This window comes from Pseudopodoces humilis, chromosome 10, assembly GCF_049639895.1.
Source record: "Pseudopodoces humilis isolate 2021_Gansu_Grassland_sample_001 chromosome 10, ASM4963989v1, whole genome shotgun sequence".
In the NCBI taxonomy this organism is placed as follows: domain Eukaryota; kingdom Metazoa; phylum Chordata; class Aves; order Passeriformes; family Paridae; genus Pseudopodoces; species Pseudopodoces humilis.
Window position 1 is genome coordinate 9,786,453 of NC_142209.1, and position 143,999 is coordinate 9,930,451.

The following is a 143,999-nucleotide window of genomic DNA, read 5'->3' on the forward strand; positions in this document are numbered from 1 at the left end:
CTTCTTTTTACTGTTGTGCTGCTTTCCTCTCTACATTTTAAACATCAGAGTTTTCATTTCTGTGCCCTGGTTGAAACCGTTGATTGAAAACTCTCTTCTATTGGGAAAATTTCTGGGTTTTGTGTGGTAGGGCTATTGCTTCTCAGAACAATACTTCTGTTACTGCACATTTTAATTATTACTCATTGAGAACAGGATAAATGGAGCTTGAAGTCCATAGCATTGAAGCTATCCACAGACAACCTAGTTGTGCCTGTTAGTGTGCTTAGATGATGTCATCAGCATACCATTTACCTAACCTATAAATGTCACTGATGTGATTTGTGCCACTGAAGAAGATTTGGGGAGAAATTCTAACACACAGCAAAAGAAATAAACCTTTAAGGAACAGATGGGCAGGCAGGATTTTCACAGTCACTGTTCATATGTAAAAGCACAGAGAAGCCCATATTTAAGGCAGCAGATTTTTGCTGGAGGTGATGTGCACACCTTGCACATCCCTTGGTGCCTGTGCCAAGGAGCCTCCTTCCCGTGGCACACCGTGCCCACAGCAAAGCCCAGTGGGCCTGAAGAGGTGCCAGCTCCATGTCTGCCAGGAGAGTTATCCTACAGCAGGGGCTGAGCATGGCTGGGCCAGGGGAAGGGCAGACACCCAGACACACCCAACTGGTCCTTTGAGCAGAGCTTGCTTCCTGCCTTTGCTAGAGCTGTGGGCTCATGCTGTGCTCCTTCAGGGATATAGGGCACTGGTGAGGGACACAGGGAGGCTGCCTCTAGCAGCCTTTGAATTCCAAGTAGAAATTTTACTGTTTGAGTGGAAGAAAAAGGTCTTGCAAACTCTTGTGCACTTGCCTGCTCTCAGCCAGTGGTTCACTGGGTGGGTTCTGGACCCCTGTGACTCTGTAACCACGCTGCAGCCACTCGACCTCTGCATCTGCAACTCTGAGCTCCCTGCTGTGTTACTCCTGGGTCCCCCTTCCTGTCCAGGAGAGGCCTTATCCTCCAGAGGTGATGTTCAGAGCAAGGGGAAGTCAGAGGGAAAGTTGGGATATTATTTATTTGTTTGTTTGTTTGTTTAAATTGTTTCGGATTTGGGTTTTTTCTTTTTCTGCAGTCTCACAGCTGTGAGACAATGTAGGTCAGTGACAGGGCAAGTCTGGGGACATTATAGATGAAGCTGCTCTTTGTGCAAAAGGGTGTCACACAGCGTGTTCCACAGCCCGTGTTATTTTTGGAGGGGTGGTGTGAGAGAAAAGTTACACCCTCTGAATTTAATTCCTGATTTATATATGTCAGGTTGGGTGTATGTTGTTTTTTTTTTTCTTTTTTTCTTCTTCGCCTTTTCGGAGGAATAAATTTATACTTTTTTCTGGTCTCCACCCTGTTTGATGAATTCATGGTGCCATCTGCTGATTAGAGATGGAATTAGCACTGAGTCCTGATCAGGGATAGCATTCTGCATTACATTTCAAAATAAAATTTAATTGTGATTAAACAACATTTTTAAACGTTAAAAGCACAAAATACGTGGATTGGTTTTCCTCATCAGAAAAGCTCAGCACCTCTAAATTTCCTTAACTACTTTAACATATATTCCTGTCTCTGCAGGAGCTGGAATAAGATCAGTACCTCTGAAACATCATTTCAAAAATACAGTGGAGGCCGAAGGATTTCTCCTTGCCCCTATGCTCAGAGCATTTGTATACTTCTGCTCCTGCTCTCCCCCTCAGACTGAGAACTAGCTTTCAAAAAAAGTTTGAGCTTTTTGGAAAAAGGGAAGATTATGGTTTTTTTCCTTTTTTTTTAAAAAAACATAACGGTATCAAAACCCTGCAGATCAAAATATATTCTTTGTTCGTGAAGCAGACAAGTTTTTTCCCCTTTTATCTGAAATCAACAATATTACAGAATATGATCACGTGGGAAAATCTGCAACTTAAAAACCCTCCAAAAAATAAACCATCAGTGAGTGGGGAAAAATTTATCTTGGCTGTCTTTATATACATTATTTCTAAATTTCAGATTTCCAAAAGCCCCAGATCTCTTGATTGGGAAACAAATAAATAATTTGCCAGTTCTATTGATGGTACATGAACAAGGATGAGCTTTGCACCTGCAGATCTCTCCTCCAGCTGTCTCATGCTATTACAGTCTTTTCTGTGCTGACTGCTCCTTCTCTCTCAAATTATCTATTTCTCCTGAAGCAGCCTGCTCTTCAGGAGTTTGTTTCCCATCCCCAGGCAGATGCACAGTGTCACCAACTTAAGACTCTGGCAGTCAACCTGGAAAACAGGGTATAGAGCTAGAGATCCAGGACACCTCCATCCCTAGGTGTCTGTCTTTTGACAGGCTCTCTATTGCTCTAAGAAGAGTAAGGAATAGAAAATGTGTGGGAATCAAGCAAAAACATCTTTAAAAAATATAAGTATTTAACTCAATGTAGAAGAGCTGAGATGCTTAATTGAGATACTTTTAACTTTGCTTCTGAAATATTTGGTTATTTTACCTTTAAAAGAAAACACAAAATGTATTCAAAATGGCAAACATTCTCCACATATGCTTTTAAAGCACAGCCCCTTTTCTGTCCTTTTTCTGTAGGCACGGTGATCGCCCATAATAGCTTGCTGGTGTTCCTAAGGTTAATAGATAAAATAGATAAGAGATAATAGTGTTCCATGTAGTGGTGCTTTAGGGAATACTGTGAATATTGAGGTAATTGGGGAAGTCTGTAACGGGGATTGGGGGGTCACTGAAGAGAAGTCAAGGTAAGATTAGAAAAGCTGAGCTGCAGATCTCGGGAATACTTGATAAAGGTCAGAACTAGAGGCCACCAGATCACTTTATCTTGAAATACAGAGTCAAATAAAAAAAGGAGAGGGTAGAACTAGAGCAGCACCCATTATTTCTGACATCTAATTATTGTATATATACTTTTATTTTAATAGGATTAGCCAGCAGCAATGGTAAAGCAGTAGTCCCTTCCCTTTATATACCTGAGAGATTAGTCTGCCTACCAGCAGTGCAGTGGCATGCTTAGAGATGGGCATAAAAGATGATGGATGGCTTAAGAAATAACTTTGATGGTTTCCTCCTCTCTTTATACAATTAGGTTTAACTTTGAACAAGCTGTTAATGGCAGGTGGTGGTGAGCCAGCTACAAGTTAAGAACTGGCTTGAATTATGCTATAAATGGACAGCCAGTATTTACATGAAGAATGTTTGGAATTTGGAGAGTCGTTATTTTTAATCCTGGTCAGACCTGTTAAATTAAAGTCTTTCAGTAAAAACAATGCAAATGGGATTTTTTTTATAATGTGCCTTTTTAATCCCACCCCAGGGATAAACACAAGGAATATTTTTTGCTTTCTAGTGAGTGTAAGAGAGACAAGTTAAAATTACCTATGGCTTCTCAGTTTAAAATGTTCCTCAGTCATTCTGTTGTATCAAACCCTACACAAGCTCTGTTGTTTAATAGTAATAATTTGTGCTTGATAACTCAGCAATGTGGGTGGGACTAGAAACTGTTGGAAGGGCGGATGGCTCCTGTCTTCTGGAATTTGTAGCACAACGTGACAACAGATGAATAGGGAAGTCAGAAAACAAAGAAATCGAGATGCTCTTGGGTGGTAGCCTCATAACACAATTTGTTTAAGGGTTGCCATGTTCTGTTGGTAGGATTACTAGGAGTGTAGAGAAGGAAAATGAAGCAATGTGATGTGTATTTATGATGAATTCCTGTTTGAAAAGGAGAAAGCATGAAGATAATTATTTGAAAAAGTAATTAGAAGATAATGGAAGCTGGATGCATAAGTTAAGTGGAAATTAAGGAGGTTATGGTGGGATAAATTATGGTGCACATTAGGTGTAAAGAAAAGCAGGTTGCATTTTTTGTGAGAGAAAATGTTGGCCTGATTAAAGTGAGAAGCCAGGAACATTTTGTGGGACCTTACGAGTTTTTTCACTCTTCATAATGACATTAATGGCTGTGAGAGAGACTAACCAACAAACCATTACTACATCATACCTGCACTACCTTAGAGAGGTAGATGTTCTTAATTTGAGCAGAGATCCGGTGAAAGGCAGATGAAATCCGTATACAGAATTATAGAGAGATGACTTCAAGTTTTTCAGTCATGTCAGCAGTGTGATTTTTGTAAAGAAACCTTCTCTGCCTTATTTGCGTTAGAAAAAATAAACAAAAGTATTGGGTACCCCAGTGGTTGGTGACAGCCCCACTGTGCATGGGAGCTGGATATGGCACATGTAGCAATTTCCTTAGGGTGGTAGCCTGAGGCTTTAAGTCAAGAACTGGACCTCCTATAAACCCATGCCATTGGAGTGTGCTTCCTCTCGTTTATAGGTTCGTGTTAAGATTGCTCTTTCAATTCCCAGCTCTTCCACAGACACACTGAAGTCTGAACACCAGGAGAAGCCTATAAGGTCAGCAAATGCCTGTGTATGTGCCACTGCTGTTCTTTTCTCCACAAACACTTGTGCACTGCAGAGCCAGTTTCTGGGCTGACTCCTGCCCTTGGTGCTCTGCATGCTTCAGTCTCACACGAACAGCTGAGGGGAAGCAGGGCCTGAAACACAAACTCAGACAAGCTCGTTAGGTTACACACACCTTCACACTGATCCTCACCTCCCATGGACCTGAATTTACAAGGCAAAGGAAGGAATAGTTAAAAGAGTTGGCACCAGTTGCAGAGAGGTGAGAAAACAAAGAGGCTCATTAAACTTTATGTCTGTAAGTCAGCTGTAAACTGCATAGTGCCATTTTTGTTAATGCTTTGAATTTTAATTGCATGCTGTCTTAACGAGTACACATTTAGTCTTACCTTTTCCACGTGGTAATAGGGACTGAATCTCAAGTTTAATTTAAAAGCTGCACAAGATTTTGAGGAATGCTGGCATCCATGTTAGCATGTGGGATACAAGTTTGCTCTCCATTTCAAGGAGAGGAAAGATATTTTCACTCTGAAGTATATCAGGGACTTGATTTTACTATCCACAAAGCAATTAATAACATATTAGTATGTATGACGACATTCAGTGTTTGCTGACAAGTCCACATGCTTCTGTGTAGAACATATTTTCTTCTTAATATGACATCTTTCTTAACCACCAAAGAGTATAAATATTGGTTTTAGTGCTTGAACGAGTCAGATCTCAAACAAATGAATCATTTCTAAACACCATGCTTTACTGTGGAATTACTGAATGTCTGTGCAGATCAAAGCTGTGACAAATTTTCCTGTTTCACTGAACATGGCTGTATCCATTTGTTCTGTTCAAGCAGGCTTGGTCCAGAGGGTATTGCAGTATGTTTCAGAATGAATTCTCTTTATTAAAGCTATTCTCATTGAAAATAATAGAGCAGCACAATTTTAAGCTTGAGCTGATTGGAAAACTTCATGAAAGTTCTCAGAAAATACCGATTTTCCTGAGGGGCACTCCCACTTTGAAATTCTCTTTAGTTCTCCGGTGCACCCTGCAGCCTGTATCATTGACAGTGGCTATTTTGGGCAGCAGTGTCTGCACACGGACCTGGCACAAACTGTGACCATGTACTCATCTTTCTTGTGCCTTGTTAGGCTCACAACCCCCTCCATCACAAGGTGTTTTTCTTACTGAATCTAGCTTCAGATAGGAGCAATAGCATCAGCAGAGCAGCAGACGTGCTGGGACATTGTGGAACAGCACAGCACAGGAAGTGCCAGAGACAGATGCAGAGCTCACAGATTTTCACAAAACTGTGTTGATTGCTACCCTGTTGGTATCATCTGACTTACAGTGATTCCCAGCAGCTGACAGTCAAGTCTTCAGTGGTTTTCTCACAATAGCTCTACATAAACAAAAGTTTGGAAGGAATACTTCCTTTATGGTGAATATTTGCTCCTTTAGGCAGTGATTAAGTGGAAACTGATGAATCACTCAGGCTTGAATTTGACACAAGAAAGCAGAAAAGTAGTTTTTGTTTATTTTTCCAAGGTAAGTAAATAAATATGTTCAGAAAGAGAAACTGAATGAATAATGAAATTTAACTTCTTGAATACAAAGGACATATATATTCCTCTCATATATAAGTGTATCAGTCAGAATTGTAGAAGTTAGTAGGAATTGGAAAAGGGTGCACTTATGGAAATGGATGAGAATTCTCCAGACTTCACCTTGGAGTAAATTACTGTCTCAATGTCACTTTTGTGGGTGACTTCAAAGGTTGTGGAAGACAAATGGTTTAAAAAGAAGAGAAAAGTGTAAAATGCTAATTTGCTTACTCCAGAGCTGAATGGAATAGGCATTAGGGAAAATATTCTGAATGGATTTGGCAGCCTGTGTCATAGGAAGCATTAGCCATAGCAATGCAGACAGAGCAGTCAAGTGTTAATAGGAAACAATACTTTGGATTTTTTCCTTGAAACTCATCTTAGTAGATATGTTGTTAAGAAGTGTTAATCTGTTATAAGACACAATTATTTCATTTATTAAACATTCTTTGCTACTGCTTACAGCTGGGAAACCACGAATAAGAGGTAAATTATCCTCCTGATGCTTGGGGAGCCAGGTTTTTGGAAAGTCAAGGCTCTGTGTTCATGGGCTGGTAGAACAGCCGTGTTGGTGTGAGGTGCAGGGCAGCCACCCTTGGAAAAGAGATGTGGATCAGAATTCATGGCAGGAGCAATTGTGGTCACCCATGTGCCCTGGCAGTCTGTCCTTGCTGCTACATCTCATTTCTGCACTCAAGAGCTTCCTCCACACTTCACCTACACCTCACTACATTTAAAACACAGGTATGAGCCACCCCGCTGCCAGCAATGGGATTGCTCATTTCCCCAGAGTAAGTCTGCATGGAAATGAGACTGACACAAAATGCTAGATTTATTTGCCAAAAACACATACATGGTTAGGTAACATTTATGTTGTATATTTTTTATCTATCCGTCTCTTTTCTACAATAAATCAGTGCCACAGGATTGTTAAATAAATATTTACATGGAATATATAGGGAAGGTTATACAAATTAGGTTATGTCGACATTGATCTGTTTTATATTAATATTTATGCTCTTTGGTTTATTATAGGTGAATTATAAATACTGTGTTTCTTAAAGCAAGGCCTATTTAATAGCAAGTTTTGTAGTAATTTTTCTGGCATCTTTTGTGGAAAGCTTGTTTTTGGAGCACAGTTCTACTCAAAAATCATGTATTTCCAAAAGTGATATGAAAATATGGTAGCATATTAGAGTCTGATGTCCCTGGAAATAGATCTGGGGCCAAAGGAACTTCCAGGAACCACACGGGGTCAGGGAGTTCAGTTGGGTATCTTTCATAAAAGCAATAAGGAATCTCAGTAAGTTAATAAGCTTGCAAGTCATCAGATTTTCCACATGCAGTCATGTAATGCAAGTGCAATAGAGTGTATTAATAGTACTCCAATGTAACATTTTCCAAGTGTTTTGTAGTAATACTGGTTGGGTCATGTACTTCTAACAAGCATTAATGTTCCTCAGGGAAGACTCAGAGTATGAAGTGCCTTATAGGACCATAAAATGCGGAATAATCAAATCTGTGAAGAACAGAGCACAGTGAAGATGACAGGAATATATGATGCTCGTGTATTGTGGAACAGGCATTCCCTCTATTTCAGTGAAAAGCTGGAGGAAATTATTTGGAAGAATATTCATTGTATACATGAAGCAGAAAGTAACTTTACATAATGCTCAAGTTTCCTACTTAATCAACACGTGGCCATGGGGAGCTTCTGGAACAGAAAAGACCTGGAATTGCTGCTGTCACCTCAAAATCTTTGCCCAGTGTCCTTTCCTCCCTTTATGTTTATTTTCAATAGCACCTGGCTCTTCACTGAGTTGCTGGACAGTCAGGCCGTGTTCTTTGCCACAGAGTATGGAGAAGGTGATGATGAGATGCCACATGGGTACCATTCCCATGAGTTAATCTTTTGGTGAGGGCATCCTAGAGTGCAAGCCTGACTTGTGGCTGAGGCTGAAGAAAAATTGTGGCTCAACATTTGATTAGTCTGCATGCTGTTATTTTGAGAAAAAACCAAATCCATAATTGAGAGATGCATCCAGTTAAGGGAAGTTCCAGTTGAACATGATGTATTTCCATTGATGGACTACAGGGGCAAGGTTCATTCTTTCTTTTGTAAGAACTGTTACTGTTCACATGTCTTTAACTGATGGCAGTATTACCTGCCTGTCAGTATAGCTAAAAGCCAGTGCCACTGAAAATGATGGAAGGTATAGCTTAATAGCCTAACCATGTCTTTGTATTTCAGCCCCAGGCTCAGTCTGATGTCTGACCCTGCCCAAATTTGTACCCAAAGTTTGACACTGTCCCCTGCTGCAGGGATGTTCAATATATCCTTACACAAAGATGTCTTTCCTGCTTTGTCTGCAGTTAAGGATGCTTCTGGGCAAGGCTGCATGTGAAAGTATGGATCTGCAGGTTCATATCACCTGTGACTGCATGTCATGGCAGTCTGTTGTCACCTGCCCTGTGGTGGCTCCTGAGCTCTGCAACAGCAGAGCATCCTGTCCCAACTTACAGGGAAACATTCCTCACAGCCCTGGAGCTACAAAATCTTCTAAGTCAGGGACTGAAATATTTTGTTCTGCTAAAAGTTCATACACACACACACTTATACCCTACATATGAAGATTTACAAGAACAACTTATGTTTTACAGATTGTATGAACTTCCAAGTATATTTTAATATGGAAAAAATTCAGTTAATATCATAATCCATGTAATGGATTAACATCTGGTTCTGATTTCCCAAACCTCGGCTTCCAAACTCTTCAGAAATTAATGGGAAAGTCAGTAGACAGCTTCAATACAGAGCATAGTATTAATTCTTCATGTCTGTTTCATTTTACTTTATTTAGACTTGAAAGATATTCTGTCCTACTGGCGTGAGTTCAGAGATCTTCCCTCATCACCCATGAATGGGAACCACATCACTACATCCTCATATAACTCAAAGGAGAATTTTGAGGGAGAGCAGCCAGAGAAATTCAGCCCAATCCATGTCATGGGTTGTATAAAACAGTTCTTGTTTTATACAAGATTTAGAATTTATTGATTAATACAGGTCTTCATTTTCAGACAGAAAAAGCCTTGTTAACCCCTGTTAACCAATAAGTGAAGAATTGGGCCAATCTAGGAAACTCAGGTTTGGTGTTTCAGTCCTAACATGTCACACTGTGGGAGTTTTGCAATGGTAATTATGAAACAAGAGAGATTTATATGAGTGCTATTTATCTGTGGCTTTCTATTAAAATCTGTGTATGTTGTGATATGTGAGATATTGCCATTTTATTTGGCAATGACTTTGGTGCATATTAGGTAATGAAGTGTTGGGGCACTGTGAGGACTGGGGGCTCCCATGGGTCTGGGAATATCCCCAGGAGATGAAAGGGCATTTGTAATCACCCCTGGTAGGTGGCTGCTAATTCAGAGTAACCATTTTTACCCTTATTTTATGCATTAAAAAAAATTTGAAATTAACCATCCTTCTTTTTTTAATTTTCCATGGAACAATTATTTGCCATTATGATGAGTGCAACTGTCACATACAAGGTATTTTGTGCACTTAAAAATTCAGCAGGTGCTTTCCTGGCACCCCAATATTCCATTGCTGCACCTGGTGATTTACACTCTTCATTTAATATAATCTTGCCAAATTATATTAAGTCTAATTTGACCCTTACTTCTGTACATCTAGAATGATGGTATGACCAATTTTTTTATGTCCAGAAGTAGGACTGAATAGTAGAAGGTAAATGCTCAGAGTGCTAAAAGCTCTCAGATTTTTATCTCGACATCAAAGACCTAATCTTATCAAATTAATTCCATTTTCATGAGCAGTAGCCATGGACTAGCCAGAGTTCAAGAACATAATCATGTTCAAAAAGGTTTCTTACCCTAACACTCAGTGTGTACCTCAGGTATGCAGGTGATAACAAAGAAACAGGCAGGTCATGGCTGTGACTGCAGGACAGAGGATATTTAAATAAGAGATGTGTGTGTGGCCATAGGACCAGAAGGGTACAGCCAGCCTTGAAAGCCTTGCGAGAGAAGCAGTTGATGAGAGAAGACAGATTTTGGCAAGAATGAGGGAGAGAGGGATTGTCATAAAAAGAAGCAGGGTAACAAGGAAGACAAACCTTTATTTTGTATAACTTGGGCTGCTGCTTCTGGGAAGCTGCTGCTGATTTTGCTGCCCACCAGGCTGTGGCAATTCTGCTCTCACTATGGCAGGTTAGGTGGTGTTTTATCCCATGCAACTGGTAATGGAAGCCTCATTGCTGTAGTTCTGCAGCTGAACCTGCAGCATTTCTGTATGTTTAGAAGTGATATCTGGAGGCAAGGGTGCTGAGGTAGCCCAGAGGGAACGCAGAGCAGTCCTGAGTACTGCAGTGAGACCCTGTGAGGTGTTAGTGTCTACCTTGGTATCTGTTCAGGCTCACAGAAGATCTGTGTTTCACAGCTGAGCACTGCACTGGGGCTGCAGCCATGAGCCAAGCTGGAGGTGTGTGCCCCTGGGCTGTGAGGCAGCCCTGATTGCCCCAAGGTGTGCAGGAAGGTGCCTGCATTGGGTCCTGCACGTAGACTGGGAACTGGAGTGCCTTCGTCCCTCCAGTAAATCAAAATCTTGCACACATTGATTCAAAGCGCTCCTAAATAAATGAGCCTTTCAGCTGGTGTCAATAGGATTACTAGTTTCTTTCCCATTCCTCAGCATCCTTGGGTCCCCAGAGAATATAATCAAGCACAGCAGACTGTAGCAGTCAGGGCTTGGAGATTATGTAGTATCCAGGCACAGACTTGAGGAGTCATGTTTGCTGACATTAGGTTGACTACAGCTTTATGGTCATTTTACACATGACAGCACATCAACTGTGTAAACCTTGCTGGTACAGGAGATTGCCTATGACTAGCTGCTGTGAAATTGAAATGATTTGTCTGTGTCTATGTGGACTGAAAATCATGGCTCTTGTTTGCTAGTCATTGCAATTTCTCAAGCTTCTTTTCTAATTTGGTGTAATTTTGTAGTGGAGACAAGGCATTAAGGGAGCTCATAGTGCAGGTATATGTCAGATCCCCACTTCATCAGTGCCTCCCATCAGCCTCCCATCAGACTGACTGGGCTTCACCTTGAGACCACAGATCATATTGTATTTTCCGAACTTCAGTAGAATTTATTCCAGGAAAAATCTGTGCTATTGCAGAGGGAAATATTACCCAAGGTCACTTAGGATAACAGAAATGAGCTGTAGCTGATGTGATTTCTGGTGAATAACCTGTGGATTCAGGTACCATTTAGCACAACTGGTGTAGAGTTTGAGCCCTTGGGTTCCTGTGTTTTCAGGGTAACTGTATAGAAAATAATAGATGTGCTAGCCTGTGTGCCATAGCAATTCTATAAATAATGATTGTACTTGTTCTCATTTTTCGGACTTAACAAAGCTGTATAAAGTTTGTGCTGTATTTTAAGCATAATTTTGTACATGTTAACTGTATTTTGCTGTAAACTGGCATAGAAAAATTGAAAATGTTTTGACCTATTCTTTTTGATCAAAATCAAATGTTCCTGTATGGTCCATAACCTGACCATTCCATGTGTCACAAGGAAAACAGAAATGTCCCATATTAGTTTTTTTGTGATATTCTATTTCATGTGACTTAAGTACTGTAAAGATTGGGATAAACAGACTTTATGCAACATAACATCCAAGTACAGAACATTTTATATGACAAAAGGAACAAAGACTCCCACTGAAAACCTGCTGGTGTCAAACAATCATTTATTCTGCTGTTGTTGACTTGCCCCTATCTAAATGACAGGGGCTTAGCTGCAGGAAACAATATTCCAACAAGTGCTTGTTAAACCCTATATAATTCCTGTCACATCAAAAGCCTGTGTGGAATTGTGTGCTTTTGGCTTCAGTGCTCTTTTTTTCTCACACATACAGAAACAATACATGAGGAAGTACTAATGCTTATCAAGAAAGAAGGCAACTTTTCACAAACACAGCACATCAATGAATCTTAAACAGCAGGTCTGAAGTTTGGGTGAATTTCAGGGCTGATGTCACATATTGTGCTCAGGAGCTTTTTCATCATACTCTCCATGTTCCTGTGGTAGCTGCTTGTGAGGTTTCGGATGGCTTCTGTGGTTTGCTCTTCTATTTTGGCAGAGAGGTTACCTTGGGACCCCATTACCTGAAAAGCAGAAGACCTCTGAGCAAAATGAGAGGCTATATAGGACCATGTTTATTGTACTTTTCTTCATCATGTAGCACAAGCATAACACAAACACATGACAGAGCTTCTGAACAGTGAGGGTTTGATCTGAGTTCAACTGTATGCATAAAAACAGGATTAAAGGCAACTCTCATATGCTCATTAGCAATGGGAATCTCCCTATGTAACGAAAGTTTCCCAGCCCTCTATGGGAAAAACATCGTGTATGTTTTGTCTTTTATATGGCTAATTTTAATTTGTTTTCTATTTTAATGACTAGTCAGCTAAGCTCTATCACCGTGTGCCTTCGTTTGGCCTCACTGAGAATGCCTGTGACTGCAGCTAAGGACCAAACATGGAAAAACCTTCCTGAAAATGCATAATTACTGTTTCAGAGTGCTTGAAATGTCTTCAGCAGTTAGTGATGTATAACCCTCAACAGGCCTTAGACAAGGTCTTTTAATATTACATTTTCTTATCTGGCAAAATACCAGACAGCTTCTGGCACAGTTAATATCAGGACATTCGCTTAGAATTTAATTGACTCTAGACTCACTGAACATTTTAGCAAGGTTATGTTATAAACAGATGCACACGTTCCAAATCTGTAACTTTGCTCCCTCCTCCCCCACTGCCCCAACATCCCTTGAATTCTTCCCTTATGGAAAAGTCCTTCAGATACCAGCAGAAAGATTGGTTTCCAGCTAAAGAATTCCATGTGGAGAGAAGAAGACATTTCTGCATGCTGGCAGAATAAGAAAGGATTAAGTAACACATTGTTCTTGTTCCTGCCACGGTTCTCTGGGGTGGACTACTGGGTGGAGCTAACCTGTGATATATTAGTGGGGTACCTAGAGCATGACCAGAAACAAGGGAGGGGTCATTAACTCTATTTTCCATGTGGTTTCAGCCCAACTTAGTCCTTAAAAGAAGGAAAAACATCTTTTGCATAAGCCACCTGCATAAGCCACCTTCCCTGTTCCATTTATCATTACCTGGCAACACAGTAAGACATTTGTCCATAATCCACATGTAAACCATTTTTCAATTTGGAAGTAATGTAGGCTGTACACATAATAATAAATATTGGGAAAAGATTATAGTTTTCTCTAACTATGTTTAGCTGACATTTTATTTTAACTTTTAGTTGCAAGGGTTGCGTGTGGAAAAGGTTTGTACAACTTAGAGCAGATTTATGGAACTGAATTTTTCCACTGGGGAAAGTAACTTTCTAGAGATCCCAGATGGTTCCATGATATCCAGCTATTAATACTTTTGAAAAGCCTCAAGAAATGTATTATAATTTTAAGAAGAGCCTCTGCTGACCTGCTTTCTCAGCTTATGCTACTATTGTAATTTGAGATAGTAAATTCTTATTCTTCTATGTATTTTCCCTCTCTTTCTCTGCTTCTGAATTTGAGGACCTTTTTCTTGTAGAATGCAGGCAATGCTCTGTTTAATTTATGATTTCTGCTGACCCTGAAGGTCTGTCCCTTATTTTTCCCAAACAGGTTTTATGCTACTCTAATTTCAAAGCTGCTAAAATATTACATTGGCTCAGAAGTCACAAAATTCAGAACTAGGCTGCACATGTCCAGTTAGGCGGCCTCAGACGCTGAGTGAAAACCCTATGAATTCTAGCAAAATTGGTTTGAGATCCAGGCAAAAAATTTTGCATATTTTGAAAAGAGATTTTGCATATTGTCATTCTAACCTCAATCGTTATTTTTCTGTTGCTGTTGTTAATTCTGGATGGATATGAACCATCTCATAGTATGAGAAAATTTGCTCCTGTTTGGATACAAGTAACACAAAGTAAGAGGAAGAATGGCATTAAAGGAGGCTGTGACAGAAAATTAGAAATACTTGTGTCCAAATACCCAAGAAAGTAAACTGGACTGGGCATCAGAGCTCCCTCTGCACTGACTTTGCTGGAGCTCCTGACTGCCTCCCAGACACAGGTTAATAATGTTGGCATTTATCTGGGAAGATGAATGTTGGACATAATGGGGTCAGGGAATGTGGAGGAGGACTGCAGTGATTTTGTACAATATGCTGTCATTCCAGGGGCAATATGTGCTCTGTCCTGCTCGTGTGAAACATTCAGTCGACAAATAGTGGCCTTTCCCTGCAGCTTTAATTTGGCTGTGATGACACAACATCTTTACTTTTCTGCTATCAAGACCTAGAACAAAATGCCTGGCTTGACTGAAAATGTGAACAAATTTTAGAAGTGTTTTTACTTTATTTTGGTGTCAGTAAACAACTGAATTTGTACATTTGTAACATTTCTACGTGGCCTGCCTGTGTGATAGTGTGTCTGGAGGTTGGCAGGGTATGATAGAGACTTTGTGTGCATAGGAGTTACTATGGCTTAGTGATCCCTGCTGGAAAATGTTTTATGTGAAGTGTGACTGAAATGACAGGTTTGTAAAACTGACTTTGTTTGACCTTTTTGGGGTTGTTTTTGTTTTTGTTTTTTCCCCCCCAGTGTCCGTTTTTCCACAAGTACTTTCCTTGCCTTTCCACGATAGAAGCTGGGGGAAAAACAAGACCAAAAATGTAGGAGGAAGGTCACCTGGTAAAAAGAGAATGGTTTGTGAATTTCATGGAAATACTAGAGAAAAATGCAAGATGCCATAAATGTATAAAACGGCTTTATTCAGATATGAAAATATCAAGTCAGACCACTTTTACTATAGAAACAGTGAAAAACTCCAAAGTTTTGGTGATTTCAGTTGCTAAAGGATGCAGGCTTATATGTAATGAAAGCTAGAGTGGAACAGAAATGGAAAGAAACATTTTAAACTTTTGCTTTTACTGAGACATCCACCTTACTGAATCCTCTAGTTTCAGGAAAGGAACTAGGTCTGTCTGTGGTTATAGAAAAAAGACCCAAAAGTATTTTTTCTTAAGGGGAATCTTCAAAGCGTAAGCATGAACCAAATATGGAATCTGGACCATTTTAGTGGTGAATGCCCACAATTTCTTCTATAAATGCATTCAAAGCCTGTGAAAAAGTACAAATGAAGCATATAGACACTGTAGATGACATCCCTGTGATCAGTATGATCACACTGGTTTGCAGGAGTCTCCATGTAATACTCTTGGAAGCAATTTGTTTTACCATTGAGCAGTTTGATATAACAAAAGAACATATGCAGGTTTCTTACTTACGTTTGTTTCCTTGTTTCTAAATTCCTTCTCCCTTTGTAGTCTGTAGTGGTCTATCTCGGCTGTGGCTTCTTCCTTGGCCTGCTTCAGCCTTTTACCCTTTCCTAGAGGGAGAAGAAAGAGGCATTTATTTCATACCATCCCTGAATCCCCAAAGATGAATCTCTCCAAGTCAGAGATATTTTAGCTGGCATAGTGGAACACTGACTGCTGAAAGTCTTGTCCATCGGATTTATTTGCACAAGAACAGTCAGAAGAGATGAAGTGATTTACTTAGAATACTTTTTGACTGCTAGCCAGTCATGCAAGTACCCCTCTTCTGAGACCAACTTCCTGTGCAGAAGCACACATCAAATGAAGGGCTTCTTGGTTTGCTGACAACGGAAGTCTTTTTGCAAGTAGATGTCTTCCCACAACACAAATGCACTTTTTTTCTAATCACAGCTTGGTGTTTAAATAAATATCTATCTTTTCTTCATCAGCAATAGTAGCAGCCAGATAACAGATTTTAGTTGTCATGGATGGGAAAAGACGTTATTCTGTAAAATTTCCTGTATTGATTGGTTGCCAGAATCCCTTCATCCCACACCAACTGGATTCTGCTTAGAGCTGGCAGATATCCAAAATAATGCAAGATGTCTTAACCACTACCAAAGTGAATTGCAACTTTCAGGCTATGTCCTTCCCCTCCTTTTTCTACTAACCTTTGTTAAATGCAGAGGTGAGTGATTAAGAGAAGGAGGTCAATGGTATTTTTTGCCGGTTCACTGAAACCAAGGAAGGGATTAAAAATTATTGTTTTTTGCATTTCATTTTAAACAAGAAGGTGATCTGTAAGGAGATGTTTTAGGGTGTAGTGGAAACTAGAGTCTTCCTCCTCACCAGACTTGCTTACACACCTAATTTTGTTTGCTCTGAATAGTTTGTTTTAGGTAAAACAGTATGGGCTTGTCAAATCAAGAGCATGTAAGTCATTGCAGGACTGGGCATAAGGTACTTACTTTGTGGATCTAGTAAGGTTGTCAAGTAAAGAATAAGAGTAAATGGCTTGATGGAAATGTGATATTTAAGTTTTTACATGAATGAGCTGATGAGCGTGTCATAAAACCCCTATGGGCTTCTCTGTCATTTATAAAGTTGATAAAGTTGCATGGATCTCCTCAGGATTCTGCTACACTACCTTGTGAAGAAAAAGTAATTTTCTAACTGTAAACCTCTTGCATGGAATGTTGATATACTTGAGACACCTGGGCTGATGCTGATTTTTGGGGTCTCTTTCTGCTGAGCTGGGGGAATAAGCTTGCTCCCTTTTCTTATCATGAAAATATCTTTAGTAGCTGAAAAGCTGATTAGTTGCTTAAATTAGGATATCACAAGAATGAGAGAGTGGCAGCCTAGGCAACTGAAAGAGCCATCTTGATCTCATGTGGCACATTGATTTATTTACTTACTGTAACAACCTATTTAACACCTCTGAGCATTAAGAACATTTGTTTTTGGTTTTGTTTTTTTTTTTTTAGGCTTCTTAATTCAAGCACAGAAGACAAAAGATACCTTTTCTCCTTTCCTGAAATCCTAGGAAACATTCTCTGCCTAGGCTAGGAAGACGAGCGTAAATATTTCTGATATTTGTCCAAGCTGTTACACTGGTTTGGTTAAAACCTAAGCTGGGTGTCTGAAGCTGTATGAGGTGTGTCATGTACCAACTTGCTTCCACTGAGCATGGCCTAATGAGGAAGCTGAAGCTTGGGAGAAAGACTGTTCTGTTACATCTAGGATTCTTCTAAAGCCTGGATGAAATACCTGATTCAGCAGGAAATTACTTCTCCAGTTGATGGCTCCTTCCAAAATTATCTGCAGAAGGGTGAGTAGAAGCAGAGAGATGCATGAAATGGGAATTACCTTTAAAGTCTTGATTCCTGGACTCTTGGCTTTTATGTGTGTGCTTATTGTGGAACCTTGGAGGTAGCATGCATACAGGCTTTTTACAGGAAAGAGAAACCTACTGAGGCACTAGATAGCTTTACTGACTCCCAGTCCATCAGTGCAGGACGTGCACAATTTCCCATTGTGTGAGAAGTTACATTTCTCAGACTCCTTCTCCCATCAAGCCACTGTGCTTATATATAAAGGGGAGAAAGGCTGTTTAAAACTTAGTGGGTACTTTTCCAGAGTTTGTATTTGCTTGAAGAAGGCTGCTTTCCCCCAGCTTCTGCCACTCACTGTATGAAGCATCTGGACCAGGATGAGTGAACTGACAGATCTGTGTGAGAGCCTGACGTAAGTCTGGACAACAAAATTTTGAACCAGGTTTAGGTCTGTATTTTGAAGTTTCCCTTATTCTCCTCTCCAAATTTGGAGCTGATCAGCCTTTTGTAGAGCTTCCACTCTGTAGGAGTGGAGCCGGGGGGTGATTCTCTGGAGCTGGCAGTTGGAGGGAGTGACTACAAAGAAGCTTTGCCAATTTCACCAGCTGAGGAACTGGATCTCTCTAGCAAATTAAATTATTTCAAAATCAGTGGGATTTTAATTTCAAATTCCATCTGGGGGGCCATCTGTAGTAAATATGTTGCATATTTGGCCACTAGATAGATAAATATATCCATTTAAAATGCACAAAATAGAAAGAGATTAACTATTAAACAACAGTTCAGTTGACTCTGACAATGTAGACAATGTAGATAGGGAACCAAAGAGTGCATGTATATATATATATATATATTTGTGTCAGCTCTTGACAGTGCTCTGGAGTAATCACAATACATAGGGTGTCACTGTAGGGTGGCAGCCATTTAATTTTTCCAAGATGCCTTTAGGATTGGCACAGCAGGAACCTGCTGCTTCCTATTTAATTAAGTGGAAAATCTGTGAGTAAATTACTGCTAGTTCAACAACGTTGTGGACAGAATCGGCAACTGCCAACATATGTGATGGTGCATATGCTGCACCTGATTAAGTTAAGCAGAAACTAGAGCTTAACCTGCTGTTCCACTAGAGACAAACCAAAATTAATTAATCAGTCTGTTGTTAACCACTTGTCTGCTACCATAGTTGTGCAATACAGGGCTGCCTTTTCAAAGCCTTACTGATCTGCTGGGTTGAGTTCTCTGCAGAGCACAGCCAAGCTGAAATCAACCCTTACACACTGACGGGTGGCAGAGAACTGAAATTCAGCCAAGATCATGCAAAAAGAGGGCAAGAAGTGCAGAGGGATGGGAAAACCAGCCTGGCCCTATGACATTTCCTCAGGATCATAGAGGTGAGGTACAGCAAGCCCCAGGTTTGAAGAGATTTTTGCCACAAAAGTCATGCTGTGGGGGCCAGGACTGCTGCTGGTCTTCTGTCCCTCCTATGATCCTTGAAGAGAGGGAGCAGCAAAGCAGCTGTGCTATATGCCTGGTTTCCTTGTCCACAGCCTATAAATTTTTAGGCATAGGGTTAAATTGTCAAAATGTTAAAAAACATGCTGTGACCAGTCAGCACTGTATAGGATTTTCTTGCCCAACATGGGAAGGTGTTATTAGCATGGAGAAAGGCTGTACTCTTCTTTCTAGGTATTTCTGTGATGTTGATGAAACACCTTGCTCTGGTTAGATCCAAAAGAACTGGTGTCTTTTAGGTTGTTGGAGTTTTTATAGATCTTGCAAGAAAGACAGTAGGAGGCAAAAATGTTGCAGTCTAATTTATTCAAACACTAAGTTATCTCATGTTCCAAATACTGCAATGCTAAAATTGGAGTTTTGTTTTCAAACATATCATCTAGGCTTCTAGCTGAATTTCTGCATAAAAATCAAGTATTTTGAAGAAGTTGCCAAAAATTAATCATATTTCCTTAAAATAGAATTTCAGTTGTCTTTGCTAAATTGTCTGGAAAATGGGATTTGGAGATGTGCATTCTGAGAAAACTATGTTGTAATTTTAATAAAATAGAATAGAGGCAGCAGAGCATTATGCATAGCTTTCTCAGTAGTTAAAATATGTCTTGGATATTATCCAAGAGAGCACCATGGATATAATTCTGTTTACAATATCTTATTTTGATTAACATTTGGTTTTAATCTGATTTTCTATAATCTTTCATCTGAGTTTTCTTTTTATTAGGCATGAGGAATTCAAGGGTAGATATAAAAATCTATAGGAGAACAAGTTTTGCTAAGCTTAGTGTTTACGACACATTTGTTTGCCTTGTTTTACCCAAAAGGATTTTCAGGAGTTGATGTCTTGGTGCTGACAATGCTCAGTTATTGCTGGGATCTAAATTGTGCTTAAAGTAAAAATGATAGATAAAGCAGCACCATGTTCAAAAGGCCAAAGGATTGCAGACTGGTTTGGCTTGTGTTTAATCAATTTAATAATTTCAGCCTTGCTTATGTTAATTAAAATAATTATTTAAAATATTAATAATTTTTCAGGTATAAATGATATCTGCTAATGATATCACGCCAGGAAAAAGGGCAAGAATTAAGAAGCATGTATAGAGGAGCTTTAGCACTATATTTTTGCTTTGTTTTGCATGTATCAATATAATTTTATTTGCTAATTTTTTCAGTTATTTCAAGTGGCTTTTGCATTACCAACAACTGCAAATACGTCAGCAAAACCTAGGCCCATTAACTATTTATATACAATATTATGTGTGTTCACACAACATTTTGATTGGTTATGTGGGTATCAAGTGTAAACACTGAAGGCTTTGCATCAGGGTGCTTTTGCTATTCACATTTCCTTTCAAATGCTTTTCCCTGGTGCGTCCCACGCAGAAGCTGCCAGCCGATGTCCCAGTGTCAGCCCAGCAGCCAGACCCGTCGGTGCAGAGGTGTTGTGCAGTGTCTGCTTGGGGTGACAAAGGATGTCACAGGGCTGGGGCAGCCTGGCATGGCTGGAGGGGTTCAGTGCTTTCCCTGGCAGCACAGTCCTGCAGAGGACAGGCCCTGAGCAGCAGCTGCTGATCCCAGCTGGTGCTGGCTGGATCTGAGCTGGCCATTCTGGGGTGAAGCAGCGTGTCCTTCCGTGTCTCACCCAGCTGTGTGTGCACAGGTCAACTGCACTGCACAGATCTGCTGCATTTCATGTATTTCCTTTTAGTTTTGCTTTTATGCTCAGAGACAAAATCTCCAATCCTTTCTTTTGATCTAACTGCAGAATCAATGTGGGGAAGAGACTGCTGAAGTAATTCCAATTTAGGCTAGCCAGATTTGCCTCCAAAAGAATCCCTTTTGCCCTTGTCCCACAGTATTTAAGTTATGCTGGTATAGTTATCTAAGGTGCTGTAGTGACAGTGCTATGAAAAATACTTAAATTAGGGACAACACGGACATTCTTAATTTTGTTTTGTAGCTTCACTGCAAATTTCTTGCAATGCTGAATATAATGGTTGTCTAGGTATAATTGTTCTGGTAGATAACTTACAATGCTTGGCTTAGCACAAAATCCAGGGTGGATTTATTTAAATTGTTTGCCCTTGATCTGCTAATTTTGGAAATTCTTGAGGTTTTTCATGGAATCACACTGAACTGCTGAGGCTGGAAGGAGTCTATAGTATACACTCCTGGATGGAAGCAAGGGCAGCTTGATTGGGGCCATATCTAGTGGGTTTTGAATGTCTCTGAGAATGGAGATTCCCCAGCCTCTAGGCAGCCTGTTCCTCCCTCACAGTCACTGGGTTGTTTTCTTATGTTTATTTGTGTATTGAAATTCTCGTTTTCTTTAATGATTTTTATAAATGCAAGAAAATTATGGTCTTAAAAGTAATAGAAAAGAAAGCCATAGTGATGACATATTTTTACTCCAAATAATTTTACTGATAGCAAAATTCTTAATGGCTATTTTTCTGTAGCTGGTTAATAACTCCTACTAGTGTTTTAGTGTTGAGGTAAACACTGGTAGTGGTTTAATTCAAGTTTCTGACTCAGAGGGGTCTGAAGGTACTTCATCTGTAAGAAATCCTGTTCTTATCACAAGCACTCCAAGTGAGGCTGAGGTGATGGAAAAGGGAGTGTGTCTTTTGCAGAGTAGAGTAGCATCCATAACTGTATCTGGATTCTGCAAAACATTCATCTTTGGTCATCACTTTTATGTTCTAATGATGCTTTTCATTTTTGGAGTTCCTTAATTTAAGAAGCTTCCTTTTTAACTGACTTAGAGAAAAAGCTAAAACTACTCTTCTGGTTTTAAAAACAAACAAAAAGGAAATTGAAGCAACAAAAAAACCAAACCCTAAACCCAAAAGTAAAGGGTAATCCACTTCAAGCTATGATAGTTAAAGACCTCATTCTGCAGTCTGTTCAGGCCAAGCTCCTCCTCCCTCCACTGAGGCTGTGCTGTTCCAGGTCGTGTGCTCTCGCTTTGAGGGAGCAGTGAGAAGGGAGAAAACATCCTTCCCAGAGCTCCCAATTTGGGTGTGTAAGAGGTCAAAACACTACTTAACTATCCTTTGCTTTCAGGTTTCTGCCTGAGATAGTTCTGTTTTATGAAGGTGAGAGGACTTGTTTAATCTCTATTGTATCTGCAAGGCACAGGCAGTGGCTGGGTGCTTAGGGAGGGGACTTGCCTTTCTACTTATTTTTGTGTGCTGCTGTACAAATTGATACATCACACTAAAAATTAATGAACACACAACAATGCTGATTCATGTATAGAAGGGATATGGAAACTACACAAATTATTCTGTTTAGTTTCCATTCCTCCCTGGAAAATAAAATATATTCCTTTAATCACACTCTCGCTCCACATGACATCATTGTCATGCATTTTCTTTGCATTCTGCTGCCGGTTTCTAAAGCAAGATCACTCCAGAAAACAGTATTAATATTTTACTGCTGGTGCAGGTCAATGACTCATGTGGTTGTACCTGCACTCAGGAGAATAATAACTTGTACCATGTAATAAAACTTCTGTGAATGATCTATTACAGTACCTGAGAGTGCTCATGGTTTTACTGTGACTTTGATTACTATTAGGGTGCTGAAGTCTCCCCTTAGTTCTCATAGAATTTTTTGAAGCTCAGCTTCAATTAGGAGACAAGTTACTGGATTTTGCAAGTAAGGAGGAACACTGAAAAATTTTAGCAAGTCCTATAAAGAGAAATAAAGAGTTTGGAGTCTGGTCCTCCAGCGCTGGCAGCCAAAGGCATGTAGGACTTTAACTTAAATAGCAAGGCAGTAATGACGTTATCAGCATTAAGAAAAAGGAAGAAAAAATGCAGCTGACATGATGAATATAACAAAGAAAATATTTTTTAATGTATTTAGGCACGTGTACACGTACACACAAGCACACTGGATTTTAAGCAAACTCTGAATGTTCAGGTTTGAGTAAGCACCTGGCTGCAGTCAAGGCACAGCACCAGTGCATGTATACAGCTAAAATAATCTTTTTCTGTGAGCTACTGTAATTCTGAAGGGCTTGCACTTGAGAAGTACAGTAAAACCAGGCCAGCTACTTACTTTTTTTGGCTTCTTCCAGTTTGTCCTTGGCACGTTTTTCTGCCTGCAAAAGCTGCTGGATTCCCTGAGACTGGCTGGTCATGCTGATTGCTGGGGCCGGTGAACTTCTGTGGAGACTGGAGCTCAGAGGGAGTTTTATACTGCTGCCAGGCTCTTCCTTGTGTTTTTTGTTCTGTGTACTATTGCAACAACCTTCCAGATTGTACCAATGCAGCCGGCTGTGCCTGGATTGCTGCTGGGCGCACAGGCCTGGGAGTGCACTCAGAAAAACACAGCAGCACGGCTGAAAGGAATGTCCTGCTCTCCTCAGGGTCACAGAGAACTTGAAGTGTCTGATTAACACATTGGGGAGAAAAAAGAGCACTTTAAACGGCTTGTATTCTAATGGGGAATTTTTACATTTTTAGGATCTTGTTTCTGAAGCAGAATACAGTTAATCTTGTCAAGGAACTAAGGGGAAAAATATTTTCTTGGCATTTCCTTCTAAAAAAACTTCCCCTCAAAGTAAAGAATCAGGTTCAGCCAACAATTAATTTTGGTTGAATACCAAGAGCTGCTTGTAAGCTTCTGTTTAATGTTGCTTCTTAACATTACTTACTGGAGCTTTCACTTTTTAAAATTTCAATAGGAATTAATTCATTGGGGAATAAGTTTAAAAAAGCATATAGTGATTGAGGTATCCTCTGCCTTGTAATCTACCATGATGGAGGTAAGTGGAGATGAGATGGAGGGAGAAACTGTGGGATTAGCTCTAAGATCCAGACTCTTGGAAGGTATGAATGGGCTAGGTTGTACTTTCAAGTCATAATGCACCCAACAGGCAAATGAATGCCTGAGCACAACCGTAAATGCACATCCCATTCCTACAGAAGGAAAGAGTGGTTTGTCAGCTACTGCATGAATCAGCAGCATGTTCATATTTTGAATCCTCCTTAAAAAAACCAAAAAAATCCCACTTCTTACAGGTACTTCAGCCATTGCATAGGAGAGGGACATGTCATGTTGCATAATTAAAATAGATTAATTTTTGTAAAAAAATACCTCACAGCACAAGTAAAATATATTTATTACAGGTTCTTGATGGAGCTCTGCCAGGACTGGAGATCACCTCCTGATATAAATATTTTTTCATGCTTCAATTTTATATACACAGTTATATATTTATACATGTGATACAATTTCTGCATATATTACAAATAAAATGCATTTATATAAAAAATCTTTGATGCGCTCTGTTAATGGTTCTTACTATAGGGCCCTTTGTTTTCTTCCCTGGGCAGCTGTGTCATGCTCCTTCCTTTGTGCTAGGTTGTTACCTAGCCCTAATGAGGACATGTACTACTGCTATGAAGTCTTTTTTTTTTCTTCCCTGTCAAATAGCTTTAGGTTTGAGAGAAGATGGAAGGTGAAGCCTCTTGCCCTATTAATGTTTTTGGCAGTTCCCTAAACAACAGCAGGACTGACACCTGGAAAAGGAATTTGTTTGGTTTTCTGTTCTGTGATACTGCAAAGTCAAATTTCACTCAAGCTCTGCCTTTCTTACAGTGTATCAATCACTGAGTTTATTTCTTCGTGCAGAAGCCATGTGAGATGCTTGCTCATCTCCAGCACTGAAACCAGAGGTTCACTCTAACTGCAGGACAGCAGACATGGTACTGATTTTAGATTTTAATGCATAGCCTTGAAGTTTATTTTATTCAGACACAGAAGAAGTGATGATCAATTCTACAGAAAATGTGGAAACTGTAGGGTTAGGAAGCCATTTGCCACTGGGATTCAGCTACTACTGATATTACTGGCAAAGAAAAGCAGAAGTGGAAAATGAAAGTAAAAAATGAAGAGATCTGGTTTACTTGGGGCAGGGAACTTCGGCTCAGAACTTTAAAGCAGAAGTTACTTAAAAATTAAATAGGAAGTTGAAATGTCAGACTCGTCTCAGACATCAAAAATATATTCCAGGCAAAGGGTCTTATCAAGCAAATCTTACTGCTGTGAGAAATGTTACAAAACTAGTAGCAAATTAAACTGTTTCAGTTTCTGGACTTGGCTGAAAGCATTATGCCTGAGACCCTTTGAATTTTCAGAGCAGTTCTCAATGCTATAATGATATAATTCTGGCCTCACTAATGATTTGAATTTTGATATTTACAATCTGTTAATTAATATTTCACAGAAAATGGTTCTATATGATGAATTTTTATGGGAAAAAGATCCAATCTTCAAGAGATTATGAAGCTCTTTCACTGTGAAAAAAAATATATATATTCTTTACGCAGATCATTTCATCTGCACATGTCACAGTTAACACTTCTAATATTTTTCTTAATTAAAAAAAATTAAATTTGTAATTCTCCTTGTGTCCAGGTTTCCATACAGTGGGGTGGCATGCCATGCTGGCCCTCATGGCATCAGGCTGGTACTAGTGCACATCTGCAGGGGAAAAGATGATAATTTATTTTGGCTGGTGCTTATACACATTTTGTTAGACTCCACACAAAGTACTGCCTCTTAGAACTGATTTCAAAGCTTTTCTGATGATGTTGGTGATTACCTCAGACTATGCTGACATGGCACCTCTATGTATCTCACCTCATGGATAATTCATTAAAATGAAGTAGGTTAAGCCACTGACTGGCCAAACAGGCTCCTACTTCATCTCAGAAACCAGTAAGAAACTTCTCTGTGTTGTAGTTCCTGGCTTTCTTTCCAAGTCAGCTCCACACTCATTTAATTAGAAAAGAGAAGCTGATGTGCTGACTGATGATGGGGGCAGGAGAAGTGTTACCAAAATGAAAGAGGGCAGAGAAAAGGGGATTTTTTTTGTTTTGTTTTTTTAAAAAGTCTCCTTTTTCTTCTCAGCATTTTGTCTATCTGTCTTGGGCTCCAGAATTTCCTGAGCCTTTTCTGGTTATCCCCACTGACGGAAAGGGAAAAATGGGCTGAGTTCTGGCATTCTTAGCCCTTCAAAGCAAAGCTGTTGAACAAGAACTCTTGAAGAGTGTTACAAGGAATGAGAGACCCAGCTGAGCTCTCCGTGCTCACCCACAGCTTGAACAGCAGAAACACTCTAAATCAGGCATTTCAAGTTTAGATGCAGGCTGTGCAGCTGCTGTTTTATCTCTGCAGTGGGAAGGCCAGGGCCAGTGGCTGAATTCATTGTAGGTAATTCAGATTATTTTATTTGGAAAAAAATCTGCTTGCTGTAACTCAGATTGAGCCTAATCTAGCATGAGTTTACCACCTTCTCAATCCACCTACTACTGAGCAGCAAAGATAGTGAGTGCTGTGGCATCCCTTTATTGTGGCTTAAGTGTGCACAGACTCTCTATGTAGGAGGGCAACAGGCAGAGTTTCCACTGAAACGTGTTTAACTTGAAGGTCTCCCATGCATTGTCTCAGTGGCTGGATTTCCCAGGGCACACACTTTTTAAGTATCTTTTTTTATAATTATGAACTGAATTCTTTCCAAATGAGCTGCATTTGCTGTGGCAAGGTGCAGATGTGTGCTAAGTAGCACACTGTGTTCAGGCTACAGCTTCAAAGCAGCAGCAGTGATTCAGTGATAAAGCCTTAGGATCAACAGTGTGTCAGGCAGGACAGCTGCCTTGGGTGCTTTTAGGGGGTCTGTGTGCCATTTGTTTTGTTGCTTTAGAAAGGCCTAAGTGAGGAAAAGCAGGGTGCACACCTGCATGGCTTCCTGCAGCATGGTGGGGATTGTTCCTCATAAAAACGGAGCACCTTCAAATGCAATAGGATCTGTCAGGCTGAGAAAGAGTGATGGGCTCCTGTTAGCATCAATAGCAAAAGGTCTTTGTACACAAATTGGTAAGTATACAGTGAAAACCATCACTCATATCTGAAAATCCTGGTCTTTTCTCTCTGAATTAAAAAACCCTGTTTGCTTATATTAGAAGAAAAAGTTATGACCTTTTTTAGTGAAGTTGTAATTATGTCTGCAAGCTAAGATTCTTGCTGCAGCATTTTCTGACACTGACAGTTTCACTGTGGTGACATCACCACAGTTGACCTCAGCAGCCTGAATTTCACCCATTGGCCTGAAAAACATGGGAACAAAAATGTATGCAAAGACGAATAAATATTAAAATATTGCTAGAGGCAGCTTGCTGCCACAGTGTCTGGGTGAGCTTATTGACTGCTGGCCAAGTCTGCAACACAGCCCCAGCTTCAAATGCCATAGCACTCTGATGATCCTATATTGAACACCTACTTTAAAGCAGCTCATATTTTTTCCTAAATTTGGCCTGTGTCTTAATAGAAGTAATTTTGTTTCTTATAACCCAACCATAACGCAACCATAGGGGGTTTCACATTCAGAGACAGACAGTTTGAGCTGTATATTTAATTACTTTTCCTAAAGATCTCTTCAACATCCAGGAGAAAAGAAAAAAAGTGTCCTTGTTTGAAATATCACTGCTCGTATGATAATTCAGGTAAATATTAATTTTAAAGAAGTGCAGAAGAAAAAGCAGCAGAAAAAAAAGCCATAGTTTCTGTGTCTCTAACTTCCAGATTAATTTATAATTTGACTGTCATTATCATTGTGGTTATTTCCTTTTCTTACTGTATGGTGTGATCACCTCAGCCAGCAAATCCCCACCCAGCAGATCACATACTCCCCCACAGTGGCATGGGGGAGAGAATCAGAAGAGCAACAGTGAGAAAACTTGTGGGTCAAGGTATAAAAGCAGTTTTAAAAATGAGGAGAAAGAGTAGGGGGACACAAACTGATGCAGAAGAAGTCACTTCTCACCTCCCACAAGCAGACCAGTGCCTAGTCAGTCAGCCTCCAAAGAGGGGGTACTGTGGAAAGGCCAAACCCCCAGTTCTGTGGCTGAGCCTGGCACTGTGTGACATGCAGCACCCCTTTGGTCAGCCCGTGGTGCTGTCCTGGCTGTGCCCACTGCCAGCCTCCTGCCAGCCCTGTGGGCGACAGAGCTGAGAAGAGAAAGCCCTGACACCCTGCAAGCCCTGTTCAGCACCACCTCGAATACTGGTGTGCTATCAGCACAATTTTAGTTGCAAGCTGGCAAGGTGCAGATGTGATGAAACAATTAACTTCGTTGCAGCCAACCCAAAGACAGAGCTTCATTTAAAAGTTTTCTCTTTTTTTCCTCTTTCCCCAGTGCAGCTATTTGCTGTCTTCTTCCCCATTCTTTTGCACCATTACATCTTCTCTATGATTCTTCACACTGCTGCCTTTCCCAAAAGAAGTTTGTAACTTCATCAGTGTTTTTGTGCACCCAGGCAGGCAGGGAGGGGAAGTGGGGAGCCATATAAATATGTTTTGAACTTGGTGTAGGCTAACCAACAACTCACATCTGTGTCACAGCTCAACATTCACTTGAAGAAAACCAAGTGTACTATATCAGAAAATTTCAGCTCTGTCTCAAATTACACTTCACAAGATCAACAAAGACACCACAAAGAAAATAGTTCAGCTTTGCAGCCTAGAGGAGCTGTACCTGTGGTCCTTTGCATTGTACTTAAGTGCTGCTGTTTTGTATATAGCTTAAGGTTGTTTCATCAATTTTCTAACTTTTAACAAAATCTTAATTTTCTACTCAGTCATTTCACTGTATTTCATCCCAGCTCTGAGCAACACCAGCTTAAACTGAAAATGAGAAAAAGCAGTACGAATTTCATTTCTTGTAGTGAAAATATTAATACTTCTATAGGAAGAAGAAAAGCTTTATTTGGAAAAGTAAGAGAGAAAAGATGGGGTGGAAAAAAATGAGATATACTGGTAACATTTCTCTTAAGACTAGAGTAGAAGTTGCTTTAGGTAAGGTAGTCTGTAAATTTTTCTGATGTTATTCTGATACAATTCTGAAAGTGAATTCTGAGGTGTTTTTCTCCTTACTTTGCAAAATCAACTTTTAATTAGTGTTCCTAAACACTAACATGTACATGTATTTACGTTAGTACACGTGTGTATTAAGAATCCCTAGTCCATCACTTTCCAGTGACCTCGAGGGTTTTTGGTGTAATTAAAAAAAATAAAAATAGAACTTATCCTCCCTTCACAGAAGAAATCAGAACATTAACTAATTTTAGCCTATCCACCACTTTAGATCACATCTCTGGTGTTTCTGTTGTTTCTCTTGCTTGTCATGTGGCTGTGAGAGTAGTGAGTCTTCTGTCTCAGGCGGTTCCTCATTTTAGAAGGGGAAGGATTTTTATTGTCAAGCCTTTGTGCAGTGTAAACACTTCCCCCCCCCGCCCCATTCTCTTGGTAGGTGGTAGGGATTTGGGATCTGCCTCCGCAGAAGGCAATTCTGCTGGTGAGGATGTCTGTATGTTTTAAAGAAGAGCATTTATCCCTCTTACAGGCTTGAAAAGAAGGTCAGAATTCACGATAAGTTTTGTTTTTCTTTCAAACACTTGCCAGTAACATCAGAGCTCAGTTAAACCAAGCACCATTAGAGTGTGTTGACCGTGTCCCGAAATATCGCGCCAGCCCTCTTGGGGAGCCCGGCTGCCCACACGGCTGCGTTCGGGGCCGTGCCTGTGCCTCCCGCCGCTCCCCTCTCCCCGCTCCTCTCTCCCAGCTCCCCGCTCCTCTCTCCCAGCTCCCCGCTCCGCTCTCCCCGCTCTCCCCGCTCCTCTCTGCCCGCTCTCCCCGCTCCTCTCTGCCCGCTCCTCTCTGCCCGCTCCTCTCTGCCCGCTCCTCTCTGCCCGCTCCTCTCTGCCCGCTCCTCTCTGCCCGCTCCTCTCTGCCCGCTCCTCTCTGCCCGCTCCTCTCTGCCCGCTCCTCTCTGCCCGCTCCCCGCTCCCTGCCGCGCCGGGCCCGGCCTGCTCGGGAGGAGCAGCGAGGGAAGGCAGCCAGAGTGCGCTATGGGCCTGCGTGCCCGGTGGGGCTGGGGGGAGGTGGAGCTGGCGGGAGCCGCCGCAGAGGAGCGGGGCCCTCATAACAGCTCCTCATAACGTGAGGCGGCCGAAACTCTGCTCCCGACTGCGCCGTAGCCGCGTTCTCCTTGGCGTGGGATGGGAAATAGAAGGTGTGTTGATCCAAAGATAGGTCAAAAGTGGTTGGTGTCATTGTCTTGGAAGTGTAATAGACTGAAAAGGTGCATTTCCGACAACAATTATGCTTTTAATGGTGAACCGTGGAGCATGAGCCACTATGGGAGAGCTCCCTGTGGGCCTCCCTCACAGCTCCTTTGTGGGGTGTTGGCTCTGTATTTCTGTGGTTATGGCACAAAAGTTCTAGGGGTCAAACTTTGTCTGGTAGAACAAAGAGGAATAGAAGATTTTACAGAAGAGCGTTTTGGAAGATCCTTGTCTATCCCAGGGAATATTTTCTGGCCCTGCAGAGAGCCAGAGGATTTTTGCTACCACACAGCATTTAAAGGGGAACCTCAGTGCTATCTGTGCTATTCTGAAGTCATAACAAGAATGAGGTGAATGACTTCAAAAATATATATATTTTTAGTATTAAATGGAACTCCATTTACATGTGGTTAATGTTGACATGAAAAGTATGCTCTGGTAAATATGTGGTCTGATAAGAGCTGCTGGAATCAAAAATAAAGGCAAATTATTATCAATTTGGTAATTCTGAGCAGCTGCCTATTTTATCTTTGAAATAAATGGCTGGAAGTATTTTTTTTCTTTTTTCTTTTTTTTTTAGAAAAAAATGGAATTATGCTACTATGAAAGCACAAAAGTATCTCTATTTCTGTCTGAGGATATTGTGAATACTTGCATTGCTCTTTTTTGACAGTATGGGTAATAGCAGAAGCAGCGTGGATTAAACCTTTCTCAGAGAGCATGGCATAGGCTGTAATAGAAGTCTCTCAAAAGAAGAAATGATTGCTTTCAAAAACCTCAAAAGATACATTAAAAAAGCAGCTTCATGCTTATGGGTATGGTAACCCTTGATAAAAGGCTACACTATCTTGGCTCTCAAAACTCTTGAAATTAAATTAAATCCATTGAAATTCTTTAGTAAAGGGCTAAGAAGTAATAGCTTTTATTCTGTCAGTGTGCCCTACTGGATTTTTCCCTTCCAAACCACCTGAGATCCTCTTCTTAATAGCAGAGATGGTTGTATATATGTATCCCAGAATTCACAACATTACAGCAGGTCATCTGTCCATTTCACTTCTTCCCCTTTTTGAGGTAGGGTGAACACTGTATACAAAGTACTGAGAGTCTCAGAAGTTACTCTTTTTCTGCCTCCTTCTGGCCACTTGACTCCTCTTCGCCTTCAGAACAAAACCAGCTTTGCTTTTATGAAATAAGCTGTGGTGGCAGCATGAGCAGCCGTGCCTGCATTTTGCCCGTGCCAGCTCTCAGTGCTGCTGCCCGGGGCCTCATGCTGAGTGACCCCTGGGCAGGCTGCAGCCCTTTTGCTGGCTCCTACAGACGTGTTTTTAATGAATCTCACATGGGAAGAAGAGGGGTAGATGTAGTAGCTTTCTCCTTGCGAGCTTCAGTGAGGCATGGGGGGCAGGTGCTCACCTGCATGTGTCAAATAAATGTGCAAGTGTCAAGTGTTACGGATGTTGTGCAAACTGGCTGTAATAGCAACAGGTTGATATTTTTTTTCATAAAGTGCATATTAAGTCCCATGTACTCCAGGAAAAAAACCCAACAGGAGTGTGTGCTGTTACCCTGGGGACTGCTCTGAACTCTTACAGGTAAAGCACTATCCTTTCCTTGAAATTTCCAAGTATAAATTTCCTCCTCTCACTGTAATATGTTTGATGTCAGTATTTTCTTCTTCTCTCACATTCCTGTTTTTGCAGTTCTACAGTATGTGAAACACCTGTTATTGTAAGCATTGATGATACTGAAGAAATAACAAGGCTCTACAGCACAGAAACCTGTGTTAATAGGTATGTGAATTAAAGAGTGGGAGGGGAGCTGATGGTAAGAAGTTCAAAAACCTGACTCTTTACGATAACTTTGACTTCCTCTATATAAAATTTTGCTGTTTTGAAGTTTGCAGGTTAAATATATAAAGGGATGAGTTGGCAATGGGAACTTTCCCCTACTTCAGACAGTATCTGGTAAGGTTGTTATCAGCAAATCAAAGGTTTGCATGAACATATGCTTATGCCTGTGGTTAGGTGTGTGTTATCCTGTTATTTGGCTTACAAATTTTCATGTCAGCTTTGCAGCCTACCTTGTCAAAGAATCTGTTTGTTTTAGAAAACTGACCTAAAAAATAATTTTGCAAGGGAAAACCCCAGAGTTCTCTGCAGGAACATGATTTGAGCACACCTCCTTGAGAATGGAAATGTTTTAGTTCCATGTCTACCAGCAGTTTGCTTGACCCCTAAGGCAGCAGCAAAGAGGTCAGCCTGCAGGGTCAAGAGCCATGAGTGCTATGGCATGACATGGCTTCTACTGCAATCTGTGGACAGCCTGTCTGTGTCCTGGCCCAGAGAGGATACAGAGATGACCCAGTCCTTTCCTGCACCCCATGATGTCTCTCAGGTTGACTAGCAGCTGCAGGTAGCAGTGGAGAAAAAGTGGTGAAGTTTAATTTCTAAGGCTTGTTTAAGAGGATAAAGAGGAAAAACTGCTGCATACATCTAGGCTGTAACTGCTAGAGTTAGTGTACTCTAGCTTGCACTAATACCCATGTGGGAAAATGGAGAAGCCTTAGAGGCTGTATTTCTTCCCCTGCAATCAACAAGAGCTCAGTTAAATGTTTTCAGGCTCATGGTTTTCATTCATGTTACTGAATCACAGCCTCTGCACAGCAACCATACAGCAACAGGCTTTAAAAGTCCAGCAAAGGAAGTCTAAGTGTTGGGAAATGGCTTGAAGATTTCATTGCATTTACTGCAGTGATTACACAGAGTCTGAAAGTTCAGAGTTTTAGGTGAGGTGGAAGTAGGCTTGGTTTGGAGGAAACAAGATGAAAAAGAATATTTCACAGCAGAAGTGCTTCAGATTTCCATATGAATTGGAAACAGGATCACTCCAGAGTGGCATAAATGGAAGCCTTTGCCTTGCTTTTAAAATTTCAGAATTCACCATCCAACAAGAGGCAATGTCATTTTGAAGTCCTAGAATTTCAGAGCTATCTTGTTAGTTATGCTGAGTATAATTAGGAGATGCTTGTGTCTGTAATCTTCCTGGTCAGCTATGTAGTTTTTGCTGCTACAGACGCTTAATTCTTTCATAGCTTTTGTATGCTGGGCATACAAAAATTAAGGCTTTTCCTTCAGACGGAGATATACTGAGCAATATGAACCTCATTTTAGTTTGATATCCCAGCTTAATTTTCAGTTTACTGAGGTTCAGAAAATTGCTCCACACTGGTCAATGGAGATGCATTCTAGAGGGGTGAATGTGTAGAAAAAATGATTTTTATATTTTTTCCTCTTCATATATACAGCATGATTTTAAACAGTCTCAAGTGTTTAACTAGAGTGATTGATTTATTTGGAACTGATTGATGGTCACTAATGCATTTGAATTATCTAAGATAGTTTCAAAACTGAATAAAAAATTTTGTTTAAATATAGATTCCCTGTTACTAAAGGAGGTGAATGAAAATGAATTCAGATGTTGTGTAGTCTTATCTTACTTGTTGTGTGTTCTTACCTCATGTGAATCATGATTTTTGAAGAGTTAAGATTTTAGCTAAGAGAAGCAATTTATAATGATCAAGATGTAAGTCAGATAAGCAAATGGTAAGTTAATGATTATTAGATACTTAAGCCAGAGCTAATTGTTATATTGTTTGCTATTATGAACTTGTTAATAGAAGTGGAGTAAGTGAACCATTGTAAGAACAGATTGAAACCAGTGAGAACAATGGCCAGCACCTGGACTCTATACCAATCACCAAGCAGGGGGCCTTGGATCATGCCAGAGGGTCACAGAGACCTGATGAAGACTTTCCTGACTTCATCCTTTGAAGACCACTGACCCAATTTGAGACCACCAACCCAAATCAAGAGAAGAATTGTGCACACGTGAAGGACTAAGAGCCTCATTTTAATACTGAATGGGGATGGAAGGTGCTGGGGTTATGCATGTGTTTTGTATGTAAGATTTTGGAAAATAAATAGAGGGAAGAGAACCTTGTTTGGGGCAGTCACGCCTTTTGGGGACAATCCCCGTGCTGCCCACTGGTGAATAAACATACCACTTTTTAACTTTAATTACTTAGAGGGTCTTTGACTGTGATCATAGTGTTTTTTTTAAACGATTCACATGGGCAATCATTGCCTGATTAAAATATATTATTGTGTGTAGGCTGAATGATACTGCAGTGTTTAGTGGGAAAAAAATTCTTTAATGAAGTCTGGAGAGCTCCCATACAAAAATACCAGACACTCACATTCATTCTACCATATTTTGCAGTGTGGAGTTTTTTTTCAGTGATACTGGCAGTTATGGATCAGGGAAGAATCTTGAGTGGATGTGTGGTGGTGGTTGGTGTGTGCATGTGCTCATGCATCATGTCCACAGCAATGTTGATGAAAAGCTCTACCAGTCCTACACTGTTGGAAAAATAATTTTTAAGTCTCTGCCCCTCTCTCTGAAACATCTTCAGGATGATTCCAGAGATAAGGAGAAATGTAAACATGGGATTCAGGTGTTCATAAACTAGAAGGGGAAAAATATTTTTAAAATAAAAGAAAATCCCAACAAAATAAATGCATAGATTTCTTTGAACTACCCAGCTAGACCTGCTATGTATGTGTGTCTTCTAGCTGTTCTACCCCTCTCTTCCTGAAATATAATTTTAATAAGTTTATAAAGCTGATTTGAAACATGCAGCAATAAGACACCATAGATTTCTGTCTCAGGGAAGTCTTAGCTGATGATAGCAGAGTGTGTTGGTTTCAATGTATTCTAACTAAAACTAAGAAGTATGGGCCAGACTTTTAATCTGGGTAGCTCTGTCTGGAATGGTGCATGAATATACAAGCATATATGTGTGTCTGAATAGACATTGGTATAGTCATAAATGTCAGAAAAAGCTGCTCAAATACACACTAATAGGTCTTTAGTGTTTATTTGGTGCATTTGAAATACAATTTTTCTTCCATATGGACTGCATTTTCAAGTTCCTTTTCTTTTTGTCCTTCACCTGACTGGAGTATTCCATTTCTTTGCACCCACAACCAGCATGAGGCCTGTAAAATTGCTTTTTTTTTCAGTAAGAACTACAGGATTTGGTCTATAGTTTTAGTGTAGATTAAAGAAATAATGGATTTCTTTGAAAAAAAAGCCAAGGAAAATCAGGACCATTTTGTTCAATACTACATCACTGTTTCCAGTAATTACCTTATACAGTTAGCAAGTCTTTCCACTTTATGTAAATATATTAACTTCTGAAAATCCCTTATAGCTGTGAGGTGGGGCCTTTTGAAGGAGGTGTTCTTTTGAAGGTTCAAGGGTCTCTTAAACATACATTTTCTTTCTTCAAAGTAAATCTTATAGATTCCCTGTCACAAATCCTTCTTGTTAGGAATTCTGCTTCAAGAATGGTTTGAATTTCAATATCAAGTATTTCAAACAAATACATCTAATGCCTCAATACATTTTTCTTAGGGTCAGTCAGTGGCCCTAAATAAGAAAGGGAACCTCTGATAATTTGAATTCTATTCCCAGCAGCCCTTTGAAGAAAAGAATAAAATAAAATCTGTGCTTTTTTTTATAGTTACTCCTGAAAACCAAGAAAGGGGAAGTAACTGTAAACTTGCAGGTTTTGAAGCTGCTTTTTCTGCTTCTTCATTTTGTGCTCCCATTCCCTATATTTTTGTAAGATGAGTGAAAGGTGAAAAACTAACAGAAAATAATGCAATAACTTTAAGGTAGGTTTTGATCTTGACTCCTAAACAAAAGAAATAAGTATAAGCATGTGTGTTATTATCAGTTTAGGCTGTCGAGTTTTCTGTAGTGAAATCCTGTTCTAGAAAATCTTAATGATTGAAGGACAAGTGGTCTGTTTACACATCACTGAAGAAGTGAGGCCATAAGACTGTAAAGCATTTACCTCTGAATTTTTATTGTAGCTAAAAATGGATATTTTTTGTGATATAAATTTGAAAATTCTGAAATGTTATAATGTAAAGGTTGTGTAGGCTGCAAATCAAGAGAGAGAAAAGGTACTTGTAAAATTTGGATATGAAGAAAAAGAATATAATCTCAAGAAATTTGCATAATAAGAGCTAGAATTTTGCTCAGTGTCTGCATCTGTGGATGTGAGGAAGTACATACCTCTTCTTGGTTTTAAAGCCTTTAGCTATGAGACAATTAAGGAAGAACATAGATTTCTTGAAAGATTGTCTGGTTTATGTTATGAGATTACACAGCTCAAGGACACCTTCTTGTTAAGAAAACCAGAACTGAACTTTCTTCTTGAAATCCACCCTCATTTTTACAGTCAGGGTCTCCAGGAAATAAAATCATAAATCTGGAATGTTATAAAATACTTTCCTATAATTCAAGGTCAAGTTATAAATCTTAAGTTACCATGTTTCTTGCTAGATATGTATTTGTTCTGGTTCTTAGAGCTAAAATCTTCCAAGAAGTGACCCTTTAAATGTTAGTGACATTAATTTTAGCAGCAGATTTGAACATTACCCTTGCTGAGCTGGGCAGTGTGAGCTGCTTAAAACAAAAGTGTATGCTGATAGGTTTTTGTGCAGCATGGAACACGAAACATTTAAAGGATCCTCTTTTCCTGATAACCCTTTCATGGAAAAATGACAGTTATTCTGCAACTTCATCCATCCTTACATACTCATGTACATGTTCCTGTGTGTACCTCCAGATGCAGTGAGAATTCTGTGGATCACTGCCCTTTTGGGGCACACCTTGGTACTTCACAGATGCTGTAGAGTCGAGGGTAGGGCACAGCAGCCTGACATCTAAGTGCAGCTGGATGTAGTAAAAGCACATTGCATTGTACTGCTGTCTGTGCTTTCTCTGCTGAGATTTTTACCAGCGTCCCACTTGCTTATGCAGAGCTCTCAGTGACCACCACTTCTTGCTCCACAATCTGCTTTTCTCTTCTGCTCTCCTCATCCCTCTCCTCTCCTTCTCTCCCACTTGCAATTGCATTGCTCGACCAGAACATGTGTGCATTGCACAGAGCTGGCTGTCAAAGGGTGCCTTTCCCTGAGCACTGGTGTGCCAAGGGACAGCTGGGGAAGAAGGAAAGCCTCTGTCAGTGCTTGTCTCCAGCTTAGGAGAAGGACAGCACAAATCTCTGCACTAGCAGTGTGTCATCCAGTGATGAAAGTGTTCAAATTATTCCAAATAATCCTGCAGAAATGGCCATAAAGCTATTATTTTAAACATAGAAAACTACAACCTCACACTTAAACAGGTAAGGGGAGGAAGAGATACTGGTAACTGTGTTTACCACAGGTAGATTGAAATACATGGTTAAAGTACAAGCCCAGACACACTGAGGCATAAAATGCATCTCATCAAAGATACTGCCCAAAAGTGTTATTGGGAGGGCTGTGTAGTGAATCATTTTGCTCCATACAATGTGTACAAGTCCTTTCATGTCAAAAGGGAGGTATTGACAAGCTGAAAGAGCAGCCAGGGGCCAGGGAGAGCAAGAGATGTGCTCCAAGCACTTGGACTGGACAGAACTTCAAGTGTCTGCACACTTCTGCAACCTCTCCCCTGCCCCAGAGCAGGGTTTGTAGATCCTGCAGCACCTGGGAGTCAGTGTCACGTGTGCTTTAGTTCAGTGCAAGCTTCAAATCACCCCAAGAGCTAGGAAAGCAGCTTATCAATTGAGAAAATCTTGAGGCATTTTACTCAAAAGGTCTTACCAAATCTTTAATGTAGTCCTTAGATGAGCAAATGGATGATATGTATCTGTCTCTGTACTTTCCTGCTTTCAGCAAGAAAGTGCTGGTATCTCTGGCATCCGCATTGATGAAAAGGAGCTTGATGCCTCTGATGTACAGAATGAAAGCTGAGATATCAGATAGGTTATCCAGAAAGGATCAATCCTTTCATCTAAGCATTCCAAAGGTAAGAAGACAGGCACTCACCTCAAGTGTTTCAGTATGTTAAACTGAGGTTGGAGATTCTGGACCAGGATATCAGCACTGCTGTTTTCAGCTCTCAGAGTATTCCTTACTTCAGGGAACTGCAGTGGGCTGCATCAAAATGCCTTAGCCAATCTCCAGAAAGTCCAGTTGCAAAAACAGCTACCAGAGACAACATAAATGAAATTGTGGCTTAACTGATGTAGCTGGAATGTCACTTATCTGGAAAAGATGGTTGTATTCAGGTCCTCAGTTAATGAATTTTGCAGCTCTGCACCATTTCTGGGCCTTGGTAATTATCATACAGGAACCAGAAAATGAAACCAGATTGGAAAGCTAAGAGCAGCATCAATTGCCAAGCTGAGGCAAAAGCAAGAAGCAGCAGTCAGAAATATTTATTGGTTTTCAGTTATAGCTTTACTTGATCTAATAGTCTTAATCTGACAGTCCTGAAAAACACTGCTGATGATCTTTCACAACAGTAAAGATATTAAATATATCTAATATTGCAGTTAAACAAAACTTGCTTCCACTGCATACATTTTATACAGCATAAAAAGTAGTATCAGTAGTTTAAGTGGGTATTTGCTGGGATTTAAAATAAAAATTCTATTTGACAGGACTTTGGGGTTTTGTTTTTCCTTTTGAGCTCTTACTTGTTCAAGAAACAGTTATAGGAGATTTGGATGATTGGTAAATAATTTATAAAAATGTTTTCACATATTTTACACATAATCACACAAATTGTTGTAGATCATGAATATCAAAATATTTTGCCCCTTAATTAACCTGAATGTTAATGAAAATATAAAACTATTTAAAATAGGTAAATAAGTATAGATGAATGATCTTCAGAGAGATCCCACAGTTATATGGTTGTACAAATATATGTATATTTTCAGCCTGCTTAACTTTCTAATATGAGTTAGGACATGTATAAAACCCAGGCTTTCTCAAAACTACTTTTTCTACTTCCTGTTACCTCTTGGAGTAGAGCAGAGACCATTGTGGAAGCAGCAGAGAAAAGCTTTTCCCACCTTGTTTTTTAACTTCTCTTTTCTCACCCTGCTTGTGTTCCTCATGTAAAAATATGCACAGAGATTGTTTTCCTCAGGACTGGTATTTTGGTGCCCAAAAATTGTAGTAGTATGTGAAAGGTATTTTCAGCTAGAATGGGGTGTATGTAAGCCTGACCTTACATATTCATGATTCAAGAAGGTGAACTGTCTGTGAAGAGTAGTGAGACAGTGCAGGATTTATTTCAGGCAGATGTGGGAAATTTGGAGAAAGGAAGGTTCTGAGAGCAAGGAATAGCACCAAGAATTCTTTGATCAGGGGCAGTGGAGGGCAGGCAGGTCTTGTTCTGTTTGCTATCATCTGTCTTTAAGTTCCTGTTTACAGTAGAAGGCAAGGAAAATGAACTGGTTATTTGCTTTTCTTAAACAAACTTATTTGTGAATCTGTATTTTTCCATGGTGGTTGATCTCCTTCACCTAAAATGAGTGTGCTGGTGGAGGGAGTAAAGTCTCAGAAAATTTGCCCCTTTGGAACGTGTCTATTGATCAGTGTGGAGCAACTTTCTGAACCTCAGTAAACTGAAAATTAAGCTGGGATATCAAAATAAAATGAGGTTCAGATTGCTCAGCATAGCTTTGTCTGAAGGAAAAGCGTTAATTTTTGTTTACCAGATTACAGGTTTACAGTCCTAGACTTTGTTCTAGGAACTGGCACTGTATTTTTGGTTTGATTCAAAATCAATTTTAAATAACGCCTCTATATTTTAACACAGAATCTCATAAACTCTAAAGAGGATCTTATGAGAAGAAGACAAAAACAGACAGAGACTCTTTCTAAACAATTGTTGCATGAAGTTTCATCTTCTGTAATATTTCTTAACGTACTAAGTGTAGGAAGTATCACTTGCTGTAAGGCAGAAAGAGGATGTGCAAATATTTTATGCTGATCTGGGGAGTGAGAACACATTACCAAATTAGTATATTAGCTTGGTATGGGAAAAATGAGCCATTCTTCCTAATAATTTATATTGCTAGCATTTTATCACTTTTTAGAATAAAACTTAGGAAACAATAGTGATACTAAGTTTTTTGCCTTTTTTTTTCGTTTTTTAGCCAGCGATTAGACTTTTGGCAGTGTACACATGTCAGATATTATAAAATAGTTGTGAAATTGTGGTGTTTCTTAGGGTTCTGTTTTATGAGAAACATGGCAGGGTTTTTTTTCTTGAAAGAAATTAATCTAATACTGTTTTGCTTCTCTTGTGATTCAGTGGTTTACACAGTCTGAGAATTCCAGGTGTTTGGGCAATACCACAGCATGGGGTTACCAGTTTTCCCTCCTCCCCTTCCACCATCTTTTTTTTGGTTATTTTTGACTCTTCCATTGCACTGTATGCACAGATTGTATGTGTTTATAAAGCCTCAGCAATATGTTTCTTGAGCTTTGTGACCCAGTTAAAATAGCCAATTTGTGCTAAATGTCTTTGAGTGTTTATTAAGAAATGTCCTATAGTGAAATAGAATTTAGCTAGAAAACCCAAATATCAAAACAAATCTATTTATTTCAGTGTTTGACTTCTCAATGCTGTCTTTTCTCTTACCTGTCCTAAATCACTCAAATATTTACTTGACTCTGCCAAGATTTGTCTTGCACAAATCTACTGTTTACATGATTGTTACTTTAAAAGTATTTATGCAATATTTTTGCACCTCTGTTAGCTGACTCTAATTATGCCCTTTAACAAGAAGTGATAAAGAAATATTTGCAATTACATGAATGACTTTTGCGTAACTCTTTTTCTGTAAAGTTTAGAATTTACTGCCTTTCCTAAATTTTCTGTTTTTTAGTGTGAGAATAAACTAATAAACCAAGACATCCAGTGCATCTTTAGGCAGACTTTTTTTTTTTTCAGAATATCAGGATTATGAATTTGTCACATTTTAAGATGGCCTGTAGTGTGTGTGAAACAAACTGAATGGCTTAGTGGCATGGTGACTGAGGGAGGGAGATAGAGAGCCTGATGTACAAGGTAAATAAATCAGTGGGATCAGTTTGGTTTCCTAACTGTTTCAAATTCAAAGATGACTATTGTGGGTTTAGATTATAGAAATCTTCCAGACTATTTTAGATTTACAGCAGTAGTTTCTTGACAAGCCACTGAGGAAGATGTAATGCCTGCCACATGCTTATCTTTGAAGATATCTCTCTAACCCTTTTGGACAGCCCCAAAGAGAAAAATCATGTCACAATGTGAAGAAGGGCAGGAGATGGGTGATCAGAAGATGACCAACAGCATCACTGTAAGCAGACCAGCCTTCTAGGTAAAGATTTGTGGTTTATGCTTATAAACACCTTGCTCAAAGGCATTTTGTGCTTCTGTACAAAAATGACTACGATCAGCTGTGGGACTGCATGTCTATCCAAAACATAATCATAGCTGGGATGTTAGAAAAACATTTGCTAAAGAGTAGTCCTGTGTTGGAAAAATGCACACAAATACTCTTGGCTATAAGCACTGTCATCTGACAGATAGTAAAACACCAGGGCTTGTAGACTGCAGCTAATAAGGTATGACAATAAATCTGGCACCCCAGGTGAGAAGCAGTCTCAGAGGAAGCAAGATACAGTGGTAGAAGCAAAGAATACAGAAGTTAATATCAGAGAAGATACCTGCTTGGGAAAAACAGAAAAGGGGACAGCAGACTCACAGAAGGCAAGCTGGTCTGCTCATTTACAACAGACTAGAAAGCAGTTAGCTCTGAAGTAGCATATTGTAGGGAGATAGCCTGAACCATGGGTTCAGTAGCTTACCCTGGCTCTAGTCCTGGCCTGCTTCAGTTCAAGTTCAGCATTAAAAAAACATTAAAGAAAAACAAAAAAGAAAAAAAAAAGAAAAAAAAAAGAAAAGCCCACCCTATGTATTAACTTCAGAATAAACAGGTTTTTGTATTTGGTACAGAGCACACAGAAAGCAATGTTCAAGAGGTAAGGGAATGCCCAGTGATCTGCAATGGAACCAGAATGTAAAGACTTCAGAAAAGGCTGTTTGTAAGCATTTTCTTATTTTTCTGTGTGGGCTCTTTTGTGTTGGCAGGCGCTACTATTGCTTTGACTCATGTTCTGTCAGGCCTTCTGCAAACATTGCACAACCATGACTTTATGGTACAGGTAAGACAGCATTTACTGCAGAGTGTTATGAAATAGAATATAATTCTGCATATAATTTGGGAAAATTACCTAGCAGGTATAGATTATCTAGTACCAAGTCATCAGCAAGTAACCAGTTTAGCTGAAGGCAGGGTGGATTTGGTGAAGGTGTTAGGGGAGATCTGGCACAGAGGATATCTCCAGGTATCTCCAGCTGGGGTGGTGTTCCTGAGTTTCAGTCTGATTGTTCAGAGAACAATGCCCTGCCTGGCCTTCAGTTCACTGCCCTTTAAAACTGTGGTTCTTCATTTGTTGAGACAGTCATATGAGTACCTGTAGAACCCAAGAAGTTTGTACGAGGAAATGAAACGGGGTGGGGGAAACAGAATTAGACTAAGAGGAGGAAAAGTCTGCCACCACTAAAGAGCTCTTCTGAATGAGAGTTCAGTAAGTGGTCCAGGGGATGCAAATATTCAATTAATTGTCATTCCTCCTTTTCATTTTCCCTTTCAAAATGAATGATGGAAGGATACAAAGAAAAGACACTGCAGGTAAAAATGTTTATTTGATGTTTTATAATGTAAAATTATCTCATTCACTGTACAATATTTGAGCACCTTACACAAAGCTCAATCCTGAGCTGTTCTTAGCATACAGCACTCATTCAAAACCAGGAGGTGGAGCAGATGTTCAGCACAAGTCTGACAAATCCCAGGGCTTATGGGTATGCTGACACTGTTTAAGGGTAGCAAATTCTAAGTGGGCATGTTAAAAGGAGGTATTAAAGAACATTAATTTCATAATAACTGAGCTCACTGTTATCCTGGATTGATTTTATGTGTAAGAAAGAAGCACTCCTGGCACCCCCAGGAGCTTCTCATAGGCTTATTGCTTGTTTTGGGCCAGCTTGTGAAGAGCGCCTCAGGGATACCAGAATATGTTCTCTGTCCTGAGCAGGTACAGCACAGATCATGCAGGCAACATATGAAGTGAAGATGTCAAATCATCATTGCCTGAGGGTTGATAGCAGCTGAGCAGTATGCTTGCACAAAGAGCTCTACTGTTTACTCTTGACCTTAAAATAATTTGATCCAATATGACACTGTAAGTAGAAATGTTTTCTTTCTTCAGGAAATAGTTCTTGGCAATTGAAAACAAGCCTAGAAAACTATGTAAAAAATAGATTCCTTAGCAAATGTTCAGTGAAATATCAAGACTTATATATTCTCTAGCACGAACAATGTTTTCACAGTAAGACTGTCAAATTAAATTTACTGGATAAAATGCATAATGCAGGTAACCCCCTTGATTTAAACAGAGTTGCCCTTGGGATAAATTTATCCTCTGTCCCTTAGTGTTTGCAAAAGCATGTGACTTCAGTTTCTGTGGAACTGCTTAATTCTGATATGCAGTGTGTTGAGTATCACTGTAACTGAGCTGAGTCATGCGAGTTGACTTCAGTGCAAGGGAAATTATGCAAAACAAAGTCTGCATTACTTTAAATCCAAATGATGTATGGAGTATGTAGAGAATTTATTAGTTAGTTAGCTAGTTATATAGTTATATAGTTATTCTATCAAGGCCTCTGAACAAAAGGAAAACACGGGTGAGTTCTTGAGAATACATTTCTTGAGAACACTAATTTATAGCACATTTTGTAAACACTTAACACAAAACAGCATTAGGTTTAGGTACCAGTGAAGAACACCATTGCCTGAATTAGCCCTCATTCTCCATGCCTCTTAAACCCTCCAAAAAACAAATACACCCCAGTTAAAATTCTTGGTGATGAATGCCAAAGTGAAACCATAATGACTTTGAAAATCTGGACTTGGAATTCGTGTTGTGTGAGGAAGGTGAATATTATCTGGCTAAACTCTTAGGGAAATGAACACAGGGTGAAATTGAGCAGCATGAAATCATATGAAGAGAGAACACAGTGAGGTTTCACTGGCATCTTTCAGTCCTGGTTCCTATGGCACACCAAGAACGTTCATTTTTGGGTGGCACAGGTGCTGTAGGTGTCAGAGTGCAGGGGAAGGGTGGCTGTTGATATCTGATGGCACATACAGAGTGGGCCAGTCTTTGAGTGCAACCTGCAACAGATTTATTTGGCTTGTGACTGTATGAATCTGCATTTTATACCCTGATTACTGCTACAGTTGCCTTCCTTTATTCTTTCCAGTCTATTTCCTCCTGGCTCAGTAGTACCTGGCAGAGATAGGTAATGGTTTGGGGAACACTCTCGGAGTAGAAAAGGGGAATCCCAAATAATATCACATGGTTGAAGAGTTAAGCTCTCCCTTCCTTTAGGGTAAATAGTGGTGAGTTTTATGGCTGTTCTGTACTTTGCTCTGGCCTTCACTGGACTAGGAAGCAGCTCCTTGGCTTCTCCACAAAGAATAGTAAGGTATTTTTTAGCTGCATTAGCATATTGTGGTGTTGTTTTGGGACAGAAGTGTCATGCATGTGTGCTTACTCCCTCCCTCTGTCACACCCTGTAAGCTGATGCCTCTGAGCAGCACAATTTACAAAACAGTTACAGAAACACCTCCTGGTGGAAAGCAAGTTAGCAGGGAATGTGGAGGCTGTGAGTGACCTTGGTGTCTCTCAGTAAGCTGTAGGAGTGTTTGGTATCTGGGCAGAGCTTTTGCACTGTCTAACATCAGTCACAGAGCACTTAGAGCAGTTTTGTCTGATGTCTTATGAGGAGACTTAAGTGGATGTCTCTGTGGATGGAGATGGGTGTGTAGAGTGTTTTGAGGATCACAGCTCCTGACTCCAATGCTGTGGTCTTATTAGCAGTGAGAGAACCAGATTCCCCCTCCCAGGTTACCCAGGGGGATGAGTGAATATTCCTAGGACTGACTCAGAAGTGGAAGAGAAAGAGAATTTGGAATGAGCATTGGTGATACCTTTGTCATCATCTCCTTAGTCATCAATTATTACTCCCATGTGGGACATCTGAATCAGGTGTAAATCAATGCAAATCAAAATCAGTGGGAACTTTCACTGCATCTTTCCACAGAATAAATCAATTTCTCTCTCTCCTTAGATCATCTGTTTCAGAAATCTAGTGTAAGAATAAGGAATCTGAATATATGGATTCCAACAGTATGTTTTCATTTCAGTGTCTCAGTAAGAGCATTTTTTTTAACTTTTGTGACTGTCAGTCAGAGCCAGTTGTGGTGTGTTTTAAGTGTTGAAGTTGAATATAGTCTGCTTGTATGCCTGTGAAATATTAGCAAGTTCTGAAACGCAACTAATTTTATTTTTCATTTGTTGTTTGCTTTTCCTTGTTTTTTTTTGTATTTTTTTTTTAGATGTAAACTGTAGTGGTTAATTTATTTGTTAGTATATGGTAGCTTCAGCATAGAAATTTCTGCCATTTTCAAGTGGCAGAGCTCGTGTTGTATGACAAACATCTCATAAACCACTTAAGTACAGAATCAGCCTATTTTATTATTATTTCAATGTAGTTTCAATATAAAATGATGCAAATTGCTTCATAATGGTATTTGAAACTTATCTGGAGCAAGGACATACTGCTTTAATTCTTTCTTCTTTGAATTCCCTTTCTGTTCTTTACATTTCGAGGGCTCTTTAAGTTTTTGTTATGAGGAAGGAGGCATGGATTCGTGATCTTTTTCCAAAGCCTTCAGATGCAAATTGAAATGAAAATTGATTATTATTTGGCACTTACATTTTTAAACTTTTATTGCAGCTGTGATACAATTGCCCTTTGAGCTGGTTTTTAATAGCACAGAATAGGAGATATTTATGATAATTTAACAAAACTGATGTATTTTCAAGACAGGTGAATCAGCCAAGGAAAGATTTGCATCTTAAACTAGGGTTTTTTTTTAGGAGGTACTGCGGCTCTTTATAGCTTACAAAAGAGAAAGACTTCCAAAGAGGTAAGTAACTTAAGCAGCTGCACAATTTTAATGTAATTTTAGAAATCCTTATTAATACAAACGGATGGTTCTGGCTTCGATTCTTTCCAGCACAGGGGAAGTATACTGCTCTAGTTACATACTGACATAATCATGTTGGCCAATTAAAAATTCAGGTTCTGTCCTGAGAAAAGATTTATTTTAACAGTCCATTGTTTAATATGCAAGTAGAATAAATTAATTCTGCCATTCCCTCCAAAGGAGGGTTTTGGGCTTAACCTTGGGAGACTGTGGTTTATGTTTGGAAAAAGACTTCATGAGTTCTAACAGAATCATAGAATGTTAAGGGTTGGAAGGGCCCTTGAAAATCATCCAGTCCCAACCTCCCTTTAGTGGGCAGGGGCATCTTCCACTAGACCAGATTGCCCAATGCCTTATCCAACCAAACACTGCCAGTGTTTGGACATCCACAACCTCCCTGGACAATCTGTACCAGTCATCACCCTCACAATAAATAATTTCATCCTAATATCTAACCTATATTTTCCTTCTTTCAGCTTGTACCTGTTACTCCTTGTCCTGTCACTGCAGCTCTTGATGAAGAGTCCTTTGGCTTCCCTCTAGGCCCCTTCAGATGAGGTCTCCACACAACCTTCTCCAGGCTGAACAGCCCCAACTTTCCCAGCCTATTTTCATAGGAAGGTGCTCCAATCCTCTTCTCAACTTTGTGACCCTCCTCTGGACTTGCTCCAACATTTCTGTGTCCTACTTACATTAATTCGTAACTTTGGTCGTTAATGTTAACAGCTGATGATTTATGGTTAGCAATATACCTAGAATGGTGGGATCACTGGAGTGTGTGATGTTCTCATTAAATTATAGGGTATGTTGAGATCTTTCAGTGCTGTGGAAGCTCTTTAAATATCACACAGCCAGAAAAGATCCACTCTGCAGGAATTTGTCTTGGGGTTGCAGCTTGAGGAGTTGAGTGGCAGTTGTATAAAACTACTGGGGAAGGTCAGGTGGGAATGGAGCCTGGTTCTCTTTGAGAACCTTTACAAGACATTCTTCACAGGATGTCATGCACTCTACTCATCAGATGGCACATGTCAGCCGTGCTGGTATCCTGCTTTTGTCTAGGATAAAAGTGACTAAGATGTCGGTGCTGCAGATAATATATGGCTATAGTCCAAATTAAATTTGTGTCAACTCCAGGATGGTGAAATTATTTTATATCAAAATTGGAGTCTCTGGAGTGTCAGAGCAATATAACTGGATCAGTTTTGTTTTGAACACATTTACAATATAATAATTATTACAGCTACTTTTTATGGAGACATACTACTTAATGACAGCTAACATTTTGGCTTGTGTTGTAAGACTTGACTCAAAATTGTAGAAAATGTGTTTAATCTTATAAGGAGTTGGATTCAGTCATGTCATTTGTGAATTGTTATGTGAATTTGTGCAACTTTTTCCTGTGTGATGCTTAGGAAGTCTCTGAAGGACTTATGAATAGGCAGACAAAAATATTCTCTTTGCTTCTTTATCTGTCTTACAACAGGGTTCTGCTAGTTCTTTTAGAACCTTGGAGATCTTCAATAAGAGAAGCAATCAAACACTTCTTTCCCTTGTAGTCTACTATATAAGGGACATTTGTTACCAAGTTGTTGAGAACTGACTCAGTGCATGCAGCGAGGGAAAATGTTTTTGCTGTATCTTTTATCAAATTCCTGAAAGTTCCAACAATCCTGCACTATCATAGTAAAGAATTGTATTGAGTTCTCCAATTATAAACAATACAGAAAACATAATTAGACTGCCTCTATATATTGTGTATTACTGTCATACCCAGAAAGACATCCTTGTAGAAAGATGCAGAAATATAACCCACAGAACCATGAAATAGTTAGGGGTAGAAGGGACCTCTAGAGATCATCTAATTCAACTTATTTTTAAAGGGTTTTCATTTAATCATCACTTAATGATGATGACTTCACCTGAGGATACATTTTTATGAAGGCCTTGTTGACAGAACAAGTATTTTGGTGAGTCGTGCTTAGGGTTTCTCTTTCTCTCAACAGAAATCTCAAGAAACATACATAACATATATGGGAATCAGTGAATGTATCCAGAAAAGTGCATATCGAGGGAAAAAAATGACTGTGCCAAATCCAGTCCTATGTAAAGTGAAGTCTTGTGTAGCTCCTAAGTGCAAAGAAAAAAAATAGCTGAAAATAATCTACTTTAGTTGAATTAAGGAAGCTAAGTATTACTGCAGGAACCTAAGAAAAACCCCTTTGACTTCCTGGAAACTGAAAGAAGTTTTTTGAAGAAGTAATTGTCTCTGACATCACTACAGTGCATTGCGAGTTTGTGAGTGGTTAGTTAGGGTAACAGAGGAAGCAACTCCTTCTCAGATAAGCAGGCAGTGCAATGTATGTGCCTAGTTAGTCTCCTTCTGGGTTCAAATTTTGTGAAGAAGTTGTTTTTCAGACAGATAACATTTATTTTGCTTTCCAGAGAGGGACACATGCTGTTTCTTAAAGATACACCTGATTTCCAAAAATAACCATGTTTTTGTGGCTTAAACTCTTAGCATTTGGTGTTGCATTTCTGGGACAGGATGCTTTTCTCAAAGGTAGGTCGCAGCTGCTATTTCTTTCTCTCATTTTGATCCCTAAATATCCTCTGTAGATGTAAAACCAATGAAAAGCTTTGCAAAGTGGAGAAATACCATTGTGGTTCAGAAATTAGAATACAATTGTATGCAATGGTGTAAGAACCTAGGTACTTGGCTAAAATGTTTTCCACGTAGAGTGAGAGTTATACGAATCATTTAAAAAAACCAACCACATTTGTAGCTGAATTTGAAAAAGAATATATTTAGGCGTCTTATGTGAACATGTTCCATGTAGTTTTTATGTTCAGCTTCATCTCATGATAGTTTTCGGTGTTCAAGTCCTTCAAGAAAAAAAATCTTGTCAATGTTAGCCACTCCATGATCACAGAATCTGCTTAGAGTTCCTCAAGTTTTGATTTTTTTACTCCAGGGGGTTAGTATTAAATTGTAAAAGTTAGAAGTACGTGAAAGTAAATTAATCTCTACTATTGGTAAATTATTTATTTTGTAAAATAGAAATTATTTATTTATTTTGTAAAAACTGCTCCTTAAATAGTCTTTGGAATATTTAATTACCCCACTGAAGGTGAATTTGTTGCTTGACTTTTTGAGAGAAAGATAGAGCCCAAGAGGATGATCTTGCAAAACATGTTAGATGTTACAGACAAAGAAAGTAGGAAGAAAAGCAATTAGTCTTGAGGTTATACTTAATATAAAGTCACAAAAATATCCCTGTTCAAGAAAATATTTTCTGCTGCAGAAAATGCAACATTTTATGTATATGTATCTTCTATCAGTTTAGCTAGTAATGTAATTTGGGATAGTTGATGGCAGACAAAGCGGCTTGAAATATTTTTTCTGAAATGGTAGTGAGTTACATGGAGACTGAAATCTCTTTTCATTTACATTGAATTTATTCATGCTTCTACCCTCGTGTCACTATAGTAACTCCAGGTCTATACTGATGTAAGCAACAAAATTATCTGCCTTTAGTTGATAACCAGCTAAGAAGAGCATTTGAAGCCTGAGCATTATCTCTCTTGTCCCTCAAATTCTCTGAACAGAGACAGCACTGCATAAATCTGGTTGATAGCTGCTGGAGATTATAAGAAAACAAGTGAATGCTGCACTGTAGTGGAAAAGAACAAAATCTCTTACTTTTCCTGTCCATTTTTTTTTTTATCTGCTGTCCTACTTTCCACTTTGTAAATCTTTCTGAGACTTCCCACTGCTACCTTTTCTCTGGAAAAGGCCGGTTAGTGTCTGCTCTCTCAGCCACCTCCACAGTCAACATGTTAGCTGACAGAGAGGGCTGGGAGATGGATAAATAGGTAGTAGCAATTTATTTCAAGTAATAGTTATTTTTCTCTGTTCACACACAGTAGTCTGACTTGAGCCAGTTCCTCTCTGCATTTACTAAACCTAAAAGCATCAAGGAAATATTTTAACTCCTCTCTACTACACTTAAATCAATTAAATCTCATGCTTTAGTATCAAGTATGCAACATCATGAGCCTTGTTTTTAAGATTGTAGTTTGGCACAGAGATTGCTTCTCTCGGAGAAGTATTATGGTGGCATGGGTGGCAGAACCATTATACTTCATAATTGCTCTGCCTTGTGGCCAAGGGACACTGGGCAGTCTCCTGGGGAGGGGTTTGTTAATGGAGGAGCAGCATTTCAAAAGGGTGGTGTAAGCTTTGGTTTTATGGCAATCACTCTTCAGACACTTGATTGTAAGTGTTGGGTTTTGTTATTACTAAAATTATTTTACCACAGCCTATTGTACCCAGTGATTTTGAAAATTTAGGAGGAGAAATTTTAAGGTTGTCTTACTTCCTCCACAAGCTCAGACATTCTATAGAACATCACTTATTTCCTGTAATCACCAAGCCACTTTTAAGTACATCAAACTACATTAAACCAAATAAAATAGAGGAAGTTAGAGCCTCTGCAAAGGCCTTTTCACTGTGTAAGTCCCTCAAATAAAAAGTATGTATCCAACTATTTTTTCTGATAAGAAAGAGATCTGTAGTGGTAATCAAGCATCCCAAAAAACCAACCAATGCCCCAAAGCTCTCTCCTAAAAACCCCTAAAAACCCCTAACCAAGCCCAAAGAAGGCAGAATAGAACCTTTGCTTCCCTTTAGAAAAAAAGAAATGCTTGCAGAACAAGCATTGTTTCCATTAGATCATTATTTCAAGTTCCCCCCTTCCTCCACAAAAGTATTAGTGATTTGACAGCTTTCAAAAGCTTTCACCCACTTCTGAGCCATTTCCTTTATTTCAGGAAACTAAATAATTACTTGATAGTTTTGGGTGTGACTTTTTTTTTTCCCCAAAAGTATCCAGCTTCTGCAGGCACACTGTTCTGGTTTTGTCTGGGATAGTGTTAATTTTGGATGTAGCAGTCAGTATGGGACTATGTGTTGGGTTTGTGCTGAAAACCGTGCTGATAGTAGAGGGATTTCTTCTTTATCCCATACTGTTTATGTCCCACACTGTCCAATACAACATTAACCACCACCTGACTTCCTATCCTTTGGTATAATACACAGATATTATTCCCTCAGTCTATCAACCACTTCAAAATGTTCATAAAATATCCACATCATGTCCATTGAGTCCATTTAGTCCATGATTTTGGGTTCCATGTTGTGGTGGTACTCAGGACAGGAGAGCTGGTTTGTTTCATGGTTATTGGGCACCCAAGCCAGCTAGCTCAGTTGGGGTTCCTGATGCACTTGCTCTGTTTCTTGTAAGGCTTCTCCTTCATAGGTTACTTTGGTTCTTGTTATCGTATTTCCTATAATATGCAACTCAAATAATGGGTTATAACAATTTAAATTTCTATTACAGCCTCTTACTCCCTATCATTGCAATGAACTCCTTGCAATGAAGGAGTTTAACATTGCAATGGACTCTTCCCCTTGCCTTTACTCCAGCTTGGATTTACCCACAGACTGCATGCAGTCCCTTAGGGCTGTACCTGTTCCAAGTGGAGCCTTGTCTATGAGCCAGTCTTTTCAGGGGACGCCTGTTTGCCTTATCCACATGCATGGATTTATGCACAGCCACAGGGGCTCTGAGGGGCGGCTGTTCCAGCACGGCCCTGTCCATGGGCCTCAGTGCCCTCAGGGACAGATCTGCTGCCGCACGGCCTCACCCACAGCCACTGTCCCCTCAGGAAGCAAACCCGCCCAACAGGGCCTCGCCCCGGCTGCAGTCCCTGCAGGGTGCTCCTGCTCCGCTGGGGGTTTATCCATGGCCACGCACTTCCAGGTGCTCCAGCACGGCCCCATGAGCAGCCCCCGGTGCTTCAAGCTGTACCTGCTGCAGCACGGGCCTGTCCTTGGGCCCCGAGCCTTCAGGGCTGCCCCTGCTGTGGCACTGACAGCCCCGGCCACGGGCACTTCCAGACGTGCCTGCTTTGGCATGGACTTATTCATGGTCAGAGAAGTTTCAGGATATTCTGCTCCCACATGGACACATCCACAGGTCCCAGTCTCTCTGAAGCTCACAATGGAGTTCCAGCATGTCCAGTAGAGCAGCACAGAAACAGCAGTGATGCCCTGGCCATCTGCCAGTCCCTGTGCATCACCACTGCTGTCCTCAAAATGTCCCCAAGCTCAGCGGAGGGAGGGGATCAGCAGCACAACAGCAGGGAAAGCAAAAATCAGGCACAGATGAGCACTACACTAATGTACTGTAAAGCATCAAGGCCAGGGCCAGCACAGGAGTCTGCCCAAAGCAGCCAAGCAGCAATAAAGGCTATAAATTCCATCTAACACATTCCAATCAAAGCTGTTATCTTCAACCTTCTGCACCCCATGGTGGGCATCAAAAGGGAACTATTGTGGTTTAACCCCAGCTAGTAACTCAGCGCTACACAGCTGCATGTTCACTGCATCCCAGTGGGACTGGGGAGAGAATTGGAAGGTAAAAGTGAGAAAAATCATGAGCTGAGATAAAGACAGTTTAATAGGTGAAGAAAACCAAGGAATTAATTCATTGCTTCCCCTGGGCTGGCAGGTGTTTAGCCATCCCCAGGAAAGCATCCCCATCACAGTTAATGGTTACTTGGGAACAAAAATGCCTTTTCCTCCTTCTTTCAGCTCCCTATACTGAGCATGATGCCATATGGAATATCTTTTTGGGCAATTGGATGACCTGTCCCAACTGTGTATACTCTCAGCTTGTGCATTCACCATCTCGTCCCTTAGTGGGGTGCTATGAGAAGCAGGAAAAGCCTTGACTGTGTAAGCACTGCTTAGCAGTAACAAAAACATCTCTGGATTATGAATCTTGTTTTTCATCAGAAATCCAAATTGCCCCATGATAGATAATATGAAGAAAATTAACTTGACCCCAGCCAAAACCATCACACACGTGAAATTCTGGTTATCCAGTGTCCGTGCCCAATAGCTGTGCAAGTTTCCAGCTGGAAGTGTTAAATTTTCAGATAGCTGATCCTATGGCTCTGATTTTCCATGAAAATCTCTTTCACAGGTCAGTCTATACCTGGAATATATACTATGGAAAGAGTCTGGCCAACCTAATTTTTTTAGCAATGAAACTTAGTAATATTAGTTCATTTTATGTGTTGGATAATGTATAAGGGGAATTGCTTTGGCAGGAGAATGTATATTAAGGTAGAAAAAACTGAAGAGCATCACCACTGATGTCCTCTTACAGATGCCCCACTGCAGGCTCTCTTTAGGACTGTTCTTTTTTGTTGTAGTGGTTCACTCGAGGGTTTCTGAAATGCATACCTCAGAGTCCTGCACTCAGGGACCTCTTAATAATTTACAACAAATTGCCTGCTTTACATGTTGTGCATCACCTCAGTACTTTACTCCCAGTGAATTGAGGCAGGGAGTTGGTGTGCGCACAGGTGGCTGACAGCTCTGCTCGCTCCGTGGGCTGGCCAGACACAAGCAACTGCTAAACTGGAAGCAGTTTAGTTTCATTATGGTGTCATACCTAAGCTGTGAGCAGGACACAAGTTGGTTGGAGCTCAGCAGCAGTTTGGCTGAACAACTTGGATTCTGGACTGAAATTAGATACAGATTTGGACTAAATATGTAATTTTTTTACTCATTCACCTAGACCTGTTCAAACATAACAAGCAGATGGCTGGCTTGTTGTTGTGCTATGGGTATATCTGTTGATGCAGACAGCACAAGAGACATTGGTTCTGGACTAATGGGTCTTTCTTACATAGCAGGGAAAAGACAGGTTCTAGTAATTTTTATTCATTTACATCAGTATATTGATATACTAAGAATATTTTACCAGTGTAGAGCTAGAGCCAAAAAAATCTACCATGCAGAGACCAGTTCTAAAGAAAGTCCAGCTCTTTGTAGCTTAGTGTTTGGAACCACTTCCTTCAGTTTTAATTTGGCAAACTTATATTTGTATATCAAGGTTCTGAAGAAAAAATCAACAGCAAGCATGTTAAAAACACTGCTTATATAATGAAAAAAGGCAGAAGGAATGGGAGGAGGAAACAGGATGAGGTGACTTTTCAAAATGTGCTGAGTGTCAGGAATCAAGCTCTATTTTTCTGAGTCCCATGACTTATCTTCAGAACTGCCAGCTAGTAGGGTAGTGTGTGCATGCATTAAACAAGCAGCAGTCTCCATGCCGAAGATGGGAATACATTGTATATATTCTGTTTTCCTTTGCTGTGCAGCTGCATTGTGATATTTACTGTATCCTGCTGGGAACTAGGAAAGAACAGCAAGCCACGTTCTTGCATTCTCAATCTACTTTAAGAGTTAATACTCATAAGTATAAATGTGGTCCACCAGGAAGGCAGAAGAGATTTGCTCACATTGAAGTCTGTTGTCATGGCTTGACATTTTGTATGCAGTCAATTACCTGGTGTGGTTAGCTCAAGTGCCTCTGAAGTGTCTGTGTCCCCCTGTGCAGGGCAGACTTACCCTGAGTCGTTCCCCCTTTTTGGGAGGATGCCCCTCCTCTGCTGACAGCCCCAGGATGAGAACCAAAGTGGGGAGCACAGCGTGGGTGGCTGCAGAGATGGAGCCCGAGACAGCGGAGGAATGAGAAGTGCCGCAGGAAGGTGTGAAGTGTGGGGCAAGGCTTGCTAGCAAGGGTTCAGCTCTGTGGCTGTGAGTTCCTCTGAGCCCCAGCAGAGCATGTGTGTTACAGGAATGCAGTGGCTTAGGCAGGGCTGGCCCGGGTGTTTGTGCCTGCTCAGAGCAGATGCGCTCACCAAGCTGGCTGCTGGCACTGTGACTGGCAGCTGTGTCTGCAAGACAGTGGTTGTCCCTGACTGCTGCTTTCTGTATCATCCTGAGATACCCAGAGTTCACAATGATTTATCTTAAACTGTATATAACCAGAAATCAAGCAGTTTTTTCTTTCAGACAAACTTACGAAGTGCATCCAGTATATTTTGGAGGAAGTAGCTTACTTTCTTTAAAGCTCAGTTTAGGCCCTGAAGCACTTCTGTGCCAAAAAAAAAAAAAAAAAAAGAAAAAAGAATGGTGAGAAGTTTTAAAGAGTGGTAAAACTCTGACTTCCTCCTGTAAATATCGAGATTAAAATAACAGATACAGTTACGAAAGTTGTTTATTTCCCTACAACTCGACCGTTCTTTTAGCCTGCATGTCCTAATGTATTTCCAGGCTATCCATGCACTTGCAAACAGGTCTTTTTCACTGGTGTTTTAGTAACTGTTTCAGCATTTTATCTATTTCCAGGCTTTTTTCCCTTTCAAGTAAAGCAGTTTGGGGTCTTCAATACCAGGATTTTAGAAACTAGCTGTGAGCACTTCAGTGCTAGCTTATATTATCCATAGTGTTGTATAGCTAACAGGATCCACTTCTTTTCTTTTATACCACTACTTTGCAGTACTGTTCTTGCAGTTATCCCCTCTGTGTCAGTGCCTTCTCGGCTGGCCTGCTTGCTTAGGTTTCTATTCTTTAGTTTCAAAGACTTCTCTTACGATCTGTCTGTTCTTCATTCATAATCCCACTGCCTTGCAAAGAGCTCTAGAGGTACCTTTTGTAGGGCATGAATGACTCTTTTGTTGTTTCAAAAATGTGGAATCCATGGAGGAATATTTTTAATTGCCTTTTGAAATAGATTCTTTTCCTGACAGTAAGAGAAATAATCAAAATAGCTGTCTAATAGAAAAATGAAGCCATACAATGAAGCTTTTTGTAAAACATATAAAGAAATAGTAGTTCATTAACTGAAGCATATGTCCTATATGGGTTGAAAGATTTTTATGCTCAGAGAAATATATAATACAGAACCTCAGCTGAGATGTTACAAAAATATAGGGCTTGTGTCACCTTTCCAGGTAATCATATACACTGCAAAACTGTGAATTTAATATTTAGGATAGTATTAAGGCCTAAACAGTTGTTTCTGGAGGCTTGTAAGATTTATGTAGGGGAAAAATAGGGTAAGATAAATGGCAAAGCAGAGTCAGGCTTCTAGAATAAGATCTAAGAGACAGAAGTCAGCTTCAGTCTAGGCTGTCTCAGATACTCCTGGTGTGAAGTGTTGCTTTCATTTCTCCAGACCTCAGTTTCATCATCTGTCAAGTCGAAGATAGTAACACTTAGCTTGTGGAAAAATGTGGACTCGTAATTCCTTAAATATTTGCAGGTATGCCTGTGTCTTGCAACATGTAAACTACCACCAATTAATGTGATGAAACTGGCTGTGTGTTAGAGTATTTTGGGTAGTGTATCTGAGCAAAGAAAGCAAAAGTAGGGAGCAAATGACTTGTGCATATATTTCTATCTTTTTCTCACTCCTAAAGCATATTGTCAATGGGGAGCTGATACTTTTGTGCTGAGTAAGAAAAACTCATACTGTGTTTAAACTCGGCAAATCTGAAATTCTGTAAAACACGATCACATCAAGTCTCTATTTTACGCATTACTGGGTGAAATATGGGTGAAATATCTGAAGCTGGTCAGTGAGTTCTTGAGACACCAGAACAGGACCACCAGCCTTTTACTTCCTGTGTCTGTGGATGAGCTGAGATGTGCTAAACAGATCACAGCTGCAAAAGGTTTCATGTTATAAAGAATTCTCCACACTTAAGGGTAAATACAATGGGAAGCCTGCCAAGTAAATTAGGTGTTTAGGAGTCTCAGTGGTAGCAGTTATAAATCTAAACAACTGTTCTAGAGAAGTGCAGGCCAAGCTGACTTTGTCAGTATATAATGTAAAATTGTACACACACATAATCAAAGGAAAGATGACCAGAGCTTTTACTGCAGGAGTTTGATTAATCTCTTAAGATAGACCTTTGATGTCTAAAATGAGTGCAAAATCACATGTGTGCATACTTTAGAGAAATCTTCCAGTTTCAATGAGTTTTGGATAGAGAATCTGGAGGATTTTTTTATTCATATCACACTTTCTTGGAAGACTTTAAATGATGAAATGTATATTTTTAAAATTATGTGGAATTTTTTTTTACTTGATCTTTGATGGCAGTAAGAGATTGTTGCTCTAGGTCTTGTATGAAGTACACAAGGTCTCTCCTCCCAAAACACAGTCTATGAATGTGCATGACTGTGCAATGTGTGAGTGGAAGGGTAATATTTGGGATACCTCAGACTGCCTAACAAATACAGAAAAAAAGCTTGACTTAATTTGCAGCTTCATTAATGCTTCTGTGCTCAACTGTGCTGCCTCAACAGAAGTGAAAGATCTTTCTACATCCTCCCCACACCTGCAATCTGGTGTGTTAGTCTGAGGTAAAAAATGTGGTTGAGGTTTGAGGGAAAGATGTAGAATAGCAGAAAGAAATATGTGTTAGTAGACATTAGTAGCATTTCTGATTTTGTTGTCTTTGTCTGCCAGTGAAATTACTTAGAAATAAATGTTTCTGAGAGACATCCAATACTCTTGCTTTTAGAAAAAAATGTATGAATAATAGCAGCTTAACACAGTTTCAGCTTCTTTACCGTTTAGAAGGTTTACAGTGGAATGGTGCTGAATAAAAGGGAGGCAGCTCAAGGAAATGAATGTGAAATCTCTAAAGAGTTATTTAACATTGACAGTAACAGATCAAGGCTTTGTAATACTCAGACATTAAACTTTCATGAAATCCTATGTTGTTTGGCCTGCCAAATTTAGCATTTTTCTCTTTTCTACAGAAAAAGTTGGTTTGGTTTGGCTATGAGGATTTTGAAGTGATAAAATAAGTTTTAATATGTAGTTAGATATTATTTATAGAGGCATACAGTTATGGAACTCACCTACAGATGCCTTTTGATTCAACACAGGACGCATTAAATTATTTAGAAATCATGTAACAGTTCAGGAGAAAAATAATAAAAATGGAGGAGAAAAATGCCAAGCTATGTGTATCAGTTATTCCAAAACTTAATGAAAAAGCAACATCTGCATTTGTCTTCCTGCTGTAATTAATTAATTAATGCTGGGCTCAATGGCCTGCTAAGATGCAGTTTTGCACTGCCCTGAATAAATAGACAAATGTTTGATGCAGTAGCTGGTTGAAGTTTTTGTGTTAATATTGGAAAGTAAACCATTTGTAATGTGAATGTCATCAAGTGTAGGAGGGTGTCTTAAATGGCAAAGGCAGGCCTGCTTGCAAACCATGGTTTCTAAAACCACACTCTTCACCAAGCAAGGAAGACATTTTCATAACAAAATGCATATCAGAAATGCCATTTTCAGCTGCTCTCACTGCAGCTGATGCTCTCTGTTTCTCTTCACAATAGAATTCCCACTCACCTGAGTCTCACCTCAGTGGTGACATCAGTGGAAAGTTTGAGCAGGCTTTCAAGTGTCTTATAGAATTCATTTTATCTTTCTCGTTTTGTTGGGGGAGTTTTGTGTTTTGCTTTTTTTGGTTTTTTTTCCTTTTTCTTTTTTCCCTTTTTTTTCTTTAAACCTACTGGGAGTCTTCAAACTCTAAGATCTGATTTCCTGTTAGCTGCCCTGAGAAAGCTGTTTGGAAGAGATACCCCTGGCTTTGACTGTAAGCTCCAAAACACTTGGGAACTGTTTTTACATAGAAAAAAATTCATCAGATTTTCAGAGGACCTTCATGTGGTTACTGAGACAATTTGAAAAACTGCAGTGTGCAGCTGCAAGTCAATATTTTCTGGAAGTTTTTCTGAAGTTGTGAGTACCGAATACTTGGAAAGGAGAGATAGAGCTACTTGGGAAGTCAGGAAGGAGCTGCTCCTCTGTGATTGTGACTGTCTTCTGTGTTTATAGGAGGGCTATTTTCCATAGATGTGGTCAAGCATTCTTGCTGGGCCGGGTGGCTGGACAAATGTAGGATGAAGTACGGTCTTGTCCTCAAAGGATTTCTGAAGGAAAAAGATTTTCTGATCTGATTCTGGACAACATGGATATTTCTTAAAAGGGAATGCTATAGAAGCGAGAGGAAAGACTGATAATGGAAAAAGTGATAGCAGCATATGTGGCCAGCCAGAGAACTTGCATAATCCCCTGTGCTATTTATTTCCTTTTCTGAGAAAGGGGCATATAACACCTCATTCAAAGCAACATGTAATAAAGTATTCCTAGGATTCAAGATAAAACTGTCCTACACAGCTTCTTGTATTGCACATACCATCGCATTGTGCTTTTGTAACTTTTATACATGTCAACAACAGGTGCAAATATTCCTGGAAGATAACACTTAATGATAAAACTACTGTAGGTGTAAAAACTTAAAAGTGTTCCAAAGCCCCTCTCTTGCTATGTGGAAACAATAAAAAATTAGGTCACATGCAAAGGCCCTATATTTATTTGCAATGATTATTTTCTCCAGCTGTTTAATGTTTCATTAACATACTGCATTCTCCCACCAGTGAGTGAAAGGCAGAAAACAAACAAGAGCACGTGTAGATGATGTGTTACAAACACACACACGCATTTACTCCCTTGTATGGGACAGCATGCAATCTCACCCTCCTGATTCTCAATTCTTTTAGCTGTTCCTCTACCTGCAGGAGATGAGCTAACATGAACAGCATCTGGATGTGGAAGAGAGGTTCCACATCCTGTTCAGTTCAGTTGAAAAAAAATTTAGGTTGCATTCAGCTCTTTCATATCTCAGTGCTCATAAATAGTAATAACAGTAAGTTAATTTTGCCATATAATTGACCTAACTGATTTATTTAGACTGAAAATAAAAAATAATGTTTGCTGATTTTCACATGGTGAATTCTGTAGATACAAGCTCTGGAGATTGCCTGCAATTAAATCAAGTGTGACCTGGATCCATAGTAACATATAGAATATTTCTTTAAGTATCTAGTGAACACTACAGAGGGTTGGGGGGTTTTGGTTTGTTTTTCCTTTGGTTAGTTTTTTGGAATTGATTGTTTTTAATTTGCAGTGTTGGATTTCAGGGTCATAAGGACTTTTGGGTTCTAGATGGCTGCAAGTTTGAGTGAAAAGGTTTTGTTATGAGATGTTAAGCATTTGGAATGGTTCTGCTTGCAAATTCAGTAGTTGATCATAAGATACAGCTTTAAGCAGAGCCTTGGAGTTGTATTGTGTAATATGTGTGTAATAACAGTTTATTAATATCATCTTTTTGTAAAATCTGAGTTCTGTCTGACAGCCTTTCCTCAAGATAATAAGTAACCATGGAGAGAAGGAAGCAGGTACAGTACTACACATTTTTTAAAAATTGCTTTAGATCTCTAAGGTAGTCTTTGAAGAACACTGCAATGATCGAGTGATAAAGCTGACATATGGCTAATACCAGATCTTTGTAGTGGTGGTGGTGGATGTAATCAGCGTCTTCACTGGAAGAAGTTCTTCAGAACTTCAGAGAGAGGTTTTTCCTCTACTGGATTCTCTTTTCTGTGAAGAGAATGAAAATATATTTGGTGTATTACATCTGTGTCACTCAATATACAGTTCAGGCCATATTTACAGAATTGCTTTCTACAACTAGAAATACTTGTTTAAGTTTTTTGAAACTGCTGCTCATCTTCTCTAGCTAAGTGCTACAAACATATAGATTTTCATACCTGTAATGATAAAATGGCCCAAAGAAAAGATCAGTCTAATAATCAGAAAAATTAGTTGAAGTTAGGGATGGTTTAACGGGGTGTGGGGGGTGGTTGTCTCAGATTAATTTGCAATTTTGAAAGGTTACCACTTCTGTCAGTCAGACTGGTATAATTAAGAACCTGTTAAATGCAGACCAATTATTAATGATTGCTGCATGTAGAATTTAGTGTGAATACATTTTGTAACATCATAGAAGAATTCTGTGATGAGAGCTGGAATATTAATCCTGTTACCTAAACCACCATTTTACTACTTAGCTGTGAGATCTCTGTGTTCTCATGGTTCTTTGCCTCCTTATCTCCATGGCTCAAGAACAGAATCAGCTCTGCAGGTGAAATGTAACTTTACCATGTGCTCTGGAGCCGTGTTCTAAGCTGGACCAAAAGAGCAGCCTGTGACCATGGAATGAAACATCTCTGTGGATGTTCAGCAGTGTTAGGAAAGGAAAAGAACTAGGGCTCTGCACTGGCAATGCAAATGGATATTTGCCACCTCTTCAGTAATTGCCTTTGCTCCCCAGACAATGACTTTTGCAACTGCTTGTGTGTGTGTGATTTTATTATAAAAAGTCATTCTACACTGTATATACTGTAAAAGTCATGTGTATCTGTGACTTTCCAGGCTGTAATTCTGTGCTGAAGTTCTTCTGTCAGTGTGGTAAATGAAGTAAATAAAGTAATTTCAGAGCTACTCTTTCAATATTTGGGAATAGAATTGAAAACTAATAACGAAATTCTGGGTTTGTGTGTTGATGTGGATGTATTTGTTTGTTTAGTTTATATTTAAGTGCATAGTTATGTCGGGTTAAATATTCATCTCTTTGCAGAAGCTTAATGCCAAAGCTACCACATCGCTGTACCTCTTGAACAAGGACATCCCAATTGTAGCTGTCTTTCCTACCTATTTCTGGGGATGACAATTTCAATTTCAATTGCTTTTTGACCATGAAAATTACTTGTATTGCGTTGTTGTTATCATTATTTTTGTATTGTTTTCAATTATTGCTGTCAAAATGAACATTGCATTTGCTGATGTTATTTATTTGCAAAGCCCTTGCAAAAGACTTTAAATGTTCCTTTGTGAGACACTCCTGATTCTTTTGAAAAGGAGTGAAACATCTAAAAGTAGTTGCTACATTGAAAGTAAATTATATGAATATAGAGAATATTTTTAACAATCTTCACTAGATCTGTGTTTCTTCAGGAAATGTGGAACTACAATTTTCAGAATGTGTGAAGTTTGAGTTTGGACAAAGGGCAGCAATTTCCATTTAATAGAGCATAGAATTGAGATGGAAGTAGGAGAAAGATCCTTTTGAAAAACGACTGCACTATATGTGTTTAGAGCTTTAGGCTTTATTTTTGACTTGGACAGTGGTTGTTGGTAGGAAACATAAGTGCAAAAAATTGTATAGAAATATTTAATATTTTTGGCCAGGTATAAGAAAAGTTTGAAGAAAGAAAAAGAAAACTGATTTGTTGACTATTTCAGTTCTTTCTAAGATGTCAAGAAAATTTTGTGTATGCTGTAATGCCAAGATAAGAATATAATACTAAGAGAAAATATTTTGGTTTCATTGGTTCATGTTAGGATCCCTGCAGCACAAACTGATTTCAATCAAGTGTCTTTGTAGTCTTTTCTGGGGAAGACAACAGATTTTTTTTTCTTGTTGTTATTTTGTTTTTTTGTGGTTTTTGTAAGTGAATATTTTGAGGGCCACTTAGGCTCCTAAATCCCTTATCTGTTTTGGAAATTGTGACTTTTGTAATGGCATACAGTGAATGTGCTGACTTACCGATAACTTGTAGTAGCAACTGCAGCCCTGATGCTAAAACATGGTTTTCTTTCCCAGTAAATCAGAGAGTTTCTTTCTCATGAAAGGAGTAAATTTGTACTGCAGGTATAACCACCTTTTGGCATTAGTCTAAAGAGGATGAAAACCTACTGGCTTAACTTCAGCATTTCTTCAGTGATAGCATTTTTCTACTCTTTTCTCTTTTTTGTCTTTTTTCTTTTTAAAACTAGTGCTCAGTGTCTCGTGCTCATACTTTCTTACAGCTGCCAGAACTAGTGCAGAAAGCTGGTTAGACCTGCCTGACTGATTTGCTGCTCAGCCTCTTGTCCCCTGGCACCAACTCCAAAGCCAGGGAACAGCTGATTGTGGGCCACAGTGGAAGAAGGTGTGGAATCTGCTACAATTGTTATTCTGAGCACACTTGGAAACAGTCATGGAAATAATATACTTCATTTTCTTAATCTGTTTCTCGTCTGTTTTGAGGGAGAAGCACTAACACTCTTGAACTGATTCATCAAGATTGGTTGCATCTTTATCTCTAGATGAGTATGGAAAATTACCTGACCTTTGATGGATATTTTGATAAAAGCAGACACACAGGCCTAGGCACAGTTTCCAGGAAGTGTAGGCAGAATGCTGTCATTCTTCCAGTCTATAAAAGAGTATAGGTAATTCTTATAGGTGTGGGGGGAGGAATTTTGCTCAGAGAAAGGATTATAGTGTCTCTTTAGAAGATTTTTACCTGGAAAAGTTTTCAAACCATGTTTGTGAGAGTTTTACATAACACAACATAGCTTGTCTTAAAAATCAGAGTTAATAAGGTTTCAGTGTTTCAGTATTTAAATCTGTGCTATTAAGAAAGCAGAGTTATTCACTAGTTTAAATTTGGTCAAATGCCTTGGGATTCCTTATAGAGAATTTAAACTACATCATTTATCTGGCCAGACACACAAGGTTTCATCTCCTGGCCATAGACACCATTCAGGATTCACAAACCATGAACAGGCTGCTAGTTTTTACAGTGTGTGGGTTTCTGTATGCAAGTAGAAACACGATGATTCCTCCAAAGGGTTTAGAACAGATTCCTGCTTTCAGGAATGTACCTGAATCTTGATTATTTCACACACATATAAGTGGTTTTGAGTGAAACATAATGTTAGTGACAGTCATTTGTTAGGTGAAACAAAGAAATTTGGTTTCCTTAAAAGACCCATAAACCATTTTTGTGACAATATTACCTTGCAAAATATTTGTGTCATTAGAGGGAAAAGTATGTATTTGCAGAAATAAGATCACATATTTATTTCAGTAAGTGCTGGTAAACGTTATTTATTAAAGGAAAAGAGTTTAAGTTATTTATTTACAAGAGGTAAAGTTATTTATTAATGCAAAAGAAGAGAGCCTTGGGACACCTGTTCATCATAGCAAATTGTCACCTCATAGAGCTGATATAAAATATTTATACTTCATAAATGGACTTCAGTGCACCTTCCTAAACATCTTACTGTTTACACCTTCCTAAAGATCTTACCACAGAGCTTAGAATGCTTTAGCAAGTAAAAGTTATTATTTCTGTTAAATGGAAACATTCAGATAGCTGATTTCCAAAAGGTCACTTGAAAAGCTGCTGAGCAAAAAGAAATACTCTGGACCTTTTGCTGAGCAAGAAGCCAAAAGAAAAGGATCAGAAATGAAAACAAAAGAAGGAGCATTTTGTTAATCCAAATATTGAAGTTGATTGTTTGTGACTGTAATTTCATAAAGGAAGTCACATGCTTTGCAGCAAACTGTAGCAAAAAGCCATATTGAACAACCGAAATTGAGAGTATAACACTGATGAACATATGAAATGAACCATTAATTTAATGAACCCTGTTGGTCAATCAGCAGCATGGTAGGAGGCATTTGTAGAAATCCTGTGTTAACTTTCTGCATAAAGTACTTATCATCCAAGTAAGGGTGGACACAAGAACTTAATCTGATATTCAGCAGACTACTGCAGGACTTGAGGGCATTAATCCTTCTTCTCGGGAGAGGATTGCTGTCATCTTCAACAGAAAATTTCTGCCTAATTCAGTCAGAGATCTAAAATTGAGCACAAATAAAAGGGTTGCTTGGGCAGTTGGGTCAGATCAGAGGATGGCATTTTTTAATGAACATGAGCAAGAGTAAATCAAGAGTGGAGAAATAACAGTAATGCCCCAGCAATTTTATAGCAGGGCTCAGTATGTTTAGCAGCTCCATTTATTTTCTGATCTGGAATTATTGTGGCATTGCAGGAGGCAAATGCAAATGAGAATTAACAGGATCAGGATGATGATAGGTCTTAGTGAGGCACGTTTTTATAGAAGTTACCATCTACCTTTCTTGTAAAATAAATCCAACTCCCAAATCAAAACAGATCAGCTGTGCTATAAATGCAGAGTCCTGACCCTGGACTTAAGTCAGAGTGACTCACTTTCTATGAGTCCTCTGTCAATCTAAGGACTATAAGAGCCTTTTCACTGGAGGTGGAAAGTGTTGCAGGGTGTGTGTGGTTGCAGTGCTGGTGCGGTGATAGAGGAAGATGAAAAGTCACACTACAGGAAATGTGATCATTAGGGAAATGATCTGTCACAAAATTCATTGTGATGCCACGTTTCAGAACAAAAAGTGCTTCAAAGCTTTTAGCTCAAAAACAAGCTCAAACCTGAATCCATATGACTTCTTGTCATACAGAGACAGGAGATTTCACTCATAATAATCCTTGGAATGACTGACAGTGTGTGTTGCTGAGTTTTTGAAATGTTAGATGTTTCCTGACCACAGATTCCATCTAGATGTTTCACAATGCAGTTACTGGAGGAAAAACCAGTTTGATTGCAAATACTTTCTAGCTGGATCTCTCTACTCATTATCTTTATGGTACACCTGTTCTTCATATTCCTGCTGTTGTTTTAATATCCAAAATTCTTTTTGAATTTCAGCTCTCTGATCATTCTTTGCTAAAAATAATTAGATTTAATATTACTTTAGTATCCACTGCTTGCTGTCTTACTGGTGAGTCTTTTTAATATTATTTTTGATGGATTTATTAATGTAATGATCAAGTTGGCAAGCACCAGCCCAGCTTGTGCCTTCTTCATAGGTGAAGCCTTGCTATGAGGAAAACAGAGGAAGTAAAAAAGATTCCTTAGTTTCTCAATTTGGATAGGAGTTGTCTGCATGCTACAAAAACAAAAATGAGGTTTAAACATCACAGCAGGCAGGTTTTCCAGATCTGTGAGATTCAAAGGATTCTCTGGAGATGTAGGGGTTGTTCATCTTCAGCAAAACAATTTTTGACCACTTTCTTGCTTTTCATTTCAAAGACACGCCCAGGTCCATTGCACTACCTTTGTGCTGTCAGAAGATTAATGATTAAACAGAACAAGTTTTCTGTATTTCTTTCCAATTTATGATCTGTCTGTCAGGGTAACTTCATTGAAGTCAACTGACTTTTGCTGTTTTCTAATATTTGTAATTTTGTTATGCAGACAGAATTATTTGTTGGGGTTTTTTAAAAAAAAATAAAATTAGAGAAAGTCTATTAATAGGGATATTTTTAAAAAGCTTAATAATGTATGCTATGAAATAAAAAAATCAATAAAAATTATAAGGTAGAAGAGAAATATGGTGTGATATGCCCAGATGTAAACATCCTTGCCTGGCTGTCAGCCCTCTAGCTGTCCAGGAAGTCACCCTGACACATTGCTGCTTCCATCTCTCCTGCATATTTAGACTTCCTTCACGTAGAGCCAGTGTGGCAGATGGAGCTGCTTCCCCTTTAGTGTCAGGTGCTTGATCTGGACCTGCAATCTCGGAAGCATTTTCAGGTTTGTTGGTATAGTGATGTTCATCCATTTCTAATGATGCATGAAGGATGGAACTTGAGACCATGCCTCTCATCATAGGCAGTGTGTAATTTTTCCAGTGATTGATTTGTTCTTGCTGTAGTAAGTCACCACTTTTTACCTAAAAAAGCCCATGACTTAGTTTAATGTCATTGATGCTTTTTGACAGAGAATATATTCTGCTTTTAGAAAAGCACAGGTAACAACATGCAGATGCAGTGATTTGTTTTAATGGTCTGAAAAATCCTCCATTCCCATGCTCCAGAGTGCACACTAATTGAGTTTGCATTCTTCTTTGTGAGGACAAGGCACACATTTGTAGAATCTCACTGCAAATACCATTAAGCTAGGCTGAAAATTTGGCATACAAAGAAACAGAGTTAATTCACTCCATTGTATCAAGTTCACAGCATACCTAACCAAAGGACTCCTTGCACAATTTAAGGTAGAGGCAGAGATGTACCATGAAGAACTTCTGTATTATAAGTAGAATTTGGAGTTAGTCTTGTAAAAATATATGCACACTCAGTATTACAAAGTGAGAGATGCGAGTATGTTACATAAAGGCAATGTACTGCAAATATATATGCTATCTTCTGGGTGTAATTTAAGCAGTAAAACTTACATCTCCTTTGGAATCCTCAGTGCTATTTCTGCAGAATATGAGCTCTGGTCTTCTCTGGAACAAGAGTTTAAAAGTCAGCTCTAGGAGAAAGCATTTTAGAATGTGTGGAAAGAAAGTATACAAATATAAACTGAAATCCTAGAACTTGTAAGGAAATTATGACAACACACTGGGCAAGTGTGTGCCTCAGCCTAAATGGAGAGGGAGCAGTAAAGCCAGAGAGAAAAAAAAAGCTGGATTATGAGTGTTTGTGTAGGTACCAGTGGTTTTTTGAAGATGAAAATCCATCTAAAGTGATACTAACTAAAGATAATATCTACTACTGTAGATAAAATTCAAAGTAATTATTACCTAAATGAAGACATTCAGGAAATCACATAAACCATAATTAATTAACAAATTATTCAAATGTATGAGAAAAGCTGTGAATAACTCGATGGGTCTGCTAGATTGTTAAAAAGTGCTAGAAGCAATAAAAAAGAAGACTAAAGTGCCTTTTTACAAAGTTTTGATGCAGTCAGCCCCAGAGAGATTCCTGTTCTGTGCTGGAAAGTATAAGGCAACAGTAGAAAGCAGGGTTGGTTACAATCTGTTAGTGGTGTGGGGAGGGGGCCCAGCAGTTTAACAGCACAAGGAGCTTCTAAGAGTACCAGGGAAGAGCAGAAATGAGACTTGTTGTCTTTTTGTTGTTGTTGTTGCTTTTGTCTTTTTTTTTTTAATTAATGCTAGATTTTATTTTAGGAAAGAAAAGCTTATAAATAAACTTATGAAAAAAAAGCTTGAGGATGTTGTCTTTAGGAAGCAAGTTTCAGAGCTGAATGTTGTGGAATTCACCCAACATTTCTTGAAGGACTTATGAATATGAAATTCCAATAAAAAAACCCAACAAACAACAAAACAGCTGTCTGAGCATCAGCTGCTACTGATGGAAGGGGTAGCCAGGGTATCACCAGTTTTAATGGCTCTTTGGACTTTAGATATAATCAATGAAGCTTCAGTAGTTAAGAAATACTTGAAATAGTAACAGCAGAAGGATAAAATGAAAAAGTACTTTGGATGTCTGTACTGGGCAACTCAGATCATCCTAGCCCAGGACAGTCTCTGGATATTCTGTGCTCACAGAAGGTAAACTACAGTATTTTTTCTTAGATATTTGTTGTCTTGTAGTGTACCGTAAGGTTTGTGTCATTGTGGTGGTTGCCTGTGTAGTGCTTTGGAGCTAAAAAAGCACACTAAAAACGAAAAGAACAAAAAGTTGTTAGGGCAACTACACTTTCTGGTTCTTTAGTTTTGCAAAGCTCTGTGTCTTCAAACAATGTAGTCTGAAGTGTTAATGCTTCTGTGCATCGCCACCATTCCCCTTACCTCAGTGAGAAAGTTTACTCATTTGTGGGTTGACAGGCAGCCTTGCCTGGGAATGGGAAGGTGCTTGCTGGCAATGCAAGCTGAGAGCTGCTTTGCTAAGTACAGACCAGTGCTCTGCTAAATAGAGATAAAATTTAGGCACCCACATCCTGTCACACCATTTAGTTCTTGCAGGCTGCCATTTACCAGGAAGTTGAAATAAGTCCATTAGCTCCAAACACTTGAAAACAGCAAAGACTTAAAAAACTTATGCTTGATTTGCCTTACACTGTGCACAATTGAAAGTGTGCCTTCTGAGCTTAACCCTCTGCTTGTGCAACTCTTCCTGGTGGTGGCAGAGGAGAGCAAAACCAGCTCTGGCTACTTCTCTGCCATATTAGGTTTGCAGGTGAACAGGAGTAAATTCACAGAACTGGTAGCTAATGCAGCTCTTCTTGTGCATCTGTAATCATTATTTCCTGCAAGTTCCTGTGTCTGTTCTTACCCTTGTACCAAAGATATTGAATATGCAGCTTAAAATTGTTGGAGAATTCAACTGTGTTTTGTTTTTGAAATACATACATGTTTCAGATAAAGTTATTGACTAGGGAAGTAGACATTCTCCTTTTATTACTCTATAATCTTAGCAACTTTAACTTTAGCATTAAATTATTAAGTGGGGCTGACTGGGCCTATTTTGGAAATTCTTCTGAAATCAGTACGTTATTTGAAAAGAAATAAAAATTTTAATTAAGCTTCTTAGTTTGCCTGAAGTCAAAGCATATTATCCCTGTGAAAACTGGTCATGACCAGGAAGATAAACATGGTGACATAATTATGCATCACAGGCTTGCTGGGCAAGCAAATCTGAACTACTATCTCTGTAGAAGACTGAATCAATCCATGTGATCTTGTCACCTCTGAATTTCAGAATTTCTGATCAAGCTGGCAGAGAGATAGCAAACAGTCAGGGTTTCCCAAACAGCAATCCAGGTGGCAAGTCTGAAGCAGCTGTAAATTCCTAGTGAAACTCTGGTGCAAGACCATGTCAGTTTTGACTGCTGAGTTAGACTGAACACATCTTTCAGATGGGGATATTGGTGCCGTGGAGCCATCATCAGAGTTGTGGGTCAGTTTTCTGGAGTGTGTCATAAGCACAATGATAAGATAACGAGGAGCCAGGCAGGTAGGGACCAGCCCCCTGAACATGGGACCATTGCACTTTAGAGATCAACTGCTGAAGGAGCATCAAATCAGGAGCTCCTACACATTGGTTTGTAGGGAGGGCAGGAGGCAAAAAAGGGGAAAAAAGGAGCCAATCACATATAGCTTTTTCAATTTAAAGCTGCACAATAGAGACTAGCATTGTTGGATGGATGTGTGGAAGGCAGTGGAGCCCTGCAGCACCTGCCCCAACCCCCTCTCTGAGCCCATTCATGTGTCAGCCGTGCTTCATAAGCTGTTGTCAGTGTCAGCATTAATGCAGAGCCTGGGAAGGAGCAGAGACAGACATTTTGTCAAACTTACTACTACAGACCAAGCACATATAGCAACAGTTTTATCTACTTGTAAGTGTTAAAATAATTCCTCTGCCCCTTCCTGCTGATGTGGTGGATTGCAGTGGGTTTTATCTGCTTTATGTGACGTCTGTATATGTCTGCCAAAGCAAAACTTTGAGCTGACTAATGGATAAACACCAACATTGACTCTCAGCTTTTCCTCCTGAGGTCTGAAGGCAGAAACAAGACAATGGGAAGCCTCCCATGGTTAAGCCACTCAAATAAAACCTGAAGGTGATTCAAACTGAAAGGGGAGTTAGACCATGTGGCTGACTGACTGATGACTCATAGCCAAAAAGGATGCCATTCCACGGTACAACAAAGCCAGGCAGAGAGGACCCTCAGAACAAGCAGTAACACAACTACTGCCGGAAGCAGGACTTTTACAACCGCATTCAGGAGTGTAGTGCCAAAGCTCATTAACTCTGATGAGGTAAAAGATGACTTTCATTAGCAGCTGCCAGTAACTTAAAACTGAAAGGCAAAACAAGCTTGGCAGTTAAGCCATTTTAGCACTGTGCACCTTTGCACAAGTAAACGTTCTGGCAAGAGGCCTGTATTCCCCATGTAATGTAGGCCAAAGCCATGGTCAAATAGATTGCAATGGTTCTAATGTGAGACCACGATACCAAGTGCTGTGGGATCCCACAGCCATCAGCCACTCATCTCTGGCTCTGGCAGAACCAGCTCCTCTGCTGCTGCCAGTTCCCCAATCACTCATGATGTAGGATTGAGCAGGGGGGATCTCAACTCAATGTAGGAGATGTTGTGGACCTCAGTGCCATTTCTTGCATTCATTGGACAGTTCTTTTAATAAGTTCCACTTCCATTCATCAGAACATGCTGTTCCTTGGGGGTGGCTGTCTGCCCCATACATGTGCCAAAAATGAGGTGACAGCCTTTAATTCAATTTTCTTTTACAACATCTGCTGTGGCCCTGGAGAATTGGCTATTTGTACCCTAACAGAAACACATTATATCCTTGGTACAGGGTTCCATTCCCTCATCATTGTGTTCCTTATTTTCTTGAAAGCTTAAAAGTATTTTTAAAGCTTTTTTTTGACCCTGTCAACCTTAAAAACAGTCTGACATATCTTTCATTGCACTATTCCAGACTGCTTTATGCTGTTGTCGCTACTGATGATGTTGGTTTGTCCTTAATTTCTTTGGGTTTTGGTTATGTAAATGTATATAAAGAACATATTTTATATCCAAAAGGAAAGAAAGATCACATTGTGTTAATGCAGAATTTATTTGGTTTGCATCAGATGAGCAGAGCATCTATCATGCATCCTTGACTATGGAATTTCCTACAAAAGGGTCTTATGTGGCAAAATGGAAATCCAGAAGCTAGAGTTTTACTTTTTTATAGATTTTTCAAGGTTTCTGCTCATGAGGGTATTCTTGATAATCCTGACTGAAATGCTGCAGTCTCTTTGTCTTTCTCAGTCACCTTGCTAAGGTTTGGAACCATTAAAAATGTTTTTTTATAATTTTAATATGAATTAATCTACCTTGAAAGTTTCAGTTTCAGCATCAAGTATTATGCAAACTGAAAAAATTGGTAAAGAGTTTGGGTGTGGGTGCTGTAGATTGTGCAGGGATGATCTGATCACAGTTCAGTTTATCCAAGTAGTCCTAACACTGGAGGAGAGCAGCCTGTGGAAATGCAGGTGATGCACACTTGGTCTCTGTGCACCAAATGGAGGCACAGAGACAGCTCGTGTGTCTTCCTGAGCCAACAGAGACGAGTGCTGAATTAAGCACTGTGCCCACTTCCTGCTTGTGTGTCATGCTGGGGGTTATTAAGATCTGTTACATACCAGACTCTCTAGAAGTCTTGATTCACATGATCTTTCTTCCAGCTATGATCTTTCTTCAAGCTTAATTCCTACTGAAGTGAATGACAAATCACTAGTTTCTGTTTCATTCAGCAGCTACTAGATTTTGTCTTTTTTAGTTTGTTTGTATTATCAATTTAGTGGGGCATACATATGAAATGCGAAATAATAGGTGCTGAATAGTATCTTCAAGTGTGTCTACACAACTGAAAAAAACCTTATATATTTCCATATTAAAAATGAAAGAACAGTAAATTTTACCAGTTCATGTGGCCATACATTCACCAGTATTTCAACCAAACACTGTTAAAGTATAGACTTAGAAAAGCCTTACCCACATATTCTGCATTTTTGTCTTTCTGCTTCAGCTTTTCCATCTGTCACCACAGCAGACAGTACACACACTGCTTCCAAACTCATCCATCTATGGGGATGTGTGTATACAAACTGATACTTGTCTTACGAATCGAGTTGGGTTTCTGATCTCCCACCTCCAAGTGGGTGCTGTTCTTGTTATTGCCATAAGATGTGTAATGCTGCTATATACGCATTTCTTATTATTAGACATAAAGAAGTGTTTACAGGTCTGTGGAATTTCCCAGCTTGTGCATAGCTGTGCCTATATAAAGAGTGTAAAATTATTTGGAGCATGAAATTGGATGTTCTCTTAACTTTGGCCTGAGGGCTTTCTGTGGGTCCCTATGCATTGAAAGGTCCACCCAATTCTTTTCCTAAATAAATTCTTGTCCTAGCATCCTTATCTAATATCTTTGAATTTTCTTTTCTTTCCCAGACCACTCATTTAATACTTTTAAAATAAAAATCTATAATTTAAAAATGGAACTTGAAATGCCAATGAAAATTGCTTGCCACAGGCAAAAGATGGAAGCACAGACTATTTATGTTCTTTTTTTCCTTGAATTATTTAAAGAGATACTGAAATCAGTCTTGTTGAAAACCTGAGGAATATGAGCTTTAGATTTTTGCTGGAGTATGGGATACCACAATCCCTGTGAGCAGAGTGGAGTCCTTCCATTCTGAACCTTTATTTTTATTTCCTGAGACATTCAGCATACAGTCTTTTAGAAAAGGATGATCAGCACAGAATTTAAATCAAAATTAGATTAACTATTTTCACCTCTCTTTGCTTGTGATTATCAGGCAGGTCATTAAAGTTGGATCTCGCATCTCCTGTTTGTTATAATGAAAAGAGCAAATAGAGAAAGAGGAAAAAAACCCCACATTTAAAATCCAATGGAAGGCCCAGTGCTGGGTACCAAAATTACTGATCTGATTTCAAAAGAAAAATAAAGAAGGAGAGGGGATCAAGAAATCACTTTCACTTAATGTTTTTATTGAATTCCAGAGGAGTTGTGTGGACTCTGCTCTCTTCTGAATCCATTCATCATTGCTTCTGACATGACATGAAGTAAGGGCCCCTTGACCTGCTCAGCTGCTCAGTTTCCCTCAAGGGACAGAGCCCAGGTTTTGCAATCCAGATTTTGAGATAGTGAGAGGCTTTCGTAAATGTGTGCATGGCATTCTGGGGAGATCAAGTTCAAGGAGTTTCTCCCTTTGCAGCCTGTTCCTCTTTACGCAATCAGACGGATGTAAGCATATTTTTTACGGCACTTTCAGATCCCTTGTCTGTGAACTTCATAATTTTAAATTAATTTCTAATTGCAATATGCCACTATTTCCACTTTGCATGGGATGTCAGAGGCACAGACATGGAGGGTACTTCCAACCATTCATGCAGTTAAGTGACTAATAAGTGGAATTCCTTGGGTAGGACTTGGTCACAGTCCCAATTTTTCTCATTCTAGCTGAGGACAAGATGGATCTCAGATACATGTCAAATATAGGACATTTTGATTAATTTAAACAGTGTAATTTCTGCTTTTCACAGAATCCCAGAATTAACTAGGTTGGGCAGGACCCTTGAGATCATCAAGTCCCACCTTTGATGTAACACCACCTTGTCAACTGGACCATGGAATTAAGTACCTTTTCCAGCCTTTTCTTAAACACCTCCAGTGAAATAATAACAAATGAATGATAAATTTTAACAGGCGGTTTCCTGGAAGATAATGATATGCATCACTGAATGATTTACTTTTCAAATGATTTTTGCATTAATAATGCAGGTAGAATCTGACTCTTACATGATGCTTCTTATCAACATTTTGTGTGAATAATTACTGTGTTTTAAATTGCACCCTAACAAGTATGCAGGTGATTTGGCTATTGGTCAGTAAATGCTGGCTGTCAAAGTATTTTGTGAACAATAAAAATGTTATTCAATAGCATATTTGATGAAGAATATTCAGTTCTGATAAATTTTGGCCTGAATAATGAGGAAAAAGTGAAGATAGTAGCCAAGTAAAATCACTGTCCCTTGAAACAAAGAGAGTTTGCTGGCTGCAGCTGGCAGCCCCAGGAGGGTGAGGAACTCTCCCCAGCAGGCAGAGTTGGTATGGGAACGGTTCTCCACTGAGCTGCATGATTTTTTTCCCCTCTATACTCTCTATCCTTTCAAGAAAGAGAAGCTAGTTGTCTATCAGCCACTGCTGGTTAGGATCTTTTCTTCATGCTGGAAGAAATTTGGGTCATCAGAGATGACTGAGACTAGCAGGATAGTTTAGAGCATTGCTGCTTGGAGATGTGAGCCTAGGACTTCAGCTCATGAAGCACAGGGACTGCTGAGGATCCTGTTAAGCTTGGAGCAAGAAGTCACAGAAATACAAATAACAGATCACTGGAAATGGAAATTTTTATGCCACATCTTCATTTTGATCTGTGAATCCTTCAAAGGCTGAGGCTGTGCCGGCTGAGTAACTGGGCACAATAAAACCCAGCACTGTGACTGAAGTACTGAGCAATGGCTCATGCGTTCTCTGCTGTGGAATAAAGCAGCTAGTTTTCTTTGGGCCTGAACTGCATAATCATCACATAATTCAATTAAAATTTAATGTTTAATTTTGTGAGTAGATAAAGGCAGATCCTCACTCAGATCTTGTCTCTGACTCCAATGAGCCCATTTGAACCACGGGACCTGTTCTCATCCGAGACAGCATTCCCCAGCCCCAGAATTTGCCTCTGAAACGGGGTTATTTCAGAAGCACCAAACATCACTGCATCACTCAGAGCAGCACTCCTTTGAGCCAGTTGCCATCTAGAACTATCAGAAATGTTGTTTTCACAGCACTGTCTGAAAGGTGTGATTTTTGTAGCAGTGCTGAATTACCTTGGTGAAGGGAAATCTCTGGGAATGGTGCAGCTAGAGCTGTACATCCACCTGTGTCACTAGGCCAGAGGTGCTCTGTGACTGCAGCTTTGGGGGCTCTGGATTCTTTCTGTCCCCAGCTGCTACTGCTGAGGGGCACAACACTCAGGTGCTGTCAGTGCTGCTATACTTTGCAGCAGTCATTCAGTGTTACTCTCTGGTGGGCTGTTGCTCTATTTGTCACACTGGTCCCCCTGGCTCGAGCCTGTGTGCCACCACACAGCTTTGCCCTGCCCTCAGGCTTGGCCAAGGTGAAGCCTTGTGCTACATTTATCTATCTTTTATCAGAAAAACATCTGCAGTGCATAGCAATCAAACAAGTGGTTTGGTAAGGTGTTTAACGTAGCAATGGATTAGACAAAAAATATTATTATGGAAAGGAATAACTCACAGGAAGATGTTAGTTCTTGAAATAAATGTTCGTTTTAAAAAATCACTTGCTGAATCTTTCTGAAAATCGCTGATTAGAGTCCTCACTGACATAATGCTCCTAGTAAGTACAGAACTTTTGGTCCAAGGATTTCATGCTAATAGAAATCTGGGAAACAGAAGGTATATCTGATTTCAGCTGGCTTTATGTTACAGTGGCTAAAATGCTGATCTTAGAACCACAGACTCACAAAAAGACTTGGGTTGGACTAGACCTTAAACATCATTTACTTGCAGCCTCCCCTACACTTCATACGGTACTAAACTATACTATAGTTTGAAGTTTGAGCTAATTAAAGACAGTTTAGAGAAGTATTTCCGTGTTGATTTTGTTTTTTAGACCAAAGGACTCATTTTCTATTGCTGGCAAAATTACATAAAAAGTTACATGCAATCAGGAAGATCTACAAAACCAGATAATGCTTTAATCTTGAAGGAACTCTATGATACCTGTCTCTGGGAAGCAGAGAAGTGAGGCAGGTATTTAATAAGCCATGCTCCAGTGGAGGGCCTGAAATGAGGAAGTTGCCCTTGCCTCACACTCTCACCAACAGTCCATCAGGTCTCAGCTGTAGCCTCTTTTTCTGATCAAAACTCTTGAGAACTGAGCTTCCTGTGACCAATAGAGTCGACAATTGCAAAAACCATTGTAGTAATTGAGAGGACGATATAATAGGTGTAAGTTCTTTCCTCCTTCTGCTTGCCATAAACAATATCCATTCAACAAATCCAGAACCTGGCAGTGCCACTGAGCAGAGCAGTATGGAGCAAGTGTTTATCTTCAAGATAGAGGTGGGAAAGGAAGATCAAGACTGGAAAAGTCATGACTGAAGTTAGAGGGACTGGCTCTGGGGAGCAGAGAAGTGTATCATGGGAACAATATGAATCTGGCTCAAGACTTTCTGTGCAAAAATACTGAAAATATATAAAGGGCAAAGCAAATATTAACACAGATTTTTTTTTTTTTTTTTGCATGAAGCACAAAATTGCCAAACAAATATCAGAGCCAGTCTTTCATTCCTCATGTACAGGTGTTTCTTGATGACTGTGGAGAGTACCCAGCATTTCACAGCTGAAGGAACTGTTACATCAGGGTTTGATATTCTCCTCTCTTGCAGACAATTCACATGGTGACAAGGACTGCCTGCAAAGCAGCCTGGACTTCATCCCAAAGATTGCCACCCCTCACTGTATCGTAGTAATGAACCTGTACAACTGAAAATAATTACAAATGCAAATGTGATGAAAAGGAGCTTAATAGGGACATTTCATGACTGCACTAGAGAAGTGGTTTAGCACTAAGTCTGATTGCTTGGGCATGTGGGTGCTATGGTAACTTCATTTGCATTTGGCAGCACTTAAGCTCAAAACCACAGTGTGCTGCACCCTCTTCCTTTTGAGCAGGGTTCTGTAGAAGAAAGGCAGAAGTAAACAGCATGAGAGAAACCGCAGAGCAGCAAAGGCGTTGTTAACTGTAGCTGTACAAATGGGTTACTGCAAAGCTGTCCTGTGAAGACTGAAAATGTCATTTAAAGTATGGTGCAATTGATAGAAAACCCCTCTTTCTGACTGCTAAACACACAATATTCCTGGCTATTTATTTTAAGTTTGCAGGAACTGTGTTGGGAAAAAGAATTTGACTTGCTGCTTTTGGTTTTTGTTCTACTTCTGGTTTTTGATTTTGAGAAATTCTGCATATTGGTAACAAGTATTGCTTCCATTAAATTAATGGTCCCTCAGGGAAATTTCTCTTTTGCTCGTGTTTTTATTTTCCTCTGGAAAAATTAAACTCTTATGTTTATTTTACATAATCAGAACCAGAAAAAGGCTTTTTTTAAGTGGTCAGAAATACTCCACATACATTGTAACATTCTGTTCCTCCTTGTATCTGTCAGTTATAAATTCTTAATTCCATCCCTTTCTTTTGGTTGCTCTCCTTGTACTTCATTGCTGGCTAATTTGAATTTTTTTGCCTTCTCCATAGCTGTAAATGCTGATTAATACTCAGGGTTGACTCTGAACTTGAGGAGGATAGGGATAACTCCAGTCTTGGAAGGTGGACAGCAAGGAGAAGGATCTAGAACAAGCTAACAATCATTAATTCCAGAGGTCAATATTCACTAAAAGCATAATGCCACATCCTATCATGTTAGCCATAGTTAGACCAGCACTCCTTCTTGAGCTGTGCTCTGCAGGAAGATCACGCCTTCCCCACTGCTAGTCAGGTGCTTGGGGAAAAAAAAAGACCTTTGACTCTCAGATAATACTTTAAGCAAAGGTTAAAGGTGCAGGAAAGAGTGCCAGGATCAGGCTCTTGGGCAGAAAGATGTACAGTGTGAAGGAGTTGCTGTGGGAGGCAATTATTAATGAACTCGTACAAAAAGAAATATTTTGAGAAATCAGATGGAAACTATTTTAATTATTATTCTGAAAAGCCAGAATGGACATTAAATCCAGATGTCAAAAGCAAACAATTAGCATTCCTCAATCAGAACATTTTAGAATTTCTGTTAAATTAAAATTCACAGTTTCAACATTTTCTCCCTAAGTTCTGGTGAAAATGAATAATGTGAATATTGCCTGTGGAAAAGAAATTATAATGTTTATTTAGTTCTAATTCCTATGATTGCTATAGGGGTATGAAGACTTTTATCAATTAGACAATGAATGACTTAGAAGTGATTTGATGGCTTCATCTTCACTGACCACAAGAGTAGATTTTTTATTTGAGGACCCTAAGAAATGTCTTTGTCACCGGAGAAAATTCTATACTGTAAACTCAAATGAGTAGTTTATTTTTTGACTCAGAGCATGAAAAATTTCACATATTATTAAGATGAACTCTATATGGCATTCTTTTACTCAATTTTGAAAAAGTAGAAACTGGGAACATTCTTAGTTTTTTCTTCCCCAGAGTTAGTGATAAAGTGCAATTCTGTAGTCTCTGATTATGAAAGCACTTCAGCACATGTGATTTTACCTATAAAATTTGGGGGATCCTCTGTGGTATAGAATTGCTCAGATTTAAGTGTTTGCTAGTTTATTCTTAGGTCTGCCCAGATTTGTTTCTTAAGTAGCAATGGATCTCATGGTTTTATGTTTTCAGCAAAAATACCAGTAACATCTCTGGCCCTGATGCTCATTTACTTTAAGGTCTCTTTAGCTGGTTCTGGTAGCACAAGGGAGCCTTAAAGTAGGTGTGAATTACATCCTATCCCACTTGAAGTTTAAAAATAAATCAAAGGGCGGCTGGCAGCATTTTGTAAGGCTCCTTGCCTTACTCACCCTTCACCTCCCACCAGGAACTGTTCTTTTTTTGCAATTTCATGTTGGCTTGCAGGGGAGCTGCAATGTCTGTGCTGTTTGCTAGGAGACCTCCTCAAAGAGCCTTACTCCATCTGAACAAGTAGACCACATCCTGTTGCTTTCTGTGCAGATGTGAAGAGCCCTGACCCTGCTGAAGCAGTGCTGTTCAGCTGTGAAAAGAGGGAAGGCAGAATGTGGACCTACATTAGTTGCTTGGTGTAAAATACTGCCTGGTTGTGGTTGCTGGGGTCTGTCCAATATCCTAAAGGCTGAAGAGATCCTGAGAGAAGGACAACAGCTCTGCAGAGTCACTAAGCATTTTTCCTGGCAGCAAAACCCGGCTGCCAACTGTTTTACAGACATGAGGCTGAGAGGATGGATTACTTCCTCTGCCCCCTCCAAGCTCTGGCAAAGACACGAGTACAGCTGGATGTGAAGAGCCAGCTGGTATGGTACCGTGCTAGATAAAACACCAAATGCACTATTAGCAGAAGAGGCATCCTTCCCACATGCTCTGTGCTGTGTGGATGGAGGAATGCAGTCCTGCAGCAAACCTGTGTTCAGAGCAGACAGCCTGAGCTGCTGCCGTGCAAGTGTAGCCTCCTGGCCAGTCCAGCAGGAAACACAAAACCAGGTCTATTTTACTCACTGTGCAGACTGAGCAGCAGAATGGAATTAAAAGGCATGTTCCCTGTCATCAGCTAATGGATTTCTGCCCTACTAACGTGGTAACATTTTTAGGCTCTTAATGCTGATTCAACAGGATCTCCATCTTACCGGCTGGAGTTTGTGCTATTAATAGCACATGGACACAGGAAATGTGTTCTGGCACTTCCTGCTGCTTTTGACACATTCTAAGTCCCAGTTGTCTTCAGTTGCTTGGTCCTACCAAGTGAAAACATTTTCCTAAGACAGCAAAATGTGTCGCCCTGAGAATCAGGCCTTTCAATAATGTTTTCATGATTTCTAGCCACTTTCCCAGGAAAGTAACTATAAACATAGGTGTTTATACATTCCATTAAAGATACTCCTTTTGATGGACATCTTTCACAGCCAGTGTGGTTGGGAAGGTGGTAACCTGACTATCCAATCCCTGGTCATTGTCAAAAACCTAAAAGTACTGAAAGAACAAATAAACTTCTCTTCTTCTTTCATCTCACTTTGAGCTGTGTCTGTGTGAATAATTTCGTGTCCGACAGTGACACAAAATGCTGTCTCCTTATACAACTGGACTTCTTATATAGGTGCAACCACTCTGCACAGTGAGTGCAGAGTCAGTACTGCAGAGGTGATGCAGCAGCTCCTGTACCTCCAGATGTCACCCAGACAGCCTGCTGTCCTGGGGGTTTGAGAGGTTGGCTTCTTTTTGGTGGCCTGGATTCTTTTACGGTTTTTCTCTTTGCTCTTCTTGTTGAACATTGAAAGTACTTCATAATGCAGTACTCCCATGTTTCACTCCCAGGGCCAGTACATCTTTGGGCTTTCAGGAGAAAGAGTGGCCAACTCATTTGTTCTGGGTGTATTTTGTTGGCGGCCTGTCATTCCATCTCAAACCTTTCCTTGAAGCAGCATTCTGTCTGCCAGCTGGTAGGAAGGCGAATGAAAGTGATTAGCCAGGCTCCCATTTGCCCTTGGGATGAGCTGCTGGCTATTACATTTTTCAGGGCATGTGATTAAGGCCAGATCTGCTCAAACGTTACTGATGAGTTTGAAGTCTTTTAGGTAAGTCAGCAGGAACCAACTGGTGGCCAAATCAAGAGAAGGGAGAGGGAAGCTTAAAAAACTTACTGCAGTAGTAGGAACTTTTTCTATGCTCTAATTCTTCCACTTGGGTTATCTGATCTTATCCTTGTTATCCGACACATACCATCTTAAGAATGTCTTACGGTTGGATGCAGTTTAAGCTTTGGGAAAAGTTTTGGGATAGCTCCCATTTAAACTTGGACTGACTTGCTTACTTTGTCAATCATCAGGCTTTCATACTGCACAGCCTGTGTTTGGGGGATTGGACATCCTCATTACATTTTGAAGATATTTTCGGATTTCAGTGTTCAAGTTTCTGGAGTTAGGTTTTAGAATATAAATATGAGCAGACAGTTTTGTCTTTGACGTTAACTTGGTTAGCCTGAAGTTAGCTCAGAGATTTGTTAACACTGGGACATCTTTTAATAAATTAAAAATAAATTAATAGAATCAATATACCTATTAATCTCAGAGTAAGAGTCTGGTGCATTTGGATCTTTCTTGATTTTCCTTCATTTTACTCAATATCTCTCAAAAAGGTTTCATGGGGAAATGCATTGGCTTTTCTTTTTGAGAGGATTTTTTAGTGTTCTGGTGCCACCTATTGAATTCTTTTCAACTGTGTCCTATTCCATTGCTATAATAAAACATATGAGGGAATAGAATCACAGGAGACCCTTGAAATGCTTAAGAAGGCCATAAAATTGCCATGAAGTTCTGTTAAAATGGCAGTGCTTAGTTATAAGGGGGGGAAAAAAGGGCAATCTCAGACTACTATTTACCATATTGTTTTAAGACACTGCTCTGAGCAAGGCAGTGGTATCAGGTGATCTCTGGAGTTCTATGATTATGTGTAATGTTTAGCATCTCTCACTGAGAGTGAGCAATCAACCTTACATGCTATTTAAGCTATTAGCATTATTCCCAACTTTACAAGGGGGAGGATGGGGAAAATTATTTTCACAAGAATCTTAAGGAAGTGAATGGGGCAACCAGAAACACAACACAGATAAGCTTATGATCCCCCTTATCTCTTATTATCTCACTTTACTTGGAAGAGGCAGCCTTGATATATATATTTTTGTTTCTATCATGTTTGCATCAGAGATCAGTAAATAGCTTGAAAAGTAATTCTGAATGTTTCACTAATGTGAGCAGAGTTTAATTTAGGACTTTTTCTGCAACTTCTTTTATTTTGTTCTTGGAAAACTTTCTAAGTGGAAGCTAATCTGTGTTGATGCTCACGGAAAGTTCATATTTGACTTGAGGTATATTTGTTGTGCTAAACCAAAGTAAGATTTGGAAAAGGAGGAGGAATAATTGATTCTTCAGCTAAAAAGCCATTTCAAAAAAGAAAAATCACATTATGGAATTTAAAACTACTAACTGCCAGCTTTCAAACACTGAATTGAAAAACATGAAAATACATTGAAAATGTATTGCTTATGGAAAATATGAATGGATATGACTGTTAGTTTTACAGGGTTCCTTGGCAGTTTAATACATAGTTATAGATCATGCAATTGTTGTAAAGAAATTCTGCAGACAGGAGGTTTCAGATGCTGAAGGTGCATTGATAGTTCAAAACATCACCTATCTTTTTGTTTCTTATCTGTAACCTCTCTTAGGTTAGGAAGCTTCATGTGCTTAGATTCTGTAGCTTTGAAAAGAATGCATGGTCTTTGTTTCAATGAAGATATATAGTTATAAATGAATTAATATGCTAGACTTGTTAGTGTAGTGGCTTCTACACCCATGTTATTCAATCTATTCTCAGTCTGCTACATTTTAGAGATTATATTCTTACAATAAAGAGTAATGTTATTTTGAGTTTCATGATTTCAGGCAAATCTCATAAACCCATATCCTCATAACATGGACCAGATTTTAGCCAACACCCTTCCCCACTTCTGTAAAGAAATAAATACTGCATTACTCTTTTTAGCCAAACTTCATTTGACTTCTCTTGATGCTTTTCTGTAAGGTGTCAGGCTACTGGCTTTTTCCAAATTGTAATTTTTAGCAAGAGATCTTGCATCATGTACACTCCACAACAAATTCAGTTGCTCACTAGAAAAGTATTTGCAAGACATCAGTTTTTGTGTACTTCTTCCGCACTGTATTAGGAACAGCAAAGTGACAACACAAACTCTCTAGCTTAGTTACAAAGAGAGAGCACTTTTTATTCTTCCTGATCTTCTTTTATAGACAGTTCTGAGAAGGTCTGAAAAAGTAAAGCTTTCATGGGTCGCCAAACCAAGGCATCACCATCACTGGACAGTTAGGAACATCACCCCGTGGCCGTTTTTGCAAGTAAACAACAAGGAGAGAAGCAACACCTGCAAAGGTTGTTTTCCTTCTCTAAGGACTGTTTGGATTCCTCTTTACGATTTCCCAGGCCAGAGTGAGAAAGTTGTGTACTTGACTTTCCCACAGGCTCAAGCTAGTGCCTGAAGCCTAAAAATCTCTTATTTGACCACTGTCAGTTCCCACATCTCACCCTTTTTGTTTTTAAGGTGGAAGGCAGCGTCTGTAATCTCCTGCAGGACCCTTACAGGAAAGAGAGCAAACACAGCACCAGAGGTCCTTTTAGTAACTTAACAATTACTACATAGAATCTCAATTGGACTCACTTAGAATGGTCAGGGAGATTCTCTGGAACCTACTATCAAATTCTACACAATCACATCCATGCACCAACACCAAGTCGTGTTGTTCATTCTTGCAAGGAGTCAGTTACTAATAGCTCACTTGTCAGCCCTGGGATTACCTTCTATTATGAAACCTGGTAAATTGGGGTGACTCCAAATGTGCAGGATGTAATATAAATAAATTTAGACTTGAATTGCGCAAAAGTTTTCAATAATGAAACAAGACTGCATTATTGACCTCTTTCAGAAGTGAATAATCCAAACATTTGGTTATGTCTGCTATATAAGCAGATTCAATGACCAAATTTAGGGGTACTAAAAGAAATTGTTGGAATACCATGGCAATAGCCCTCAATTCAACAAACTGATCCAAGCCTGGTTTGTGACCTTCCAGCACTTGCCAGTCAGATTTATCCTTCCTGGTAACAACAGCTTTTTCTGTTCTTCTGAGCCATCAGTAAAAGGCGGTGGTCCTTGCACCGGTACCTGACTACTTTTGGCTGCAATGACAAATTAGTTAATTTTATCAATTTCAATAAGTTGTGGCTGGGCAGGTGATAAGCAATATGCCCTGAAAATTTGCAGTATATTTTGCAAAGGAGCACTGTTTGCCATTAGCAAAGCTCCATTAAAAGTCCTCCTGCTATATTGGAAGAACCATTTTTGCAGGATCAGCTGCCATTAATTGCAAACACTGTTAACGGCATTTGATTATCAAATGGGCAATTAATTCAGACAACATGGATGCTGGGGTTTTTTGGGTTTTATTTATTTGTTTGTTTGTGGTTTTGGGGTTTTATTTTTCCCCATCAGCAAAGACAGACCCATTGCAGGATGTGCAGGATTGGACCATTGCTCACTCAATTTGCCAATGATACCTATAGGATGAGAATCTGAATTGAAAACATTAATATCAGTGGAGGAATTTGCTTGATGAACCTGATTCCCAAAGATCTACATGATCCAAATTGCCACAAAGTAAAACCACAGCCCTTGGTAACTACAAAGCACACCAAAGGCACGTGAGATATTACATGAGGTACAATTACATCTTTTTTGGAAAATTAATAATTTTTGCTGTAGAGTCCAAATAAATGAAACTCAGGGAAAAGTCCATCAGCTGAAGATGCTGATCTTTAGCATCACTAGATGTCTTCTTGAATCCTGAAACAGGGAACAACTGAAGAATATTAGTGGAAACACAGTACCATGATGCTGACACAGGGCTTTAGTTGTCAAATTGTTTGTATACAATTTTTAGACACATGATTGTCTCCTTTGCAGTCACTCTTCTGTTGTCGATCTAGCCACAGAGGCTATGCAGTGTGTCCTTTTTCACTTCTCAAAGGTGATGGGTGTCTGATGTGACTGCTTGAACCTGCTGATGATAAAAGAAAAGGCATATCTTCTCCTAAGTTAATAAATTAATTAATCTTTACTGTTGTTAGTCCATCAAAATTTAGATTTGATAATTCATTTTCCAAATTTCTAATATAAATATTATATTGTTCAAATTTATCTGCTGTCTATAAATTTGATCAGCCCAGAAACTGCAAACAGCTAAAGTGTTTTTTTCCAGTGAAGGCCTGAACACCTCTCCTGGGCGAGGGTTCTAGGGTTCACTCCAGAGATCAATTCAGCTGTTATATTTATAGGTCTAATTTCCAAGTCAAAGAACTCATATGTAATTTTTTCTGCAGAAACATCTGGGCCTGTTGGCAATTCCCATCCAGAAAGAGCTAAGGCATGGCCAGTGCCTGACCTGTCTGGAAAAGAATCCTCTACATGAATTTTAAAACAAGCTTCTTAAGGATCTTGGGGTAAAAACTAAATGAGCCCCTAATAACTGGTCTCCTTTGAAGTTCTGTCAGGATAAGGGTGCTTTGAACTCAGCAAACTCTCGGAGTGGTCTGTGACCAGAACTGGAACCGCATCCCAATCCCTCAGGTCAGAGGAGGCGTTCCACAAAGCTCAGATAATATTTCTTGGAAATCTGAAAAATACTTCACAAAAACTAGCATAAATAACTAGAAAAAAGGAAAAAATCTTTGAGTGATGTGTCTTATAGGTAATTACAGACAAAGAGATAGCAAAGAACATGAGAAGAAGCAGCCGGCTATAAAACTGTAACTTATCAACAATATCATATCATATCAGTAAATTCACATTGTGTAATCAAGATATCAGTAACAACCATCCTAGAGAGCTAACACTTAAAATTGAAACCAATTTGTGTTATCTGCAAAAGTACAGCAAAGGTTGCTTGTTTACTGGAGATGCGGTAAGAGAAGGGGAGTGGACAAGCGCAGGTGAAGAGCCGAGTGCTGCTGTCCATTCAGCTCAGCGCCTGCCCGCCGCCTCTCTGAATGGAGAGCTCCCCCTTCCACCACCCCCGGGGAAAAGGGGGTGCTGGAGGCAAATCTTTGTTCCCCTCGCAGCAGGGGAGCTGCAGGCAGCCCTCGCTGCGCTGTGTGCTAACCCCACAGCAGCGACACACTGCATGGGGAGGAGTGGGGAGCGTTTGCACTGAGAAAACCAAGCCACTGTCTCTCAACTCCTCCCGACACAGCCTCTCAGGGCCAGAGCATCTGCTTCCCCCCGCCCCCAAACACCTGCGGAGGGAAAAGATACAAAGAGAAAGCACAGCAACCAAACTCTAGGAATCACAGGGGGCAATCCTTAAAACAGACACAGGAAAAGTTAAAACCATAAAACAGTCAGAAGGTGAACTTTTCACCCCAAAACCCACTGGGCACTGAAGGGAGGGTGGAGTGGGACTATGGGGAGAAACCTCTGTTACAGAGTATGTTGTTTGACTTCCTCTCAACTTCAGGGCCACGGTGTTCAGTGCAAAGCTGTATCAGCAGAGGTATTCCATGTCTTCAGAAGGCCGGATGGGCTGGAAGTGCCGAGGCGGGGCAAGGCAATAGCGGACAGTGGGTGGGATGACAAGCCCTGCTGGCTGCACCATGAGCACCATCCCCACCGACAGAGAGGGATACTTTGGAAGGATGTAATCTCATGGCGAGAGGTAGTTTGTTCATTCAATTCCCATGTCCCTCAAGGGTCCAGGTGGAGCCGAGGAAACGCCACTTGCGGCGTCCCTGGCCCCGCCGCCCTCCATCCTCTCAAGTGTGCATAGGAAAGGCATCCCCGGCATCCGAATCCTCCGCTCTTGCATCACCGTCTCCAGATGGCCACAGCGGTAACGCTTTAGAGGGTGTGCCCCAGGTGTCTGCCAGGCTACACATGCTGGTATCTCCATTAGTTATCTCGAACCATAAGCGGTCCCCTATGAACTGACAAGGACTAAAGGCATTGTCGGCAGTTACTATAAAGCCTTGGGCTTTTGCCCACGTGAATAAAGCACACATAGTATCTGATACAGTGAGTCTCAAGCGTGACAATACGTCCTTCCACAGAGAGAGGATGATTTGTTCCTCAGTGGAACTTCAGTTCCCCTTTGTAGGAAACCTTTATCCCAACAGCCTGCGAGTGCAATATGCAGACACAGTAGTTTATCCCAGGAATATGAACTCTAGCTTTGTTGGGATGGCTGTTCCAGACCCACTCATTGGCAAGGTTCACTACCCAGGATCATTGAGACCTGTAGCTCTCCAGAAGCACGTGGGGAAAAGACTCCTTACCTATCAAGGAGAGGCAGAGTGTTCTTCAGCTCTTGGCTGTAACGACCATCAGGGTCACCAGATGTTGCACTGTATTAGGAATGGAGAAGTGATGACACAAACTCTCAAGCTTAGTTACAAAGAGAGAGCACTTTTTGTTCTTCCTGATCTTCTTTTATAGACAGTTCTGAGCAGGTCCGAAAAGGTAAAGCTTTCATTGGCCATCAAACCAACACATCACCATCACTGGACAGTTAGGAACATCACCCCTTGACTGTTTCTTACAAGTAAACAACAAGGAGAGAAGCAACACCCGCAAAGGTTGTTTTCCTTCTCTAAGGACTGTTTGGATTCCTCCTTACGATTTCCCAGGCCAGAGTGAGAAAGTTGTGTACTTGACTTTCCCACAGGCTCAAGCTAGTGCCTGAAGCCTAAAAATCTCTTATTTGACCACTGTCAGTTCCCACATACATTCATATTCATATCGTGGCTTAGACACACTTCATGACAGTTCTGAGCACCAAGAAATTCTCACTCCCTGCAGGTGACATTGTCATCACCGGTTGTGTGTTTTTAATGGCTGTTTTCAACCTTCTGAACTGTCCATATGGGGTGCTGAATCCATGATGGCCACTGAGCAGCCAACACGTGTGCTGCTGCTTGTCAGGTTGATATGGAGAAAATCTCTGGAGTCCCAGGATATCTGCTTATGTTGATCTTCTGTGTCAGAGATGATGGACACAGTTTTGATGCTGACACATGAACAGGATACTTATGTATCTCTCAAGTATTGCAGTTTCTCACATAAACCTGACTTTTTACTTTAAAGGTGGAAAGAGTCTATTTTCAAAAGAGTAAAACTACAGCAGTTGTGAAGTGCCACATAGGGAAGCTGAAATAACAGAGAAATTATAAACATGGAAGTACTATCTGAAAAACAAGTGCCACAAAAAAGGAGATAAATAAATTTCAAGAAACAAACATAGTGGGACAAATCTGGTAGAAAAAGAGTAAAAGGAGGAGGAAGGAAGAGCCAAACAGGTGAATAGAAGTTTGGTGGACGGGGCCCTGAGCAGACTGATCTGCTGGGTGGCATCCCTGCCCATGGAAGGGGTGTTTGAGCTTGATGATCTTTAAGATCCTCTCTACCCCAGACCATTCTGTGATTCTGTGATTCTGTGATTCTGTGATTCTGTGATTCTGTGATTCTGTGACTGTATACTTGATATTTTGGAGGTCTGGTTGTTGCTACATCCACTTAATATAATTTAAGAATGTGTAATTTCCTGGGGAAAGTCTGGCTGATTTTGGGAAGAATGAATGTGGCTTTTTATAATTTTTTGCAAATTTCTTGAAAGTTTAAGCTATACTTTTTCTCTTTCTTTCTCTTTTTCAGGGCAGGAGACAACAACGATCACACCTGGTAAGAAAAATTCACATGACATAACTTCATTGATTTTTTTTTCCCCTGACAATTTATTGTTTTGTTTTTTTTCTCACACACAATTACCTCACAGAGTGTATAATAATTCCTTTTCATTCACCCAACAAAATGAAATATACTGCCTTAATAGGCAGGAGTATCAGACAAGTCTGGTTTTGAGTAATGTATTTAGGTATATTTTAAAACACAGCATTTAGCATGAAAGGGACAATCATAACCAAAAAAGAATATACTCACTGGTTGTTCATCTGACACCTGTTGAATCATCCACACTTTAAATGTTTGATGTGCCTTTACTTTGTTAAAAATTCCCAGTGTCTCAGTACGAGAGTGCTCCAGTACTGCATCCTGTTGTTGTGAGCAGCCCTGTCCCTCCTGAGCCGGGCACACATTAATGGAGCATTACTGACCCTGCTGTACCTCTCACCACAGGTGCCACCCTCGCAAACAGCACGCACTTCTCCACGCACACAGAGCCCAGCCCCGGCCCGGCACCGAGCAGCTCAGCACGCACCAGCAGCTCCGCTGCCCTCACCGCACGCACTCCCTCCGGAAATGCTTCAGCAGGTTTGCTGTCTTCCTCTAGAAGCCACCTTCTGCTCTCAAAACTCTAGGGGAAAACAGACATTCAGCACCAGGGTAGCCTTTTTCAACTCATGGTTCATCAAATGGAAGCGGTGTCTGTGCTCTGGCACAGTGGCAATGCCAGCATCATGTGCAGGATCTGCTGTTCGAGGGCCAGGTCTGCTACCTGAGGGACGAGTCTTGCAGTCACCACAGTAGCATCAAAATGCCAGCTGCTGCCAACAAGGCTGTCCCCAAAGCAAGAGCAATAGGAATGTACCTAAAAGAGAATATAGAAACCTGTCAGTGGTATATAAACAGGGAGGTAAATAATGAGATATGGTAAGAAATATAGCGAGCAAGATACGTGATCTGGCAAATGAGCACGACCTAGTGTTGTTGTTTGTGAAACAGCACAAGCATTATTCATAATTGTGTTTTACTGTAAGAATGTAGCAAAATGTTCTAGCTTTTCCCAGTTCACAAATTCTAACACTATTTTTATAGTGGTTGACTATATAATGGTTGACTTCATCTGGAATTATGACTAAATAATGACCAAAAATTTGTCATTGTACATTGCAAAATTAATTTGTAAGTGGTATACTCCTAAAAATTTACTTTCTACTTAAATACTATTTTTTTTGTTTATTTACTATATTAACATGACTTTTCTTTCAGCATTCTCCTCTAAATTACAGAAATCCCCTAAGAAAAAAAAACAAAATCAGAGAAGTGTTGTAGTGTAAGACATTTCTGACGACAAAGCCATATGAAAGAATTAATTTCACTTTTTAATGCTGAAATATTGTTTATTTTCTTACAGATGGTTACTATTCAACATCCTTGCACAGCACCACCTCATCAGTCAGCATGTCAGCAAGCACTGGGATCAGCCCCACTTTCAGCTCCACTCACACAATAGGTGACAAACTTGCACCCAGTTACCACAGTTCTGATACATCAGACAGAAAATGGGTTTGAATGAGGCAGTTCATTTAGAATCAAACCTGAGCATACAAATTAGGCATACAACTGCATTAAACTTAATCTTGTTTTTAGGAACCTTACTGTTTATGAGTAATATTAAAGATACCAGATTTGTTGTTTGTCAAGCAAGTGCAAAGCAGAAATTATTTCCACACAGTGGCACATAGTAGTAGGGTAAATCTAAATCTGTCAATTATTGTGTCAGTACTCCTCTTGTTATTCACAGAAATTTTACCAAGCAGCAAAAAGGTGTGAATACATCCAAGATCTGTGTGCCTCTCTGTCTTCCAGTGTCTCCGCTTTGGTTTCACACAGCAATAATACTTACTTGGGATCTAGTAGTTGAAGCACTGAACAGTGATTTTAGTTGCCATTGTGCTGTAAGGAATTGCTCAGGTCAATAAAATACATGTATGTGCTTGTGCAAAGTACATGCAGTAACTGGATGCTTTCCATCTTTTTGAAGTGTCCTTTGACTAGCTGTAGGCTGCTGTCTGCTCTTTGACAAACTGAGCTTAGCTTTCATTTGTGGGTGTTCTGCCCTTAACAATCTTGGTGACTCTGCAGTGGTCCCTCTCAGTTTTCCCTCTCCTTAGGGCCACTATCCAGCCAGGTCACTCCCAGCCTGCAGGCAGGCAAATCTAGGGTCTACCTTCAATGAAAAGATACCTGTGTGTTTTACCTTTACCTTGGGCTATATTAAATAACTGTTTTCAGGATGAAGTTCTTTTCTTAAGCTTCTGTACAGAAGATACCAGCAAAAAATTATTTTGGATATCCTGGTGTAAAAGTAGTCATTAAATGATCCATACTGTTGTATAAATCTTTTCCCAAAGGTAAGAATGGCAGTGCAAAAAGCAGGTAGATTTTGTTTCTTTGGTGACATTTTATACTGCTCAGTTACCCATTCCACAGCATACATATCCTGGAAAACTGCTGCAGTTTATCATGCTGCTATGAGAATGTGTGATTTTGGAATATTCTTGTGTAACTTTGTGCATAGAAATGTTACTAATAACCAGTTTGTTTCTAGTTCATTATGTAATTGGAAAAATTGTGAAAGACACATTATCCCTGAAATAACTAGCTAAAGAATGGGGTTATGTATAGTTGATATTTTCTTCCCTATTTCAAATGTAAGAGGAGTGCTAAATACATTTACTTGTATTGAATATATTGAACAAAGAGTTTGGGGCAGTACTGGTCACCCTTCTCCAATGCTCTGTGGAAAAAATACCCAACCTGTTAAGACAGACCTTCATACTGTTTTCTTTTCTTATAGAAACTACCACAGTGATACCTGAAGCAACTTGTGGTAAGAAACAAACCCCTTATTCTCCTTCAGTCTTGAAATGAGACCAAATAGTAAACTCAAATACAGAAAACTGGTAAATTACGATTGATAAAATAGTAAAAAAGTAGAACTGATCCATTAGCATCTTGGGTTATTTTATAAAATGTCTTCCAGTTCTGGAAGAAGTAAGATTAAAGTTATTTAACAATTCTGGCCTTTTCACCTCCATTTACACTGGTTTTTCTTTTAGATATTATTGAAGACATAAGAGACAGTAAGAACAACTCAAAAAAGGCTGAAGTTTTACTAAAAATTGACACAAAAGACAGAGAATATTTTATTTTGGGGAATGGCATAAAAATAACTGTGAGTTCCAGCAACCATTCAGTAGAGCTTCCGAAATGCCAGATATATACTGTTCAAGTTAAAAATGGCAGATGTTCAGACAATACTTCTTTTCTCATTCCAAAAGGTAGGTGTACAAGGGTTTTAGTAGTTTCTTTCTTATCTTTTTATTTTTTTTTTAATATCAGTAATTCAGCTTCCTCAGGTTTCTTTGTCTATTCTTGCTGCTTTTCAGAGGATCAGACAGAAAGTTTTTTTATTTTGTCCATGGTTTGCAAGAAGTTGCACATTAAAACTTCTCAGTATTTTCTTAAAGAATAATGTAAACCAACCATAGTTTTTTCATTTTAGAGCAAAAAGGGAACTTTAACTGCATTGGCCATATACCATATGCAGTGTGTTAAACAATAGTAATAACAGCTACCACTTCAAAGCTGCTGCTTATGCTGAATGTTGGACTAATGCTTTATTATTTGAATATTTGTGTGTCTTTATCTCATGAAGGCTTTCTCAATTTTTCTTTCCATTTCTTATTAATTTCTTTGTATGTTATTCTATACTGATTGTATCTTCATATTGCAAGACAAGTCAAAAACATAAACAAACAGTTATTTAAAGACTCAGTATAGCCAATGTTACAATGATGTATAATATTCTTCCTTTCCAGTTGCCAATGAACCTGTAGAAGTCAAGGTCACAACCGCCACATTTGCCTGGTTATGCTGGAGTAGCTCACTTGACTGTGCTAATGTGACTGTTACCTGCAATGGGATATCACCTCTAAAGTATTCTGAAAGTGAGTTATTTATTTAAAGATCTTTAAAAGCATTGCTGATGATGTTTTCTGGTGAGAGACTGGCAGATTTAAATTAATTGTGCCAGTCTGAGGGAAGGGTAGCTCAGAATTCCTGGGATTGCCAGTTGGACGAGTACCATCCCCCAACAGTGTGGGTCTGGGAAAGTTCAAAAGTTCAGTTTACCAACTTCACAAGTTGCACAACTTCTGGAGGTTTTGAGTCCTGTTTGATTTTCTGAAGGGGAGCTGGGAAGTTTGGAAATGCTGCAGTCGGTGGGTATGCTGTGAGCTGACCCCTTGCAGGCTGCCTTGGCCGCTCGCTGTGCAGGCTCCTGGATGTGCAAGGCTGGGCTCTCTGCTCTGGGAGCCAGCCAGCCTGAGGACATGCTGGCTCAAAAGTGTGATAGGGCAGATATGAATGCTGAATGGCCTCACATGCCCCAGAAAAATATGTGATGAATGTCTGGGGCTGGAGATTTCCTGCTTCAGGGAGCTGAAGAGCCAGGATCTGAAGAGCTATCCCAGGGTTCTGCCAGACTCCCCATGACATGTTCTGATTTCTGTAGGAAAGCTGATTCCTTAGAAAGTCAAATCATGACCTTTACTGATGAAAAGTAAAGATTTATGCAAACTAAGTTAGTAAGAATCTAAAATCTAGTCATTGGGTCAGGTTGTACATTTTTCTGTTTGGAATAGTATGGTGGTTTATTACAAATTATATCAAATACATATGGTAGAGCAAATCTCGGTTAAAATGGTGCCACATACTTTTGAAGTTGTGAAAAATATTGATGAAGCTATTGTGTCTACAGATTCACAGTCTACACACTTAGAACATGAAAACTTAATTTGTGAAGTGCTGAAAGATTTATCACCAAACCATCAGTACCACTGCATTGGATCCATATATTTTAATGAAAGGAATGTTGCCAACCAAAGCTTCAGCATACTTACAGACTATGGTGGTAAGTGTAATGCTTACTTTTGCTTTAGATTGCGCAGGTTTCTGGGAACCCCTACTATGAAACCCATTATCTCAGTTTGCTGGGGTTAAAGATACACTTTGAGCAGCATTCTCTGCCACACTCAGCTTCTCCTTCAGCTCCGCCTTCCTTGTCTCCTGCCCTCCTGGTTGTACTTTGATTGCAGTCACCCCTTCAGTCTTCCAATATGCGCCTTTCTTTCCTTCTGTCAGAGACTGTGATTACTTTTTGTTGTTGTTTTGGAGACTGAGAATGTATATGGTCAACTATATGGAATTTTGAATGAAGACACACACACAAAAAAAGCGCAGACTTAGTCTGAAACCAGTCTTAAATTCTTGATTTGAAGACACTGGGCAATTTTAGTAAAATGTGATGTTGCTATATTAACCTTGTCCTAAATTAATTAAATGTATGAAATTACTGTAATATGATTCTTTTACACATACTCAATTTATACTTATGTATGCTTTCTTGAAATAGAGTACAAAAATATTATATATTGTTGGTATCTTGCTTTAGTGTCAGATGAAATTTAATTAATTAATTAATCAAAGTAGGTAAAAAGAAGAATACTTTTTTTTTATTCATTGCTAATTATAGTTATTTTTCTTTTACAATAGCTCCAGAAGCACCACATAACCTTCAAGTAACACATAAAAATACCACAAGTGTAACAGTTACATGGACAGAATCTGAGGACACTTCGAAGGGTCCTATACATGGCTACTCTGTGAAGTTCATTGTGAAAGGCAAAAGTAAGTATATTTACTGTTAAATAATTCATTGCATGTATATAATTACAGACCACCAAGCATAATGCACTGTCAAGTCCTATTGGAATCTTGTAACACTGCAATTTTTTGCAGAGAAATGTTAAAATTTCCTTCCTTTAAGGTTGTTCCAGTTGAACTTTCAGTTGAGATTATTCAGTTTACCATTTCAGGACATGACCCTGTCACCCTTCAGTTGGCATAAACATATGGCAGTTAGGCATAAACATGTTCAGATAGGTATAGCCAATGTCTTCTGCTAAATGGCCACTCCTTTCAGATATGCTGGTCTAGGTCACCTTACATTTCAAAGAATAAATTTATATACATTGTACTGGGATCATGTTCTCCAGATGCAAGCTTTTCTTCAAAACAAGGACTGGAAAATGAGTCCTTATACAAAGAGCCTCATAATAATAAATATGTATCAGGTCTAAGCTAGTCCTGGCTTGATTCATCCTTTAGGCTTAATTCAGCCTTTCTGTTCACATACTGAAGGTTATGTATACCTGGGTTGCCACAGGAACCAAAGACTGTCATACTCCTGTGCTCCTCTGATACAGATAATCTCTCCCATTCTCCATGCCCAAAATTTGCCCGCAACCCAAAAGGGTGGCAGCCCCATGAGCCATTTTCTGTTGTTGGTTTGGCTTGGCCAATGTAGGAGATGGAGGTAGTAATGTGTGACTGCAGAGAGGATGGCAAGCAGGCAGAAGGACAGATGGAAAGGCCATGGCTCCCCTGCTCCACAAGCCACTGAAGCCCAGCTGCAGTGTGGGAAGTAGCTTTGCTCATGTCACTTCTCATGCAATTCCTTTCTTCTGCTGTTTGCCGCTCCTGAAAGTAGGACTTCCACATCATCTCTGGCATCACACCAGGATAGACTTGCTCAGTGTGCAGTGATGCCTTCCTACTTACCTCTTCCCAGGCTGAATGTACTCTTCATGTGTAAATACTCTCTCTGTATTTATGTATTTCCTCCTCTTCCTGAGCCTTCACTTAGCATTAGTTAGCAAAGCAAATGAACCAGATTAAGGTAATTAAAATAGAAATACACATGACAGTGGTTTCAGTTAGTCTAGTAAAGTGCAAGAGCTCCTGTGCTCCAAACATAGATTTCATTAATTTCAATAATTTCATTTTTCAGTGGTTCATAACACAGATATCAACACAACTCACTATACTTTCAATGGATTTGAACCTTATACCACAGCTTCTGTAACTGTGACTCCATATACAATCAACAAACAGGGTGACAGAGTTGAAGGTAGCAGTGAAAGCCATGAATTTACAACAAAAGCAGGAGGTAAATCTGTTTACTAACTGTTATGAACTAGGCTGATACTAACACAAATAATTTGTACTTTCCTATTGTGGTTCATTATATTTTATACATGGTATTACTATTAGTCAAGAAACTGATTAACATTAAAATAATTGTACTGACATTTATTTCATTAGTGTCCCATTTAGAATTACTTAATGTTGATCTACTTTTTAATTATTCACTTTGTAGTAGTATTTTTCTTAGATATATATAAAATTTTAAAAATAGGATTTCAATAATTTGAAATTCATGTGAAGTTTTTAGGAAGCATTATGTCCCAATATAAAGAAAAAATTTGAATGAAACAAAAAGAGAATAAAAAAAGTTTTTTTCTTTGTGACATGAAAGTTACAAAGATGTACAACCTGTACTTTCTGTTGTGTAGCTACCTGTTCGCTTGAAACAGACGCAGGCAACACCAACACTGTCCATCTCTAATGGATGTCAGTTAGCTTGGCTGTACCTGTACACAGCTTCCAACATTAGGTTAAAGATGAAAAAATGTGTGCCAACCCTTCTGCTGACAGAAAGGTCTGTGCATCTTTTTGTTTGAAGTATACAGGGATCAGAATTGGCACCCGAAGCCCCACAAAAGATAAAAAAAGCGAAAAAATTAATTTACTGATAAATAGGTTGATCTGAGACTTAATGGTAATACAAATTTAAATGTGGCTTTAATTTTTAGGCAGCCCTAATATGAGCATGATCATGGTTCTTTTCTCTAAAAAATCTAGTTGTAGCATATTATCTTTTGAACCCCTGACTTTCTGGGTTCCACTCATTTTAACAATTCAGGTGAAGATTAAAGCCTATAACATAAGTTTACGGATGTGCAAACAACGTAATTTCCCTTATTTTTTGAGAAAATAATGAGTTGTGTCATGAGTTAATATATTAATTAGACCTTCTCCAACTGCCACAACAGTTGACAATAAGTCAAGCAGGAAGTGGAGGAGTTTTATGGCTTCTTGAACTGAAGAATGTATCAGTAGAACACAAGTCCTTGGAAGCAGGAAAACCCCTACATTTTATAAAAGATGTTTTCATCTTCAACAAACACATTGCCTCCAGAAATGTTCACTTTCTCCTTGTCACAGCTCTTTAAGCAACATGTGGAATAGGAATCTAACAGATCTGCCCTGTGGGTAAAAATGATCAGCTATGATGTAACCCCACACTCAGCCAAGTCAAATATCCCACCACTCCTCACATGGGATATTTCATCTGCTTATAAAGCCTTACAGGTCTTAGCTCCTCATATAAAGAAAAAAGAAGCTGCTTGGGTTTTTTTGTTTTTTTTTTTTTTCCAATATGCTGTTTTGCAAGTTGACATAATTTTGTAGAAAATTTCCATGGTGGTGTTCTACTGAAATGTGGCTGTTGAGGTATGGCTACTGAAAGGTGGCTATTGGAATGAGGCTGCCTTACATAGGCTGCCTCATTCACTTTTTGAAAGGTTTTACCATCTCTCAGTGAAAGGTCCCTTGGCTGTACCCCTCAGTCTGAAACCTGCAACATTTGCTGCAGCATACAAAACCAGAGTTTGAAATCACAGATTAGACTTAACAAATTCTGTATCATTAAAAAGTTTTTATGCCTTTAGGCCAGACTTAATTGTGAGGACACTGTTCCAAATATTAGAATATACTAGGCCTAGTTTTCCTGGGAGAAAACTTAATTTACAATAGTTTTGAAATCAATATTCACATGGAGAACTCTTTTTTCTTCTCTCTTGTCTGTTGTCCCATGTTTCTCAAATGAGAAAGTGATGTCAGATGTAAGAGAGATTTGCCATCATACTATTTTTGCAATCTGACTGTCAGTAGAGCCTTTTCAGTTCCACTTCACATCTTTTCCAGCTTAGATAAGCCTATGATTAAGGCAAAATTGATTTTACTTATCTTGTAAAATTGGGACTGAAATGTTTAAGGAAGAAAATAGATGAAGTTATTGAGAGAAGACAGGAAACAGACATGAGCACATACAGCTTGAAATGCTGGGTTTGAAATGATGAGAATAGAGCAAGTAACTCTTTTTCTTGTCTACAGTACCACAAAAAGTGACTGATGTTAAAAAAACATTGACAGCTGATAATGCTGTACAGATTACTTGCAAAAAACAAAAAGAGTTTGGACCACGTGCAGAATTTAAATTGATTTGGGAGAATGATGCAAAAACTGAAAGCAAAGGCAAATGTGAATTTAAAAGAGAAAATCTCTTGTACCTGACAAATTATACATTTAAGGTAAGTTAGCTTATTGTGTTAAAATACATAAAATATTGCTGCATTTTCATTGTTTAAGTATATTATGCTTTATTTTAGGAAAAAAAGGGCAAATATGGTGGCAGAAGAGTCAATTTATAATCTGTAGGCCTCAGGTGTGAAAAATTAATTATTATTTTGGAACTAAAATGCATATATGCCCAGCCTATCAAGCTATCCCTGGTGTGCTATTCCACATAAGTTCTAACAGTAAGAAAAATGCAAGCAGAATAGACTGTTTGTACTTGGCTCAGAGAGAAGTTTGGGGTTTCTATAAGATTAAAATAGTTTCTTGACTATGACTGATATTTTAGTTTTTAAAATAGATTCTGCTCAATGAATGAAGATTTTTGGCTCTTCAGGGACTAATTGGTGTAAAGCAGTTCAGATCCTTTTGCATGTCCTTACATCAGCCTCTTACAAACCCAGTCCTTGTGTCCACACAAAAGATATTCTCTGTTTACATGCTTCACTTTCCTGAAGGCTTCCTTCAAACATTTTTGTCAGGGATTTCACACTTTTGGGGTTGCCTGCAAAACTAATGATCTGTGTAATTCCTTTAATATTGCCAGTAGGAATATTTTTTTACATCCTGATAGTTCCTCTCAGTAAAGTTTAGGCAAGAAAGTAACCAGTAGGAGGGATGGAGTTTTACTACTTTTAGGAAGCAGTTTTGCTTATTCCCTGCAGCCTTTTCCTCCTTCTCTGTTTTTACAGAAGAAATGCAGTATCAGAGAACTTGTGTAGTCTGTTTCATTTCAATATTTTGTCAGTATTTGCCCAACAGATTCTGCTCAGAGAACTTTATATTTGAAAAATAAAGATAAGGTCCTGTAGGAGCAAAAGATTCTTGTATTGTAGCACAGGGCCTCTGTGCCATTTAAGGTTTTTGTCCACCACTTCCAGTGAGCAGTTTTCCCTGCAGAAGGAATTTGCTTCTGCACGTCTAAATCCTGGGCGCTGCTTTGCACTTATTTTGCTTAATTCTTACCCAAAAACCACAGAAAGCCTTATGGGCTCAGCTAGTAATGAAAGGACTCTGGTAAAGTTACAGAAGACTCAAAAGGAAAAAAAGCACAGTGTGAAATATTTGACTGCAAGCTGTCTTTTAGATTTGATACAAATTTCTATTACGGAAATTTAAAAAATTGAATAAATATTAAATATATGACAAAACATAAACACAGCAAAACAAAGTGTTTTAACACCATTTAAAGTACCCAAAAGTTAATGATGCAAGAAACACCTTATTTAATTAAACTTTTTTGAATTACTTTATTATCATGTATTAAAAACATGAAATTCAGTCAACTATTTTTATATTTACTGTTGCAGCAAATGGGATTTTTATATATTGCATGGTTATTTTTTCTGATTTGAGAGGCATAATAAAAGAGAAAATAGATTTTACTTTGAGATACATCTGATTTTTATTTTGTAAAGTGTGTTTCCGATTTTTCTAAATTATTTTTTCTGTCATCTCCATATTTTTGAATCCAGATCTTGCTGTAACTTGGGTAGAGACCTGAGCTGCACTATCAATATCAATACAGAGATTGTCATGGTGTCATGCTGTCATGATGTTGTCAATAGATGAATGAATTTCAAAAATCCATTGTGCTTTGTTTTTTAAGAATTGTATGCAGAAATTTTTACTTGTCATATCTAAACATCTCTGTTATTGTCACCCACTGCATGCAGATCTTCGTGTTTAATGGAGAACATAATGGGACAGCAGTAATGGGGAGTATAAAAACCAGATGTAAGTAAATATGTAGAGCATTTTTACCTTTAGATTTTAGCATAATATAAATAATGTAAATTGTGAATTCAGTTAAATTGCTCCTAATTAAAACCCCAAACTTCCTGTTTTATAGTTATATTTGTACATTTGATCTGCATTTGAAATATATCCTCATTCAGTATTAATGTAACAGACTATGTTGCCAAGTCACTAATCATAATTCAGAATTATAACACAGCTGTGCTTTCTTCAGGAAACATTCAAATGCAACAAGAAATTAATTTCTCTAACTGACATTATTCACTTTAGGATTATTTTCTTGTGTTCAGATCTTGCATTTCAGGAGCTGAACATCTGTGACTTAGCAGAGGTTCCCAATTCCCAGATTAGGAGCAGCTGAGATCTGCACTGTACAGATCACACATAGAAGCAGACAAACACAGTAATGCTGAACCACTGAGTTGTAGCATTTTGACAGGTGGACATGAAGAATTTAAGGGAAAGATTTTTTAATGAAAACATAAAATTCCCTCCTCTACTTTGGCATAGCAAACTCAAGCCTGTTTAGTTTTTTCTCAGAAAAGACCCCAAACCAAAAATTGATAAGCCCTGGTTCCAGGGAGTATACAGGTTTCTTTTTTATAAAGTAATTTTAAAATAATAAATGTATTATTTTTCTGTTGTTAGATAATTCTAGAGCCTTGATTATATTTTTGGCATTCTTGATCATTGTGACTGTAATTGCTTTACTACTGGTTCTGTACAAAATCTATGATCTTCACAAAAAAAAGCTTAGGTAAGTCTCTCTTGCATAAATGGAAAGGGGGATGGGGACAGCTTTTGTTTTTTCCACAAGATTTCACAGTGGGTAGTGGCAAAATGTTACAAGTTTGATGTTGCATTAATTCTGGGAAAAGATATCCTTTTACCTTTAAGTCTTTTTAAAAGAAATTGATATTTTGGAATTTATCTAACAAACCAAATATAATGAAATAGATTTAAAATCTCTCTGCTCTACCCATGCCCAAGGCACGGAACAAAATTACTTATCCTTAGTTTAAAAAAAAATTAAATCAGAAATATCTGGAAAATATTTCCTTCATGATTTAAATCAAAAGTAATGAAAATAATCCACACTTTCTTGGAAATGAAACACTTTCAAATGTTTGTTCACCCTAAACAATGTCAGGGAGGTGTTGCTTATTACAGTAGTCTCTCAATGGCTCAGCAGTTCTGTAGGACAGAGGATGGCAACAGAGGAATGGCCATTGCCTTTCTGATGCCTGCTGTGCCACAGCCCTGCAGAGCCAGGCTGACTGCTGCTCTCCTGAGGGGGCACTGCCTGCAGAGAGACACAGCAGCAATTTCCTCTGAAACTTCTCAGCCCTCTGGCAACAACAGAATTTGGTGACTCCTTCAGCCTACTCTTCCCCTTAGGGGGACAGGAAGCTGCTCTTGTTTAGGGAAGCCAAACTATTTTTTGCTTGTACACACTCCAGACAGCCTGACTTGTTCTTGGCTATTTAGCATTTAAACATATTATATTTTATCTATGTGTTAGTTTTCTGTCACTAGCAAGAGAAGAGAAGATGGTGTGAGCAGTCACTCCAGTAAAGAAATTAAATACTCACTTGTAGGTGAGGTGGGCAAAATCACGCAGGCACTAAAGCTTTTTGATGTGGCTGCCTTGTTTCTCTGCTTCAGGGCAGGAGGGCAGGAGGACAAGGATCCCAACCACCTCTGCATAATCCCAGGTGTAGCACTCTTTCACAGACAGCTTGTAATGCAGGATGCTGGCTAAAAACAGCCCTGCTGTTGTCATACAGAACTGATTTTATTTAACTTAAATATATATATATATATATACATACACACACACGCACACACACAAATATATCTTAACATATATATCTGTATCTTATTAGTCAAAGCATTTACAGCTGCTTCTGCTTCTTACAGCAATTCTTCTGAAGGCGTGAACCTTGTTGCAGGTGAGTATCTTTATATATTTAGCAATTTATATTTATTTCCATTTAGGAAATAGTCTCAAGTCTTGCTACCACCTTTGGGTTATTTTTTATTTGTTTTTGCATGCACAGATTGCAGATGTCGATGTGATCACACCTTATTTGGAGGGCAAAAATACTTCAGTAAATATATAGGAGTATTTATGCTTAAGTGAACTGAAAGTTCATCAGTGTTTGAAAAATTATTTATTATTCAATCAAAACCCCAGTTAGTTTTCCCAGACAATGTTTGTGATATGTTTAACATTGAGAATAAGTTCAGAATAAAATCCAGTTTAAAATGAAATTTTCCTTTTCTGTGCACCTTTTTCCAAAACAAGAGACTGAACATTAGCCAGTTGTTTTTTACTGAAAAATTTTGAAGGCTTTCAAATTCCAAAGGCTGAAAATTTTGTGCACCTTTTTGCACAGGATTTCAAAACCTGTGAAGAAAGACAGGATCAGTCAATATCAGAAAGCTTCAAGAAAAAATTTACAACACTAAAATTCACAGAAGCTAGCTACATTAAATGGGAAGTAGGACTGTTGAAATTCAAATCCATTTGCTTAGGTACATGGTTATTGAAAAGTACAACTTTTCAATGTAAATGAAAAATTAATATATGTCTAGTAAGAGGTGTTAAAACTTGTTCAATTGTTATTTTATAATTCAATATGATGTTGCAGATTACTGCAACTCAGAGCATAAATTGGAGAAAACCTGGAAAGTAAGGCGATACATGTTGTTATATTTTAATCACTGACAACAACTGTCCAGAACTGAAGCAGAAGGCAAGGCTGTGTGGCTGTGGTGGCTGTTGAGGCGCTCGCTGTGCCTGACTATGAGAGTCACCACGTTGTGCAAAAGTATTAATGTAGTGTCCCTGCATGTGGCCTCCTCCAGAGGTGTCTCCAGAGCTGGAAAAGATCTCTTATTCCCACAGCCCATTTGCTCACAGCTGGCTCGGGCAACACCAGTTTTATAAAAATAAATACACCAAGTTAAAAGAAAGAGTTTAGTTATTTTGTTAATTTATCTGTCAGTTTTAGAATCACATTTACTGAAGTGTAATGTACAATTTCAACATCAGTAATAATAAACATTTGACTTATTTACACAGTTAAAGATGATGACAGGCAACTTCTCAACATAGAGCCAATACCCTCAGAGCTATTGTTGGACACATACAAGAGGAAAATTGCAGATGAAGGAAGGCTCTTCTTGGAAGAATTTCAGGTTTGCCTTTCACTCAAAATATACCACAGGTTTTTATCCAGGTGGTTGGAAGAATTCCACCAGGAGCAGGTTTGAAGTATGTGTACTAGTTATAAATAAATAAAAAATAAACAATCTAGAAAATTGAGTGAATTCTCATCTAAGGTCAAATAGTCCTCAGTTAATTTTGCTATCAATCTCTCCCTATTCCAAGACTAAATTTATTTTTTTTCCTGAAGGTGTTTGTCAGCAAAAGTATAAAGTATGCAGTCAAAATACCTCTCATCCTAAAGTACCTTTTAATACATATTTTTAAACTTTGTCTTAGTGCATAGCCATGGGGATATAAATAATATGTAATTGTGGAGATATATTAAGAATATAATATATATAATATTATAATATATAATTTATATATTATATATTAGAAGATAGTCTTATATTAAGGAGAATTTTTTAAACTTTAGATGTAAGAAATATATGAAGTAATATCTTATGAAGTACAGTGTTACCTTCCAGATTCAGTAATGACTAATTATTTCCATATTCATTTGACTGTAAAAGCTGTTTTAAATCTAGGCTTAGCTAATAAGATAAATTTTGTATTTTACAGAGTATTCCTAGAGTTTTCAGTAAATTTTCTATAAAGGAGGCCAAAAAGAGCCATAATCAGAACAAAAACCGTTACATTGATATTCTTCCATGTGAGTATTTGTAATAAGTTTGACATATTTTATATATGCTTGATTTCTAACTGCCTTGAGATAATGTAATTGTTTTGGTTTAAATGATTTAAACAGATGACCATAACCGCGTTGAGCTCTCAGAGGTGCCAGGAGATCCAGGATCAGACTATATCAATGCAAGTTATATTGATGTGAGTGACTTTTCCTTAAGAAGTCTTAGACGTTATAGAAGAAATTTTGTAGTCTGTGCATTTAAAGCATCAACACCTTGGAGGACTTCCATTGGGGATGTTTTTACCTTTGTAATGAATTTGGTATTATTGAATTGTTGCATATTGAATTTGTTTTTAAAGTTGCAAATCTTCTTGATTGTTCATGCTTTCTTTCTAAAAGCTGATAACAATGTACTTTTTACAGGGCTTCAAGGAACCAAGAAAATACATTGCTGCACAAGGTACTCTATAATCTTAAAAGAATATGCTTTCTTTATTAACCTATTTTTGTTAGAGCAGTAAAATCCTATTAGTAAGCTTAAAGGAAAAATGAAAACCTGACATTTTGAAATGTAACATGACAAAGTTGTCAATGAGTTTTTGCTTAGGGAATTTTGTGACAATAAATCGTACTTCAAAGGCAGATTTCTCCTGTTGTATAATTTTACAACAGAAGTTTTCGGATTTCATAGCTATGCACTAAAGATACAGAAGAGTGTTTTAAAATGCTGTAGCCTAATGACAGCAACCATAATGAAATCAAGTATGTGGCTATTACTTGCATGGTCTCTGGTTAGTTCTTCAGATTGCGTGGCTAAGTATGTCAAGCAGGTGTTTTTTCATGTGGCTGTGATCTGAAAAAGTCCCTAAAATTATCTCCTTCTAGGCCCGAAGGATGAAACCACAGATGATTTCTGGAGAATGATCTGGGAAGAGAAGGCAACGATTATTGTCATGGTGACTCGCTGTGAGGAAGGAAAGAGGGTGAGAAATATCCATCCTTCCCTCCTTCTACCTTTCCATCCTTTTTTTTTCAGAAAACCAAGTGGATTACTGTACAGCGCTGAATTACATATTCTTCTTAAATACATTTTTTTTCATTCTTTGTTGTTCTCTCATTGTGGCAGTACCTGTGTTGGAAAGCATGCCAAAACAGTGTTGCCTTATGAATTACCAGTCTTACCAGAAAATATCACTTTATTCACATCAGTAAGTAGCAGAGGGTGAGCTTCCAAATTACAGCTAATTAATCCAGAAAAGGGGTCAAGGTAGAACTGTAGCTCTTCATAGACCTGACAGAAAAGGTATGGTTTCTATTTTTTTCTTATCTATTTTGATATCCTGTCAGTGTCCTCAGTAGATCTGACAAAGTGTAGCAGCCTGGGCCTGGATGAGACAACGGGTGCTACCTCAGGATGTCAGGGAGAAGGTCCCTTAGGCAGTGAGATAAAATGACAAGTGGGCATGATCTAGTGACCCAAAGCAAAAGCACTTTAATAAGGAGAAAATAACAAACTGCTACAACAAGTGAGAACGCGAACAAGGTACGCAGTGCACAACAAAGGAAAGAGCCAGGGGCTTAAAATAATTTATATAAACTAAATTAGGGGTGGAGTCTGAGGGAAAGTATCAACCAGGACTGAAGTTTAGGAATATGCAAATAACTTTGACAAATGTAAACCAATAACAACAGGGGAAACAAAGAACTTTCTAGTAACATTAACATAATAATATTAATTGCCAAGGGGAAGTGTGGATAATATTTTACTCTCCATGACTAATGGGATTTTTCCCACGGTCTTAAGTCAAAGTTTTCATCAACCCCAACAGGAAAGTATATCTTTCCTCTGTTGCCTTTATATAACTGGAAGGTTGGGTGCTTTCTGGCCTGCTTTTGTTCCTTATTCCAGCATCCTGGTTTAGAGCAAATTTGGGAGAGAACCTTTGAAGCAAATTCAAGCAGACCCTCCCCTGGTTCAGGACAAAGGTTTCCCTTTAGAAATGTGGATAAACTGTTTATTTAACAGAAATTGAATAATATTAAACAATGAAACCTCTTGGTGTTCAAAGAGATGGAAAATCCAGAAAAGTCCTTTTCATGTGATGTTGTTCAGCTTGCCCAGTCTCTTACCAGTCCCTCCAGCACCAGAAAGTGCCGAGGCCCAGGCCCCGATGGGCCACAGGCATGAGCTCCTGGGGTTTGTTTGGATTTTCTGTCCAGAGCAGGTTTGAACAGATCCAAGGAAAAAATAGTCTGGGGAGTTTCTCTGCCTTTTAGTTAGCTAAAAACTAACTACCAACCAAGGAAAGCTGTGTCCTGCTGTCTGTCCGTGCTGCAGACAGCACAGTCCGGGGCAGCATGCAGGGGAGTGAGGCCTGTTTCTGAACAGAAACTGCAGCTTCTCCTTCCCCCACATCGCTCTCAGAGACAGTCTTAGAGGTGCAGAACTTAATATCCAACATAAACAAAGCAACTGGGGATACAAACATCATAAAGTCAGCAGGAAGAAGGGGAACTGCTGTTTTAGCTGCAGTTAAAGATGTTGACAGCTTGCAGATTTACAGCACACCGAAGCTGATATATAGGCAGGAGCAGCAGCCCTCATTGAAGACTGGAAAAGAAGGCATGGAAGTAGTTGCAAACATTTCTCCAGCCATCAGCAACTGCAGCAGTCACTCTTCACTGTTTTGACTAATGTACAGGATTTTTTTTCCCCACTATACATCTGAAGTTAAATTCCATGGCCATAAATTTCAGGTCAGAGACCTGAGTTGTTGGATATTTGGAAATGGAAAGTTGGAAAAGCTATACTGAGTTGCCATCTACTTTAAAATAGGCTTTTTTCTAGCTCTCAGTTCTCTGCCACTTCACTGTTGGGCTGCTTATTTAACTCCATCTCTTTATAGAACAAATGTGCCCAGTACTGGCCGTCAATGGAGAATGGAACCGCAACATATGGGGACATCATTGTGAAGATCTATGAAAGTAAAACGTGTCCAGACTACATCATTCAGAAACTGCACATCACAAATGTAAGTTGATTCAAAAGTCTGAGATTGACTGGCACTAGAGTGTGTGTTTGGAGTCTGTGTTTTAAAAGGGAAGCGTCAGCTCTCAATGGAAGATTCTCTGCTGTCTTTCCTAAGCATCATATAGCTTAAGGGAAAACTTAGATGTAGGTGTAATTTCTTGCAAAAAATATGAGTTAGATATATATATTTCCCAACTTCAAAAGGTATTTTTCCTTAGTCCTCTGGAACCTACATTTAAGACTAAACTATTAATATGCTGCTAAGTGGTAAAAAATTAATATATACACTGCAATTTCCTTATATATTTAGTTTGTTCTTTAACACAAAGAATTTGCTGCTTTGTGTGTATCTCAGCATAACCCTCTGCAACTGAAATCCGTGTGACTAATAGATAACCATTATCTACACTTCTGATAATTGTACAGTGGGACAATTACAAATTCTGGCAATCTCAAGTGTGTTTATAAATATAAGTGTTTTAAAATCACCATTTAGATATGTGTAAAGTCATTAAGGCTGGTTAATTGTTCTCTTTCATGCATCTGAAGTTACTTTAGTTGCCCTATGTGTAATTGAGTACAAAATTTGTCATCAAAGGCTAAATGCTCAGCTCAGGCCCTTTGCAAAAGTATTTCAATCATGATAAAAGGAGTCTAAATCATAGGTAAAAACATTCAGACTAAAAGAGTAAATCTGCTGGCAGATCTTCAGCAAAGCAACAGAATCTGCCCTTCTTGATTCGTGATTACAGCTGGCAATTCCTATTCTGCTGGAAATTCTATTTCTGCTGGAAATAGAATTCCTATTCTGCTGTCTCATATCATTAAAGTTTACTCAGGAAGTGGTCTGATTAAAAGAAAACTGTAACTTTGTGTGGTCAGTGAGCAGATCAGGATGTTAAGATTAACTATTTACAAAGACATTGTTCTGTCACTTGAGGAATCTGACATTAGAAATGAGTGATTTGCAGCAGGTTGAGGGCTGATATTTTTAGAACTGTCTGCTCTTTGTTCAGCTGACATCATATCAATAAAGATAAAATGAATATTGGTTTTGGAATTGAAGAGTGGTCCATGGCAAGAAAGTGGAGACTGCAAGAAAGTGCAGTTCTGGTAGAATAGTGATGTATAACTACTGAAACAATGGCAAATAACTGTATGAATAGCTCTGCCACAACTGGATAATTCAACTATGAGTAAGAACTTTGAGGTTAATTAGTAGAAAAATGCCTCTACAGCCATATAAATCATGGCCAGTAAAAGAATGCCTTTGAGCGTTTTTTTCTCATTTGGCTTTATAATCATGGTTATCAAAATTTATGTCCTCTCTTTTAGTCTAGCAGCAACATACCAAAGTCCACTAATGACTCTTTGTGCTTTGGGCTTTAATCTAGTCACTTAGACTAACATATACATCTGTATACATATACCAATGTGTATATAGATTGATATATATTTAAAATAACACTTCACTTTTTCTAGGGAAGAGAAAGGACAGCTGGAAGAGATGTCACTCATATCCAGTTCACAAGCTGGCCAGACCATGGAGTCCCTGAAGATCCACATCTCCTTCTCAAACTCCGACGCAGAGTTAACGCTCTCAGCAACTTTTTTAGTGGTCCAATTGTAGTTCATTGCAGGTAAATATATATTCTTTTAAAAATTTGGTAATGTTAAATGACTGAAATGAAGCTATTCAGAAAAGGGACTGGGCAAAAGTGTTTGTGATTATGTGACTTGAACACTTGAAAATGAGTCAGCAAAAGATAAACAAGGCCTGTTTTCTGAAGGATATAAAGGAAATTCAGGTTGATAAAACCTGAGGATGCACAGACTTTTGAAAAACAGCCAGATCAATGTTGGGCTGCTTTGGCTATAAGCACTATATTTGGCAATGTTGGCCTTGCTTTCACTAAAAGATACTAAAAATGCAAACTCGTCATTGTTTGAGTTGCTTATTAATTTACATCAAGAAGTGTTTTCAGTTCCTTTGAATCCTGTTAGACTGTTTCAGTTTTACTCTGTCAAGGCCTGCTCTCCTCAGAGAGGGAGTGGGAGGTGCCATTGCCTGTCAATAACCAAATGCCTTTGTGGCTGGCAGTGCCGGCGTTGGGCGCACTGGGACGTACATAGGAATTGATGCCATGTTGGAGGGGCTGGATGCAGAAGGCAGAGTGGATGTTTATGGCTACATCGTGAAACTGCGTCGGCAGCGATGCCTCATGGTCCAAGTAGAGGTATCTCCCTGAAACTCCTGTCACAACTCTCCTTTACTAGGACTTCAGCAGTATTTCTCAAGTGAATTGCTCAGTTCAATTGAAGCTGTTCATAGAAAATATAGCTCTGAAAAGTATTGAGGGAAAAAAGGCTTCCAACATAATTTTTATATTTTAGCAACTTCAGCTTTTTAAGTTCAGACTTTAGAAGAGGAAGCCAAGGAGAACAGATTTTTGACATGCAATTCATAAATGCAAAATTGAGCTTGCAGAGTCAAACTCAATTTTAAACATTCTAAAATGAATCTGCCTAAATGCAATTTTCACATGAGTTGAGTAAAACTTATGGACTGATGAATTGTATGTTTTTAACTTATTTCAGCATTTTACAGTTTAACACTTGTATTTAATATCTATTTAATGTTAATGCTTAATATTATTAACACTGATGATATTATCACAGGATTAATAGTTTTTTTAATGATTTTAAAAAGTGATATATTTTTTTTTTTTGCTCTTTAATAACTTCATGTTTAAACTCTTCAAATGGGAAACACCAGTCACAGTACATCCTTATTCATCAAGCACTGGTGGAATACAATCAGTATGGAGAAACAGAGATCAGTCTCTCAGAACTGCATTCCTCCCTTAACAATCTGAAAAGAAAAGACCACCCGAGTGAGCCTTCTCTGCTGGATGCAGAGTTCCAGGTAAATAAGCTTTGCATTCCGGTTGCCCTTACTTCCCACTTCTGCTGAAAAATGTCTTGCACAATACTCATGAGCTAGAGATACCACAGCTAACAGATCATTTAGGTGCTGTTTTATTTCTCTGGCACAGAAAGTTTCTTTACCTTCATGAGAAAAAGCTGCATACTAATGAAGTTTTATTTCTGCTTTGGCCTTAATATTTTTAAGAAGGTTGGAGTTCGCAGAATGGTTACTTGTGTCTGTGTTCATGATTTTCTGTGCCATTGTACATGATGTAGCAGGCATTTTTAAACAGTAGTACAGATGTTACCAAAGTTTAGAGAACTGAAGTAAGTAGTGAGAGAAGTGCAAGATGAAGAGTGAGAGTGAGTCCTGAGGAGACAATGATCTTAAGAAACATTTTAATCAAGCATAATATCAAACATCTTCTTTCTTCAGCGATTGCCTTCCTATAAGGGATGGCGGACGCAGAACACTGGGAATCGGGAAGAAAATAAAAGCAAAAATAGGAATGCCAACGTAATTCCTTGTAAGTATTTTCAATTGCCTTATTTTATCCCACCTCCCCTTATTATATCTGTTTTCTTCTTTTAGAAAAATTTTGAAAAAATGAGCAAATCACCTTACAGAGTACTATTTGATTGGTGTTCTCAATGCTGTAAAATTCTAAACTTCTTATAGTGATTTAAAAAAAAGAGATGAGTTTTTACCAATGTGAATTATTGGGACTGTTTATTTCAAGCAAGGTGGCCTTGGTTCTGCAGTCTATTGTGAAAGGACTGGCCTTTTCTATTTCTCCCACGTCCCCAAAAATGCCACATCCAGGGGCTGTGTGCTGTGACAGTGACACTTTGTCTCACACAGATGACTTTAACCGAGTGCCCATCAGGCATGAAGAAGATTGCAGTAAGGAGGGTGAACATGATTCAGACGAGTCCTCGGACGATGACAGTGACTGTGAGGAATCCAGCAAATACATCAATGCTTCCTTCATAACTGTATGTATTTAGAAGATCCACTTATAGGCATTTCATAAGCTTTCAGCTAAAACTCTTATTGGCATCACAATAGAAAATAATTTAGTTGAATAAAGGAGAAGGATATGATGGCTGATTTGCAAATCCATCTATGTTTAAAACCATTAGCCTTCAGACCGGCCTCATTATAACATATATTTCCATTACTGGGCATCTGTCTACAGGTTGAACCAGTTTAATATTGTCCCTGTTAATGAAATGTGACTAAAGTTATTCAATGGACCAAACCCTACCAGTGAAAATTTGAGCCAAAAATTTTTTGGTGTCATTGTATATTCAAAGAAGAACATCTATTGGTCACAAATAAAGTAAATTATGTCAATGGAATTACTAGCTAAGTTCCATTTATCTGAATCCTTTGAAATGCTGTGCATTTAGGATACCTATTCAGGGTAAATGTATCTGTATTTTTAGGAAGCTCAGTGTGAAATGACTGGTGCACCAACTTTGTGTGGTATAAACACAATTTCTTAGTGGTAAAATTGAATGGCCGTGTAAAATGGAATGTTTAACCCCTTAAAAATATGTTTTTTAAAAAATGGCAGGGTGAGGTCTCACCTACTGCAGCATCAACATATCTTGTTGTCAGTCTGAAGTGATATTCTTCTTAGGAGGACTTAGTTAATGTTACTTGGGTAGTAGAATTCCTGTAAGACTAATGCCTACTGTGATAGGCACATTTTCCCTGTAAACAAACAGGTTCATTAATTTATTTCACAGGATATTCCTTAAATGATGAGTTCTATTGTTTGACAATCACATTTCAAACAAATTGAGGAAAAAAATATTTCTTTTATAGGGTTACTGGGGTCCAAAAGCCATGATTGCAACACAGGGACCACTGCAGGAAACTATCTCTGACTTCTGGCAAATGGTGTTCCAAAGAAAAGTCAAAGTCATTGTTATGTTGACAGAGCTGAAGGAAGGAGATCAGGTGGGGGCATTGTCTGCACATTAACACATTGAATATCCTCTACATGCAAACAAAACACTGCACTGCACTCTTTCATTTCCTTGCTCCACTTAAGTGTTTTCCATTGGATGAGGAATTTGCATTTCCAACATATTTTGCACTATCATTTACCTACTTAATTTACTATCTAATGAATTTTTGAGGGAAAAATGTATGGTGCTATATTTTAAAATACAATGGAACTCCTCCTACTTTAAAGTCAGTACAGTCTCTAAGTGCACGTGGAAGGCAAAATAAAAGGAGATTTGAGTGGTAACCACTGACTTGTACTTTTATCCATTTTAGGAACTCTGTGCACAGTACTGGGTAGAAGGAAAGCAAATGTATGATGGCATAGAAGTTCAAATGGCAGATGTCAACTCTGGTCCTAGCTATACCATACGTGCATTTGACGTTACACATCTGAAGGTAAAAGTTTCTTTGCAAAGTCCAAAAGGTGGTTTTCAGTGAGTTTTTAAATTTAGAAACAAATTTATAAGCTTAGCTTCAAGAAAGAAGAGAAACAGTTCCCACTGATGTTACCTCCTGCTCTAAGAAACAGAAATATTTTTCTCTTCCAGACCAGCAGTCAATCATGAGAAATGCTATAAATTATCACAGGTTTTCTGTTTAGTGAGTTCCTGAGATGGTGGTAGGGTAATCTCAGGAGATCAGCTGTCTTTTGTACTTTGAACAAAGCTTGGATGTCTACCTACCTCATATTCATGAGGTAGAACTATTACCCTGGAGTTCCTCAGGAATATTCTTCCTTTGTAAATCAGCAGCAACAGAGTTACTGTGTGAGTCCATATTTTATCCTGAACATTAACCATATCTCCGCTGCTATTTTCCAGACAAAAGAAACTCAGAAGGTGTATCAATATCAGTACCATAAGTGGAGTGGCTGTGATGTTCCAGAATCCCCCAAAGATTTAGTCAGCATGATTCTCAACATTAAACAAAAACTTCCAGCCAGACCAATGACTGAGGACAACAGGAGGACCCGCAGTGTCCCACTTCTTGTCCACTGCTGGTGGGTCTGAATTCAGCACACACATTCACCTAGCTCTAAGTTCTGGGTATACACAGCAACTATAATTTTGGGATACCTACCTTTTCTCACAAGCCTTTCCATGTGTCTGGAGACTCAACTCTCCTTAGAAGATTCCTTGAATTGCTCAAGCTTGGCTTTTTGGATTGTAGTGATGAAAAGCAAGTGCACTTCTCTTGGGCAAGTGTGGGCACAGAGCAGATACTAGGAGCAGCTGCTCTTGGCTGGTGCACCCATTTTGTGGGGAAATGCTAGGTCAGAGTTCACTTGCAGGATGCACTAGCGAACATCCAGTAGAGTTTTTAGGATCATCTCTCACTCCAGGATACAAGTGTACTTTTCTAGGACCATTTCCAGGAATAGCCTGGCATGCCATCTAAACCGGAAGATAATCCTGCTAACAATAGTTGAGACTGTGTGAAGTTTTGAATTTCCCTCTTCCCCTTAAGTGGTACTTCAGGTCCAGGTAGTCTTTAGATAAACTATGTCCTGTGTGAATCCTACACATATACTTAATTGTGACAATTTCAGTCCAGTAAAAAAATGATTTGGAAATATAATTCAGCATAAAGAGTTTAAAATATATCTAATATTTAGTCAGAAGGCTTCTGATTTTACTTAGTAAATTTACATGTACATTTTGTGTCATTCTAGTGATGGATCACAGCAGACTGGTGTATTTTGTGCTTTAATGACCCTTTTGGAAAGTGCAGAAATAGAAGAAGTAATAGATGTTTTCCAAGTAGTAAAATCTCTTCGTCGCACCAGGCTAGGAATGGTCTCCACCTTTGTAAGTAAATCTTATGAATTAACAGAAAAGAAAGAGATTTCTTATAATGGTCACTAATATCCCCATAATCTTGGGTGTAATTTCTGATTCTGATCAGAACATTTACACTCACCATCATTTGAGCATTAGCCCTTGCTGATATTAATGGAGTCTGAGATGTTCAGAGCTGTAGTTCTGTACTGCCTTTGGCAATGGGTGTATAGTTTGAAATTACAAATTACATAAATTGATGTTCCTGCAGTTGGTTCATGATGTACATGCAGTGTACCTTCTGCAGCTGGGAGATGAATTCCATTTGCAGGCTGGCAGCCACTGTCTGTTTCAGTCACTCCAGAGGAGCTGTGGCACACACTGTGCAGTTACCAACAAACCAGACCTTGGTATCATTAATACAGGCAGGTTATTACATGACTTTCCAGACTCAGTACAATACATGTTGTTTAGGTACTCTAAAAACTGTATTTTTGGTATTTTATGAACTAGAAGGGCACTGAGTGACAACTTGGAATATTCGATGCAGACAGTTTCAGAGATGTTATGTACACATGAAGTCAGAATAAAGCATAGGAGCAACAGTCTCTATGCCAAAAACTGTGGAAGCTGCTTCATATGTAGTCTTGCTTGTCCAGTTAATTGCTACATGTCTAAAATGTAAGAGAACAAAGAAAGAATGGATTAATTCTTGGACTCTGAGCATTCCATTAATGCTAACTTATTCTCTTTATTTTTGAGGAACAATACCAATTTCTGTATGACACCATTGCCAGTACCTACCCTGCACAGAATGGACAAATAAAGAAGAGCAGCCAGCAGGAAGATAAAGTTGAATTTTGCAGTGAAGTAGGAAAATCAGATCAGGAGACTGATTTGATCACAACTGATCTTTCCCCATCACGACCAGAAGAAACTGAGCCACATGAAATATGTGATGATTCTAAGGCTGCAGATAGCACTAAGGGAACAGAAAGCTCTACAAATGGCCCCACAGCTGCAGTTCTAACTTAGAGCTAGATTAAGAAAAATGCTTTTTCAAATGCAAAAAATCTTAAGCAAAATGAGAGGTATAAGATTTCTTCCTCTTCCCACCTTCTTTTTTTTTTTGAAAATGTTTAGTCATTTCAGTTTTTGAAAGGTACAAATTTAAAGGAATACTTGAAACTTGAAGAGAGTGACAAAGAACTGTGGAATTTTATTTTTGTGTAGATTTGCATTTAATACTTCTCCAGAAACCTTGACTATTTTTATACTTTTTTCTTTTAAAATCATGTACGGTGTAATACTATGCTGAACAGTGCGAAGCAAAATTTTTTATTTCTGTAAAAAGGAAAAAAGCACCTCAGAACAAGATTATTGAGTTGCTAGAACAGGTCTGTCCTCAAAACTAGTAGCAAGTAGGTGAACCTATTGGTAAGCATATATTCTAGTATTTCAGGACCAATGAGAGCATTAATAATACTCTTGGGACTTGTGGGACTTTGCCAAAGAGTTTTAAGAGCTTATAATTTACATCACGTGGCAATTCCAAGGAATTCAGACTTAAAAAGGGTGTGTAAATCCTCCCATATCAACGCAGAATATAATTTTTTTGCATTTTTCTAGCTGTCCTCAAGGTGTCGTTATTGCTCCACACATATATTAACCTGAGCTATAGGAGTTTGGAGATCGGCATTTGAATCATTGCAACAGTTCTGGTGGAAAACACATCCTGTTTATTCTCAGAACTTAAAATACTGAGTGCTTGCACATCTATTTCTTATGCTTATTTTTATTTAAAGGGCCATGAATGCCTCCAACCTCTTTTCAGAATTGGAAAATACTTTGATAACTTTCCTCAAAACCTGTAGATTTTAATTGGTACAGGATATTTTTTTTCATAATGATGTTTTGTATGTTACATTTTCATATTTTTACTATTTCTTGCCAAATTTTAGCCTACTGTTTTCAGTACAAATAAAAAATATAATTAATAGCTTACAAGATGAAAATTAGTTCATTCTCTTGTACTACGCAAAATGATCATTTAAATGTATAAAATCTTGTGCTGTCCCATAAATGGATAACATTTACAAATGTCAATAGGAAAACACATCATTTAATTCTTCTAAAACTCTGTGTGTACCCAGGTAAGTGTCATGTCTCTCTCAGAACAGAGGAAAGAGGCTTAATTTTATTTTGCTTGAAGCCATGAAAGGAACAGTCATGCAACAGATCCAGTGCTCCAAGTTAATCACTGCTTATTCCTAATTTCTCATTACAAAGCATAATTGAAAACACTTAGAGAGCTGTCTAAACAACATGTACAGTCACACTTGGTTAAAACCCTAATTTAATTGTGTTGTTAACCTAGATCAAATACATCGTTCACAATTATCAGCTCAGACAAGTGCTTGCTGGCAGTCTTGCTTCAGAAAGTGGCAGCAAGCAGACACAGAGCAGGAGGATTCCCCTTGGCTGTCAGCTGAACTCCCTTTTCAACAAGGAGTTGTGTTAGGTGATAACAAAGCTGAAGGGGACGTGTGGAGGGAAAGCTCTAGGGACTACATGGGAAGATAATCTAAAAGATATTGTAGGCCCAAAATCTCTTGGCTAGTTTTAGAGGAACTAAAAACATAATTTCAAATTTAGCATACCTTGAAGATCAAAAGTATAAAGACACTTGGATGCAGATTAGTTCACTGGTGTTCATTCCATGTCAGAGAACAATTAATTTATCTTCCTTCATTTAAGATCTGCCAACGGTAAAGGCTCTCAGGTAGCAAAACAAAGATGTGAATGCTGCTGTCTAATGTAAGGCTGTGGAGACAGAGACTAGTCACACTTTTAAAAATAACTGAAAATGTTTCCCTAATCAAAAATTACACCAAACTTTTCTTGTGTTAAATCTAAGGGCAATCATATACTTCAGTTCCTTGAAAAAAAGGTTCCTATGTTTTTTAAGCTCCGGCAGCACCTAGGCTGTGAAAACCTTTTGTGATTTTGATTTGTTTAATTATTTTCTAGAATGACTTCAATGTTTGTTTGCTGGTATTTTTTAGAAGAGAAAAATGCCAAGTTAATTCTTGATTTGTGCATGTACTTCAAAAGAGAAGTCCTTAACTCTGTTAAATTTTCCTCCATGCATGTCTTTATTATTAGAAAAAATGGAGCATTACACTGAAACTGCTCTCATGTGCCTAGTGTGAACCCCTTTTCAGTAAAGTTCCTTACAGTCACAAGGAGGAAAACTGAGCTCTTGGCTTTTAATTATTTTCAAATTCAAGAACATATTGTAGAATTAAACCTCATTAAATTCCAGTGCAATGATTGAAGGAGCCTGTCTTAGCACAGTTTAGAAGTTCTGGTTGCTTCCAGGAACTCTCCATGTGTGTGCCAGGGATGCTTTGCTGCCTCCTCTATTGCCCTTTGTTTTCCAAACGTCCATGAGGTGGTGACACAGAGCTTCTAGAAGCATCCTTAGGCTGGATGCTCCACAGTCACTTGGTTTATTCACTTGTAGGATTAATCTCATGTTTCCCAGGAAGACGGTGAAACATTTTACAGGTGAGACACGAAGCCCAAGCTAGAAAGCTTTGCTAGGAACTACTTTAGCTCTGTTGGAGAGAATGATAGTGTAGCACACTTGCACAGCCTGAAAGTTGAGAAACAGTCTCAAAGTAAGATGAAAAATGTTTATCTCATCAAGTACAGCTAAACCACAGAAAAACGTGCTAACCACTGCCTCCAGCTGAGAAAATCACCCTTGGAAAGTGGTTTCGAATCTGAAGTCCAGAATAAAAACAACTAAGCAACAGATGAACTGAGAGAGGACATTGAGCAACAAATGAAGGTAATCAAGTGCTTATATGACCAGAGGGATTGGATTTCTCCCACAATTTTCTGAGTAGATGCTGACGTAAAGGTGGGTATGCAAAAATTACAGTGCTGTGTTAGTGGAATCCCGTGTGGGAAGATGGGGGAGAGGAAGGACCCCAGAGTCTACACAAGATTCTGCTCAGTCAGGTAACTGCAGTGAGGAGTGGACTGGGAGTGTTTGCTTTTGTTCAGTTTTTTCCTGTTTCTCATGTAATGAACAAGGCAGTTATAGTAAAACCTTCTCAGAGGCTGTACCTTATGATGCAACAAAAACCAGGGCCAGCACACAGAGCCCTGGCAGTTGGGGTTCTGGGAGGTGGCAGAAGCCTGCTGCTCTCCCACAGCCCAGCTCCCAGGGCTGGATTTGTGCTCCTGCAGGGAGTGTTTGTGCCTGCCCCTTTCCCGCACACGCATGCAGACCACGTCCATGAACTCAGCCTCTCCACTTCTGAGCCAGCTGGTGCTGCCAGGGCACACGCACCAGTGGCACTGAGCTCACTCCCACTGGGAAAGGGAGGGCATTCTGCCCCTTGCTCTCAGTGGATGGGCTGGGGGAGCTGGTGGCCACACGCAGGAGCCGAGGGTCTGGACAGGCCTGGAGAGTCCCCACCTGTCCCAGCCCTCTGCTCCCAGTTACCCTGAGGACACCTCCTGTGCAGGAGGGCTGCTGGGGGAGCGAGGCAGGCAAAGCTCTGGGCTTTGCTTCAAGACAGGAAATCAAGGTGAAATCTGGTATGAGAGGCACAAACTGTGCTGGGTAGTGGCTCTGAGCCACAGAAAGGGCTGAATCTAAGTTACAAAGGGAAGAAAAACACTACCATTGTGAGCTGTTTGTGTGAGCTAGTAAAGAAAGTAAAGTGAGTGGTGGCTCCAGACAGGTGTTTCATTAAGCAAGAAGTTGTATCTTTTATTTAACATTCCTCACAAAAACTCTCCAACACAAATGCTTATCTCTTTGACAAGGCATCTCACTTTTGTAAAGGCCCAGGGATTTTTTGACATGGTACATACCACAGATTGCCTCTAAAAGAAAATCAGAAATTCCCTGAGGGTTCTGCACAGCTCTACCACAGCTATTTTTCCATAAGTAAAGCAACTCTTTGCCAAGGACCAATGTGCTGGTTTTGGACTAGGGAGAACTACAACAGAAGAAAAGGAAGTTTCAATTACGTAATACAGAATATTTCTATGTACATTAGGTCTGCTTCAGAAAAACCTCAAATCTTCTGCAAAATATAATACAATTATTTGAAAGGTACAGCAACAGAGAATAGTTTTATACAAAAGCCTAAGTCAATCTGTCTTTTCAATGCAAAAGAAAGAAACATGACTACAAAAGTACAGTGCAAGTTGTTGCTCAAAGATCTTTTTTCTAGTGATAAAAAATTATTTAGGAAGGATATTTACTACAAGTTATAATAAAATATAGCTTTAAATAGTTTTAGCTTTAAATAGTTATTTCCTCAGACTCAGGATTGTCAGCATCAGAAATGCATAATGCTATAAAACTTTCTAAAATTAAGGTAATAAATCTTTTTCAGAGGAATAGGCATAGATCTACTTACAGCTGAGTGTCTCTTCAATCCCACATCTGTTTAGTGCCATGGCAGGCATTGCTAATATAGCCATAAGTGTGACTGTCTGAAGGAGGGAAAAATAAAAGGAAGTTTATTTTGGATCAGTTTCAGCACTCAGATTCAAATTTTTGCTTTTGGAGATGAACCCCCCCCCGATAGCCTGACCTTGCCTGGCAGCCAGCTGGGAGTCAGAGCCTGCACAGGTCAGTGCTCCACAGAGTCCTTGAGGACGCCCTTGTGTATTTTCAGAGCTTCCCGGCAGGCTGTGCTGAAACTCTTCAAATGCTTTTTGCTCACTTCCGAGCCTCCTGCAGTGCATCCAGCTTGCTCCATTTCAGTAACATGGAGCCATTTGAGGTAATGAAGATGGCATTTGTTTATGCAGCACTGCAGAGGCTGTGTCTCCCCAGGAACAAACTCCAGTTCAGACGCAAAGCGTGTGCAAGCGTGTGTGTGTGTGTGTGTGCATGCATTGCCTCAAGTGTGAGATTCCATTCTCAGCCAAATCCATGAGCTGCTGATTTGGCAGCTGCTTGGTTTAAAGGAAGGAAAACTGTAGAAACAAGGATGATATGGTTATCCTGTACTAACTTTTTTGTGGGGTGGTGCAGTTGGTGGTCTTTATAATAGTGGTTTTTAGAGATGAATACGCAAAAAGTAAATTACAGGTGAGATGCAGAAGACTGCATGGCTTCAGAGCACTCCTGTTGTCACAGACTAAATCAGCACTGATGTCAGAGGCTACCAAATACATATTTGTCAGCTCTCCTGATGTTGCAATAGAAGTCAGTGTGTGTGTTCTTCAACTGCAGAGAAAAATGGTAAAGAAATGACAATAGGAAGTTACCACTGGAAGACGGTGTTCTTGCCAAATGCAGACATTTGATAAAAAATGTCAATTTTGAATATTTTTTCTTGAAGAAAAAAAGAATTAATAATTTTAATCCTATTTTAGTAATGTTAATATGGCATTTTGAGAATAACAATATATTCGTCTGTGTTTAGCACTATAGTTCCTTTCACTCCTGCTATTTTCTGAAATACTTAAATATATTATTTTTAATATATCATTATGCCACTTCAAGACTAAAACAGTTCAGTATCGTTAAGTGTTTCCTTTTTCTAGGCTGTTTTCTTAATATAATTTCTATTCAGAAATAAAATGAAATTCTGACTTCATATATTGATTTAACATAAATAAAATTCTCACAGAACAGGAATTCAATTTCTTAAATGGCATTAGTAAATTATTCCATAAAGAGTTATGTCTTCTTTCAAAGAGAGCAAGGCATTTCCACTAATAAAATAACACCTTGTTCTGCTCCACTCATGGTGGAAAGACTCTTTCTGTGGTAGTGCAGGGCAGACAAGGCTCACAGCCCCCTCTCAGACAGCTCTGCTCTCGTCCTTACAGTCCAATTTGTTGAGTCTTTGACTCTTCTTTCTGTAGCTTTTGTTCAGTTACTGAACAGTGATCTCTTCCTAGCTGAATAACTTTATCAACTTCCTAGGTTTTCTTCTGATTTGGAAGCACCAGCATTTCACTGACTCCAAGACCATCTCCCAGCCCAGCCCTGTCCCCATGATCTCTATCCCTTTTCCCCCATCCTGGATGCCAGGAAGCAGCTAGAGCTGTCTGCCCCACCAGGGAAGCTGAGGCCAGCTCCAGGGCAAAGCAGGGGAGGGACAGCCCTGCATGGACACAGTCTCTCTGTGCTCGAGCACAGCAGGGCTGTGACAGTGACCAGCCTCAGTTGTGTCACAGTGCATGATTCCATGGGCCCTGCTTTACTGCCTCTGAAGAGTGCTGGTATTTTAGGTCTTGCATGTGTGTAGACAGAAAAACTACTGATTCCTGTAAAACCGATGCCACAGGTACCAACTGAGTATTTGGACTAAAACTCCAAATTTTATTAAGAAAAAGTATTAGTTTGGGATTACCTGTGCAGGTAGAGGTGAGAAAGAAGCAAGTCAGATGAATTCATTGGTTTACAGATATGATGCTTGTGGATATTTTCATTCGAGGCCCATTTCCACTCAGAGCTACATCTGCATCTTCAGCCTCTCTATTGTCTGGTCAGCTGAGGTTTTATTCTGAAAGTTCATCTTAGACAAGATAGGAAAGAAATATCCACAAAGTAGATATCTTGTTCTCTACATTTCTGTCATGCAAGGATATCTTTCTGATGGGGTTTTGTGAGAGCTACAGGTTTAGGCTTGCTAATTTTGAATTCCTAATTCAGTATTTCTAAAGTCATGAACTGTGCAGTGCTGCACAGAAATGCATTAAAAAGCACCTCATCTCATTTTCTGGTCTTTTGTAGAAGCACAAAGCTATATAATGTGATTTATAAAAGCTGCTGTTTTACGAGACAGGTGTTTCCCTCTTTTTTTGGTTTTAACAAATGGAAGAGTTCTGATACCAGTTACTTCTTTTTTCCTCATTATGCCCAAACAGGGAGGAAAAGGTTTGTTGTCCTAACAGATGTATGTACAGCATCACAATTCATGACAGGCTATACTACAAGCAGGTGGTTAAGTCTGGGCTACAGTAAACTTTGGTCTTCATCTGTTTTGAGTTTTAAAGGCCTTGAAGCCTAGGCTAGTTCTAGTCTAGTACAAAGTTCAGAGGCACAACTATGAACTGACAACATGTATGAAATTGTGGTATCAGCCCTGCTCATACTGGAAAAGTCTGTTCTGCTGTCATGTCAATAGCTCGGAAAATCAAACTGATTGTCAGCAACTGAGCACCATGAATGTGTAGAATGGTTTAGTGGACATCAGGACCCATTTATAAGGTTGTTTGTACTTGTAAATGTCATCTTTGGTGCATACATTCCACTGCACTCTGTAGGCTCCTCCTCCTAGCAAGCAGCTTCCATAAGCTGAAGCACAGCTGTCCTGAGGCCAGCAGTGGTGCCAGCTGCATGACAGGATGCTCCTGGCAGGAGGCACTGTGGGAGAAGGAGAAAGGCAGCTTGAACTCAGGTGGCCCCACACTCACAAAGAAATGCTCAGGAGGCATCAGATGAATGCCATTAGCAGCCAGTTCAATCTCTTCTCCCTTTTCCCCTCCAGTGTCCGGATGGAGTAGGTGGGTATGGTCTTCTGTATGTTTATGGATTTTTTTGCTTTGTTTTAGTTCTTTTCTGCATTGCATTTTTTTTAAAAAAATGCATCTAGCACTCTATTTAAGCTTTTGCTAGTAGCTAAAAATATAAATAAATCAGGAGTTTGTTTAGTTGAATTCCTGGTGCTGCAAGTTTTTGCATCCAGCTGTCATTATGAATCAGTTATTTCTTTGCTCAAAACCATCACGTATAACAGCATCCAAGGTAAATACTTAAATAAATCAGGTTTGATAAATTAAGCAGTTATAACTTCAGAAATCTAAGATAAATAGGAAGGAGAGAATATTTTTATAAGGTTTATTCAGGTTTCCTTGGCAAGACCTTGATCTACAGTAGACATCCCAGCCAGTACTTTCCCCTGCAACCTGACACTCTTGGCTGAGAGGCATCACAAACACAACCCAGTGACCATGTGATGGTAACTGCTCTGAACAGCTACAACTGTGTGCTGATGGCTCCTCTGAAGTGGTTCACAAGCTGAGATCACATGTAATGGGCAGTTAGAAGGTAGCCTGGGTAACCCAGCCCAGGAATGAGAACAGGATATGCCTCCGTGGCAGGGTAGCAGGCTGTATGCAAGAAATAAATGCAGGTGTTCAGCTATTCTGCTGGACTCCTAGAATGGAAAAAGACACACCAGATTTAGAGAAGAAGACTTCTCTTTTTTTAGCCAATTATATAATTTTATAGCAGCATTTAAAGAAAAAACTGCAGCTTGCAATAATTATTTCTATGGCAAATTAATAGAATAATCTGATAGGAAGGAACACATTCTCTCGCTTTGCTCCCTTGAACTAGTTCCCTACTTGCTGTCCTGTAAAACTGAAGCATAAATACTCTGTAAGGCTGCCCCTGATCCTCAAAAGATCAAATCAGCCTGTTCATAGAGGATTGAACTGTGCAGGGCCAGCAGTACATCCTACAATAAATATCTGAGCATCCATTGTTTATCAAGGACTAAGGAGAGCAGAAGGTTATATTAAAGAAGAAAAGAGCAAATTTTCCTGCTGTGAATACTTTGAGGTAAAGGAAAAACCCAGTATGTCAGAGTTCAGCCCTGGAAAGGAGAGCTCTGGAAACAGATGTTTCTTTCTGTCCAAAGAGGAGATGCTGTGACAGTAAGCGTGTCATCCTAGTCCTGTTACAGAGTATTTTAGATGACGCTAACCAGACTTTGGAGGGCAGCTGTTATGAAGCACAGCTCAAGAAACTGTGCTGCCTCAAGGCCTTGGAGCATCCTTTTTACTTTTATGTCTTGGCTAATGAATAGGCTGCCCTTTGGCAACTGTTATATAAGTGAGAGCTCTTTAAACCTAATGCATTTCACATTCTCTTGAAAAACAAGAATTTTGACCCAACAGGATAATGCGTAAGCAATTCCCTGAGTTATCGCTTTCTCTGTGTTTTCCCAGTGTGGGTCTTTGCTCCGTAAAGCACATTGTGAGCTTGGGGAAAGCAGTTCCATGGACAAACTGCTTTTGCAATATTACTTAGAAGTGTCAGTGATGTCAATATGATCACACCATTCTTCTGAGGCAGGACTCTGTCCTGTATCAACTGATATTAGTGGGATAATTTAAAATGATTTTGCTGTGCAGTAAGTTGGGATTTGAATAACAGAAACAAGTATGAATAGATTATATTCAACATATTTTTCTCCTCAGTACCAGAGAAACTGATACTCAAAAATACGCCTCTATGCAGAAAGTTTCCCATATTTAATAAGCTTTCTTCTCCCCCAAACTAAGGGGAAAACAGGTCATCCGCATAAGAATGTGCATCTGGCACACTACCTGCCTTGAAACAAATCAGTTCTTGGATTTGTTTCCCTCTAAGTGGAGGATAGATCTGGGTACACTTGTGGTGAACTCTGTTAACATTCATGTTCTGCTTCTTGAAGGAAAAAAAGGTAAAAATAATAATGTTTCAAGTTTTACCTGGAGCCCACTGTAAAACTGGTCCTTGGCCAATAGCAATCTAAGAATATGCTTTCCTGCTAATTTGGTTCACTGATAAGATTGCTTACCAGCCGTAAACAGGGGGGAAAACTCTATGTGGTTAGCCCTGGTTGCCTGGCAAACAGGCATGCAATTTGAACAGCCAGTGGGAAATTCCTATTGATCTGCTTATACTTTTTTTTAGAATCATACACCTGTTTCTTTTTCACTGCTCTCTTCCTCTGCATCAGTTGTTCCTTGGGATTATTTTTTGTGCCTGTAAAAGTTCAAAGCAAGAGGCAACTAGAATTTTCTCTTAGAGGTGGCTTCTGTTACATCAGGACTGAGTCCAGTAGACTAAAAATTCACATGTAATTAAAAAAATCACAAACCCCACCATCACAGATACAACTTTTGGTGCTTCATGGTTTATTTTTGGATAGAGCCAATTACATGAGCATAGTTGGAGGACACACAAGTACCTGTTACAGTGTCAAAACCAGGCAAGTGTAATTAAATGTACTGTTCTGGTGGGCTTGAAACCTATTTGCAATCAAGCGAACCATTGAGCTTTTCAGCAGATTTGGCTTTCTCCCCTCGGGAGAGGTTGAGCACTGGGACAGCAGCCACATTTCACTGCTGCTCCTGACTGAGGCACATTGACAGAGATGTGTGGGAGTTTACACAGGGTCCACTTGCACCAAGCCTTGTTCTGGCTAGGATTAATCTCTCATTTTTATGAGAACCTTCATAGATCACTACCATTTACTCCCAAATTTAAAAAATACTAAGAATGTATTACTAAAGCAAATTTTTTTTTTTACATAAATAAATATTTATTTAATCTTTGTTGCCATGGATGAGGAGAACACGGAGTTAATGCCAAACCCTTCATTGGCCTCCTTGATGTACCTGATGTTAACACTTTCAGAGGAAAGGGGAAGCAATGATTCACCCACTGATTTGCAGTTTCTTTAAATTTCCCATCTAACTCAAGCAAAACTGCCAAAATCTTGAATGTTATTAAGTCTGAGTGTATTGTATGTGAAATGTGAGATGCAGTATCTGACAGTCCTGCAGCAGAGCAGAGCACAGGAGCTCCCCAGCCAATGCCAAGCCAGTGCACTTGGAGCTCAGGAATCGGATGCAGTGTAGAAATGTTATTCCAGCAGCCTCATCAGAATTAATTAGCCTGGCTGAGAGGCAGGACAGATTTTGCTTGGGCAGACTGCACAGACAGAGCAGCTATAGAGCCTGGTACCTGAGCCAGTTTATTTGGAGCAATACGGAAGTGCTGTCACTGCTGAGAAAATTGTACTGGCTAAAATGGTGCCAGATCACACTGTTTATTAGATCAGTTGTCTCAATGACATATGCAGAAGGATGTATCTAAAACAGGTTTGCTCCTATGATTTTTTCCTTTTTGGTGCATATTCAAGAGAATGAAGAGTCTGAGTATCCTGCTTGAAAAACCTCTCTGAATTCAGCAAAAAAGGTTAAGTTGTAGTAAAGCAGTTCTTTTTCTCATCTTATATGCAAGTACATCTATTAAGAATGGAAGTAGAAATAGGAACACATAGATCTCTGGGATTAATCTGTACACTCACTAATCTATAATAATTCAATTTTACTTAGTAGAACCCTTTAAATGAGTGTTTGGCAAACAGTATGCCTATATTTTATTCCTGAAGTCTACACAGCTAAGTAATAGTTAAGGATATAAACTCACATTCATTAGCTTCCAGGAGAAAGGAATTTGGAAACCTAACCTGATGTTAAGACCTTTTCAGGCAACATGAGCCTTTCATCTAATGGGGTTCTTGTGTATATGAGCTGTTATTGCCAGGCACAGTAACCCCTATGAGCTATGAGCAAGGACTGACCTGGAGAGTTATCTGCCCCCCAGGGAACACCGGTGGAGGACTCAGCTCCTTCTTCTGCCCTTGTCTTTGGTCTGATTGTGGGCAAGTCACTGGGAAATAAGACACAAAGGCTATTTAGAAAGTAAGGAATATAATACTTTGAGCTAGGTGTAAGTGGTAAGATTAAAAAAAAACATTGAAAGACTGAAACAAACAAGCATTTTAGGAAAAAAAAAAAACCACATTGTTATGTGGCTTGTTTTGTGACAATTAAAGAGGAAGCGGGACAAAAATGTGAGTATGAGAAAGCATTTTATATACACATAAATACTTATAACTGATGGAATCAGTAGAGAGGCACTGCTCTGCTAGGCTAATCCCTGACTGCATCCTTCACACTGTACAGTTATTGCTTGATCCTACAACAAAGTCTGTGTTCACAGGTGAGATTTCTGTATAGCTATATATGACACACAGCTGCTGCTGCTGCATTACAAAGTACTCAGGGACAGAGGCTGCTGTAGTTTGGCAGAGTGGGTACAGAATAGGAATTAGGACTTTCAGAGCTATCCATTAAATTTACATGTCTGTTTCAATTCAGTTAATGGAATAAAAATCCAAGACTGAAGATCTCAACTAGGAATCCCTGGAGAAATACAAGGTAAGATTTAGGTAGCTCAGAAAGGAGCAGATACTGTCTGCAGTTTTCTGTGCAAAAATGTGGTGTAAAAATTCCATGTTACCTAAAGGGGGAAAAAAAAAAAGAACAACCCAGAAAAAGAACAACCCAAACATTTTTATGAGAAGCAGCACTAATGGGGAGACATGTTAACAGGAGTGCTGATTCATATCATTAATGTGGGCAGGCAGTAACCGTGGAGAGGGAAAAGATCTGTTGGAACTTGCTTTTCTTGAGACCACGCCTAAATTAAGAGGCTGTCAGAGACATGTGTTTCATAGTGCTGGCAACCCAGGTGTAACAAATTTCCAAGATGACTATTAGTGAGTACTAACAGCTAAAAAAGCACTTCTAATTTCTTGCTGAGTATGGAGGCTTAACTGCAAGCGGGAACTGCAAGCAGAAGTGAAGAACATTCAGGATACACATGCAGAGTAATGGCCATTAGTAGGGAACACACAAATGGCATGATGGGGTCCAGATCAAGTGATTTGATTTAAGAAAAAGAACCAGGAATTATGAGAGTGGAAGGACTACCTCACACTTTCCTAGTGCAGAAATTTTTGCTTTCTGTGTCAAGCACTTGTCTTTGACACCAGATCTTGGATCTGGTTTGTTATGGCAATTCCTATCTTCCTTTATTTGCTTTTCTTTTGATATGTTTTAGAATAATTATAATTTCCCTGGGGAAAAAAATACACGTGATTTCTTACCACTTTTATTTTCTGAATGTTACATTTCTTTTAATTTACGGACCAGGTTTTTTACTGCAATGGAACCAAAGTCTTGATAGGATTTTATCAGTCTCTGAATGTGACTGATGCCTGAGAAAACTACTTTTTTATTTCAGTAGGGCTGCTTTGAGGAGCAGAAATTTGAAGAATTTTGGTCTTCAACTTCACTAATCTCTTCTTATAGTTAGTGACCAGTGATCTGCAGTAGTAGAACATTTAAGCACATGACATAAAGGAAAACAACTATTTGTGTATTTTAATAACTTTTAGGTATCTTCCTAGTAAAACATTCAGTCCTTTAACCTTGCTGAACTTTAAGTAAGGGTGGAAGAGAAAACATAAAACTTTTGATTCTAAACATTGAGACAGGGTTCAAGGATATTTATTTTACCTATTAGCTTATTATTGGCAATATTTATCATGAAAAGCTTAAAGTGACACTTAGTTTGGCTACTCTCTTTTCAACAAGCAGTTCCACTCCTAGTTGTACTTATGGCATCTAAAGATGTGACTGATTCATGATACTGAATAGTGAAAAACGTTTCCTTGTACCTTAAATAAGTGTTTTCATGATGATTATATGCTGACCCATTCACAAGGCAGGGCATCAATGCAGGTGAAAATGGTGCAACTCAGACATAAAAAATGGAATGTTCCCAGGTCATATCTGAAATTCATTAAGTGCTTTTTCTAGAAAGCACTCTGTCAGTCACAGGTGCTGGTAGCAGAACTCTGCCAGCCAGCCAGATCAGGTAATGTTAGCTCCATGGTAATCAGCCTTGAACAAATGCTCATAGACTTTATTATTGCTTTTTTTTAAAACAATCATTCTGTCGTCCACACTTATGTATTTCTACAGGTTTTATTTATTTATGATTTTATTGATTTTATGTATCTGATTTATAGTGTTAATTAACATTGTGTCTGGGAATTGTATGGAAATGCAACTTATTTAAGAACTGTGTGAAAAATCTCTGAAGGACACGGGAACATTCATTCCCATGAGTTTTCCATCTGTCTTTCACATGATTGCAATATGAAGGAATCTATAGCACCCATCTGTGTTTTTTTCTGGGAAAGAGACAACATCAGAAATTAAATTACAATCCACTGTGTTGCATTGGATTTTCATGGAAAAATTTTGGTAGGGGGAGTGTGGGGTGGTGTTTTGGAGGTGTCTTCTTTGAGAAGGTGATGGAAGCTTCTCTGGAGCCAATGCCAGCTGCCTTCAAGATGGATCTGCTGCTGGCCGAGGCCAAGCCCGTCAGCAACAGTAGTAGCAGCTCTGGGATAATGTATTTGGAAAGGGGGGGAAACACTGCAGTTGCATATGAAGAGAGGAGAAAGGAGTGAGAATATGTGAGAGAAGCAGCTCTGCAGACACTGAGGTCAGTGAGGAAGGAGGGGCACCCAAGCAGAGATTCCCCTGCAGCCTGAGGTGCAGCCCATGGTGAGGCAGCTGTGCCCCTGCAGCCCAGAGAGGTCCACAGGGAGCAGAGATCCATCCACAGCCCATAGAGGACCCCACACCAGAGCAAGTGGATGCCCAAAAGAGGCTGTGCCCTTATAGAAAGACCCCACTGGAGCAGGCTCCTGGTGGGACCTGTGGCCCCATGGGGAGAGGACCCCACACTGGAGCAGGTTTGTGGACAGGAGTTTTGAACCCCCTGGGAACCTACGCTGGAGCAGCCTGTTCCCAAGAGACTGCACCCCATGGAAGGGACCCATGCTGGCACAGGGGAAGAGTGTGAGTAGTCCTTCCTCTGAGGAAGATGTAGTAGTCAAGACAACGTGTGATGAAATTAAAGCAGCCCTGTTCCCTGTCCCCCTGCACTACTGGCAGGGAGGAGGTAGAGAAATCAGGAGTGAAGGGAATAAGGAAGGGCTGGGGAAAAAATGTTTTAAGATTTTTCCTTATCCAGTTTGATTACTAACAATTTAATTTCCCCAAGTCAAGTCTGTTATGCCTGTCAGTGCTCACTGCTGAGTGATGTCTATCCTATTTAGACCAAGGAGACTTTCATTACATTTTCTCTGCCCTGAACCGCTGAGGAGGAGAGTGACTGAGTGGCTCTGGTGTGCACCTGGTGCTCAAATAGAGTCAACCCACTGCATATACGGCCCTGACCACTTAAAAATATTTTGATAATGTTGTCTCAGCTAGATAGACAGGAGAGGACTTCTGGGTCCCACTCTTTCCTCTAGTATACTCTCTAGATAACATTTGTCATGGATGACTGGTTCTGGTTTTGATGTCTGGCTTGGAGAGCCTCATGATCCCATGGCTATTCTTTTAGATGGATCCACAACAAGAAAAAGCAGCTGGAAAAGGAGGCAAAAGGCAGGCAGAGAAATGTCTGCTGTGAGCTCCCTCAAGCAGCCTGGGCTGCCCAAAATGAAGGAAAGACTTCACCTGCCCATGAGGAAAGAAGGCAAAAGTACATGGTCTTTGACAGAACTAAAAGCTCGATTGTTGCCAGGAGCTTTGCATCACTTGCTGATTGACATTATGTCTGATGTTTGCCCACGGACTTTAGCTCCAGGACTTCTCTCTAACTCAGAGACAACAGCTCCCAAGCAGATGCACCAACCTTTGCAACATTCACCTCTGCTGCAGGCACAGGCAGTCCAGGAGAGGACTGGCAAGACACTCAGCCCCTGCTTCTGGGCAAAAAAAGGGGTCAGTAAGAAACATCTAAGTCAGGCAGGGGTCAGAAGGTGAGGCAGGATCAAGTCAAAGACTAGGAAAGCTTATGCAGGTTGACTGTGGAGCAAACACCATGACTGATGTTCCCAGTGTGGATGTGTTTAGAATGCCTTATGGCTCTGAACTTAGAAGTATTTTAAAGGGATTGCATTATCTATCCTTTCTAGTACTTTATGAAGATATTTATAATTGTTGAATGCCAGGAGTTTGGGATTAGAGAAAACCAAAACCCCAAACAAAAAACCCCAAAGCACTTCTAAAAGTAACCTTTCTTCCCTTTTCAGTCTTGTGGTTTTGTGTCAGATGGATAACACAGAGTTAGCCATATTACTCTTTCAAACTGGCATGTTCTATTGAAAATTAGTCAGAAGCTACCTGCTTCCTGAATCCAACAGAGCTAATGCACATTTACACTAACATTACTGAGAGGAGAAATTGGCCATTTTTGGACATCAACAATTTCTAAGCAAAGAGATATGTTGTATCTCTGATAGGGCTTCATAACCCCTCATTAATGAGATTTATGAAACTTGAAAACAGACTGCTGAGCAACAACTTTATTCTTTGCAATCTGTGCAAGCTAGTGGTACATACCTTTTACATGTAATAACAAAATACCTGCCTGGAGCACATTTTACACTTTAGCTTGTACATGTACTGTGTCATAGTATTTTATTCTAATTTCTATCAGAAACTCTACTGTCTGTATACACAAGGAGTTTTTACAATGCTTAGTAAAGCTCTGAGTTCCTGAGACTGGATTTTTTGTTCTCAAGTAGGGCATTCTCTGTAATTACTTTCCACCACTGCATCCAACATTCTTTGTCTCCTTTGAAAATCCTAGCTGATTAAAAGTCTAATGCAACAGCTGTTTGTGATCATATGATTGATATGATATTCTAGACAGATGCTGAGCATTAAATGCAGAAACATTACTGCAGCACTCAAGAAATTTGGAATTGATGTTTTTTAAAGTCACAGTAGGACAGAGCTGCTAGACAATGCAGGTTGTTTGCAGACATAATTAAGAACTGGTGTAACTCAAAAGATTGATCACACCACTCAAAAAAACCGCCCCCACAGGCATGGTTTCAGGAGGCAAAATCATAAAATTATTTTCATGAATCAGAAAGTACTCTGAAAACTTTTAACAACTCACTATGCCTATAGATTACTGCACAATATAATTTCTTTTTGCTGTTTAATATCAGAAGTGAACTCCCCTTGTGAAAAAGCTTACTCGTTAGCTCCCATTAGCCGGCCACTATGAGGGCAGCTGCTCCTGGCAAGACCAGGTGGAGCACAAGTAGGGATGTGGCAGCTGAACGGTTTGCACTATGGGAGACATTAAGTTTTGTTATTGTCTTTAAGATATTAAAAAATATCTTTGTGGTCAATCAAGGGCCTGCTGCTTGACAGCTCCAGCCTGGGGAGGCATCTCAGAGCATCTCAGATCCTCATCCACAGCCCAGCCACGAGCCTGCACTGAGAGCTGCCTGGGAGAGCCTCAGCAGCAGCCACTGGGAACACTGCTGAGGCTCACGGAGTAAGCCAAGAACCTGAGGCAGCTGCAGCAGAGGTTCGCAGCCCGGGCTGAGGCTGCAGCCTGGCCTGAGGGGCCGCTCGGGGGCCTGAGGGGCTGCGGCCGAGACCTGAGGGTGCCACCGGGGCTCAGCCCACCCGCAGGCCCCGGCGGGAGCGGTACCGGAGCGGCCTCTAGCAGCAGACTCCGTGGATGGAGTGTCCCCTAAAGAGCTGGTGAGCTCAGCTAGGCTGCTCCTGGTAGCTCCTCTGGGAGCCCTGCCCTGCTGCCGGATGGGTGCGTGGGTGGTGGGAGCAGGGGAGGGGAAGGTTTCCTTTCTTCTTGAAGAGAGTAGAGTCTGAGATTTTAAAGGCTCTGGCTTCACACTCAGCTAAGACTGCTGCTGTGTGTGTTTGGAAGAACCTCTCTGGGTAAGCCCAGTTTCTGCTGTCTTACCCCCAGGCTCTTCGCTTACCTGCCCTTGAATTTTGAGGATGCTGTCACTACACGCACGTGTTTGACACAGAGAGGAGGCTTGGGCTTTCCAAGGGTGTGGAAAGGGAAATTAGTAAAAGATTTTGTCAAAGCAAATTGCAGGCTGAGGTGATTCCTAACATGTGTTCATGAGGGAATGTGCCCTTATCTCCTGTAAGTGCTCTTGGTGTCCCTGGTTGCCTCACGAGGGTTTGTTTTTCTGGTGCTATCACAGATTCTGAGCTCAGGAAAGATATTCATAAGCCAAACTGGGCTCAGAAAAGTAGGTGAATGTGTTTTCTTCAGTGATGTGTCTTTCCTTCTGGAAGGCATGTACTGTTGACTATCTAATTATACATGCAAATTTTTCTTGGTACTAGAAAGATTTTCTTTTTTAAATTTATGTTTCTTTTTTTAATTTTAAATATTTTTTTCCTTACCAGTTCTACTTGAATTCAAAAATTTTTATCACTTCCCTCTGCAGCATGAACAAAGAAAGAGAATGTGCAATTACTTTACATCAGATCTGCACCTGAAACCAGTTAGTGGCAGTTCCTTGGATTGAGGGTGGTGGGGAGGGGGAAGCAAGTTTATTCCAATTTGTGAAGTTAAAGGCCGTCTATGGAATTTTTATAAACTGAGACTAAGGTCAAAATAAAGTTAAGAACTTGAAATAATCAAAACCTTGAATAGGTGGTGTTTATCCCCATCTTACTATTTTTTCAGGATGATCACTTTCTCTTGATAGAGGAATTTGGTTACAGAATGAACTAGTGAAGCAAAAGCAGCATGGTAGTTACTGGCATAGGTAGGGAACTCTGAGTCTGAGAGAACTGCAATAATTTATGCTCTTGGCCATCAGTGTGTGTATGCCATGGGAACAAATAAAAACCAGCATGTGAAATAGACGTTCAAAAAAGGCCTTGCTCTGTGTAACATGCAAGACAAACAACCTGTGTGTGTTAAATCTGTGGTTCTTTAATGTGAAACTTAAAGAAAATATATGTTCTTGGGAATCTACTTTTATTTAGTGTTGAGCTCACTTTGGCAATTATGGCTTTGAAAAGACTTTTAAAGAACCAAATGCAGAAACAAATAAATTCTTTTCCCATTTAGCAGAACCTGGCATGTGAAAAAGGACAGAAAAGGGTTTCTAAAAATATAGGGGACAAGGATAAAAACACCCAAATATACAAATGGAGTATTTCTGTATTTGTGAAAACATGTTTTTGGGACAGAAAGGGCTCTTTTTCCTCCATAACTCGTTATTTTCCCTTCAACTAGAAACTGATTACAAACATACAAAATAAATGCAGAGGAAATTATATGCATTCAGTTTGTGTCAGCATGCAAGCCCCTTCTAGTAAAAGAGGGTCAAAAATCTTTAACCAGGAAGTTGAACCAATCTATCAAAACACACAAAAATAACCCAAACCAAATACCAATTAAACATCACGTATTGTTGTTTGCTATAAAGGACAACAACAGATTTCGTTCATTTCAGATGATCTCAGTTACAAGCTAGCAAATATGTATGAATTGCAAGTACCCATACATTAATTAGCTCTTGTTATAGGTGTTTTTAAGTTGCCTATTTCATTATATAAGTTGGAAATATTTTTACATATTTCTAAAGTACAAAATATTCTCAAACTTCAGCCTAAGTGGTACTTCAATTGAACTATGTATAGTAAAGCAAAAATTTGTTTAGCTGACCTATGTTGTATTTTCTTTAGGAATTTCTGCTTACATTAGTAATGTAAGGTTATTACTCCATTGGATCACACTTATTTTGCCTTTAATACCAGGAACTAAGAAAATGGGCAGCTATGTAACCTGAACAATATCACAGAGTTAGGGTTGTGTGACTGGAATAGTGTGATTGTAGTTGTTGTAAAGCCAACAGAGCAGTTCCTGTCTTGGGATTGAGAAATCCATTGGGGAAAAAAGGAGGTCAAGCTGTAAAATAACTTACAGGAAGTATAACTTCCCTGAAAATATTTGAATAAGTTCATTTTGGATTCTTCTGTGCTTCATTGGGATTATTTCCTTTTAGCATGGAACTGTTTAATTTTAAAATTACAAGCAACTGTAATTTTTACAGCTTGATGGGATTACTGTGGCTAGATGAAATACAATAAGTTTGGGTGTTGCTTTCTATGTGGAGTATCTAGTAATTGTAAAATTCTCATAACTATCAGGGTTGATTGGCTGGTTGATGATTTATCTGTGAAAGGAGCATGTAAACATCTGGGCAAACAGGTGGTGCCTCCCCTAAATGCATCTGCAAGGAGTGGAAAGCTGCAATGCATGTCTGCTCCGATGAATCCAGGCACTTTGACTGCCCATTAGCATCTTCCTATAGCTGGTCCCAGCTTCTGACTCAGGGCTGTGTTCATGTCTGTACTGTAACTCTATAATACGCCACCTATGAAAACTCCAGCAGTTAAAACTTGAAAGGGTCTTCCTAAGAGCTTTCTTAACCTCTAGTGGACAGCATGATGCTAGAACATAGATTGAAAAACTCAAGAGAAACAGAAGATCCACACCTATGTCCCTATGGGGTAGATGGCTAAACTGAAATGAAGTAATGTATTGCAAGGCTTGTGAATATGCATTTATAGTCTCCAATTTATATATCTATATTCTGGTAGTATGGGTGCAGATGCACTCTGCCACACAGTTTTCTTTATTGAGCAAAAGTGGGTTTTGAGGGAGACGTAATATTGTGTTCCTAAGGACAGATTTGCTATAAAGCTGAATCTGGGAATTTAAGGCATATGTTTGTTTATTAGTAGTGTACTTTGTTCTATGTATATAAAGGTCATCAAAAAGTGCATTTCTGATTTGTAGCTTGAAATTCTCTGCTAAAGCTTGTTTCTGTTCCAAATATCTGCTCATAAAGATATATGGGTATGTGTGCAGTTTAGATATTGTGAGATTAAACTCTCAGAGGCAAGCTTGGCTGCTCTGTTTATTAATGGGCAAAAGCACTGTCTGAAAATTTTACAATACAGGAGTAGTTCTAGACAGACAGCAAGGCACCACTGTGGGGGCTGATTGCTCATTATATTTATAGATAAGCACAGAAGCAATGTGTGAAAGATTGCTTTAAGGGCTGAAGTTTTCTAATGTAGGATACAAAGTACCAGTGGCTGTTTCTGAGAGCTGTTGTGAACACAGATTTAGAAACGGGACCCTGGTTTTAACATCTGCCTAAAGGTACCAAGTGAGAATTATGCCTTCCTAAAGACGTTTCTTTGAAATTGTAAAACTTCTTGTTGTGTTAGTGAGGACTTTCTTGATTAGCACCTTAGTCAGAATGCCTGATGAAGAGCCAGTGAACCCTTAAATAAAAGTTTATCAGTATGTTGCATAACCTAGTATCTGGGGTTGCTAATAATCAGCTGACCTTTGACTTGACCTAATTATTTTTTGATTTACTTTAAATAATGCTCATTTGAATCATGATGGGCAGTTTGATGAAGAACTGGCTTCCCACTTGACCAGTTCAACCCACCATGTATTTAGATAATACTTGAAAGCTGGGTGATCAGTGTTATATCTGTGTTTTAACAGTCATTTTTCTTGCTTGGGAAGTTCTTTGACTTATCAAAAAGCAGTAATTTATTTTTTAAGAGGAAGCCTTATGTATCATTAAGTACGATTTGAGACTTCAGACTTAATTTCCATACCCTATTGAACTTAATATGATTAATTCAACTTAGAAATTGAACTTTTTTCCCTAAACCTTGCATAGCATCAAAATTGCTGTAGCTGATACTTAAAGAAACTCCCAACTTTATTTTCTCTTTTCAACTTTGCTTACCATGTGTACTTTTTAGCCCCCTATGTAGAGAAAGACTGGGACCATCTTTCTCTCCAACAACATGTCAAAATATAGGCTTAAGAATAGTGTATGCCACAGGTACTCTGTTTCCAGAATTAGCATTCAGAATTTGCTATTTTCTCTTTTTTTCAATATGTCTGTGACTTATTTGAGGTTCACAATAACGTCATCTATGTTATACAATTGTGCAGCTTCTGCTTACAAAGTTTTGGAGACTCTTTAGTCTGGAGTGTGAGCTGGCAGCTTTCTCACCCTCACCTCTTGTGGTTTGAGAGCTGACTGGAAGGTGAGCAGTCCCCAAGGTGTGGAGGCACTACTGATGGACTGAAACAGTGGCTCTGCACAAGCCTTTCCTGTTTCCTGTGGGAGCTGTTATAGAGCTAAAGGATGCCTTTTAGAAATATCCTGCATCAGATTCTTTCAGGGTCCCTTTCATAAGGTCACTGCTCGCTGTGATCCCAGAGTGATGCTTTTTTCCTTTTCCTTTGCAAATTCATTCAGGTGGCCTAAACTCCAAACTTACATCCTTAACTTCCCTGGATGCCCAGGGTGTTTGGGTGCTGACTTGCTCAGTCAGGGTGAGCTCTCAAATGATGCAGCTGCTCAGGTAAAACCAGGGCAGGCACTCTCACTCACTCCTGGGGCCACTCTTAGGGTTGCAGCCATGAATAAAATCAGTGTTTTAAAGATGTTATCCTGTGACAGTTTGGAGAACTTTACTTAATTTAATGACCTATTATGCAACAATTGTGCATGATAAACTCTTCATTGTCACCCAGGTTTGTGTCTGACTTCTGCCACGTTATGTACATCTTATTTGTAAGGATGTGTTAAGAAACTCAAATTTATTATTTTCTTGTGAACCATTATGTGTTTTCATTTGCCAAAGAATCTGTACCTACAGTCTCCTGTTCATTCATTCCTTAATCTTAAGCCCCCAAACTCCTAAAAAAACCCCTAACTTCACACCCCCAAAAAGTGAACTACAAGTTACATTAATCAAGATATAAATTCTAGTCTGGGTTTCTGATGCCAGTCCATGCTCTCTTCTGTCTTCTACTGTGCAGATTTAGTTGTTCTGTGCTTGTATACACTCTCATTTGGCTATTTTATATCAAATACATTCAAATAGAATATTGACTTGGATATTACACATAAGGAAAAAACCCTTTTCCAGAAACAGTGATGAACAGTATTATTGATCTCATTTCAGTTTCCAGATTTAGGGTAAAAATTAACAGCTTTGGAATGAGACAGAATAAGGTGGTCCTTTTTCCCTTTGTAGTGGAGAGCAAGCATCTCATGTCACCAGGTTTCCAGTACCTGAGCAGTTACCTGGAAGAAAAAAAACCAGCTGGATCCTTAGAGCTAAAATAATGGATTTCATTTATCTAGTTTTCCATGATTGTTTTATTCCTGCTTGGAATGTTCAAAGGTGGCTAAGTCATGTATTCAGTTTTAACTCCTAAAACACTGGAAATCCAAGCCCAGACAGTAACTGAACAAACTGACAACAAGTTTTCTGTGTTTCACACAGACAGTTGAAATTATACTCCAAAATATTTTTAATTTGCCACATTTTATTTCATTCTGTATCTAACACAGCTGAACCCTGGTTTCCTTCTTGTGAGGCATGTTTCTGTACTGCTTCTTGTGAAAGATAAAAGCTTAGCTCACTCTCATAAGGAACAACTTTTTAAATTAGCAAATACAGAAAACAAATTAATTTTGAGCAAGGTGCAAGTGAATAAAAGTGCTTCTCTATGTTACTTAGTGCCATGAAGCCTCTCCTTAACCTTGAGGTTAAGGTTTAAAGGTAACTAGGTAGGTTTAAAGATGCTATGTTTTTTGATCAGGCTACTCAGATTTTATGTATATTCCCTCAGGAAGGAGGGGAGAGACTTGCTTTCAAAATGCCTGGAAATTTTCAGGAGAGAGTGTTGTAATTAGTGAGAAGAGGGGTGTGATTGAGTGCCATCATTTATAGTGATATCTTCACCTTTCCTACACATTTTCCTTAGATTCTATTATGATTGTGTAGCACAAAATCCCATAGATTCTGGTAATTCCTCAGTTTGAAGGAAATTTGAAGCAGTGAAGCAAATGCTTTCTGTGTGGACTCTGTCTCTTTTTGCTCATGTTCCTGTGCTTGTATGTAATGTTTATAAATTAAACAGACATCTATTCCCTTTCCTCAATTGTAGCCCTTGGATTCAATGAAACAGCTTCTAGAAGATAATAGCTTTTCTAAATGGGGAAGTCAAGCTTACTGGAGTGCAAGGTGTGTAGAGGAAGCAAGAAAGTGACTCAGGTCTGTCAGAATTTTGCTACAGGTCCCTGAAGTGATGGTTTCTCCCTGGAAAACTTTCTCTTCAATGGTGTCCATAGAAGATGAGTATGGATTCTGTCCCCAGCCTGTCAGTTTGGTGTGTGATCTCTGACAATAGCTAATAAAATCCTAAAAAAATGTAAAGATGTTCTTTGTAATATAAACACTGCTTAGCAAAAAGTTTTACAATCCTCCAGTTACATATGTGCATCAAAGCACAGATGTCAAAGCCAGACCTTTACAGTTCAGTGATTGAATTAATGCATTTGAAAGGAGGAGAGGGGAAATGGTTTCAGGACAAACCAAACCAGATGGAAGAAGGTGGGGCGTAGTTTTCCTATCAGTTTCTTTTGGGTGAACTCAAATACATGGTCTGAAGTTAATGTATTAATTTAAGAATTATTTTATCTTTGCTTAATCTATATTATAAGAGAGCTTTTTAGATTAATATGTTCAATGTATTTGCTTGAAAATACTGAATGAAATTAATCTGAGATCCCAATTTTTTCCTGTTTTGATCCATTGATGATGTAGTTTAGCTGGAAATCACAAATGACTTGTTCTACTATTTTATGGTTAATCCATTATTTTATTGAGGGGGAACAGGACAGGGAAGTCTAGTTATACAAAATGCTTGGATTTTATTGCATGTTTAGGTGCTGTTATAGGTTCTTCAAGATAGAGGATCTAAGGGAAGTATGATTTCTAAACCTGAGTTGCACTGATGTCTGGTCTGTCTGTATAAAACAATACAAAAAATTAACTTGTCACTCAGCCTTCTAAAAATTTTCTCCAATGTCTTGCTTGTTGGTGGGTATTGAGTTTTTGGCTCAATATACTTTTAAAAAATTCATTGAGATACCAAATTACTGTCTCTTTCCTACATTGTGTACAGTAGTACTAGATTTGGGAGCATTAATTTTTTATTTCAAATGGAATTTTTTATGAGAAAAGAGATGTTAAATCTTTCAAATCATCAGAAATACCCACTGTCATTCTAATTTTGGAGTCTTGGTTATATGATAAAGGCAATATTCACACATACAAGTTGAAGGAGCTATTTTGATCCCAGTCATAAAAAAACCCTCCACAGGCTGCTGCTATATGAGAGTGTTTACCGAGCCCACAATGTGTGAGGACAGTTGGAAAGGTTAGTGCTGTGGTTATGTACTGAGTTTTGTACAGGACGTTGCAAACAGGAATGTAAAAAACCTACACAGACTGTTTCGAATAGTGGTGAATACTGTGGTTTTGGCTCAACATATTTATGCCTTTCTAGTTGAAAGTAGAACATAAGTTTGCTAGAAGCCAGAAGATTTTTTTATGAACTCCAACAGTCTGGGAAAAAAAGAAGTTGGCTCAAAGAAAAGACAGCTGAGATGAAAAAAATTAACCCTCAGAAAAGAGGTTTTGCCGCTTGTAAGAAAATCACAATTGCCTTTATTGTTCATGAGTTTCTATGTTTTTTCCAAGTTTTGAGGCAGAAAGCAAAAGCAGTGTGACTATGACTGTCTTAGGACAAAGCAACTTCAAAATAATATTTCGAGAGGATGAAAGAATTTAGCCAGGTACTTCTGTGACTTGTCTAAAGCAGCCTGGATGAGGTACATCCTCTTATGCATATAAAAGCATCACACAGTGAAGAGTTGCTATAGCTTAAGTATAAATCGTGAGCATTTCTTGAAACAAAAGAAATGAGAAATCTTGATTAACCAAAGTGGAGAACAAAAATTCGACTATTTGTTTAGATATGGTGGTGGAGGCAAGGTGAGACATGGGATCAGCAGCTGAGCATGGGCATCGCTGTCTGAGCATGTTGGCAGGAATGGGATGTTCATCCTCAAAGACTCCACCCAGAGACAAAACATTTCAATAAATAAATAGAGCAATGAAAAGTTTAAGGTCTGGCAACTAAAGAACTAATACTGATTTTCCAGAATTCACAATGGATTTCTCAGACATTATTTTCCTTCAAAACAGCCAAGTCCTTCAAATTTGAAAAAAAACCACAAAGAGGGGCAGAAAACCTGGTGGTTGTACAAGCAAAATGTATTTACATTTTTGATCCTTCTAACTCTCAGTTCCTATTGCAATGCTAGAAGTAAGACAGCTTATTTCAAGCAAAGAGTCTGTGCTACATCACTAATATCTTATCCAGGGAGCAGGGGGAGCAGGAGAGGTGTGTAAGGGAATTAAGGCCAGTGATATGCGAGATATTGCCAGTCTCTGGTCCAGTATAAACCTACCTTTGAGTGGACTCCAGTCCAGAGTCTGACCTGGAGGTAGACAATGGGGCCAGATTGCTAATTTAAAAAATGAGGGTCTGGAAAAGATGGGTACCTGGGTTCATAGGGCTGTTGCTGCAGAGGTAAGCCCAGCTGGCTGTCATTATGCCATCTTTTTCTAAACCAAGGGGATTAATGAAGGGCTGTTATCAAATCAAAAGTGAGCAGGAAAAGGGGTACAACGGCTGCATGCCAATTACTGGTTTCCCTCCATGATCCTTTTTCTGAGACATTTGTTGGCCTGTTTTCCCCATTCCTGCAAAATGTCTCACCTTCTTTTGTTGAATTATATTTTTTAATCTATGTGGAGACACCGTCTGATGCTTCTGTATTCTCTCTTATGTTGGTTTTTTTTTTTCAAGTTTTCATTTCACATAACCATTCTAAACTTTTTCTTACTGGAATCTGTCTATAAAGTGCTCTTTTCTTACCTATCAGTACTACAATTCCTTAATCCTGACCATCCCTCCTCCCATTCCTACCTGACCTAATCCACACCATCATCCACCCATGCCATCGGTGTCCACAGTGCCTGGGTCACTCAAACACATCGTTGCTGTCCCAAATTGCCTAGGGACCAGCAATGATACCTGCAGGCTTGACCATGGGACATGTCACTTGTTCTATTCCCCTGGAACGTCACTGCAGTGAGAAAGTGGGACATGCATTTTTGTTTACAAGTCTTTTTTCAGTTATGGTATACTTCTGCTCAAGTAGTTTTTCTTTTCTATGGCCAACTGTCCTGTGCTGACAGTGTCAATCATATATGAAACTTTCTAATTTCTCTCGCAAACTTTTTTCTGAAAAAATGCCTGAAAGATGTGTTTCCAAGGAAAGACTGAAAAGCTTAGTGGAGGACTGATGATGATTAAGGAGGACCAATCTTGCATCTTTAACAAGTGGGAGCAGGGTAAGGGGAGTCACGCCATTGTCTGTTTGTTGTCTGAAGTCAAATTGCTTTGATTAATACTGGAATAAATGGTCCAACTTTAAAAATCTCTTGGAATGTCAGAAGAATGAATTGTGTTGAAGATTTGTAAGGAGTAAACTGTAAAGTTTGGGATAAAATTTTGTAAAAATGGGATAACAGGTCCTGTAGAAAACAGAGAAACAATAATGTAGCCTTGTACTGGTAAGGTTCAGGGCAGTTGTAAGTTATTTGCCCTCCAAATAAAAAGCTAGTAAGTGTGGGTATGCAAAAAAAAAAAAAAGCTATTGAGTGGGAGTGTGCAAGCTTCTGTCTCAAGTCAGGACTATTCAACAAATTCACTGATAACCTGATGTTGAATTTGAGCGTCTTGGCTAGCTTTACAATTAAGGATAAAATTGGAAAAAGGGAGCTGCAAGTATAGTATGTTGGGGAAACATATGGCACTTCCCCCATCTTCCGTGGACTAATCTTTGGGACAGTCCTATGCAATTAAACAGCAGAAATTTGGTACTGCTCACTTGTGTTGTAAAACTATTTCTTTTCACATAATCAAAATGCTTCTATCTTTATATGGCCCTGTGAAGATCTAGTAAATTTAATTGTCCCAGACTAATATTATTTTCATGGTACTTTTTTCTCTCCTTTTAAGAAAAATCCTAAGAAATAGTGAGGTGATGTAATGGTTAAGGAGATGGCAAAAGAATTGATACTAGTGCTTGTCCCAACAGGAGAACATTTCACATCTGTTATTTATGATGTGGAGCACCACTGGGGATAGCTTCAGTAACTATGTACATAGTAATACCTTTAATTAGACTAACAGAATAAATATTGCACACAGGCTTTAGGGATCTCATAAAAGCTCTACCCCTGATGGAGAGGAAATTGGTGCAACCAGAGAATGATAACTTTAGACTGGGAAGATCACTGTCTCCTAACTTCTTGTGCAGCGAGATTCTTGCAGCACTTACGGGTAAACTTAAGGTTCATCTATGACTTTTCAGACAAAACCTTCCTGTGAACTTGGAAAGATTCAGAGTAAAATTTACTTGTCAGTCAAATGACAAATGTCAGATGAACTTCTGCTATCACTATGCTTATATTTAAGATTTAAAAAGAACCAACCCAGATCTCTTATAAGTACTACAGAGATTAGCTTATTAGAGCAGAAAAATATCTTTACCTGAGACTGTGCTACCTCTCTTCTGGGCTGCACTGCCTGAGGTACAGAGCTGAAGCTTGGGGTATGAGGCTTTGAAGTTAAGGCATAACAGGCTCTTTGTTTTCTCTGTTTTCCTTGCCATAAAGAGCACATAACTCCAGTGACAGAGTTCAGTGAATAGGCGCTTTACACGGCTGCCCAGTGCAACACCTGCTGGCAGCTGAGTGTGACACCGCTGCAAACCTCTACCTATGGCACAGGAGAGGACACAGAAACCCCTTGTTCGGCCTCATGTTTTATAATAGTCAGAAATATACTTGTGGTGGGTTGCATTTTCCTCCTTGAAGCCAGTTTTTCCATGTGTTTCAGCCAAAGCAAGACCTGCAAACAGAAGGAAAAATTTTCCAGTTCAGGACTTTAGAAGTAACTATGGCGATGCTACAATTGGATTGTGACATCTTTAGCTTGTGGGGCTGCTTAAGTGTTCGTAGTGGTCTACAGGCATAGGTGGACAGGGTATTTTAATAATCTGTGGCTGTGGATTGTGCCTTGCAGCTCATGTCTGTCTTGAAATAAAAAGCCAATGGTTCAGTCTCCAGAAGTAAAAACAAAATGGGATTTTAAAACTGGACCTTTTTGCACATTTGTCACAAATGGAGACTCATATGAATGCTTATTGGGGCAACAGAACTAAGGTAAAAAAAAGCGAATAGCACCTTGTGGATGCAGACTGTCTGCTCAAAACATGGAATACCAATAGCCTCTGCTATTGTGGAGAAAAAAGTCAAAGTTACCAGACTGGCTTGAACTTGTGTTCTTTGTATTCTTATCATTTGCATGCCTTGGTCCATTAACATTACTGATTATCTTCTTACAGTACCTCTCTAAATTACCGTGTTTGTGGATTTGGTTGTTTCAGTTTGGTGTGTTGTTGGTTTTTGGTTTTTTTTTTTTTTTTAATTAAAGTCTGTTTGTTCCTTGAAGAACTATGGGCTCTACTCTTACAAAGAGAACATGTCTTGTAGTCCCTGCCAGATCTTCTTCTGACTTATTACATGTTAATTTCCAAATACAAGATTTGAAAAAGTGGCAAAGCTATGTAGATGCCTCTGAGCCGTGTTTGATATGAAATAGTTTTTTAACATTCCAATTTTATGCCAAGAGTTAATAATTTATCCATAAAAATTCCACATAAAGTGAAAATTAATGTCCTTATTTTGCTGTTTAAAATTTTATCTGAAACAGCACTAGTGGCTATTGCCTGAGATGCAGGTTAAAACCTTATTAAAAGCTGAGCATCTACTGCAGTATTTCATTCCCTGTATAGTTTTATTAATAGTTGAGTGTTTTCTTGGTGGGAGATGTTTTGTTAACCATAAGAAAAAATTCTATACACGTATAAATAAAACTTGGTGAAGAAAAGTAGGTCAGTCCTTCAGTATGGCTTTTAGCTACATCTTAAAGATTTTTCTCTGCAGTGATTTGCTGATCCAGTTATTCTTAATATCATAATCCTTAAATTTATAATCCTCAGTGATAGTTAATGATTGCTAACATGTATAATTTTCCTCATCCAGTGTCATCAGTGGCAGTGATACATTTGGTCACGTGTTTGTAAGTGGCTGTCTGTTTCAGAATCTGGTTATTAAAGTGTATCTAATTGAATTACCAAACAGTGAATACACTGCCTGCAAAAGTCACTGACCTAAATGTTGCCTCTAAGCTTTTGAGCATGGCTGATAGTGGAATGATGTAAAATGACATGAAAGCTGAAAACATAATTGCTCATTGTGAATCCTTTTTTTCAGTAGCTAACATTATTCCAAAGATGAAAAGTGACAGTTATATATTTTTGGCAATGTTTCCCTGTAGGAAAGGAGCAGGCAACCTACTTATTTTTATTACTGTTAGAGCTGTCTCAAAATTATATTCATAAGAAGTTTATTTACTGACATTACAGACTGAATTTTTGAGCAGTCTGTACCCAAGTACTAATTCAGGGCTCTTATAGTCTAGGTATGTAGTCATGAAAAAT

At 39.1% G+C, this 143,999-nt stretch overlaps 2 protein-coding genes and 1 long non-coding RNA gene across 7 annotated transcripts; 2 read left to right on the forward strand and 1 right to left on the reverse strand.

The window, feature by feature from the left end:
* Window positions 1–11,813: 11,813 nt before the first annotated feature.
* ATP6V1G3 (ATPase H+ transporting V1 subunit G3) lies at window positions 11,814–23,084 on the reverse strand. Of its 2 annotated transcripts, XM_088060414.1 has the most exons (4): window positions 22,889–23,084; window positions 15,447–15,547; window positions 14,791–14,847; window positions 11,814–12,248 (listed from the first exon to the last, which is right to left on the reverse strand). In XM_088060414.1, the coding sequence occupies exons 1-4, from the start codon at window positions 22,968–22,970 to the stop codon at window positions 12,075–12,077; spliced, it is 414 nt and encodes a 137-aa protein (XP_087916540.1). In that variant the 5' UTR covers window positions 22,971–23,084; the 3' UTR covers window positions 11,814–12,074. The 2 variants fall into 2 exon arrangements, with proteins under 2 accessions (XP_087916540.1, XP_005520963.1); XM_005520906.2 differs by lacking the exon at window positions 14,791–14,847 and having other exon boundaries at window positions 22,889–23,071.
* Window positions 23,085–31,257: 8,173 nt separating this feature from the next.
* Window positions 31,258–32,327, forward strand: LOC148183674 (uncharacterized). The gene is made up of 3 exons (XR_015773390.1): window positions 31,258–31,551; window positions 31,660–31,749; window positions 31,856–32,327. It is a non-coding gene; the product is annotated as an uncharacterized LOC148183674 (long non-coding RNA).
* Window positions 32,328–48,327: 16,000 nt separating this feature from the next.
* Window positions 48,328–114,914, forward strand: PTPRC (protein tyrosine phosphatase receptor type C). Of its 4 annotated transcripts, XM_014250859.2 has the most exons (31): window positions 48,328–48,397; window positions 48,483–48,600; window positions 88,114–88,140; window positions 88,594–88,728; window positions 89,552–89,650; window positions 90,998–91,030; window positions 91,260–91,481; window positions 92,022–92,150; window positions 92,963–93,115; window positions 93,757–93,891; window positions 95,054–95,212; window positions 97,282–97,478; window positions 99,198–99,258; window positions 99,928–100,036; window positions 101,200–101,231; window positions 102,368–102,483; window positions 103,076–103,166; window positions 103,263–103,339; window positions 103,566–103,602; window positions 104,028–104,125; window positions 106,049–106,174; window positions 107,656–107,813; window positions 108,275–108,410; window positions 108,950–109,099; window positions 109,538–109,628; window positions 109,964–110,097; window positions 110,936–111,070; window positions 111,395–111,517; window positions 111,943–112,121; window positions 112,794–112,929; window positions 113,662–114,914. In XM_014250859.2, exons 2-31 carry the CDS (start codon window positions 48,534–48,536, stop codon window positions 113,932–113,934), a joined length of 3,618 nt encoding a protein of 1,205 aa, XP_014106334.1. In that variant the 5' UTR covers window positions 48,328–48,397; window positions 48,483–48,533; the 3' UTR covers window positions 113,935–114,914. The 4 variants fall into 4 exon arrangements, with proteins under 4 accessions (XP_014106334.1, XP_014106333.1, XP_014106338.1 ...); XM_014250858.2 differs by having other exon boundaries at window positions 48,355–48,600; XM_014250863.2 differs by lacking the exon at window positions 88,594–88,728 and having other exon boundaries at window positions 48,356–48,600.
* The last annotated feature ends 29,085 nt before the right edge of the window (window positions 114,915–143,999 follow it).

Bases quoted from the DNA above. Each gene is read 5' to 3' on its own strand.
- PTPRC (XM_014250859.2), top strand. From the start codon at position 48,534: ATGTTTTTGTGGCTTAAACTCTTAGCATTTGGTGTTGCATTTCTGGGA. The intron at 88,729-89,551 runs GTTTGCTGTCTT...ATTTTCTTACAG, and splicing joins CTCCGGAAATGCTTCAGCAG to ATGGTTACTATTCAACATCC. The intron at 104,126-106,048 runs GTGAGAAATATC...ATCTCTTTATAG, and splicing joins GCTGTGAGGAAGGAAAGAGG to AACAAATGTGCCCAGTACTG.
- ATP6V1G3 (XM_088060414.1), bottom strand. From the start codon at position 22,970: ATGACCAGCCAGTCTCAGGGAATCCAGCAGCTTTTGCAGGCAGAAAAA. The intron at 15,548-22,888 runs GTAAGTAGCTGG...TTCTCCCTCTAG, and splicing joins ACTGGAAGAAGCCAAAAAAA to GAAAGGGTAAAAGGCTGAAG. The intron at 12,249-14,790 runs GCAAGGAAAGTA...TCTGCTTTTCAG, and splicing joins CCAGCTTCTATCGTGGAAAG to GTAATGGGGTCCCAAGGTAA.